We start from the raw sequence: 105000 nt of genomic DNA on the forward strand, positions 1-105000 counted from the left end.
TAATAATAATAATAATAATAATCCTTTCTACTAAAGGAACAAGGCTTGAAATTTTGTGGGAGGTGACTAGTTGATTACATTGAACCTCAATGTTTCACTGGTACTTAATTTATCAACTCTGAAAGGATGAAAGGCAAAGTCAACCTCGGCAGAATTTGAACTCAGAACATAAGGATGGACAAAGTGCTGCTAAGCATTTTGGCCAGCATGCTAATGATTCTGGCAGCTCACCGCCGTAATAATAATAATAATAATAGTTTCAAATTTTGCTATAAGATCAGGAGGTTTGAGGGGAGGGGCTAAGTTGACAAAATCAGCTCGAGTGTTCAACTAGTATTTATTTTATCGACCCTGAAGGTGAAGTCGATCCTGGTAAAATTTGAACTCAGGGCATAAAGACAAATGAAATGCTGCTAAGCATTTTGGCCAATGTGTCACCTTATGTAATAACAATAATAATAATGATAATAATAGCCCTTTCTACTATAAGCACAAGGCCTGAAATTTGGTGGGGAGGGGGATTAAGTCGATCACATCGACCCCAATACTCAACAGGTACTTGATTTATCAACCCCAAAAGGATGAAAAGCAAAGTCGACCTTGGCAGAATTTGAACTCAGAACACTAAATACCATTAAGCATTTCACCCAGCGTTCTAACAATTCTGCCAGCTCACCACCTTAATAATAATAATAATGATAATAATAATTATTCTCTTTACTTTAGGCACAATATCTGAAATTTTGTGGGTAGGGGACTAATCAATTATACTGACCCTTGTATACAGCTGGTACTTATTTTTTTGACCCTAAAAAGATAAAAGGTAATGTCCACCTTGGCCGATTTTAAACGTAAAGACAGATGAAAATGCTGCTAAGTATGCTGACAAATCTGTCTCACCAACTTAATAATAATATTGATTTCAAATTTTGGCACTAGGCCAGCGATTTCGGTGGTGGTGGTAGGAGAGTGGGGGAAAGAAGATTACATCGACCCCAAGGATGAATGGTAAAGTTGACCTTGGCTGAATTTGAACTCAGAATGTAAAGACACGAATTGATGCTAAGCATCTTGTCCAGCATGCTATCGACTCTGCCAACTCACCCACTTTAATAAGGCCTCAAATTTGGGGGAAGGGATTAAGTCGATTACATTGATCCAGTGCATAACTGGTACTTATTTAATCGACCCTGAAAGGATGAAAGGCAAAGTTGACCTCAGCAGAATTTGAACTCAGAATGTAGTGGCAGACAAAATACCACTAAGCATTTTGCCTGATGTGCCTACGATTCTGCTAGCTCGCTGCCTTAAATAATAATAATTTCTGATATCAGTACATCATCATCATCATCATTTAAAGTCCGCTTTCCATGCTAGCATGGGTTGGACGATTTGACTGAGGACTGGTGAACCAGATGGCTGCACCAGGCTCCAATCTGATCTGGCAGAGTTTCTACAGTTGGATGCCCTTCCTAATGTCAACCACTCCGAGAGTGTAGTGGGTGCTTTTATGTACCACCGGCATGAGGGCCAGTCAGGCGGTACTGGCAATGGCCATGCTCAAATGGTGTTTTTACGTGCTACCTGCACAGGCGTTAGTCCAGCGGCACTGGCAATGACCTCGCTCGAATGTTTTGTTCACATGCTACCTTTGATGGGAAGAGTCTGTTGGTTAGTTGGTACCATTAACCCCAGTACTTGATTGTACTTTATTTCATTGACCCCTTGAAAGATAAAGGGTAAAGTTGACCTTGGTAAAATTTGATCTCAGAAGTGGAGAGCCAGAAGAAACACTGCAGAGCATTTCCTGAACTGCTCTGATAAATTCCTGTGAATAAAAAGGCACGAGGCCTGCAATTTTAATGGGAGGAATTTAGACAATACCTTTGATTCCAGTACTTGACCGATACTTTATTTTATTGACCTCTTATGAGTACATGCTGTGATAGTTTGATGTAGTAAGAAACCACTTGTCCAAAAGACAAAAGATAGATGAGGGGGTCAGACCCCCCCTCACAAGAACAGCAAGCTACTCAAGTGAGGTGGGGGAGCAATTTAGTCATCGACCACTCCAACCATGGCACAGGTAGTAAATACTGGGTTACATGGTACCAGGTCTCAGCAGCCTGTCCTGAGATCCCTGACTATTCCCTAGCTAGTACATTATTTTATTAAATGGCATTAGGAAGTGACGTCCAGCCATAGAAACCAAGCCAAAACAGATGACTGGAACCTAATCCAGTTCTCTGGCTTACCAATCCCAGTCAAATCGATGCCAGCGTAGAAAATGGACATCAAATGATGATGATGTATCAATTATTTATTCATTAAATTTGTTGTTGGCACTCCATCGCTTACGATGTCGAGGGTTTCAGTTGATCTGTTCAACGGAACAGCCTGCTCGTGAAATTAACGTGCAAGTGGCTGAGCACTCCACAGACACGTGTACCCTTAATGTAGTTCTTGGGGATATTCAGCGTGACACAGTGTGACAAGGCTGACCCTTTGAATTACAGGCACAACAGAAACTGGAAGTAAGAGTGAGAGAAAGTTGTGGTGAAAGAGTACAGCAGGATTCGCCACTATCCCCTGCCGGAGCCTCGTGGAGCTTTTGGTGTTTTCGCTCAATAAACACTCACAACGCCCGGTCTGGGAATCGAAACCGCGAGTCCGTTGCCCTAACCACTGGGCCATTGTGCCTCCACTATTAAATAATGTCCTATAAAGAATGTACGTAAACGATACATTGTCTTTTGAGAGATGAAAGGCAAAGTAGATCTAGGTGGGCTTTGAATTCAGAAAATAAAAATCCGAAACAAATACCACAAGGCCTTTTTTCTAACACTCTAATGATTCTGCCAATTAACTGGACAGTAATAATTGTCTTTTCACATAGCCATCAAGGTCAGAAATTTTAAGAGGGAATTGGTCAATCAAATTTCCTCTGGTATTTGATTGGTACTCAGTTTTATCAACTACAGACGAATAAAAATAAAATCAACCTCAGTAAGTTTTGAACAAGGAGCAAGAATAAATAATAATAATAATAATAATAATAATAATAATAATAATCCTTTCTACTCTAGGCACAAGGCCTGAAATTTTAGGGGAGAAGACTAGTCGATTAAAGACCTCAGTGCATCACTGGTACTTAATTTATTGACCCCGAAAGGATGAAAGGCAAAGTCGACCTTGGTGGAATTTGAACTTAGAACATAAAGACAGACAAAATACCGCTAAGCATTTCGCCCAGCGTGCTAACGATTCTGCCAGCTCGCCACCTTAATAATAATAATTATTATTATTTAAAATTTTTGCCACAAGGGCAGCTTGAGGGTGGTGGGGATGACTCGATTACATCGACCCAGTGTTCAACTGGTACTTATTTTGTTAGCCCCAGAAGGATGAAAGGCAAAGTCAACCTCAGCGGAATTTGAACTCAGAATGTAGCGACGGGCGAAATACCACTAAGCATTTCGTCCAGCATGCTAACAATTCTGCCAGCTCACCACCTTGATGGTGATGATGATGATAATAATGAAAATAATTCTTTCTAATATTGGCTGAAATTCTGGGGTGAGCGGGGTTAGTCAATTACATCAACCCAGTACTCGACCAGTACTTATTTTATCAATCCTGAAAGGATGAAAGACAAAGTCACCCTTGCTGGAATTTGAACTCAGAACTGAATGGAATTGGAAAAAATGCTGATAAGCATTTTGTCCATGCTAACAATAATAATAATAATAACAATAATAATAATAATAATAGTTCCTTCTAATGGTAATAAGAAGCCAAGATGTTGGGAACAGTATAAGGGAAAAGACAAAAACTGGAGTTACAAGAAACTAAAAAGACTCTGTAAAAGCTTTTGGACATCTGGTGGTCATTTTCGTCTGGTGAATACCTGGTTGTCTGTTTTCTCTGAGGAACACCTGGGGATCAGTTTTAATTTGTGAACACCTGATTGTTAGAATATTGTGTCCAACTGGTGAATGAGGTGACAGCTGTTTTGAACCACAGGTAAGAACACCAAGAACACACAACCAGGGTTTCAATTCCAACCTATTCCATTCTGTATGTTAATAGTAAACATTGAATTTTTCCTGCCCTTTAACCTTTGATTTCTGATTCCTAGCTCTCCTTGGACTGAAATCAATCAATTACAGAATTAAGCTTTTAGTGTCTCTCTCTCTGTGGTTCTCAAACTTTTTAGATATTTAGACCAGATCCAAAGTCTGAATCTTTTTAGGGGGCTGCACCAAAAAAACTAAAACACAAGTGAATTCAAGAAAAATTTATTTTAGAGAAGCTTAAAATATTTTCAACCATCTTAATTTTATTATTCAATTTTGGTAATCTGTCTGCCTCTTTTTGATTCTTATTTGGAACTAGCTTAAAAGTTGGTTAATTTAAGATTTGAATTTTCAACCCTTTTCACAGTGGTTTCCAACCCTTTTATTTATTTCCCATGGACCCCTTTCAATATGCTTATCCTTATGCATATATTTGTATATGAAATTTTGAATTTAGTTCATGGGCCCCCACTACTACCTTTGTGGACCCCAGGTTGGGAACCACTGTGTTAGCATATAACAAATCCTCATCCAGACCCGATCCCAATACTGGGTGTTCAAGGACCAAATGAAGGGCAGATTTTCAGTTCTGGGATTATCCTGATTTCACAAAGATATAATATGTCTATGTAGACTCAGATACAGTGGCCTCGGACAGACAGAATTTTGCGTTTATTATTATCTATACACAGGGAAGGCTGTCAGGGGTCACCAAAAGGATGGTTGAGGGCCACATGTGGCCCTGGAAACAACAGTTTAGGACCCCTGATCTATTAAGTTTAGTCAGAAGAATTAGTTTTAATCCTTTTTTTCTTTTTGTCATAGATTACATTTAAGGACCTTCATATTCCCTAAATCTTTTATTCCATAAATGGCCAAAACTGACGTCTAGAGGGACAGAAATCAGCGAGATTAACCCAGAGAAAGTGAAAGATGGAAAACCTAGAACCTGGTGGGGGGCTAAATTAGGTCAAGACCTGATACAATGCTATGTCATCATCAGCATCAGCATCATTGTCATCATTATTTAAGGTCCACTTTTCCATGCTTGCGTGGGGCAGATGGGATTTGTTGAGGCAGTTATTTTCCTACGGCCAGATGACCCTCCTGTCACCAACCCTCACTTTTTTTTCAAGCAAGCTATGTTTCAATATTTCCTCATGAGCAAACATGTTTTTCATGGAAGATTGGAAATAAGCAACCTCACTTCCATGGGAGTGATATATGTTTACGACCATCATGTGAAGTCTAGAAAAGAGTTCACATACATACACACACCACAGGCTTCTTTCAGTTTCCATCTACTAAATCCACTCATAAAGTTTCGGTTGCCCAAGGTGCCAAACAATAGGACTGATCCCACAATCACGTAATAAGGAAGTAAGCTTCTTGACCGCATTGCCATGCCTGTGCCTCCAGTTCAGTGCAAATTTTGATGTGCTAAAAATAGAAGTATAGAGACTGCAAATGAGAGGGAGAGGATGAGTACATACATGTACAGCACTATAGAAAGACAGAGGATAAATGTAATATATATATATAGAGAGAGAGAGAGAGAGGGAGAGAAGTGGAGAGTGGATTACTGTACAATTTAGAGGGAGGGAGAGAAGCTAACTTGCTGTATAGTATTACAGGGAAGAAATTACTGAGTAGTTGTCTAAAGAGTGAGAATAGATTGCTGTAGACTGTGAGAAGATTGTTGTATGGTATTGGTGAGTGTGTGTGTGTGTGTGTGTCTGGTTTACTGTCCAATGTTGTGAAGCATGTGGATCAATGAATAACAGTATATGGAAGAGAGAGAGGGGGGGATTACTTATTGTACAATATTATAGAGAAAATATGGATTGTATCAACACTGTAGCCATTGTTGACTCTACAAGTATATTGTCTGTTGTGTACACAATATCTGCTGCTCGTTCTGTAAGTCACAACATGTCTATTGTTAACACAAAGTCTAGTCCCCAGGTGTTAGTACCAATGTGTAATGTCTCCTACCAGATATAACTAACCCAGTCTTGGCTGAGCTGCAAGAATAATATAACAGCCATGACAGCGTTGCACAGGCAAGATGGTCCCGTGGTTAATGTTTTCTTGGCATGACTGCTCGTGAATTTTGACTTCAAATCTTTTCATGGCATTTCTTTGTGTTTCTGGTTAGAACTCTTTATTCTACATTATATTCTCCCCAACCCCCACCACCCCCACGATTTTGCTTCTCTTTTTCCTTTTCATGTCTTTTCACTTCTCCACTTCTTTCATTGATTCTCTCTCTCTCTCTCTCTCTCTCTCTCTCTCTCTCTTTTCAGCCCTAACCCTCCCTTACCTAAACACACTTTTCCATAACTTTTGTAACTTTTGGCAATGTTGGGTGGTACCTTTGAGCAAATGTCTTCTACTATAAACCCTGGGTTGACCATTCCTCATGAATAAATTGTGAATTTGGTTTGACAGAAACGGTGTGAAAGCCCAAGCCCATTGCATGTATACGTAAAAAGCACCGTCCGAATATGGTCGATGCCAGACCACACACCCACCCTGCCCCGAATGGCTCCTGTGTTGGTAGGACGTAAAAAGCACCATCTGAACGTGGCTGATGCCAGTGCCACCTGACTGGCTCCCATGCCGGTGGCACATAAAAAGCACCCACTACACTCCTGGAGTGGTTGGCATTAGGAAGGGCAACCAGCTGTAGAAACTCTGCCAGATCAGATTGGAGTCTGGTGCAGCCTCCTGGCTTGCCAGTCTGCAGTCAAACCGTCCAACCCATGCCAGCATGGAAAGCAGACGTTAAACGAATGATGATGATGATATATATATATATATATATATATATATATGTGTGTGTGTGTGTGTGTGTGTTTGTCCCCCACTACCACTTGACAACCAGTGTTAGTTTGTTTATATTCCCATAACTTAGCAGTTCAGCAAAACGGACTAATAGAATAACTCACAGACTTTAAAGAAAGTCATAGGGTCGATTCGCTGAGCTATATCCTTCAAGGCTGCAGCCATACTGGGACACAGCTTATTGCTAATGGCCTTGGGAAATGCATGATTGCCACAATAGCCCTTCTTTCTTCCATTATAAATCCGAGTCCTTGTTCCATGTAAAAAATAAATATTTTGAAATAAACAGCAGTGATAGAGTAAAAGGAGCCCTAAGGGTCAGCTGCCTCACCTTATTTTTCCAGTTGTTTGGCCCCAGTAGATCAATAGTCAAAGACATTTCAATCATGACTGTCATTTAACCCTTAAGTATTGAAACTAGCCCTATCCAGTCCAAATATTCTTCCGGTTTATATTCAAACTGGCCAGATCTTGCCTCTCACACTTACCCTACAATGCCATACTAAAAATTAAACAATCACATCATCAATATTTTTTGATGCTACAAATCAATCCATGATTAATTCGAAGCAATGTGAATAAACACAAATTGCATTTGACAAAATAGTTTGAATGCTAAAAGGTTGAACCAGCCATATCAGGCTGGTTCAAATATCTACCTGTTTTATTTTCAAACTGGCCAGATCTGACCTTTCACACCAACCCTACAATGTCATTCAATTACCTCATCAAATTCTCAAAAGAACGAGATAATGCAAGATTAATTCAAAACATGAGAATTAGTTTTGGCAGAATTATTTGAATGTGAAAGGATTGAAGTGAAGGCACAGGGTTCAGTGGTAAAGCTTTTGTGCTCATGAACACAAGATTACATGATCGTGGTTTCAGTTCTTGGATTGAGTGGTGCATTGCATTCTTGAGCAAAACTTTTCATTTCACATTGCTCCAGATCATTCTGCTATAAATGAGTTCCCCTTAAACGGACAGGCATTCTGTTCAAGGCAGTGTCGTGATCTCATTTACTTAATTGCTGTGGAAACCCAATAACTGACCATATGAGTCCTAGGGCTTGAGGCATAACTGTTTCAAGCCCCAGGGTTTATTGATGATGGAAAATTTGGTTGCTATTTCTTGCACATTGAGTATCCAGATAGTGGTTCTTTCATTGGCTCACCATAACTTTTGATAATTATCTCTAGCTCAGCCCAGATTGAGTAGCTCTGCCATTAACCTTATTCCAGCCATAATCATCTAGTCTTTGTATCTACTACAAACTAAATTATCAACTGTATCTTCTTTATTAAAAATGGTAGAGTGTGATTACAGGAAAATTAGGCTGCTATTTTTAGCAGAGCAAGAGACCACATTGAAGCTCCCTTTTTATCTAGGATGAGTTCAATGCATAAAACTTCTTTCTTTCTTTTTTTTTAACCCAAACCCCTGAAATCACAGACTGAATTCTCAACAATGTCCACTACTAGTTATCCTCTTCTATTTCTCTCCCTGACCAGCATACTTGTACTTGCTACAGTATTTACCTGGAGAGAATTGAGTTGGTTCTGACCAATGAGTTTACACATCCTTCATGGATGCCAAGCACACCTGGCAGACAGTTTCCCCACTGGGAGAGCAATCATGTCAAATAGAGTAGATGCCATAGCTGTAGTTGTCATTCGCTGATGAGATATAGAGTTCATATTCAGAGTTTCAGTGGCAATTAATTGCTGAAGCATAGAATACACTACCTGCCTCAGTTGTTGGCTGTCAGGACAGTCCATCCTTCAAAACTTGCTTCCTGGAATTAGCCAACAAATACACCTGATGTCCTTCCTCCTTTTTTTTTTTTAACAACTCCTTCACTCACCTTTACTTGTTTCAGTCATTTGACTGCGGCCATGCTGGGGCACCGCCTTTAGTCGAGCAAATCAACCCCAGGACTTATTCTTTGGAAGCCTAGTACTTATTTTATCTGTCTCTTTTGCCGAACCGCTAAGTTATGGGGACGTAAACACACCAGCATCGGTTGTCAAGCGAAGATGGGGGGACAAACACAGACACACATACATACATATATATATACATATATATGACGGGCTTCTTTCAGTTTCCGTCTACCAAATCCACTCACAAGGCTTTGGTCGGCCCGAGGCTATAGTAGAAGACACTTGCCCAAGGTGCAACGTAGTGCGACTGAACCCAGAACCATGTGGTTGGTAAGCAAGCTACTTACCACACAGCCACTCCTGTGCCACTGTTCACTTCCTGTACATTATTCTATTTATGCGTCCATGCGTTTTTAGCTACTTTTTCTGATGAGTTGTAGTGCACCTGAGCACTGTATACAATAAGTTCATTCAATGCCAATGCTGCCTGACTGGCACCCGTGTTGGTGGCCCGTAAAAAGCACCCACTACACTCATGGAGTGGTTGGTGTTAGGAAGGGCATCCAGCTGTAGAAACATTGCCAGATTAGATTGGAGCCTGGTGCAGCTTCCTGGCCTACCAGTCCCCAGTCAAACCGTCCAACCCATGCCAGCATAGAAAGCAGACGTTAAACAACGATGATAATTATTATTATTAGTATTATTATTATTATAAATTGTAATACCTCTTCCTCACCCTCGCTCTCTCTATTTCTATCTGTATGTATGTGAGTGGATGCATTTGCCTCCAGCGCCAAAAAGTACTGTTACCATAACCAGCTGCTTATTCAGACAGCTGCACCAAATCCTCCCATTCTGTAACACCAACAACTACCAACTAAACATTAATCCCATTGTCTTCACCTGTTTGGGAAGACCGGAATTGATTTTAAAAAGGTACCATAAATACTCTGGGAGTGAGAGTAGTTGATGGCTTTTGTGGTTTCTAGTCAATGGCCACTGTTGCACTAAATAAATTGCAGATATACTAAACCTTCCATCTCCTGGCCCAGGGCCACCTCCCTCAGTCTTGTTCTCCGCCTTCAGTTGAGAGGTCTTGTCTTACAAGTTCGTTGGTGACCTTATTGATACTGAAGCCATGTAAATAGCACACAGCATACTGTGTGAAAGTGTTGGCGTCAGGGAGGGCAACCAGCTGGAGAAACCATGACAAAGCAGAAAGTGGAGCATAGCACAATCCTCTGGCTCGCTCATCCCTATCAAACCGTCATGGAAAGCGACTTTAAATGGCGGCGTCGGCGTATCCATACACTAATACACACACGACACACGTTCGTTGTTTTTATCAATCTTCTATGCGTGTGTGTGTGTGTAGATGTCACTGGGATATGGGGAGGTGAGTTTAGCAGAGAAAGTCAATAGTAAAACTAGTCTAGTGAATTTCTTTCTACTCTGATCCACCGACTACATGAAAATATAGGGAGAGGTGACGTCCACCACTACCACCGTCATCACCTTAAAAACAACCGACATCGATCTCTTCGGCTAGACTACATCCTTTTGTGACAAACCCTCACAGATCGATAAATATCGAAATACAATAAGAGTTAGCTCCCTTGGCTATATTAGCGTTTCACTTCTCTCCCTCCTCCTCCTTCAGTTATAGATAAAAGGAAGACGACACAGCAGTTGCCTTCCTCCTCCCTCACCCTCACAGCTTTTATCTTTTGTATTTTTTTAAATAATGTTTTCATTTCTTCTCATTTGCTTTCTTCCTCTTCTCTCTCTCTCTCTCCCTCTCTCTTTTTTTTACTCCGTCTGTCTCTGCTCTCATTCTTTCTTCTCATTCTTGTGCTGTTTCCTTTTCAATCAACCCTTTCATTTCCTCATTCACCTACAAGTCTGTGTTTCCTTGCCTTGACATCACGTGATAGGTGTAAACGAGTGTCACCGTCACACAAGCAGGGTCCTTCATTTACAATATTCAGCAAAAAAACTTGTTTGATTGTAGGGGAATATTACCCTGCTTGGAAACAACATGAGGGTTGTCAACAGAAACGACATCAGACTGTAAAAAATCTCCCACAGCAAATTCCATCTGACGTAGGCAAGCATAAAAAAATGAACTATACACTGGTGATGGTCATATATATCGTCATTGTTGTTTTGACATCCATATTCTGATGGCCAGACATATTTTCTATGAAAGATTGGAAACAAACATCATTTGTTTGGTGATGATGATGATAATTATCATCATTTACTGTCATCATATGATGTCAAGACAAATGCATGCACACACACACACACGCAGAGAACGGACTTCTTTTCAGTTTCTGTCTACCAAATTCATTCGCAAAGCTTTGGTGATCGGAGGCCATAGTAGGAGACATCTGTCCGGGATGCAGTGCAGGGGGACCGAATGCAAACCCATTTGTTCGGAAAGTAAGCTTCTGAACCACCCAGTCACATCTGTGTGGGTGTGTATCAGTCATGGTTGTGTGGTAAGCCACATGGTTCTGGGTTCAGTCCCACTGTGTGGCAACTTGAGCAAGTGCTTTATACTATAGCCCTAGGCCAACCAAACCTTGTGAGTGGATTTGGTAGAGGGAAACTGAAAGAAGCCCACCTTATATATCATCATCATCATCATCATCATTTACTGTCAATCTTCCATGCTGGCATGGGTTGAACGGTTTGACAGGAGCTGGCTAGACTGCACCAGGCTTCAGTGTCTGTTTGGCATGGTTTTTATGGCCTGCTGTCGTTCCTAACACCAACCACTCTGCAGAGTGGACTGAGTGCTTTCTATATGGCACCAGCACAAGCAATGTCAGTCTTGGTGTAGTTTTTTGTAGCTGGGTGCCCTTCCAAATCTTGAGGTGTATATGCTTATGTTAGACATTACAAGATGGCTGAGTGTCAACCCCTATGCAAACTGAGTCCTTGTCTTTCGTTTCTAATCTCCTGTGACATGTCAGGTCTTGGGGAAATATTACCTTACTTGGGAACATGAGGTTGGTGACAGGAAGGGTATCCAGCCATAGAAAATACACTTCAACAAGTTCTGTCCAACCCATGCCACGATGGAAAAGTAAACACTGAACAATGTGTGAGTGGGATAAAGAATACCAGGCTGATGTAGATCACTGGTCAGCTACCAGGACCCACATGGCCCTTAGGGTTCTATATAAGAATTTTATGTGTAATAGATAGATTTTACTTCTACAACACAGTCATCCCTCAACTATCATGGGTGTTACATTCCCAAACCCCCCGTTTTAGGTGAAAATCTGCGAAGTAGAAACAGTACTGTATATTTTTTTAATCATTTTTATAATTTATATATATTTATTATATATATATATATATATTTTATTATAAATGCAAAACAACACCACGGAGGAATCGACGTAAGCTTAAATAATAAACTGCGATAGGTAAACCATGATAGGTGAACTGTGATAAGTGAACCGTGATAAGTGAATTGCAATAGGTAAACCGCGATAGGAGAACTGCGATAGGTGAACCGCGATAGGACAAGGAATTACTGTACACAAAATATTTCGACATTTTTTTTAGACGATTTCTAATAAAATTTAATTCTAAAATTATAATAGGATTTTTTTTAAAACATCAAATGGCTCTGAGGGTCCAGTAGAGTAGAATAAGAATCTAAGGTGTCCATAGGTGAAAAAAAAAAGGACCGAAAAACACTGATCTAGATTAATTAGATTAAGATAATCTTTCTCCTTTCTCCGTGTCTAAACATTTCTACCTCTGTAAGGAATCCTTATTGTTGTTGTTATAAGGGACAGTTGGTTGGTACAATCATGAGGACATTGGACAAATTGCCTTGTGGTATATAATTAAAGTTCTCTGCTTTCTGAGATCAAATCTCACCAGGGTCAACTTTCCCATTCATCATTTCAGTTTTTATAAAATCAAGAGATAGTAAAAAAAAATCCATTCCCTACTCCCCAAAAGGTCTGAGATTGTACCTCTGTTAGAAACTACTACTACTACTACTACTACTACTGCCACTGCCACTGCTGCTGCTGCTGCTGCCGCCGCTGCTACTATGGTGGTGAGCTGGATGACTTGTTAGTATGCCAGACGAAATGTTTACAGCATTTCATCTGTCTTTACATTCTGAGTTCAAATTCCACCAAGATCCACTTTCCCTTTCATTGTTTTAGGGTCGACAAAATAAGTTCCAGTAGCATACAGGAGTCGATGTAATCCCTTTGTGCCAAATTGTAAAACCATTATTCAGCTGGCAGAATTGTTAGTGCACCGGGCGAAATGCTTAGCAGTATTTCGTCTGCCGCTATGTTCTGAATTCAAATTCCGCCGAGGTCGACTTTGCCTTTCATCCTTTCGGGGTCGATTAAATAAGTACCAGTTACACACTGGGGTCGATATAATCGACTTAATCCGTTTGTCTGTCCTTGTTTGTCCCCTCTGTGTGTAGCCTCTTGTGGGCAATAAAGAAATGAGATTTTGTTAGTATGCCGGACAAAATACTTAGCGGTATTTCACCCATCTTTACATTCTGGGTTCAAATTCTGCCAAGGTTGACTTTGCCTTTCATCCTTTCAGAGTTGATTAAATAAGTACCAATGAAACACTGGGGTCGATATAATTGACTTAATCCCCTCCCCCAAGCTGCTCTTGTGGCAAAAATTATTATTATCATTTATTATTATCATTATTATTATTATAATTATTCCACCAAGGTCGACTTTGCTTTTCATCCTTTGGGGGTCGATAAATTAAGTACCAGTGAAACACTGGGGTTGATGTAATCAACTACTCCCCTCCCTCCAAATTTCAGGCCTTGTGCTTTTAGTAGAAAGGAAAAAAATAAAGAAAAGAAATCATCATCATCATCATCATTATTATTATTATTATTATTATTATTATTATTATTATTATTATTATTAAAGGTAGTGAGCTAGTAGAATCGTTACCACAGGGCCACTCCTGTGTCTATAGTCGATTACATTTTATTTCTTTGACCCTGAAAGGATAAAAGGCAAAGTCAACCTCAATGAAATTACAAGAATGTAAAGATGGATGAAGTGCCGCTAAACATTTTGTCCAATATGCTAACGATTCTGCCAACTCTCCCCCCCCCCTTACATTTCCATCAAATATTACCATCAAACGAAACAAAGTAGTTTGCAATCTTCCATGGAAAAGTGTTTGAACTGGAGTTGATTGATTCATTCATTTGACTAAAAATTCTTCGCGGTGGTGCCCCAGCATGGCCATAGTCTAATGACTGAAACAAGTAAAAGATAAAAGATAGCCACAAAGAGGTGATATATTTGCAAACGACAGCTTATTGATCCAACCACATTATATGACTGGTACTTATTTTATTGACCCTTGGAAGAATAAAAGGTAAAATTGTCTTTGGTTAGGTTTGAACCCGGAATTTCACTGGTACTCTATTACTTCTGCCTGGGTATGACTTTAAACTATATCCAGTTATTGAGTTCTGGGGTTTTGAGGAGTGTGGCATCACCTCTTATCCACTTTTGTTCCCAGGTCTACTCTCATCCAGAGTACCAGCAGCTGTCAAGGCCCACACAGCTATGAGTTATTTAGCATGCCACAGAATTACCCCTGGAAATGGTCCCTGGCACACACCTCAGCAGACATAGAGCAGATGAGGCCCTCCAGTTCTTTAACTGCTTGTCTAAGAGAAGGTAACTCCATCTAAATCCTTTATTCTGATAATTGATGGAGACAAGTAAAAGATTAAAGATAAATCCGTTGTAAAGAACTGAAGTCTCACTTATAAATTCAATGCTTTAAGTGATCACTCTGCATGCTAGAAATAGCAGCCAAAAGCCAGCAAACCAGATTCCACCATTTAAAGATAGTAATGATGAAAAAAAGATGAAAAGATGTAAATGCATTGAAAGACATGATGGTCATGGCTAGAAAGCCTTTCGTTAAACAGTTGATCAGTAAGAAGCTTTAGATTAAATCTGTCAGATATTTGTCATATATTTTGAAAGCTAAGGTATAATATATCTGTGGCACTCCGACGGTTACGATGATGAGGGTTCCAGTTCATCTGATCAACAGAACAGCCTGCTCGCGAATTTAACGTGCAAGTGGCTGAGCACTCCACAGACACGTGTACCCTTAACATAGTTCTTGGGGAGATTCAGTGTGACACAGAGTGTGACAAGGATGACCCTTTGAATTACAGGCACAACAGAAACAGGAAGAAAGGGTGAGAGAAAGTTGTGGTGAAAGAGTACAGCAGGGTTTGTCACCACCCCCTGCTGGAGCCTCGTGGAGCTTTTAGGTGTTTTTGCTCAATAAACACTCACAACGCCCGGTCTGGGAATTGAAACCATGATCCTACAACCGCAAGTCCGCTGCTCTAACCACTGGGCCATTGCGCCTCCACTATAGTATATAGGAAATACTGAAGCATTGGGTCACATCCAGATCTATGACCAGATAGACGTGTGCCATACGTGGGTCTGTCTGAAAGACTGACTTATGAAGCGGGGTGCTACACAACAACCATAATCACTTTTCTACTGTAGGTACAAGACCTGAAATTTGAAGAAGGGGTTTGGTAGTTGACTACATCGACCCCCAGTGCTTAACTGGTATTTATTTCATTGACTCCTGATAGGATGAAAGGCAAAGTCAAACTTGGCAAAATTTGAACTCAGATTGTAAAGAAACACAAACTGCCGCCCAGCATTTTGTCCTTCATGCTAGTAATTCTGCCATCTCGTGGCCTTAGGTAACCCCTCAAACTGCATCTAAAGCTGCCCTCTGTTTACCCTGCTCCCTTCCTATTGGGTACAGTGATAAGTCAGTGAAGGCGATATTAGAATACAAATTACAGGTTTCTAAGTTCAAATGACTTTCAGTTAAAAGCATCCAAGCAGGTGGTTAGGAGGACCACATGGAGGAGTGAGAGTAAGAGAAGGAAATATACTGTGTTGGTGGGGCTATGCAATACATAGTATCAACTGTTGGTGTACTGTATTCCTCAGTATATCCTGGGACATGCAAGCCACCACACCACACGGAAACCAGACCCTGTAGTGGAGAAGGCTCGTTTAACCACATCAAACTACTCTTTCATCCTCCTCTTCAAATGATATTTAAATTGATAAAAGCTTCACCAAAGAGGAACTATTTTGTTCTAAGAGAATTAGTTTTATTCACATAAAGATTGAATCCCAATTTAATTACAAGGAAACAAAGAAAAAAACATGGGAAGGATTAAGCAGCAGAAGTTAGTGGAGAGGGAGTAGACCCCCAGAATGAATAGTCTGTTCTGCTGATATGACCATAATGGCATTGCTATTAGGAATGGCCAGTGACATTTGCTGCTGCAGCCACTCCACTTCATGGGGCTCATTTCTCATATGGGCCGCAGTTATCCCAGTTTTGCAGAGGAAATCAGCAGTGCAGAATCCTCGAACAGTTGAGGTTTTGATGGTGACCGGCACAAACTAATAGAAGTTGGTCAGGCTCCTGGAAACTGCTTGCCTCCCTCCTCCGCCAAAGGAAAGCAGTAGAATGATGCTTACAAGGGAACCGGCTGACTGCTAAGTGCATCCTAAATCTAACAACAATGTTCCAGTGTTGAATGAGTTTTTGATTCTACCCCTCTGTCTTGGACAGGCCTAGCTGAGACTTCCATTTAGTGTCGGTTGCACTACTAAGCCAAAGAATTTTATAAGTTCTCCATAAATTCCAATCTGGGAAACTACTGTGATCTTCTTTGATAGCTAGATCATTCCGCAGAACATCTCTCATGCATATCAATGGTCGACGCCCCACTGGCTAACTTGAAAGGATTGTGAGTCTTTGACAACATTCCAGATGCCAAGGGCACTACCATAGTCTACACTTGACTCAGAAATGTAGCCCTATCAAAAGGAAAAGCTGTAACAAAAAAACTGCTGGACAAAAGACAACCACACACACACACACACACACACATATGTTAAGTCAGGTCGCTCATGAGTGACATGCAACCTAGTACAACCTTGTTGCATAGTTAAGCAGTCAGAGGCGAAACAGGCAACACCAAGCTTATTTAGTGAGTAGGTTGGTCTTTGGACAGCTTGTGAGGTGAAAGACCCATCAAAGTTGGAGGAACTTGGGAGAGTGAAAGGCCATCCTATATAGAGATATATACATGTGTGTGTGTCAGCGTTGCATAAAAGGCACCACATAAAAACCTCCTGTGCTAATGTAACATAAAAAGTACCCATTAGACTCTGTAAAATGGCTGGCGTTAGAAAGAGCATCCAACCATAGAAACCAATGACAAAACAGACAATTGGAGCCTGGTGCAACCTTCCAGCTCCTGTCAAACCATTCAAGCCATTACCAGCAAGGAAAATGAATGATAATGGTGATGATGGTGCATGAGAACTTATGAATTTCTTGTTTGGTAGCCTACCAGTGTGGGTTGGATTCTGAGCCATGGTGGGAGCTACCAACCCAGGAGATGGGGAACTCTGACGGAAAAACTTGAAGTATGTTAGTCATTGAATTTGTGACAAATATTTGCACAGTTTTCTGCTCTCAGTATTTTTAAAAAGTGTGGCTGGTCCTACGCAAATCTTCTGAAAACATAATTTGTGTGGGTTGTCCAACAGTTATAATGTTGGCTGTAAAACCCTCGTATCCTGAAAGCAATGTGAGACTGCACTCTCTCTCTCTCTCTCTCTTTATATATATATATATCACTTGGTACCTCGTGCACCTGTTCAGGCAATGTCGGTTTGATGGAGGGAGTGAGCTAATATATGACACATTAGTTTGATCCCTATAAACATAACATCTGTGCAGGTCATATGTGTGTGTGTGTAAAAAGCACTCATGCTGGTAGTGGCACATTAAAAGCATCCAGCACATACTGTAAAGTGATTGGCATTAGGAAGGACATCCAGCTGTAGAAACTCTGCCAGATCAGACTGGAACCTGGTGCAGCTCTGGTCAAATCGTCCGACTCATAGCAGCTTAGAAAATGCACGTTAAAGTTTGATACACAAACACATATATATGTATATATACATGGCATGTAAAATGCACCACTCAAGCATCGTCGTTGCCAGTGCCGCCTGACTGGCTCCTGTGCCGGTGGCAAATTGAAAAGTATCATTCAAGTGTGGTCGATGCCAGTATTGCCTGACTGGCCATCATGCCGGTAGCACATAAAAAGGACCCACTACACTCTCGGAGTGGTTGGCATCCAGCTGTAGAAACTTTGCCAGATCAGATTGGAGCCTGGTGCAGCCATCAGTCAAACCGTCCAACCCATGCCAGCGTAGAAAGTGGATGTTAAGTGATGATGATGGTGATGATGATATATATATATATTATTCATGTCAAGAATTTTTGTATAAAGTTTCAAGAAATGCCAGCTCACCATCTTAAACCTACAAATAATAGCATGTAAATATTGGTTGGAAAAACCCTTTTGGATAGAAAATGTCGAAAGCTGCTCGCACACAGATAGCAATTTTAATTTAATGCTGTTCCTATTGCATATACAGAGTCATATATATATATATATATATATATATTATGGAGATGTACTTGCATAGCAAGTGACCTGATCTGAGATCGTGTGCTAGAACAAAAACAATTGCAGCATGGAAGGTGTTTTTAAGCCATTTAAAACACATAAAAACTGTTAGATTCACTTCAACATTTAAATTTAATTTTCCCAAAATATTTTCGTCGCTTTGAGACTGTGACCTGTTCACTGACAAAATTCCATGCTGCACACACACACACACACATATATATATATGTGTGTGTGTGTGTGTGTGTATACTTTATTTGTGCACAAATAAAGAAGCTTTATCCACCCGTGTGGTGTTGAGCACTGATTCTCATTGTTCGATATTTGTGTGTGTATGAAGAGATTTAAAGCTAATCTTGATTGTGAATCATATTTTTAATCCATGTAAATGTTAGCATACAGGGAGTGTTTGTGTCAAATTTTCCAGAATGTTCCTCACAAAATTTGACACTAAACTTTCACCATCTCTTATCTTTCATCTTCAGGTACATCTATAAGAAGGTCAAGATGGAATCACAAAAGCCTGGTGGGTGACTGTGCTGTTGTGAACTTCAGCAAGACCTTTTATTTTGATCATCACAGTTTACCCAATCTAGGAGAGACTTGTATGATAAAATTGTGTTGTGGATTCTCATCTCATGCAGGAGTAGATGAGGATCATTCAGTCATTACAAAGAGGTAAGTTGATGTTTCACCACAGATCAATACTAATCCTACAGAGGAGAGACGTTCCAAAAGATGACCATCCCATCTTTTTAGGTCTTCTGTCGTTATTTGAGGTTTAATTCCAGGAGCTGACTGCTATATCCTACTCTTTGACACACAATATAGCAGATGATATGAGATGTATTTTACTTCTAGGAAATATAATGTAGAAACAAGGCGCAGGGGTGGCTGTCTGGTAAGTAGCTTGCTTACCAACCACATGGTTCCGGGTTCAGTCCCACTGCGTGGCACCTTGTGAGTGGATTTGGTAGATGGAAACTGAAAGAAGCCCGTCGTATATATGTATATATATATGTATGTGTGTGTATATGTTTGTGTGTCTGTGTTTGTCCTCCTGCCATTGCTTGACAACCAATGGTGGTGTGTTTACGTCCCCGTAACCTAGCGGTTCGGCAAAAGAGACCGATAGAATAAGTACTAGGCTTCCAAAGAATAAATCCTGGGGTCGATTTGCTCGACTGAAGGTGGTGCTCCAGCATGGCCACAGTCAAATGACTGAAACAAGTAAAAGAGAGTAAAGAGATATCATCATCGTTATTTAACGTCCATTATCCATGCTGGCATGAGTCGGACAGTTTGACCAGAGCTGGCAAGCTGAAGGGTTGCACCAGATTCTGGTCTAATTTGGCATGATTTCTACAGTAGGATGCCCTTCCTAACGACAACCGCTTCAAGAGTGTAGTGGGTGCCTTTAATGTGCCATGGAAATAGGTAAGAGGTACATGTTTATAATATTCTCAATGAATATTGTCACATACCTCTGCTGTAGAGGAATAAAAAAAAAATCTCTTGTAAAACATGACAGGAAGAGCATCCTGCGATAAAACACTGCTTTGTTTGTTATTTTACATCTGTTTGTGCAAAGCATGGGTTGAACAAATACCTTTGGAGTATTATTTTAATAACTTGATGCCTTTCCCATCACCAACCCATACCTGTTTTTCAAGTAAAGAATTATTTATTCCACTCGTATTCAAAACGAAACGTCAACATTAGATCGCTGTTTTGTTCAAATAGTTTCATGTTGCAAAAATTTTAATTCGCATGCAACAAGCTTCCATACTGTTTCCATCTACCAATTCCACTTGGCCTGAAAGCTACAGTAGAAGACACTTTACCAAGGTGTTACACAATGCGATAGACATAGTCATTAGTCGTGTAACCAACTCTGTACACTTGCTACTTTCCAGAGATCTCTCCTCTGGGAGCTGCTTATCTCCCCTAGATATTAACATTTGAAACCAGTGACATACAACTGAGAAATTAGCATATTGTTGAATGTAGGAGTAATACACTGGCTATGGTGCCTGCAGAACACATTGAATGAGCACAATATAAATATATATATATATAATTAATGAATGACAAGGAAATAGAAATCATGTAATCAACTTCACTGACAAACAGTCTACATTCTAATGGCTCCAAGGAAGTCATAGGATGTTGCACAAGCACTCAGCTCTGAGTGCACTGCTTCTTAGAGCAGAAACAGCTGTAAGCTACTGAAGTTGAGTACATGATTTCTGTTCCCTTGTTATTCATTGATATAATGCTCTGTACTTACCTAATGCTTTATCCCAAAGCATATTTGTATTCAGCTCTAACAACTAGTTATTAGTTTTACTATGCCTATGTGAAATATAAATATAAATACACACACATATACATGCATATATGTATACATACATATGCATCTTGATGCTGATGACATTTCATTAGTGGTCTCATTTCAACTGATGAGAAATGCTTTTTGGTTCTCTAAATTGTTAAATGCCACTTGAATTTTTAGATCAGACCTAAAGACAAATCAGTGAAGAATAAGGTGATCTTTGTCCAAAATGCACTAAACTGGACTAATGGGGATGCGGGCTGAAGGTGAGATAAGATTAATTAATAGAGTTTAATGTTTAGGGAGAAAACTTCACAGGTCAGTTGATTGGCCGTGCAACATGCATGATCTTGTAGCTTCAAGATTTCAATATGATATGATTGTTTATTTCTAGAATGACATTGTAAGGTAGGTGTGAGAGGCCAGATCTGGTCAGTATGTGGCTGGTTTAAATGGTCATTTGGTTATTAAGAGTCAGTAATAGCAGTAGTAAGTGGAGAAGAGTCGAGTGAAACAAAAGGCTTAGATGGGAATGGTTGGCTAGAGCAACGTTCTTTGTAATGGCAGTTGTTGAAGGGACAAAGAGAAGGCATAGTTCAGCAGAGACCAAGTGGATTGATATTTTTTGTTGAAAGGGACAAGCTAACAGATGCATTCACATTAAATATTCCACTTCACATACAGAGAGGGGTTGTTGTAAACAAGTTCATTAAGACAGTTTATATTCTGGTGACCAATATCCTTTAAATATATTGTGCAGCATCTCTGGTGAAACAGTTGATGATTCAGCTGTTGGTGGTTCAATTCCACCTGGTGCTATTCTTTTTTTTTTTTTTTAAATAAAGGGCATTGCTGTTATCCAGAATATCTAGACTGTTTATATCAATGTAATAGGGTCCCAAGTTCAATCATACTGCGTGACATGTTGGTATTTACTATATCCTGGGCTGATTAAAGTCACATGGGTGAAATTGGGGAAGAATGGAAACTGTGTGTAAGACTGTTGGTTGGGTTGTAGTTGTAATTCTAAAGCATTTCCTGTTGACTCAAATATTTAGAACAAACTGAAATACAACATTGAGAATACTTTTAAAATTAAAATAGAACGTCAAACAAACACTGCTTTAAAACCTTAAAAAGAATATTTATTGCTGGAATTAAAAATAAATATGTATAGCAATATATACATAAATGAGGGAGGGGGGCATAAAAAAATAATTGTCTTTGATTTTCAAAAAATAAATAACGGGTGTCTGGTCTGGTTATTTTATATCAAGGAATTGTATGTCCATCTGTAGTAAGTAAGTTTTGGGCAGTGGTCGAGGAGCTGGTGCCAGCACTGTAAACACTTGACGCTCGGCATCAACACTGGTTCTGAAATATAAAAAATAATAAAAAAAATTTCAGTTTTGAGCCCGTTTTATGGTTCAGCTATTAAATATATACCAGTTAGATTTTAATAACTTTTCAATTCTATAGAAGTTGAAAAATATTTTCACTTTCTTACTGTGATAAATGACTACGTAGTTAATTATCATTAGCGTATACTTAAGAATATTTTTTAATTCTTTTATTTGTTTCAGTCATTTGACTGCGACCATGCTGGAGCACTGCCATTTTAGTCGAACAAAACGATCCGAGGACTTATTCTTTGTAAGCCTAGTACTTATTCAATCAGTCTCTTCTGCTGAACCGCTAAGTTACGGGGACATAAATACACCAACATTGGTTGTCAAGCAATGATGGTGGGGACAAACACAGACACACAAACATATACAATGGGCTTCTTTTAGTTTCTGTCTAGCAAATCCAATCACAAAGCTTTGGTCGGCCTGAGGCTATAGCAGAAGACACTTGTCGAAGGTGCCACGCAGTGGGACTGAACCCAAAACCATGTGGTTGATAAGCAAGCTACTTACTACACAGCCACTCCTGCAAATACACAGGCACCCTTGTGCATGCACAGCCTCTTAAATAAAAATATTATTGACAGTGACTTCGAAGTTTTAACCAGTTAAGAAGCCATTGTCAGACTGCCAGTTGAAGTGTTCAAAGTCATTGTTAGTAATATTCTTGTTTAAGAATAATAAACCTGTACTCGACAAAAGCATAGTGTAACCCATCCGATTAATGTAAAATTGTTTTCATTTGACGTAGGAGTGGCTGTGTGGTAAGTAACTTGCTTACCAACCACATGGTTCCGGGTTCAGTCCCACTGCGTGGCACCTTGGCCAAGTGTCTTCCACTATAGCGTTGGGCCAACCAAAGCCTTGTGAGTGGATTTGGTAGACGGAAACTGAAAGAAGCCTGTCGTATATATGTATATATATATGTATGTGTCTGTGTTTGTCCCCCCCCCACCATCGCTTGACAACTGATGCTGGTGTGTTTACATCCCCGTAACTTAGCGGTTCGGCAAAAAGAGACCGATAGAATAAGTACTAGCCTAATAAAGAATAAGTCCTGGGGTCGATTTGCTCGACTAAAGGCGGTGCTCCAGCATGGCCGCAGTCAAATGACTGAAACGATTAAAAGAGTAAAAAGAGAGAGTATAACTGAACATAAAAACAAAGTCGTACACACACACACACACACACACACACACACAGAGCTGTTGTAATTGGATGTACTTACACAACTACAAATCCCAGCACATTCACTTCGACTAGTTTTTCTAAAGTTGTGGCTGCACTCATACTTAACACATGATGCATTAAGTTCACACCTGAAAAAGATTCATTGAATAAATACACAATACATAAATAACCAGCACTCAAAGAGCACAAACCTCTGCCAATGCAACACCAACATCCTCTCAACGATTAACTGGAGTTAATTTTCAAAATGAGAATATCTGAAATAAAATCCTTCAATGAATATCATGAGATCTTTTGATTTTCTCTTCTCTTAAATTCCGGTCTTCCTTTAGTAATCCTGTTGTTTTAGATCGATGGATAGAATTATGCAGATATGTAAGTATACTGTAAAGTATTAAAATGTATGTATAATCTCCTAATATAATAATGAGCAGTGTCTCTTTATATATTTGTGTGTGTGTGTGTGTGTGTGTGTGTGTGTGTATATATATATATATGACAGAGCCGGAGTGAGGGTCAAAATAAAGTACCAGGCATGTACTGGGGTTGATGCAATTGACTAATCTCCCCCTCCCCATAAAACTGCTGACCTTCCAGAGAATGTGGGAAACATCTGATTTCAATAACACTGGAGAGAGAGATAGAGAGTGAGACAGAAAGGCAGAGAGAGAGAAAGAGAGAGGGGGACACAGAAAGCAGAGAGAGGGAAAGATAAAGAGAGAGAAAGAAAAGGAGGGAGAGAGAGAAAGAGGGGGAGACAGAAGGGGAGAGAGAGAGGGGACAGATAAAGAGAGAGAAAGAGAAAAAGGGAGAGAGAGAAGGGAGACAGAAAGGCAGAGAGAGGAAGAGAGTGAGTGAGACAGAAAGGCAGAGAGAGAGAAAGGAGAAAGAGAGAGGGGGACAGATAAAGAGAAAGAGAAAAAGAGAGAGAGATGAATTACCTGGTTGAACTGGAACAAGTTTTGTCTTACTGTCTTGTGATTTCATTCCCAATGGTAAACAAGAATCAGGTAAATGTGGACCTAAAGACAGAGAGGGAAAGAGAGAATAATCGCTCCATGCAAAACTATTACAGGGTTGTCAAATTAATAAGTTACAACTCTAGTTATTTTAACAAATTCCTTCAAATTATCGAGTATTTAGAAAATAAATGTTAGCTCATAGCTCAGTACACTGCTGTTAGAGTGAACTGCTAAGTTTGTTTCATCTAATTGGAATGGCTTTTCATATCTGTGTCCCTTTAAGACAATATAAGGACACAGATATTGTGTCTTATGGCCAGCTGGAAACGATGTTTCTTGGGGTTAAACATCAGTAGCAGTTGTCCCTTCCAGGACAGCCAAATTATGTAGGCAAATAGTCTTTAGCAGAAGACATTTGTACAGAAATAATAAAATATAGCAAACCACATTCACTGAAATAAAAATACAAAAAAATAGGGATGATACATTGTATACTGCAGTGATATTCCTACTCCAAGTCTTGATAAAAAATGGGATGGATCATAACACCTCTGACTATAGGTGTGCCTGATCAAGGTAGACCTAGGGTTAAACAACAATTGCTAAAGCTGAGCTGATTAACTGACAATCTTTTACCTTGTTGTTCTAGTCATGCTGGGGCAACCACCTTTAGTCAAACGAATCAATACCAATGCTTATTTTTTTAAAGCCAGGTACTTATTCTATCAGTCGCCTTTTGGCGAACCACTAGGTTACAGGGACATAAACACACCAATGCTGGTTGTCAAACGGCAGTGGGGGACAAACAGACACACACACACAGACGGGCTTCTTTCAGTTTCCATCTACCAAATCCACTCGCAAGGATTTGGTCAGCCTGAAGCTGTAGTAGAAGACACTTGCCCAAGAGGTCACGCAGTGGGACTGAACTTGGAATCATGTAGTTGGGAGGGCAGCCTTTTACCATACAGCCACGCCTACGACAAAGAGAAAAAGTAATAGAATACTCACCCCCTATTTTGTAAATTTTGACATCAGTGAACTTCACCTCAAACGAATGAGGAAAGTATGTGTTTCTGATTCCATAGAAATATTCCCTGATTTTGCTGTCACGGCTTTCTGTTCTGCTGTGGGCGTTTCTCTCAACGACCTGATAACAACACAATATTAACACACACATTATATATATATATATATACCTGGCATTAGGAAGGGCATCCAGCTGTAGAAACTCTGCCAAATTTAGATTGGAGCCTGGTGTTGCCATCCGGTTTCACCAGTCGTCAGTCAAGTCGTCCAACCCATGCTAGCATGGAAAGCGGACGTTAAACGATGATGATATATATATTCTTTTATTTGTTTCAGTCATTTGACTGCAGCCATACTTGAGCACTGCCTTTAGTCGAGCAAATCGACCCCAGGACTCATTCTTTGGAAGCCTAGTACTTATTCTGAGATATTTTGCTGAACCGTTAAGTTACGGGGACGTAAAGATACCAACATCGGTTGCCAAGCGATGATGAGGGTACAAACACACACATACATATATATATATATATACATACATACACACATATATACGACCGGCTTCTTTCAGTTTCCATCTACCAAATCCACTCACGAGGATTTGGTCGGCTCGAGGCTGTAGTAGAAGACACTTGCTCAAGGCACCACACAGTGGGACTGAACCTAGAACCATGTGGTTGGTAAGCAAGCTACTTACTACGCAGCCACTAGAAAGAGAGAGAGAGAACAAATGGCTAAGGTCAGTTTGGGTGTGAAGCTGGGGTATTTGCAGAGAAGCAATCAACCCGAATGCTGGGCTATCAGCATTGTCGTGATCCAAGCTAAAGCTGGAATACTTCTGGTGTAGAAAATCCAAGTTTCACAACAATTATACCGTCATATGCTTTGGCAAAGAGCAAATAATCCAATGAAAAGAAGAAGACAAAGAAAATTCTTTAAGACATCTTTAACTATAAGTTACAAATGTTTCCGTACCATCTCCGTTTGCAACACCAGTTTACATGAAAATTCTAAAAGAAAAATCGTGTAATATTTGCAGTTTTAGACATTGAAGAGGCACTTCCTCAGACTTGCATTTCTGCCAGCTTACCAACTTCTTTCAGCTTCTGTTTACATAATCCACTCACAAGATTTAGCCCAGGGCTATTGTAGAAGACCCCTGCTCAAAGTGCTGTGCAGTGGGACTGAACCCAAGATCACATAGTTCTGAAGCAAGAATCTTTACACAGCTGTGTCTGTGTGTGTATAAAACAGCTAATAGTTTGAGGGGTGGGTAAAATGTGAGAAAGAAGTCCTGATTCCTTACCCCTCCAGATTTTGGCAGCAGGATAACTTTCACGAAGTCTGGCATATCTCGCACCAATTCATTGTACAATCTCTCTTGGTCTAACACTGCTATGATGTCCACTGAAAATAGATAACAAAAACGGTATGATGTGTGAGTGACCACAACAATGTTCTAATAAAATAATTAATAAGAATGCCTTTCGAGCGTTTGGCCTCACGGAGGAATGACTGAAACCATTGGCATTATGTCAGGCTTGAGAAGACCCATTAAACCAAGCAAAATCACAGTCATGGTAGATACCAGTGTTACGCAAATAGGCACCTGTGCCAGTGACACATAAACGCACCCCGGTGTCACACAAATAGGAGCCATGCTGGTGGCATGTAAAAGCACCCACTACACTCTTGGAGTGGTTGGTGTTAGGAAGGGCATCAAGATGTAGAAAACCATATCAAATCTGACTGGAGCCTGGTGCAGCCTTCCAGTGTGCCAGCCCAGTCAAACTGCCCAACCCACGCTAGCATGGACAACAAACATTAAATAAATGATGATGATGAATTACCATATTAAATTACCTAAAAGATGCAAAAGCATATTAAATGAACCACAACTGCAGAGGTGCAGATTCACAAAAAACATTTTTTAGTGTAATTAACCCTTTAACATTTAATCCTTTCATTACTGTATTTATTTTGAGATGCTCAAAGAATTTAGTAAAATAACTTAGTTAACATTAAGCTAGTGTTAGGAAGATAAATTGTGACTAAAGTTTGGTGGAAGATTTTAATTCAAAACTTATGAAAATAAGATGACGAGGGTTCCAGTTGATCTGATCGACGGAACAGCCTGCCTGTGAAATTAACATGCAAGTGGCTGAGCACTCCACAGACACGTGTACAGGCACATTCAGCATGACACAGAGTGTGACATGGATGGCCCTTTGTGGTGAAAGAGTACAGCAAGGTTCACCACTACCCCTTGCCAGAGCCTCACGGAGCTTTAGGTGTTTTTGCTCAATAAACACTCACAATGCCTAGTCTGGGAATTGAATCTGCGATCCCATGACTGCAAGTCTGCTACCCTAAACACTGGACCATTGCACCTCCACAGAACACACTAGTATGAAGTTGAAGTAAAAAATAGATTCCTGTTGTAGATCAGGACTTATTTGATCCTTCACCTTTTACTAATGATGACAATAACAACAATGATTTCAGATTTTGGCACAAAACTAGCAATTTGGGAGAAGGGAGTTAGTCGATTATATCGACCCTAGTGCTCAACTGGTACGTGTTTCAGTGACCCCAAAAAGATGAAAGGCAAAGTTGACCTCGGTGGAATTTGAACTCAGAACATAAAAAAAAAAACCAGATGAAATACCACTAAGCATTTTGCCCAATGACCTCACAATTCTGCCAGGTTGTCATCTTTGTTATTGTAGTAGTAGTAGTAACAATAACAACAGTGATTTAGTTTGACTGGAGATAAAACTCATTTGGTGAAGGAGAGAAGATATATTTATAGCTGAGTAAATTGAACCTAGTAATTTTAATTGATAAAATTAATATACTTTAATAGACTGACCTTCAAATGCTCCAGCTGTATGTACTAGCGATTGATAACCTCCACCTCGTACCCAGCCACTTGTGTTGATGATGACGCCACTGAGGTTAGCTGAAACAGAAAACCAAGTAAATAAATCATCCATCCAGACACTGGAACTGTTTGCAAAAATCAATATGGCCTACTTAAATTAAGGAACAAACTAATCCAGACAAGAAGAATTTAATAGAGACACGCGCATGGTTGTGTGGTTCAATCCCACTGTACAGCACCTCAGGTTGACCAATACCTGGGGGGGGGGGGGATTTAGTAGATGGTAACTGTGTAGAATCCCACCAACACACAAACACACATATATGTATAAACTTGTTTACCGACCAAAGCCTTGTGAGTGGATTTGGTAGACGGAAACTGAAAGAAGCCCGTTGTATACATGTATATATGTGTATGTGTGTGTGTTTATTTGTGTGTCTGTGTTTGTCCCCCACAGCATCGCTTAACCGATGGTGGTGTGTTTACTTCCCCATAACTTAGTGGTTCGGCAAAAGAGACCGAGAGAATAAGTACTAGGCTTCCAAAAAATAAGTCCTGGGGTCAATTTGCTCGACTAAAAGGCGGTGCTCCAGCATGGCCGCAGTCAAATGACTGAAACAAGTAAAAGAGTAAAAGAGTTCAAATATACTTGGGGCATACCTGAACCCGTAAGAAAGACATTTGTCATGGAGATAAGTGTAAACCAGTAGATCCCAAACATTTTCAGGCTGCTGCTCCCTTAACCGCTATTCCACATTCCTAGCGCCCCCACCACAAACATGGACCGCCTTCTGCAGCAAATTCAAAACAACTATTTCACAAAAATATAACCTAACCTAATTAATCCATTATTTTGGTCTTTTTCCAACATCCATTGCCCCCTTTTGGCCACCCCATTATCATCCCACTTTTCTTCAATGCCCCTTTGGATCTTTTCACCGCCTCCAAGGGAGCAAAACCACCCATTTTGGGAACCACTGGTGTAAACACACCAAGTCAGCTTTCAGTGCCACCTAACCAGACTGTTGCATACATGCATTCTGGAGGGATTATCTCCTCCCTTCAGCAATGAAAACCAAAAAGGTAGACACTGCGAACTGACAGGAGAGAGAGGTCCCTCTTATGATATTCCCATCATTGTTCAATAAAATACAGAGTGACAGCGCTAAGCGGTGATGTGTATAAATACAAACTTGTAACTGGTAACAAGTTTTCTACACATCACTGCTTAGCACTGTCATCCCGTATGTATATATCTACAGATCAAACCAACAGGCCATGCACTTTCAAAAAGTAAAAGAGAAATACACACACACACACACACACATATAATATATATATATATATATACTTACTTTTCTTATTTGCCTCACATTTCAACTGGATTACTGATGCTAGTCTACTGATGAGGAGGTTGTACAGAGCAAGGTTTTCATTGGGACTAAAATGGCCAAAATGGTAGACAACAGGTGCCACGGACTGGATGAAGCCATCTTCAATATCTGCAGGTCTTTCTACAACTGCTGCCGCTGTTAATAGGAAAAATTGTACAGTTTAGTTTCAAACAAGGAACAGGATGGAAGTTAGGTTAAATTCTAATACATAGTATGAAGTATTTTCATTAACATCATCCACGACACATGTTGTGACAGGCGAAATACCACTAAGCATTCTGTCCAGCTCACCGCCTTAATAATAATAATTGCCATAAGACTTACCCAGGGTACCAGGGATTGAAATCATACTCTGGAAACAAAGAAAAAACAAACAATTTAGTGATCATTCACAATTTATTTGACATAAGAAAAGTAATCAAAGAAATCAACTATGACATTTGTTTATTGATTTAATGTTGTTTCCATGCCAAGATGGGTAGAAGACAGACTTACTGAGGCAGCATTTTACAACCAGGTGCTCTTCCAGTTGCCAACTCTTACCTGTTTGTCAAATAAAGGATTTCTTATTCCACTACTTTTTGAATGTATAGAGCAATTCATCTTAATGTCAGTGGCTCTCATGGCTTCTGACCTTAACTGATAGGAAGTATTAACATGTACATGCTTTGTCTTGTTGTAAAACAGGGATCACAGCAAATATTCTGCTCAATACCACAGAGTTGCTTGTCAGTTGTTTGACCGTAACCAGTTGAGCTTGTCCCTTAGTGGCTGACGATATGTACATCTCTGATCACGAGCAGAAGTAGTGGGGGAGCATCATAGCCACGTGTTGAGAGGAAAAGCCTTGCAGAAAAATCAACAGCACCATTTGATTTGCCACAGAGAGGAAGACTAGCTACCTTTCCCTACCAAAGGAAAGGGATTAATTCTTACTCTGATGGCTGAATTCATCCTACATGCAACAACAGCTGTTTAACACAAGACCACAAATCAGTAATGCACAGACACTAAATGATAATATGCAGAGCAGTTTTGTCAAACTGCTCTGCATTTCAAACTGGTTTGCAGTTGGTATTTCCAATGCTTAAGCCAAGTAATGCCCTACATCCTACCCACCTCCTGTAGCACTGCTACGACAAGGACTTTTGGAAGTTATCCACAGTCCCCAATTTGAAAGTTCTTCAGAAGAGACTGCTCAGGCTGTTCTCGTTGATGCCCAGAGCCATTCCCAGACAGTCAGATACAGACTCAGAACGGTAAGGAATGCAACAATGATTACTAACATAAACACAAGACCACAAGTTCCAGAGGAAGAGAACCGCTAATCTTCATATCTCCTGAACCTTATTTTGTTGACCCTGGAAGAATTAAAGATAAAGCTGGCATCTACAGTATTTGAATTTATAAAGATTGCTACCTTCCAGATTCAACGACTTGTGATCAAAAGCATTCCAGTCATGACCACTCTGTCTTTGTTACATATATGACCACTTCACGGTCCACTGTGTTCTTCCTATTTTTGAGGTACTAGTAGTGTAAAAAAAAAAAAACATGTAAGGTTGGATTGGTCGTGGTTGGCATGCTTTTGACCATAGTTCTGCTCTATTACGGATAATTAGGGACTGAAGAACAAAAAAAAAAAAGTTCCAGAATGGAATAATTGATTTGAAATTGGGGTGTGGGCAGGTTGTGAGAGGTTAAGGACCAAGTTCTCTACTCACTTGTCCAACATCAATATCCACAAATAATGGGGCATGGCCAGCTCGTACACAATAATTCAGGAACAGCTTACAAACGGTGCTTTTACCAACATCCTTAGGTCCAACAATCATGATCTGCAAAAAGAAAAAAAAAAAAAGGAAAAAATATTTAAAAACACATGAAACAAATTTATAATGATTTATTTATAACAGAAACACAAGGAGAGAAATGTTGAGTGAGGAGGGGACAGTCACGTCAATTGACTGGGACTCATTTTATACCCCGTCCCACAAGAATGTAGAATTAAGTTGCCTTTGGTGAGATTTGAATTCATTTATCAAGCACAAGGAGAAAAATATGACCACTGCTTGACAACTGGCGTTGGTGTGTCTACATCCCCATAACTTAGTGGTTCAGCAAAAGATACTGACAGAATAAGTGCTAGGCTTTAAGAAATAAGTCCTGGAGTCAATTCATTCGACTAAAAATTCTTCAAGGCAGTGCCCCTGCATGGCCACAGTCTAATGGCTGAAACAAGTAAAATATGTGTAAGCACATTTATCTTCATTTATCTTGGGAATTTGGTCACCACAAAACACTGATAAATGAATCCTCTCCATGCACTTTGCAGAGGGGAACAAATGGTAGATTCATTGACACCAAATTCATTGCCCCACAACAATGAAGCTTCCGCTTTCATGTATTTCTTTGCTCATCTCTACATTTTTCCTGTAAAGAATATCCTCATCTGAATCATTTTTCACGATTAAACACCTTCATATATTTCCTATCCACTGGTCCCATGTTGACTGGTGTGAGAGCATAAATCTGTATAAAAAATACATGCAGCCTTGCAGCTCAATTACGTAAACACAGGCAAAGATCAGTTCGTTCTGGGTGGCCACTGGGGCACATTTTTGCAGTACATACATAATCTTCAATGATCACCAAGCCATGTTATTCTAGATCAAATCTATTGGTAAGTGTAACACAGTTCACAACTAAGCATACCATACAGTTCTATATTTAAGAGATGAGGAATTCTGTACATTATTTACATTATTTACCTTCAACAGATATTTGTCCTCATCTTGTTTGTTGTTAACACAACACACTACGCCATATGCCCATGGACATATGGTGTAGTGGTTAAGAGCGCGGGCTACTAACCCCAAGATTCCGAGTTTGATTCCAAGCAGTGACCTGAACAATAATAATAATATTGAAAAATACCTTAGGAATGAGAACCCGGTTTGAAATTTCCCCGAGACACCTGATGAAGGCTGGAGGGTATATCAGCCGAAACGTTGTGTTAACAACAAACAAGATGAGGACAAATATCCATCGAATGTATATAATGTAAGCATACCATGTTTTCCTGGATCAGTGATAAACAAGACAACATGCATTTACTGTAGTCTTATCATCTAAGGCTATTGAACTTTCATCTCAAGTCCAACCTCCTTAGATTAGACCTCACCACTTTCTCCCAAGTCTCATCCGACATATTTTTCAGCGCCATCTATCAGTCATCCTTCACACATACAAACACACCACGTCCATACTAGTGTAGTCTTCTATCTTGCACATTATGGCACATACCAAACTGTTATCGAAACAGCAACAGAAAGAGGGTTGGAAAAACAGTGAAGCACACAAGGTCTGGATCAAGAAGTACTGGGACTGTTGCTATGGTAACAGAGCTAAAATACACAGGGTGAAGCTGCTTGGCATGGAATGACCCTGAATTCTGTCACACTGAGTTAGAACACGCTCACCCGCTCCCGTTGCTTATGGCAACACTTGAAAGTAAAGTGTGTAGAGTATGGTTATCTCGAAAAGAAGGTTGGGTTTCAGATGTTCAGGGTCGCCTTGATTAAGATGGAAACTTTTGTAAAGCAATCATAACAGGTGATGAATCATGGGTCTATGGTTGTGACTTTGAAACCAAGATATAAATCAAAATCCCACTTGAAAGGAACAAAATTTCAAGACATCGAGGAAATCCAAGAGAATGTAATGAGGCTCACTATCCCCAGAAAAGGAGTTCTAGGAATGCATCCATCAATGGAAACGATGGCTAGATAAAGGGTGTGGCTTCAGAAAGGGACCACTTTGAAAGAGATTAAATGCTAAATCAATGATCAGAGTCGTAGGTTTATTTTTCTAGCACCAATCCCAATACTATTTGATCAGACCTTGTATGTATAAATCTGTAGCTTTTAATAATGAGGTGAACTCAATCAATTATGGGATACAATTTTAATTAACCAGAAGTAAGCAAGGCTGTAGGAATGATGATGATGAGAGAGAAAGGGGGAGAGAGTACAGTTACATATATGTGTGCAAGGATATATTTGTAGCTGTACATATTTTGCTAATATATAAATAGTAAAATAAGATAAAGAGAGACAAATGTGACAGATGAAAAGTACTCACCCTGGGTCCAGGAGTCAGCTCTTCACTGGCCTTCCGTTTCATCTGTTCCAATGCTCCATGGACATTCAAGTACATCACCATTGGAGTTTCCTTTGAGACATAAGCCATTTCAGTCTTACCAATTAGGTAACAAAGAATTAAGGACAAATTTACAGAGAGGTAGAACAAAAACAAAACTAAAGAAAAAAAATACATTCAGTGTGCTTGTTCCCAAGACAACCAGAAATTTATGCTGGATTAGAACCAGCATCACCAGGGCTAAAATTAAACCATAACACTGCTTGATACTGGTTTCAAAGTCATCCAGTTGTTTGATTTACAGAATCACAGATTGTTCCAAATAGAAGCTAATTATTCTACAGTCACTAATACGTTAGATATAATGTGGAAACAGATTGAGAGTGGTACCAAGAAGGCTGGTTCTGTGAATCACATGTAAAATCAATCTAATGAACCACTACAGTCTCCATCAAGCAAACACTATTGGCCGTTGCCAGTACCGCCTGACTGGCTCCCGTAGGATTTTTGAGCGAGATTGTTGCCAGTGCCCCTGGACTGGCTCTTGTGCGGGTGGCACATAAAAGACACCATTTCGAGCGTGGCCGTTGCCAGTATCGCCCGACTGGCCTTCGTGCAGGTGACACGTAAAAGCACCTACTACACTCTCTGAGTGGTTGGTGTTAGGAAGGGCATCCAGCTGTAGAAACTCTGCCAAATTTAGATTGGAGCCTGGTGTTGCCATCCGGTTTCACCAGTCCTCAGTCAAGTCGTCCAACCCATGCTAGCATGGAAATGCGGACGTTAAACGATGATGAGATGATGATGATGATGATGATATATATATATATATATATATATATTAAACTCAACTCTGTCAGTCACGAATGACAATGGGTACACCTAAGGGGTTCCCTTCCGGGATACAAGTGTGGGCAGAAAATTGCCTCACCAGTGTATGCACAACCTAGGGTTGTTTTTATGGAAGACCAGCAGTCGCCCATGCATACCAGCCTCCTCTCTCCACACCACCAGTGTTATCCAATGGAAAGGCAAAGGGGCCAATACAGCTTGGCACCAGTGATGTTGCAACTCATTTCTACAGCTGAGTGAACTGGAGCAACATAAGATAAAGTGTCTTGCTCAAGAACACAACACACAGCCCGATCCGGGAATCAAACTCACAACCTCATGATCGTAAGCTCGACGCTCTAACCACTGCGCCATGCCCCTTCACACACACACATATGTAGGCACAAGCATAGCTGTGTGGTAAGGAGTCTGCCTCTCAACCAAATGGCTTTGGGTTCTGTTCTACTGCATAGAGCTTGAAAAAATATCTTCTACTATGGCCCCTAGGCTACTGTAGACTGAATTTGGTAGATGGAAACTAAAAGAAACCCATTGCGCGCGTGTGTATGTGTGTATGTGCGCACATGCATATGTGTTACTGTTTCCATGCCTTGAAGTCATGTGTTGGTTGTAAATTGGTGTCACTGTGATGCAAGTGGTGTCCTTTGTTTTCAATGTTCTGTGAAAATGTTTGGTGATGGAGAAATTTGACCTTACTTGGAAACAAAAGCTGATGACAAGAAGGGCATCTGTCATAGAAAATCTGCCCCAAGAGATTCCATCTGAACCATGCATGCATAGAAAATTGGGCATTAAAATGACGGTATATATACATACACAGAGTCACAAAGATTTAAGATTGATTTTAGTAGATGAGTTATCAAATCCCATCGGCAGAACTATCCACCCATTGAGCTATAGTCTGAAAGGCTGAACATGCTGTCAGACAATTGTACCCTTAACATAATTCTCAAACACAATCTGTATCAAAACTGGTCTTTTGAATTACAACTAAATCTGTCCCACATGCTCCTCACAATGTCAGTCAATTCCATTCACAAGGATTGGGTTGATATGAACTTAAAGTAGAAGAAGCACAGTAGGATCAGCCCCTAAACATCAAAACCCTTAACCACAGTTGTTTCTGTATCCATGAACACATACACACACATGCAATAAAAGGAAACAAGTAGCTAATAAACACATAAAAGGATATTTTGATGCTGCATCCATGCCATGTGAAGACAGCTAACTTTGAACTTGGCAGGAAAGTGGCCCTCTTCCCCTTCACCAGTTCTGTACCAAACACCTCTGCTTTCCCATCTGTCAGCTGCAAAAGATAATGAAAAATTTAATACAAGTACTTGACAAAAGTTTATCCTTTAGCTGAGAGGGGGAGGAGAGGTCAATAAAAGAAGTATTACTCAAATACTGGAGCCTGATATAATAAACTCTATGTCCTACAAAATCTGTAGTCTTGTGCCAAATTTAGCAAACTTGAAGACAACATAATATTAAAGAAAACATGTTCATGTTAGTCATCATTATTATTATTATTATTAGTGATGCAATCAGTATTACTGTATTATCTAAGGGGGCAAGCTGGCAGAAACATAAGCACGCTGGGCGAAATGCTTAGCGGTATTTTCACTTTTTTAAAAACCTGGTACTTATTCTATTAGTCTCTTTTGCTGAGCTGCTAAGTTTCAGGGACTTAAATACACCAACACTGATTGTCAATCAAACACACACACACACACACAATGTGCTTCTTTCAGTTTCCGCCTAAATCCACACGCAAGGCTTTGGTTGGCCTGACACCATAATAGAAGACACTCACCCAAGGTGCCATACTGTAAGACTGAACTTGGAGCCATATGGTTGGGAAGCAAGCTTCTTACCACACAGCCACGCCTGCACCTATACGGGAAAAAATAAATAATACAATCCTACGTATTCCGAGAAAAGGGGGATAGTCATGACTGGAATGTTTTTGATTGTAGGTTTGCTTCATCAAAGTAGAAGTGTAGGTAAACACCAATAGTGATAGTGTCTGGATTCCAGAAACTACTCACATGCTATTGACTAATTGACTAATTACTTGAGGTGATTGACTCCTCTCATTTGCAGTAGTCATAGTCTATTAATTAAAACACAATAGCAGGAATTGCAGGAGGCGGCGAGCTGGTGGAAACGTTAGCACGCCGGGCGAAATGCTTAGCAGTATTTCATCTGCCGTTATGTTCTGAGTTCAAATTCCGCCGAGGTCGACTTTGCCTTTCATCCTTTTGGGGTCGATTAAATAAGTACCAGTTACGCACTGGGGTGGATGTAATCGACTTAATCCCTCTCTGTCTGTCCTTCTTTGTCCCCTCTATGTTTAGCCTCTTGTGGGCAATAAAGAAATAAGGAAATGCAGGAGGTTAATGTTCACTGGAAATACAAACACAACACCATATTTTCTAGCTCAGGTGATCTCATGCAATTAAGAGAAATAACAACTTTTCACACACACACACAAATATTGATTTCTTTCATAGCACAAAGCCTTGTATAAGAGAGAGAGAGAGAGAGAGAGAGAGAGAGAGGGAGGGAGAGAGAGAGAATAGAATCAATTATACAAACTTCAGTCCGTGAATATAATTCTCTACTGAAGCCAGTTAAGCATACGTATTTTTTATCTTTTACTTGTTTCAGTCGAATGAATCGACTGAGTAACATATTATTTTTTAAGCTTGGTACCTATTCTATCAATCTCTTTCGCCGAACCGCTAAGTTATAGGGATGTAAATACATCGACACCAGTTGCCAAGTGCTGGTGGGAGACAAACATCGACACAGACACATGCACACAACAGGTTTCTTTCAGTTTCCATCTACTGAATCCACTCACAGGCTTTGGTCAGCCCAAAGCTGTAGAAGATACTACTCGCTCAAGATGCCATACAATGGGACTGAACTTAAAAACCATATGCTTGGGAAGCAAGCTTCTTACCACACAACAATGCCTACACCTACAGGCAACTATATAAACCCCAGTCCTTAAATGCAATTCTCCACTGAAGTCATTCAAACACTTTTTTAATTTTTTTAAAAATAACAATACATTATTCACGAGATAATAACAAAGATGGGAAGATTAAATCAGTAGAGATCCGTTTAAAAAGAGACTGTATCATTGTGTCACTCAAAGAAGACACAAACTAGACATAAAGAGCTAATTCATAAGTAGATATGAGAACTGGGAGCATTTCACATTAATGGCCTTAAAAACCACACAGGACAATTGACATATTGACAATTGACAATTGACAATTGACAATTGACAATTGACAATTGACAATTGACATATATTTTCAACAGCTGGCCTGTCATGGCGTTTATGTCTTTTCTTGTCTCTTAGAAAATTTATTATAAACACAAAGTGAAGCTTTATCTAACAAAAAGTTTAAATAAAAGGCTAACATGTTTAACAATGGACAACTTGTGTAATTTATTAGATCATCATCATTCAATGACTACTTTTCTCTGCTTGCATGGGTTGGATGGAATTGAGGCAGATTCTCTATGACTGGATGTCCTTCCTTTTGTTAATATTCATCTGTTTCCAAATAAGGTAATATTTCCCCCATGACAAGATGTGTTTTTGTGAAACACTGAAAATGAAGGACATTGTTTTCATGACAGTGATGATCATTTACAAACAATATGATGCAAAGCAAAGAGACTGTAACACACATACAATGGGCTTCTTTCAGTTTCCATCAACCAAATTTCCCACCCATGCCAGCATGGAAGGCGGACATGAAACGATGATGATGATGAAATTCACCCACAAGGCTTAGGTTGACCTGGAGCTATAATAGAAGACATTTGCCTAAGATACCACACGGTGGTACTGAACCCAGAACCATGTTGTTGGGAACCAAACTTCTTACCACACAGGCATGCCTGCACTTGGTAATCACAGGAGAACTGCGTAATACTAATCCAGATGGTGAAGTTCACTTCACAATCATGAAGTTCCCCGAATAATTCCACTGTGCAAAAGCTCATGATATGCATTATATATGTTCTTGGGTTATAACCATAACAGAAAAATCAATTTAACACCACTGCCTGGCATCTGGCCATCTTTAGCAGAGTTCACTTACAAGCATGGAAAAACATATAAACCTGAATCGTCCAAATTATTCTCCCTTCTTTGGCATGTTGTTGGACAAATTTAAAGTCTAAAACCATGTCTTGACTCTGTGTAACTGGTAATAATTGTAAATGAGTATCACTGTCATACAAGCAGTGTCCTTCATTTCCAATCTTCCATGAAAACATGTCTAGCCAGGGGTAAATATTACTTCACTTGGAAACAAGAGACTGCTAGTGATAGGAAAGGCATTTGACCATAAAAAAAAAAAATCCATCTCGACAAATCCCATCTGACCCATGCAATTATGGCAAAGCAGACATTAAAAAGCAATGATAAAACCATTTGTCTTTTTTAATGTAGAAGTATCAAGATATCAAGAAACTTTTCTGCCAAAGACTTCATTTTACATCAAAACAATCATAACCATATCAATCAGTTGAATATAGTCTTCTTTCAGGGAAATATGACTGGTATCTATTGCCAGTGAGACCCCTACTTAAATACAAGCAATTATATATCAGCAGAGCACAGCCAAAATATTTATTTCACAGAGATATTGTTTAGAGACCTCTTTGTACCACATCTGAACCTGTTAGCTTACTGCCAAAATCAGATCCATTTCCCATGTTTTGTTTTTAATTAATTTTGAGAGGGTTCACCTCTGCTGTGTTTCTTGAAAGGACCTGAAGAAACTAATAAGTTTATCTCTCCACAGATGTAATTTTAATTAAAATTTCTTTGCTCTCCATATTAAGTAGGTCAGTACCAACCTTATTTTTTTTCATACCAAACATGTCCCTAAGTATTTTTCTCCTTTGTCTTCAAGTCAGATTATTACAGCATATACATACATATATATATATTCACCTTTCACCCTAGACCTCTTTCAAAGCTCATCTCATAATATTGCTAAATTTTATCTATTCTTTTATGCTTCTATTAGTTTCAGTTGTTGGATTGTGGCCATGCTGGTGCACACTCTTAAAGGGTTTAATCATACAGACCCCAACATGGTTGTAAGACCAATGTCATAAAACAGCAGATATGTTAGAAACACATCCATTTTGGAAAGCAGCAGCTGTGTTAGAAGCAGCCATGGATGAAAATGTTGCAAGTAAATTAAATAACATACAGACACAGGTGTGGCTGTGTAGCTAAGAAGCTTGCTTCCTAAGCATATGGTTTTGGGTTCAGTCTCTGTGTGGTGCTTTGGGCAAGTGTCTTCTATCATAGCCCCAAGCCAACTAGAACTTTCAAAATGGGTTTGGGAAATGGAAACTGAAAAGAAACCCATTGTGTGTGTGTGTGTGTGTGTGTGTGTGTGTGTGTGTATACGCTTGTCTTAACATTGTGCAATGTATCACACCTTGGGGATACATGGCCATGGGGAAATATTACTTGGAGGCAAGTGCGGGTTGGTGACAGGAAGGGCATCTGGTTGAAGAATGCCTCAATAAATTTTATTTGTCTCTTGCAAGCATGGAAAATTGGGCATTAAAATGATGATGATGATGATGATGATGCATGTATCACAAGCCATCTTTGTCTATGTATTTCAACTCCTCAGTCACCGAGGAGTTGAAATAAGATTGAGACATGCCCACAATTCTCACTAACATGAGACTTATAACAAAGGCATTGCTCACATTCCATTTTAATTAATTTCAACTAAGATTCTGGAACCATTTCCCCTGCCTTTGTTAGCAAGAATTGATCATTAAGCTAACGATTCTTTCACCATACCACAGCTGCAAATATAATTAAAATTTCTTGTTTCATTTCAGTAAGCCCTTCAGCACTGACTTTGCCATGTCATGACTTTATTCACATATATTTTCAAAATCAATGAGTAAAAATAGAAAATAAATACACACAGACACACACACCCTGCGCTTTTGTATATAAAAAGAAAACAAGAAAAGAAATAACATATTATGACTCGGGGGAAATTTGTAAACCAAATAATTTCAATGTTATTTTTATTTTCCACATTTTTAGGTGACAAAAATATATTGTAAGCACAAAGTGAAAGTTTATCTTACAAAAAGAATTACCAGAAATGTATTTTAAGCTCTAAACAATAACTTTTATATGACACAACAGGGCTGATATTGTCAAATATATATATATAAGGCTATTTCATTTTGGAGCAGAAGGGGACACGTCATTGAGGAGGCCATACATGGCAATGAAAGGACTTTGGCAAATACAACTGATTGATTGATTAACCAAATGACAAATAATAATGAAGTAAAACTGAACCAGTGGGTGTGTTTCTATGATTGGCTTTGCTCATCATGCCATCATCGTCCAGACACTCCTATCTGAATCATATCTCTTTCTCCCATCATCCTTGTCGTATCCGTGGAGGCACAATGGCCCAGTGGTTAGGGCAGCGGACACGCGGCTTCAATTCCCAGACCGGGCGTTATGAGTGTTTATTGAGCGAAAACACCTAAAGCTCCACAAGGCTCCGGCAGGGGATGGTGGTGAACCCTGACCACAACTCTTCCACCACTACTTTCTCTCACTCTTACTTCCTGTTTCTGTTGGGCCTGTAATTCAAAGGGTCAGCCTTGTCACATTGTGTCACGTTGAATATCCCCGAGAACTACGTTAAGGGTACACGTGCCTGTGGAGTGCTCAGCCACTTGCACGTTAATTTCACAAGCAGGCTGTTCCGTTGATCGGATCAACTGGAACCCTCGATGTCGTAAGCGACGGAGTACCAACAACAACAACCTTGTCGTATCCAACCCACCCCAGGTCCTGCACTAATCCCCATATCATGTCCTCCCTTTCCAGAACATCAACCATTTGAAATTCTTTCCCTGCTCCTACTTTTCTCTTTCAAAGGTTCAAGAAAATAAATGGCATTAGTCTCACCAGTTTAAGAGAGCTTGTCACGAGCACTGACCCTTTCTCCAGAACCAGCCAGAAAAAAATAAATAATTAAAACATTAAAATAAACTCTATTAAACTTCAAACACACAAATAAAATTGCTAAAAAAATTCTCTTTTGACAACTGCTTACTTCCCCTTTCTAACTCCAAATATCAAAATTGGAAGCAGACATCATGTCACTAATTAAATATTGAAATTCGAAGCAGGTGTCATGCTAATGTACTAAATTATTCAGTAATCCATGAATAATGAATGATATTAATACAATTGCTGTGGTGTGTGTGTGTGTGTGTGTGAGGAGGGGGGTTACTTTCATAGAGTCAGCATTAGTATCTAAACCATACACTTCACATTGACCTGAAAGAAATAAGAAGGTACGTCCCCCTCAAATCTTACTCACCCACCTTAAAAAAAACAGAAAAAATAAAGTCGGGATACATTGAGCGATATTGCCCGAGATACACTATAGCCGCAAACAAGTCAGGATGGCCACATCTGGAATACTTTTGATCGTAGGCCTGTTCAATCAGGTCTGATATTTGGAGCAGAATAACAATTAGCTGAAACGCTAGCATTCTCTTTGCTCCAGTTGCATTCTGCTCAACACAGATAACACACACACACACCTTTTGACTAGCTTCATTCAGTAGGTCATGGCCATGCTTGGGCAGTGCTATTAATGTATTCATCTGTTATTTGTTGTGTTAAATGAGGATAATTGAATATCATTTTGGAAATACCTACTCATAAATGAATTACAAATCTTCCTAGAGCTATTGTGTAGTAATCTGACAACAACACAGGACTAATTACTCCAGTCTCCTGCTTGGGAAAGTTCTTTATTATGGACTTAGGCTAATGAAAACCGATTGAATGAATTTGGCAGAAAATGAAAAAAGCCCATCATGTGTGTGTGTGTGTGTTCTGAGTTTAGTCCTACAATATGCCCCCAACCACCAACCCATCAGAACTATAAGCAATAAACTACATTAGTCAACAGATGCAAACATAGCTGCATGGTCACAAAATTCAATGGATTGACTGAAAAGGCGAACATCCTCAAATTTTCATCAACATAAACTGCTACAGGTGTAGCTGTGTGGTCAACAAACTTCCTTCCAAACCACTTGGCTCCAGATTCATTCTCACAGTATGACACCTTGTGCAAGTGTCTTCTACTATAGTACATCATCATCATCATCATTTAACGTCTGTTGCCCATGCTGGCATGGGTTGGATGGTTTGACTGGGCTCGTCTGCTGGAAGGCTGCACCAGATTCCAGTCTGATTTGGCAAGGTTTTCTACAGCTGGATGTCCTTCTTAATGCCAACCACTTCAAGAGTGTAGTGGGTGCTTTTACACGCTACCAGCACAGGTGCCGTGTGTGTGACACTGGGGTGTGTCTATGTGCCACCAACACAGGTACCAATTTGCATGACACTGGTATCTGCCACGACTGTGATTTTGCTCGTCTTGATGGGTCTTCTCAAGCATGACATAATGCCAAAGGTCACGGTCATTACCACTGTGAGGCCCAACACTTGAATGAAACTCAGCCACTTTGCCTCTGTCAGGCCCAACATTCAAAAGATGTTCTTTACGTGTCACCAGCACGGGTGCACTTGGCTTGACGAGTCCTCTCAAGCACAGCACATCACCAAAGGTCTCGGTCACCAGTCATTGCCTCTATGAGGCTTGAAGTTCAAAGATCATGCTTCATCACCTCATCCCATGACTTCTTGGGTCTACCTCTACCACATGTTACCTCGACAGTTCGAGATTGGCACTGCCTTACACAGCTATCCTCATCCATATGCATCACGTGACCATACCAACTTAGTCGTCTCTCTTGCGCAACACATCTGATTCTTCTTATGCCTAACTTTTCACTCAAGATGCTTACATTCTGTCGTTCATGGACACTGACATTGTACATCCAGCAAAGGATACTGATTTCATTTCTCTCAAGCCGACGCATGTATTTGCCCATGTTTCTCATTACCATGCAGCATAGCTGTTCACACACAGGCATCAAACAATCTGCCTTTCACTCTGAGAGAGGTCCTTTGTTACCAGCAGAGGTAACTCTCTAAACTTTGCCCAGCTTAATCTTATTCTCACAGCTATGCTCTCAAAGAATCCACTTCCACTACTAACTTGGTCACCTAGATAATGAAGGCTATCTACTACCTCTAGCTTGGTTTCTGCATATTTTTGGTATTTATTGTATCTGTGCACCTTCCACATACAAATGTTAATTTCCCTGTTAACCTTCCTCTCATGTTACTGCACCTTTTATGTGTCCACACACACACCTTGTGAGTGGATTTGGTAAATGAGAATGGAAAGAGGCCTATTATGTGTGTGTGTGCATGTGTGTGTGTATAAAAATCAAAATCAAAATGGAAATTGTAGTTGTGGCCAATGCCAGTGCTGCCTGACTGGCACCCGTGTCAGTGGAATGTAAAAAGCCCCATTCAAGTGTGGGTTGATGCCAGTGCCACCTGACTGGCTCCTTGTGCTAGTAGCATGTAAAAGGCACCATCCGAACATGGTTGATGCCCCCCCACAACTGATTGGTTCCTGTGCCGGTGGATTGTAAAAAGCATCATCCAAACGTGGTCTATACCAGTGCCACCTGACAGGTTCCCGTGCTGCAGGCACATAAAAGCACCCACTAAGCTCTCGGAGTGGTTGGCGTTAGGAAGGGCATCCAGCTGTAGAAACCTTGCCAGATCAAATTGGAGTCTGGCGCAGCCTACTGGCTTGCCAGTCCCCAGTCAAACTGACCAACCCTCGCCAGCATGGAAAACGGATGCTAAACGATGATGATGGTGATGATGATGTGGCTATTTGCAATTTAGAACCGAAAGGCAACAAGTAAAGTTGTTACTAGAGCAATATACACATGTATATTAGTTGGTGTCTCCTTGTCTTGACATCATGCGATTGCTGTAAATGAGTGTCACCATCATACATGCAGTGTCCTTTGTTTTCAAAAGTCCATGAAAATATGTCCAGCCATTGGAAACAAGGGTTGGCAACAGGAAGGGCATCCAGACATAGAAAACCTGTCGCAACAGATTCCGTCAAACTGATGCAAGAATGGAGAAGAGGACATTGTAAAAAAAAAATAAATAAATAAATAAATTGGTGTCCATTCTCACCATCACTCGTCAAAAGCAGTGCAAACCACTTGTTAATTGTTTTCCATGACAACATCTATAAATATCTGAGCACTTGTGTGTGTGTGTGCAAGTTAAACATCATGTTTACAATTTCAATACAATAAATTAATTATATGAGTGCATTAGTCAATTAGTTATGTGATTAATAAATTATATATTAAGCGTTTATATTAGAGCCAGTACAGTAATGCAGAAATCTGCAAAGCACTTTGCAGATTTTTAAAAATATTATTCCAAGACATTACAAAATGTACATTAATGCTCAAGTGTCTTGTTCATAATTTGGTTATTCACAAGAATGCACAAGAAGAGGAGGTAAACAACAATTGGGAATAGCTGATTGGACATTGAACCTGTTTTGGTGATAACACTTTTTTGGACAGGAGGCAAACACCCACAAACACACATCATCATCCTCATCGTTTAATGTTTGTTTTCCATGCTGGCATGGGTTGGATGGTTTGACTGAGGTCTGTAGAGCCAGCAGCTGCACCAGGCTCCAATCTGATTTGGCAATGTTTCTACAACTGGTTCGTGTGTCACATAGCTAGCTAGAGTCGATGGCCTCTTGGAGCTAATCAACGGCAGCATTCGTCCTATGTTATGGACTGCCATGCTGGCTTGGCGATAACTATTGATATCCAGTACCGCTGCCGTAGTCTCTGTTAGAGAAACTTAGAAATATTAATATTTCTATTTTATATAACAGATATGAATATACACATATACATACATGTATATATGTGTGTGTGTGTGTATTATATATATATATATATATATACATACACAGACAAAAAGATAGATTGATAGATACAACTGAGTGGGCAAACAAAACTATGAGACACTGCCTAGTGCTTTTTTTTTATTTTGATAAGCCTGGTACTTATTCTATCAGTTTCTTCTTGTGAAACCAGTAAGTTATGGGGATGTAAATAAACAAACAGCAGTTGTGAAGTAGTGATGAGGGAGAAACACAGAGACAAAGACACACACATATATACATGCATATATATATACGATTGATTTCTTTCAGTTTCTGTCTACAAAATCCACTCACAAGACTTTGGCTAGTCTGAGGCTATAGCAGGAGACACATGCCAAGTCACCACACAGTGGGACTGAACACAGGACCATGTGTTTTGGAACCAATTTTCTCACCACACAGCCACACCTGCACCTATGTATGTGTGTGTGTGTGCATGTATATGAGTGTATATATGTGTACATATTACATCTATATATATACATGTATACATATACAGCTAAACATATACATGTATATATATATATATATATATATATATATACATATATATATATACACATAACATATATTATATATATGTAAGAATGTATATATGTATGCCTATGTGATATAATAGTTTCACTTTAATAGTTTCAGTATTAAAGTGAAAATATCTGACATTACAATAGAGAGATGTTATTGTTTCCCTTTTGACACGTAATACTGCAATAGTGGAGGAGATGTGATATTGTACTGGGCTCGCACTAGGCAAGAAGTGAAAATTTTTTTTTGCCTAAAACACTACATGGACCCTAAGTAAGGCATGTGTAAAATTTGAATGAAATTAGTTATGTAGTTCTCAAGTTTTAGGGACAGGCACACATTCTTATCTATATATATAGATTACTCGCAGCATTTGACGAAATAGATATAGCTTCACACGATGTGGAAGACAACTGGAGTTTTCTACGGGACAACCTGCTCAGGGCCAATGACCAGATCTGTGGATGGTGCAAAGTCCCCTCTCGACCCAAAATAACATAGTGGTGAAACAATGTTGATGTTGCTCAATAAAGAGAATGAATGGGAGAAAGAGAGTCTGCCGAATGTCAACCCAACAGAGGGACCAGCTATCTGAATTGACAGTACCTTGGTAGATAAAGCAATTAAGTGTATGAAGACAGGGAAAGCTCCCAGCCCATCAGGAATCAACGCAGAGATGCTCAAAATATCTGGCGGTGTTGGCTATAGCTTAGTCACTCGTATAGCTAACCAGGTGATACACGAAGGAGTCATACCCAATGACTGGTGTTAATCCCTTTGTCTGTCCTTGTTTGTCCCCTCTATGTTTAGCCCGCTATGGGTAATAAAGAAATAAATATTTTAAAATGAGTGGATCAGAGTTGTTAAGTTTTCTGGATTGCAAAGCAGTGTGTCTAAGTGAATCAAGATGTTATTAAGGGGTAAAAGTGAGTTTAAAATGACAGTGGTGCACTTCCCTCACTGATGCTAAGAAGAAAATGGTTTGGAAATGTTATGATGAGAGGCTGGTGACTGTGATGGATATGTGGGAAGAAACAGGTTTACTCCAAATATATCCATCTGAGGGACCAGCTAAAATAACTACTAAGGATATGAAGTTAGGAAAAGCTGCTACCCCTGGTAGCTACTAGGTAGGGCTCAAATTAGTCATTTGCATAGGCAATTAGGGAGTTCAGGCTGTAATACTGAATGACTAGCCTAATGTTATCAACAAGTGCTACAAAGGCAAAGAAGAAGCCCTAGAAAGAAGCAGCAACTGCAGAGGGATCAAACAGATGGACCAAGTTATGGGCTACTACTGATGCCTTCTCCCTAGAAAAGGGACTGCAAAAGAACTTCTTAGCTAAGACTGAGACCTTCTATCGAGCTTTTATAGACCTGTGATACAATACCAAGCACTGTAATCTGCTGGTCATTAAAAAAAACTAAGTGTAGATGAATAGCTTGTGAGAGTAGTGCAAGGCATGTAGAGAGAAGCAGTCAGTAAAGTGAGAAATTTTGTGACAAGGTAGGCGTTCAACTCTTTAGCATTCACATTATTCTCTCAAATGTAATACTTGTTTATTCTTGTTGTTTTGAACCAACCATGTATTATCTTGTAGCTTCAAGATTTCAATGATGTGACTGTTTTAGCATTATGTCGTGCTTGAGAAGAAGACCCATCCAGCTGAGCAAAATTGCAGCCGTGGCAGACACCAGTGTCATGCAAATGGCACCCGTGCTGGTGGCACGTAAAAGCACCCATTACACTCTCAGAGTGGTTGGCATTAGGAAGGGCATCCAGCCATAGAAAACCAGACTGGATCCTGGCGCAGCCTTTCAGCGTGTCAGCCCAGTCAAACTGTCCAACCCATGCCAGCATGGAGAACGGACGCTAAACGATGATAATGAAGACATTGTAGGGTAGGTGTGAGAGGTCAAATCTAGTAAGTTTGAACATAAAAGAAACTATTTTGGTTGGATATGGCCAGTTTAAGTGCTAAAGGGCTATTTATTGTGGTTCTCCAGGCCATAAAAGAAGAGTTTAAGACTGGATGTCCATGGAAATCCTTCTATAGGCTGATGAGTTAGTATTTATAACTGTATCAGATAGAAATCTGAAAAAATTCCAGACATGTAAGCAAAACCTGGAAGTAAGAAATTTTCAAAGTAAAACCAGTGAAGAACAGGATCCTGCTGCCATAAGGAAAATGGTTGTGTTCAATTTGCAGAAAAATATAAAGTAGGAATTCTATATGGTGAACCCAATGTGAACTATGACAGCACAAGATGTCACGGGATCACATGGACAAGTACAAGTGACTAGATATGAACTATCAAACTCATAGAGTGTTATCTAGGAGCATACAATTTAGTCTCATATGCTCTCCTGCAGTTAGTAGTTTTTTTTTTACTGTTAGTCAGGGATGGGGGGGGGACAATGATCACAACTCTTTATTTTATAGGGTCTTCAAGACTAAACAGGAGGAAGGAAGACCTTAATCTCAAATTTGAGACCTGGTTTTAAAGGCTTGTAAAAGCGTGAACACCACTGAAGATGCTAGGTGATGGTGCTAAACCAGGTAACAAATTAATCTACCATCCAAGAGCCCAGAATGCAAAGAACCAGAAATACAGCAAAGCATCTCATCCAATGCTGTAACCATTCCGTATGTACACCACACTGGACTGGTACCTATATTATCAATATCAAAGAGATAAAAGGCAAAGAAAGTCAAAACAAATACTGCAAGCCCCGCCCTCTCTTGTTATGTTTCAATGACTTGACCAATTTGTTAAAATGACAAAAATAAATGAATAAACAGGATGAAATGTTTTTGAAGTTTAGAAACCAACCTCTAACTCTACTTCTGCTCCACTGTCCACCTCAACTCGAAGTTCAGATAAAGGTTCAAGCTTGTACTCTTCTGTGTGTGTAGTCTGAAAAGAGAAAAAAAAAATTAATACTTTGCTAACTTCTTTACTGTGTTCTATTAGATCTAGATCAGGTGTTCCCCACCCCCATTGGATCGCGAAGCCTAAGCAGGGGGAGGGGTCGCATAGCCTTGCTAGAAGTGGCTTGGGATAATATTAATTTCAACTCATCAATTACATTTTTTATACTCTGCTGATGCTGGGGGGTCGCGTGGGTTTCAAGCTTTTGGGTAAGGGGTCGCGAGTGTAAAAGTTGGGAACCGTTGATCGAGATTAAAAAAAAAAAAAACAGCAAAACGTTCAAGAGAAATTTGAAATCCGAACGTGGAGATGAAACTGAAAGTAAAAATAAAACTATGCGCTACTTCGTTTTCATGTTCCCATGAAAGTAGTGTTTATCTTGTTAAAAGTGAAGGAAGACTTTATCTGAACAGAGTAAAAGTTTTATTTCTACAATACTGCTAAACAAATCTGGAGGACTTCAAGAATAGCTGTTCCACATAAGTTGGAATTTCTCCGTCTTAGGATTTTTCCAATGGGGAAACATTTAAAAGACATTTTTAAACCCATGCTTTTTAAACGTCTGTCCTCCTACCTCGTCGTACCTTTGGAACAGCAGCCACCACTAAAATAAATCTTTTCTTTTTTGTCCACACTTTTCTGAGAAATTCCAACTTATGCGGGTTAGCTATTCCGGAAGTCCACCACGAAATGTCTGTTCAAATTTATTATCGAGAAAAATATAACGCCACATAAAATTCGAGTTTTGTGAGGCAATGAGAGAGGCTATAAGTTTAAAGAAAGTAACTCTTATCTCGTGTATTTGATGTTAAAAAAAGTCCAAGTCAATAAAATGAAATCAGGGTTTTTTTCTTAAGTCCTTAACAGATTACCAACGTGTTGCTTGTTTATCAACAGGGGCGATCTTACATCATTAATATTAGGAGTGTCAAAGAAAAATCTCCATCCCCAGATCGAATCTGAGGACACCTGATCAAAAAGACATTCCAGTCATGACCATCTCTCCTTTTTTCAGACTGTATCCAGGTCTATATTCGGTCTGTGTACAAAGTGATATAATTTGGCTACAATTTTCTAGGTTGAACGACAACGTAGAGACACCCAAGTTTGCTCTTGTCGTGGATGTTTGCATCACTTTAACGCAAATATAGAAATGATGACACAAATGAGTTTGGGTGTTCATCCTTGTTATAGATAGATAGACAGGTAGATAGATAGATATAAAAATCAACAAGGAATGGAAACATACATATTGGTCACATGTGACACAACACTGCCTTTTTATTTACTGTAGCATCTATAAATATATTATTAATTTAAATATGAACTGAGGATTTGAAAATAACTTCTGAGTGATCATTTTAAAAATGATTGAAAGTTGCTAAATAAAATAATAATCCAATTCCACAAACCTCTTCTTTATTTTCACTTGAACTTCCCTCCATCTTGAATAGCAAAAATTTACGATGAAGACAAATCTCACATGAGCGAGAAAAAGTTAAAACTGATTTTTTTTCTTTTTCAACAAAATAATAATATTTAATTATTATAAACTTCAAAAAAACTTAAAGAAATAATAAACTATACACCTTAATTATAATTTAACTATTTTCGGATTATTATTAGTATTGAAAACAAAATAACAAAAACCTTTATCTATAGTATCTAAAAAAAACATCACAACGAGATTACATACATTTGTTTCGATTTCGCTGTTTTCATTCTTATGATTATACTATTTTGAGTTTATTCAATAAAAAAAAATCTTAAAATTTCATTAAACTTTCAAATAAATATTTATTTATACTGAAATTGATTTACCTAAAGCAACTAGAAAACGAAAGAGAAAAAAAAATAATAATAAGCAAACGACGAAAGAGGAAGACGTGTGTGGTTTGTGTATAAAGCGGTGCATGCTGGGAAAGTTTTGTGCAGTCCTTGTATCTGCTGCTGTCAGACATTTGGATCAGTATAAGGAAGACGGAGAAACTGGCCAAGCAACATTTAAACAACTCAAGTGGCACTCACTAATTCTTCTTCTTTAGTTTAGCCACATCTTTGTGTGTGTGTGTTTTTTTTTCTTTTTGCTGCGAGGTAAGTGAACTCATCGCCAACTGCTTGCTATTTACAGTTTCTTTCATTTTTCCTTTTTAAATAATCTCTTGTGTAAAATGTCTCGAAAGTTCACTTGATCTAATTTACCCTCCATTTGTATATGTACAATATTTTTTAGCTAGCTGTCTTGCAATATCATATATACATACACTGCAAGCCATTTCTCTACAAATATTAAATATATGAAACATATATGTGCACTATATTCCGTTTCCATGTACACTCGCCATTTAAATATCTGGCTGTTTGCGTATGCATATAATATATATACACACACACATATATACACGCCATTGATAGGTGTATGTAACATCTTCCACTTTAGTATATGTTTATGTATGTTCACCATATTTATACACTCTTCTGCTGATGTATATATACATTATTATTAGTATGTTTACATCATTGTATATATGTATATGTATGCTCGCCATATGTAAGTATATTATACAATTTCTGTGTTTATATAACCTTGCGTTTATAAGTTTCTACACCCTTTATTTGAATGTGTACGTGTTCTAAACCCCTTCCGTTCTTTGTATGCGGGTGTGTATTTATTGATGTACGTTTCCTAGTTGAGTCTCTCCTTACTCAACAATGGAAACCTAACCCAATGGATTCACTTGTGCTTGACTGCTGTTCTCTTCAAATACTTTCATCCGTGTGACACATATCTTATATACACACACGCACCGTCTATATAAATATATATATACACATACACAAACCTTTTATGTGGGTTTTAAAATCCTATGGAGATACGAATGGAGGTGGGGAAATCACAAACTATTTGTTTCTTTATGTTGAAGTTTCGTGTGTGTTTGTTGCCTTTTATTACAGAGGAAAAAAATAGTATTAAATGGTTATATGTATTGATCAAACATATTTGCGTGTGTATGTATATATGTGTACATACACACAAATACGTTTTTTTTTTCTTAGTTTAGTCTGAAACATTATTGACTAGGAAAGGGGACATGCCTCGGCATGTCTACAAATATTCATTTTAACGTATTTTTATTATATATGTTGTATTTATAAATAGCTATTGCGTCTGTGTGTGTATATATACATTAATGCAGACGCAATACAGAGTATAATGTCACTAGTTTTGGATTGTCTCGATTATGAGAGCTTTATAGTAGCATATCAAAGATAAGAGGAAGTGAAATCTCTCTCTGCACACGTACATTACACACACACACACATGAGTATATAATGTGTCTGTGTGTGTGTGTATATGTATGGAGAGAAAGGTGGATGATTGAGATTACACGCTTTTTCGGAGTAATTTCTCAGAATATTGTATGGGAATGGAACTTGCAGAACAGCTCAGCTTTGTATAAAGAGAAATATTGGTTTTGATGGTGGAGAGATACTGATATAATAGAAGTGGGCTTCTTTTCCTAGTATCATCTTAAACCTTTCCATACTAGTATCATATTTTAATCCTACTATCTATCCATATATATATAACTGCATATAGTCTAGTGGAAATTTAAAACCTCCATCCTTAACTCGCTGTGAATACGTCGACATAATTATTTTCCATCAATTTCCTATTGATTTCTTTTACTTTTCTGGTCCTATTCTTTTGTTCATTGTTAGCTGCATTTTTTCAAGTTTAACTCCAGTCGGGATTGACAAAGCTTAGAAACCAACTCGGCTTTAGAAATAGTATATCTTGTTTTTAGTTTTGGTTTCAAAACACATCCGCTTCCCACAAATTTGTGTTCTTATGCCCAAGTCAGAAACTGTGTGTGTGTGTATAAAAATCGACAGTTTGGCTGAAATAAATCTCATCCTTCGTAAATCGAGTTCAAATCCCAATAGTTTATTTTAATCCCCACTTTTTAAAATCGATAAAAAAAATGTTGAATAGGTTCAGTCATCCCGTTCCTCCAGAAAATATCTACCACCGTGTTCTTCGTAAAAGATATCTTTATAATAAATGCGTATACGTGTGTAATATACACACAGTTAAGAGTTTGTTTACAAATAGCTAAGTATGGCGAGACAGGATCAACTGTTTATGTAGGTCTCATTTCTTCCAGAGCTCATGGCCGTCCAATGTGTCTCCTTTATATTTTATTTAACAACCACTTCCAGCAGTTTCCATCGATGCGCTGCAAATCGCTCGAGTTTTCTGAATAAACGACCAGACAATGCAATAAGTTTAGTTGATTGATAGGAATTTTCTGGAAGCACTCAATCAAGACGAGTGTGGTGAAATAGGATTGGACGGGTCCTATTGTTGGCAGTTGTAACTAAGTTTGTGGATTAATGTTTGGAAAACTTCAAGACTGAGGGTGGGAAAGAAACATATGGCTTTTGTTTATTATTTATTTTAGGTTAAAAAAAACCATTTAGAATGTACACATTACAATGTGTAGGCTATTCGTATGTAAACCGGATTACATGTCCTAAACAACTTGAAAACAATGTCGCGACACTACTTCCCTATGTTTTGTGAAATTTCTAGAAACCAAATTCACATGTAATCGTTCACTTGAGTAACCCTGTACATGTTATATATAAATGCGTCTTAATTTTTATTCTGTTTTTAATTACTCTGTTAAGTAATTTCGTCCCATGGTCTGTAGAAACATTTTTTAAAAAAAACTTTAATGTTTCAAACTATTTAGAATGTTTATTTTATTCTGCGAATATTTCCCTAATGATGGAAACACGACCATATCGTTGGAATAACAAACCCAAAACTGAACGCCAGATGAATTTCTCAAACCTGTTTAAAAATGTAAAATGCTGTAGTTCTTAGTGGAAAATCGAACTCAACTGTTATCCTTTCAACTTTTTTTTTTTTTGTACCAACTTAAATTTTTTTCTTTTTTTTTTTACTGCTGAGACGCTCTGATTGTGTATGAGTGAACTTGACTATACCATAGGTTTCGATAGTTTTTCTTCCTTTAGTGGTTTGTATCGACTCATTTACTTCGTTTCAGTTATTACTGGCGTTTCTTTTTATTTATGGCGAGTGAGGACAACGTGGGGTTTGAACACTGAAATTTTGCTGTTGATCGGACGCTCTGTTACTTAAGTTCTTTTTCTTTTAGTTTTGTCCGGAATTTCTCTCTCTCTCTCTATTAAACGCTATTGTTCGTTATCAAATCAAAAGAAACGGTTCTCTTTTGCCACACTGAATTGTTCACTGATCTTGGTTCCCAAGGTCTCTAAAAAAACCTCATAAACGTATATATTACCTTACTACAAAGAGAGGTGAGGGACATTACGAAAAATTAGTTTCATCAGCTGCTTTTGATAAACTGATTCAATTTATTTATTCATGGCTAGTTGAATGTTTACACAAGTTTGTCTTGTTTACTCGTTACGTCTCTCGGACTAGAATGGATGTTTGCGAAATGGTGATAATATTTAGGGACAGACCGGGAGATAAGGATTAATGAACGTTTAAAAAGCAATTTGAAGACATTTCTCGTTTCCTATTCTTTGCAGAGGAGAATTTTTGTTGGGCAGTGTTTTGTCCAGCTTTCGACACTCACGAAATAGTTCAAGGAAAAGTATATGAGGGTGAAAGATGTTATTTTTACAGCATTAACTAATACATCCTTTTGTGCATTAAATGCAATATTGTCTTTATTTACAAGTGTGTGTGTGTGTGTGTGTGTGTATTTGGAACTTACTGAATCTGTGGTTCCTCGTCAACTATGGAAGTACTGGTTATATTTGCCATTCTGTATCAAAGCTGTCTTGCAGCAGGGATGGTACTCGTGCAGAGGTAGACCAAGAAAGGAATAAATGAATTTAAATAAAACACTTAAATATGACAGACTAATGGAGGTATGCAGTGACATGTATAAACATGTTGAAACAGTGAGTCTATTCGCTGTTCCCTTGTAAAATGGAAAACTTTTATGAATTTAATTTTTTACTCCTTACTAAATACTCTCATAGAAACATAAGTTTCTTGTATTTTACCCAAATTGTTCAAACCCTTCATTTACCCATCTATTGAATAAAAGGTGTTAAGTAAGGGCAGGTAATTCATGTGATTGAGATTCTGTTCGTGTCTTATTTCTTGAGTATACTATTCAAATCATTAATTTAATTAATGTATATTTATTTCCCATAGTAAGGATGGGATAGTTTCAGTTCACTTGGGAATTGTTGGCAATATTTTGTTATTGTTTTACATCAAAGTGATATTGCTAATTCTTGTGAACTGGTAATATGTATAATCAGTATGGTAAAATAGTGTACCTTACCTAGAGACATGACACTGGTTAATGCTTTGAACTCTTAATCTTGTGATCAGCATTTCATCACTACCTGACCAGTTAATCCGTTCCATATAGTTTTATATGGTAACTAGTTTTAACAGTTTATTGCACTGTATCTCTTGAAGCTTGTCAACTTTAGTACTGTACATATTAACTATATGGTCTCATATTGGCTTGTTTTATTGTAACACTAAACATTTTAGTGAAGTGTTTCACAAGCTAGTTTTTTTGTAAAAGTTCAACACCAAATTTACATGGCCACACTAAATACATTTTGTCAGCTGTTTTGGTTAGTAATAGTTAATCCAGAAATTACTGAAGGGATTTTGTTGATAGATATTTACAAAGATTTTACCATCCTTCTGCTTTGTGAAGTTTAAGAATTCTTAATACAATAGTTTTTTTAATTATTACATGGTAGTGATATATTTTCCAGTATTCTGATTACAATACATTGGGTAAGTAAAAGTTCATTGTTTCTGATCTTGTTACATAATCACACAAAAAACTGGGTTGAAATTAGCAAAAGATTAAAATAAGCTATATGGAAACAACTTGTATTTTATTGCCTAAATATTTAAAATAAAAATTATGGTAAAACAAAGTTCAGTCTTTTGTATGGAATAAAAAATCATTAGCATTTATCAAGTCATAATATATCTGAATGAATTAAAAACTGGAGTGACTGCAATCAACTGAAACCCTTTTTAATATACGTGTATACATGCATCATACAATCTTCCTTTCACTTGTAGAGAGATACCTTTTGTAGCCAACAGAAGTAACAGCAATTTGAATTTCTGTCATCCCATTCTTATCCTAGCTATTTACTTGAGTTAAGTTACTTGGTCATGACCCCTGGCCGGAGCCCATGCACTGTACAAACAAGACAGACAAACCAGAAAGATTTTCAATAATATTAACATAGTAAAGAGCAGCTGTTTTATATGTGTGGTTGTCATCATCGTTTAACGTCCACTTTCCATGCTGGCATGGGTTAGACGATTTGGCTGAGGACTGGCGAACCAGATGGCTGCACCAGGCTCCAATCTGATCTGGAAAGCGGATGTTAAACGATGATGATGATGACACAACCACACACACATATAAAACAGCTGCTCTTTTACAAAAATAGCATACTATGTTAATATTATTGAAAATCTTTCTGGTTTGTCTGTCTTGTTTGTACAGAGCATGGGGTCCAGCCAAGGGTTATAACCAAGTAACTTAATTCAAGTAAATAGCTAGGATAAGAATGGGGATGGCAGAAATTCAAAGTGCTGTTACTTCTGTTGGCTACATAAGGTATCTCTCTACAAGTGAAAGGAAGATTGTATGATGCATGTATACAAAAAGCAATTCTACATGGTAGTGAGATGTGGGCCCTGAATGCAGAGAACATGCAAAGGTTAGAAAGGAATGAGGCTACTATGCTCTGCTGGATGTGTCGTGTACGTGTTCAACAGTGCTAATGTATTGAGAGAGAAGTTAGGCATAAGAGTAAATAGATGCTTGTGTGCATGAAAGAAGTGATCTCACAAAGTAGATGGAACACACGGAAGTGGGAGACCAAGGAAGGCATGGGACTGAGGAACGCTGAACCTTTCAGGCAAGAAGACGAAGGACCAAGATGTCTGGTACTTTGCTGTACTCAAGAAGACTGTACTCTACAGCAGAAGTGTTAAGGCCAGTTCCCTCTTGTGGAGAGGATTGGCCTGCAAGAGTCATGTGTCAGTGCCATATAAGCACTCGTGCCAACACCACATAAAAGCATCCAGCTGTAAAAACCATGCCGAATTAGACTTGAGCCTGGAGTAGCTCTCCAGCATGGACAACAGATGTTAAATGACCATGACTCATTCAGCGCTTACCTTCTATAAACTAACTTGTACATTAGGTGTTTGGCTAATTAAAAAAAAAAAAGGTTTTGTGTTCCCATTCCAGCCCATTTGATGTCAAATAAAACAGGCATAGATGGTAACACTTGTGAGTGTATATATGTATATGCGTGCACACACGCAATTTTCATCCTTTACTAGGAAAAGATTGAATACTCAACCTGGACTAGATATTAGTAACTTTAGGGTGAGAGCTAGGTGAAGCCAGAGACAAGTCCTCCTGGAGGAGGAGATGGAAATTGAAAGAGCTTTCAACCAGCAGTGGGGTCAGATCCTAATTGATGCATAAGGCAAGGAATAGGAAGTTATAACGTAGACAATTGGGTGTTCCTATGGAACAGCATATTGGGGGTAACAAACTAGATCTGTAACTGGTGCAAGGACCCAACAAAAAAAAAAAAATCAAAAAGGTATGACCTGGATGGAATCGCTCCAAAGTAGAGCCATAAAGGCTGAGATCTAGGAGTGGAAAGAGTGGATGGAAAAAAAAAAGCAAAGAACAAGAAGCTAGATGTCAGGTACACCTAGCATGGAGAAGTGCTGAAAGTAAGAATTTTGCCAGTGTTCTAAGACATGGTCAGAAGCATGAATTGTTCCAGATTGCAAGGCAGTATACGAAAGAAATCAAAACCTTGTTGATGTGTATACCTAATGGCAAGAGCAGACTTGCTCTTATTGACACTGAAAAGACCGAGTTATGGAAGAGCTGTTAATAAGGAATTGTTGAGTTGGGAGGATGCATAGAAGATGGCGGGTTATATGAAGGTGAATCTAGGAGGACCAGTCAATTAAGTTGACAGCAATTATTGTTGATGGTGTTTAATGATATGAAGATAGGAAATGTATCTGGTTCATCAAGAATAGCAGACGTTTCAAATTTCTAGCAGAATAGATTACAAGCTAATCACTCACATAGGTAAATTATGATACCTTAGGGCTGGTGTAGTAGCAGCATCAACTGTTACGAGGACAAAAGGGCTGCACTTGAAAGAGGAACTAGAGGTATCAAACTGCAGTTGATTAGGAAAAGAATTAACCTAAATGAGATGCAGTTTGGCTTTGTGCCAGGAAGTACTACTACTGATGGCTTCTTAGTGAGACAACCACAGAAATACTTGTTCAAGAGTAAACTCATATAGCTGGCATTTGTTGACTAGTGTGGCCTTCAGTGGGGTATCTAGCTCTGATCTAGAAGTCTGTTCATTATAATCTTGTAAGCTGAAGCAGGAATTTAAGACCAGCTGTCTGTGGGAGCACCTAAATGTTGATCTAGTCCTTATTGCTGAATCTATTGTAGAATTAGACCGAAATAAAAACCAAGAAGCAGAAGAGAAAACAAAACCTTACTAAATTTACAATTGTCATGCTCACTATGCAGACAAGAAGGTAGAAATTCCATATGTACCCATTGTCGCACAGAAGGAACACTTCACGGGACAGGTGGTAAGAGGCAATCAGCCAAAGCTTACAGAAAATAGATTCTTTCAGAAGGGATGGGTGTTTTGAAGATATAATAAAACTGAGTTAATAGAACTCTCTGCAAGATGGGGCTTCTCTCTCAGTGGAGATAGATATGAGGGTTTTGTACAGTGTAATACTGCATTGTTGCTGCAAGACTTGATGCAGAAGATTGGAAAGAAATGAAGCAAGCATTCCTTGCTGTATGTATGATGCTACTATGCATGAAAGACAAGGTGTGTATGAGCTGAGAGAAAAATTGTCAGAGGAATTAAATGTAATCTGCAAAGGAGAAGAGTATTATGGCATGACTATGTGATGTATATTGAGGATGACTGCTGTAAACAGAAAGGGACTTGAGGAAGATGTGGGACAAAGTAGTGAATGCTGATTTCACAGAAATGATAAAGGACCATATCAACCAGCAAAATCCAGTGCTGGAGAAGGCCCATTAATAAGCATTAAAAAATGGCAGAGCGGGGGGACATAATTGTGTGTGCACGCATTAATTTCACATCTGCTGCCTCCCCCACTTTTCGATACCCTCTCTTTTCATTCTCTTGTAGCAAGTGATCGTATTGAGCCTAGCCATATTTCATTTCCCCACCATCCTCACCCTGTTTATAAGGACTGGTTGTACTTGATACCATCTACTATTACCCTGTCTCTCTCTTAGGCTACTCATCATTCACTTCCATTGTTATCCATCACTCCCTCTGTTCTCTCATCCCAATCTAATTTCCCATTATATTCAAGTGCCCTGCATCCACTTGTTCCACAGTCATTGTTCTCTTCAGTTTACTTTCCTTCTCCATCATGTTGCTGTAAGCAGACAAATACTTCGTAGAGTAATGAGAACTTGTTGATATAAGGGGAAACTATAAAGCAACATCACTAATCTTGGTGCCACAATGAATTGCTCCCAGTACACTGTAAAGTAGTTATTAATAGGAAGGGCATCCAGTCAGAGAAATCACTCTGAGACTGAAATAGGCAATGTTGTGCTCCAACCTATCTGGGAAGGCAATAACTTTGAATAGGAACAAAATCCATGCCCGTATGGAACATAGATGTCAAAGTGATGGGGGTTGACTTTCAATATTAATATAGACGCATGGCTCTGTGGTTAGTGTCAAGCTTACGATTGTGAGGTTGTGAGTTTGATTGCTGGACTAGCCTGCGTGTTGTTCTTGAGCAAGGCACTTTATTTCACATTGCCCCGTTTCACTCAGCTTTAGAAATGAGTTGCGACATCACTGGTGCCAAGCTGTATTGGCTTTTGCCTTTCCCTTGGATAACATTGGTGGTATGCATGGGCGACTGCTGGTCTTCCATAAAAACAACCCTAGGTTGTGCGTTCGCTGGTGAGGCAACTTTCTGCTCAGACTTGTACCCTGGAGTGGAACCTCTTAGGTGCACCCATGGTTGTTCTTGACCAACAGTCAAGTTAATATAGGCACACATGCATGCAAAGAATATGCACTAATCAAGATTCAATATAAATGCACAATATGTTATATTTAAAATAGTCTGAGAGATTTAGAAATGTATTATTTCTATTTTTGAAATCACTGTTTCACTAGAATTATGTTTACAAGAGCTTGACAGGTATCTCCAACTAGCAGGCCATTGCTACTCTAGGCTGATGACGAGCAAAGACTCAGAAACATGCCTCTGGATGCAGGCTTAGCTGAGTGGAGGTGCTTGTCTCCCCCTTGTAAACATAAGGACATAGGAAATGTGTCAAGGCCGACAGGAAGCGGTGCAGCTTCCTAGGGCTAAATAGCAGTAGTATAATTCCCTTCATGGGACTGTCACATTAAGTTGATAGCATACAACTACTTTATGTTAATAGTTTTCAAAGTTAGTAAATAGTTTAAATTTTTGTAGACATGTGACCTGAAGTTCCTTAATGGCTAGTTGTATGACAGTTGCTAAACTCCTTTTTTATAGGATAAAATTTGTTTTACTTTTTATTTAGTAAAATAGCTTTTTAAAGCATTTTTTACATTCATGTTTTTCTTTTTGTGGACTGTGGTTACACCTTCAGTGTCTATATCATTTTAATGCTCACTTTTCCAAAGTTGCCTGGCTCAGGTGAAATTCAATGTAGATTTTCTGTCATTGAATGTTCTTCGTATTGCCAACCCTCACTTGTTTCCAAGTAAGATATTTCCTCTAGTTTGTGCATGCAAACAACACAATCATTGGATATGTTTTCATTTAAAATTACAAACAGATGACACCACTGGCATAAAGGTGCCATTTGCTTGCATTTAGCACGTCATGAGAAGGGACACTCTTGTATGCACACATTTTGGGCTTCTTTCAGTGTTCCTCTATGAAATCCATTCACAAGGTTTTGCTTGGCATCACTGTAGTAGACATTTGCTGTACAGTGGGTTTAACCCCCAAATCATATGATTGCAAAGTCATGCCTGCTTACATTATATTTAAGCTTATAGATTAGAACTAAAAATTCACTCTTTTTTTTCCCCTTGTTGGGTGATGCAATTCTTTTCATCTGTATTAAGTCATTGATTTATATTTAGTAAATTAAAACCTCATTTATTTTTCTGTTGCACTAGATTTCTTCATGCTTTGTTTCTGTACACTAACATTTTAGTCGGGTTTTTACCTCCAATTCTTGGGTGAGATGAGATCCTATTACTCTAAACCTAATTAGATCAACCCTGCTTACTTTCATTTTTCTGATTGTAAAAAGCCACCATTGACAATGTTTGTCATACGTTTATAAAATGTTCTTAATTGTTCACTTTTCTGCCTTGACATGTTATTCTTGCTTTATGAACCTAGTTGTGTGTGCATAATTCTTCTGAAAGCCTGTTTTTATAGATGGTGTTTGTAATTTTTTTTTTATGAATGCACAAATTTGAGGACTTGTTTTGACACATGGATTTGCAACTGTTACAGCAACTAATCCTTGTGGAGCTGCTTTGTTCCAACTCTAAACGCACATGGTTTAGTGGTTAGGGTTTTCAGCTTATGACATCAGGTCATGTGTTTGATTCTTGGCAAAAATGAATTGTTCCTATAATTCAAAGGGTATGCATGTCTGTGGGTTGCTCAGCTGCTTGCACGATATAATTTTGGAACAGCTGGAGTCCTTGTCATTGTAGCCAGAATGCTTATTTATTGTTCTCAACTCTGTTTTTAATTGGTAGACTTAATCTGTTAGGTAAACACCATGACCCTTTCTTTGGGTGCCTTATTGAGTTTACTCTCTTGCAAGCATTTGGGTCTAATCTCTGGTTTGAAGATAATCTCATCCCTAACAAAACTCAAGAAAAAATAGTATGTAATTATTTTGAGATTTCGGTATTGTGGAATTCTCATTCATCATTTAATGTCTGTTCATGCTGACATAGGTTGGACAGTTTGACTGGGCTGGCATGTTGGAAGGCTGCACCAGACACCAGACTGATTTGGTATGGTTTTCTACAGCTGGATGCCCTTCTTAATGCCAACCACTCCAAGAGTGTAATAGGTGCTTTTATGTGCCACCGACACGGGTGTCATTTGCGTGATATTGGGGTGCATTTACATGCCACTAGCACGACACCGGTATTTGCCACGATTGCAATTTTGCTCGGCTTAATGGGTCTTCTCAAGAATGGCATAATGCCAAAGGTCTTGGTCATTACCTCTGTGAGGTCCACTAATATTTTTCTTACATATCCTTCTGAATGACTTAACTGGTAATCATTATTTTCATACACACATGCAATAGGCATGCAGTCCATGGAAGCAAGGGAAGTAAGGTAGAGAGGAGGTTCTGCTAGGTTCCTCACAGACAAAGAACACAGGTACAAGATTTTCTGGGCAGGCTGCTGGAGTTCTGCGATGCAAATGACCTTATGGTTTGCAATACTAACTTCAGGAAACCTGCCAGTCACCTACCATTCTGGCAGACACACTAGCCAAATTGACTACAACCTCGCCAGAAAAAGGGAAAGATGGCTGCTTATAAATGCCAAAGAATGTACCCTGCAACACAGACTAGTAGTTAGTGACTACAGGATCAGGGCTAAGTGGTTGCCTATAGAAGACGACCAGCATGGAGGAGAAGGGTCTGGAAGCTTAAAGATCCTGTGAATAGACAGATTTAGAGACATATTACTTGAAGCTTTTGACGAAATAGAAGGGGATATAGCTTCACATGATGTAGAAGACAACTGGAGGTTTCTACGGGACAACGTGCTGAGGGCCACTGACCAGATCTGTCCCCTCTTGACCCAAAATAACATGGTGGTGGAACAATGTTGTTGACAGGGCTATTAGACAAAAGAAACGGGCTTGGAAGAATGATGGTAGCAGGGAATTTTATCAGACTGCCAGAAGGGAAGCTAGGAGAGAGATTTATTTAGCCAGAGGGGAAGCAGATAAGAAAAAATATGCCAATGTTCTGCGCCGTGAGGACTATAGACTTGACATATTTCGTGTTGCAAGACATTGTTTGAGAGAGAATCGTGATGTCGTAGGAGAGAAATGTGTCTGCATGGATGATGGTTCACTCGCACTAAACATGGCTGCAAAGAGAGAGGTTTGGAGATGCCACTATGAAAGGTTGCTCAATAAAGAGAATGAGTGGGAGAAAGAGTCTACCGAATGTCAACCCAACAGAGGGACCAGCTATCCGAGTTGACAGTACCATGGTAGATAAAGCAATTAAGAGTATGAAGACGGGGAAAGCCCCCAGCCCATCAGGAATCACTGCAGAGATGCTCAAAATATCTGGCAGTGTCGGCTATAGCCTAGTATAGTTAACCAGGTGATACATGAAGGAGTCATACCCAATGACTGGTGTAGCAGCACCATAGTCAACTGCTACAAAGGTAAAAGTGACGCTTTAGATACAAGTAATTAGAAGTATCAAGTTGTTGGATCAGGTAATGAAGGTCATGGAGAGGGTCATAGCCCAACTAATTAGGAAGAGAGTCAATTTAGATGAGATGCAGTTTGAGTTTGTGCCTGGGAAAAGCACCACTGATGCTATATTTCTGGTAAGACAGCTTCAGGAGAAATACCTAGCCAAAGATAAATCTCTGTACCTGGCTTTCATTGACATGGAGAAAGCCTTTGACAGAGTCCCTTGCTCCCTTATCTGGTGGTCAATGAGGAAACTAGGGATAGATGAATGGTTAGTGAAAGCTGTGCAAGCCATGTACAAGGACGCTGTCAGTAAGGTGAGGATTGGCAACAAGTACAGTGAACAATCCCGGTTAGATGTCCACCAAGGTTCAGTCCTCAGCCCTCTCCTATTTATCATAGTCCTCCAGGCAATAACAGAGGAATTCAAGACAGGTTGCCCCTGGGAGCTCCTCTATGCTGAGGACTTTGCCCTAGTTGCTGAGTCACTATCAGACCTAGAGAAGTTTCAGGAGTAGAATCGAAGGGCCTTAGAGTCAACCTAGCTAAAACCAGTCCTAATAAGTAGGAAGGTAGACAAAACACAAATCCCTTCAGGTAGATGGCCCTGCTCGATCTGTAGAAAAGGCATAGGTAGAAACTTTATAAGATGTACCCAGTGTAAGCTATGGACACATAAGAGGTGCAGCAATATCAAAGGAAGATGAACTGGGAAGATAGTTTTTGTATGTGGCAGATTCTCGGGAACAATAAACACTGAAAATGTGCAAAAAATAAGTTTTGCCACATTCCAGGGAGAAAAACTAGAAGTAGTTGATAGCAGAAGCCAATTGTGAGTCTCATTTGAGCTAGCAGGGGATTTTTGTGGAGGGAGTCGGAAGTATTCTCTGGCCCTTTAGTTATATAGTAATGCAAGGCTTAGTGTTTGTAGTGACCCTGAGGGATTTAGTTTTTTTTTTTTTTTTCCAGTTTGGTGGAAGAATGTGATATCGTTTTGTTAGTGTGTAGCAGTTGGTCTCTGTGCTGTTTTAAACAAGATTAGTGTGTCCCCTTTAGAGAGCAGTTTCAAAGTTGGTGCTTGTTGGACATAAAGTCTAGGTTGTGTGTAGATGATGCTCGGAACAGAAGATTTCCATGTCTTCCCAGCTGAGGACCAAACTGCCTTATCTGACATACAATTATAAATTGTATATCAGTCTGGGAATGTTGTTGTATTCTGTCAACTGTCATATGTCTGTACATTCACAGTTGGTGTCCACAGTCAGAACATAACAGCTGTTTCAAGATGTTGTCGTGATCTTGGGTTCTTGTGTATATGTTTGAATATTTTGGAGGAGGTTTTTCATACAGCTACAGGTTATTGACATTGAAGCTTCCTACAGCAATAAAATATACTGTTTGTATTTCCAGGTGGTCTTTTATTATTATTTTGCTGTGTAGATGGTCAGTGATGTGCAGTGTGATATTTGTACTTTTGTGGTTTGTTGTGTACAGGATGGAGGGATACAAGTGGAACTGGCATAGTTTGTGATCTGTCTAATGTAGTGTGCAATTTTTAATTTGTTGGTCAAATGTGGTATGCATGATTGCTCCAATTATGCTTTGCATCTTTTTCCATTCTTTTTACCGAGTCTTCATGTATATGTTGCTACTATCTGTTGTGAAAACGGGTTTCAAGGGATTTTATATGAAACTGAAGTCCTTGTCATTCTGCAAACACTATGACATAATGCATCAGAATGTGATGTCATAAGCATGTAAAACTGTAGGTTTCATGGAGAAAGTTTTAGAGAAAGCTAATGAGTGGGTGAGAGCGTTGATCATTATCATATTCTGATTAGGAAGTAATGCATTGTTGCTCTTGTACATTATATAGGTGGCAATGTAACAAGTAGCATTTTGAGTTTCTAAAGGTAATGTTGAGTGGATTCCAGGAATGGAGTCAAGTTTTCTGTGAATTTGACAGTAAATGTTAGTGGGTTCGGCAATTCCTTTGTGCCATTGGTATTTTACGTGTACTTTGTGTATATGTACATGGTAGTGATCCTGTATATCTGCAGGAACTGTTCCAACCTATCAGTATGAGTTGCTCTTGGTTGGAAGACTTTCCATGATAGGCCTACTGGAGCCAAACAAGTCTCTCGAAGCTGTTAATGCTTTTTTTTCATTTCATTTTAATGAAACCCAAGTTATGTTAATTATCCCTGTAGTTATTCCACCCAGTCTTACTTGGCTTACTGCTGTTTCACTTTGAACTGCTGAATACACTTCTGGTTTTATAACAAACTGGTCCTACTTCTATTCTCTCTCTCTCTTTCTCTCTCTCTCTTCTCTCTCTCTCTCTCTCTCTTCTCTCTTTTTCTCTCTCTCTCTTTCTCTCTTTTTCTCTCTCTCTCTCTCTCTTTCTCTCTCTCTCTCTTCTCTCTCTCTCTCTCTCTCTCTCTCTCTCTCTCTCTCTCTCTCTCTCTCTTCTCTCTCTCTCTCTTTCTCTCTCTCTCTTTCTCTCTTTCTCTCTCTCTCTCTTTCTCTCTTTCTCTCTCTCTCTCTCTCTTTCTCTCTCTCTCCTCTCTCTCTCTCTCTCTCTCTCTCTCTCTCTCTCTCTCTCTGATTTATAGATTTAGTTTTATTTTCTATCAAAATTGAAGAATAAGTATCATTAGCTCTAAGATTCCAAAGGGTCAATTACTGATACACTGCATTTCTAGCTGTGTGAGTAGTGTTTGTGACTTAGTGCTGAACAAAATTGCAAGGGGCCTCACTAAATGTTCTCTTCATCTTATGTTTACATCCCTCCCAAAAGCTATATAAGTAGTCACATGCATGCATGTGCACACACACACACACACTATATTTATTCATATATATCATGCACTTAGATTTTTAAACTTAGGAATTGGGCAGAAGACTTTTTTGGAGGGGTGGTGGTGGGGTAATATTTTGTCACATCTTAATTTACAAAGTTTATCTCGTCTGATTTTCTAAAAAAAACAATTTTTAAAAACTTGTCGGGGTTTCAGAATAAGCACTCACTTCCAACTTTTTTATTTTTATTTTCTGAAGATAGTAAAAATTAGTTCAGTGTTTTCAAATAGAATTGTGATTTTTTTTTTTTTTAATATCTTTTTTTACCCTGTGTGTTCTATCCCTGTTTAACATAAATATGGTACCCTTTTAACATTTATGTTGAAATATACCTTTGTTTTAATTAATTTTGAAAATGAAGAGTTTAGTAAAATAAATTGGTGTTTGGAACATAAATTAAGGTGAAAATTTGATAGGTTTTAAATTAGATCATTTTAAAATAAGACATTTTTTATCAGAATCAGGCAACTTCAGGTAAGTTGGTATTCAAGAGTTAAATTACTGATTCAGTTTTAAATGCTTCTGGTGGAGCTACCCAATCTCCAAGTATTGTATCGAGACACATGGATGGAATTTAAAATAGAATTAGTTGCTATTTTTAACAATACTTGATACAGCCTTGACATCCAGTGATTTGGTTCATGTATTCTTGCATCACATTCATTGGATCAGCTGGTTGTGATTTAAGAGCAATGTGGCTGTTTTTAATGTCTACATATGATATTTAAAACAGTTGGATGTTTGGGAAAAATTAAGCTGCCCATTGGCAAGTACATAGTACAACCTGGAGTTGGGTTGTTTAAAGAGGACTTCTTTTAACATGAAACTGTCTTCAGAAGGTAGGCATATACATTAGTTGTTGCTATTCATGCAATTTCATGTATAAGGGGTTCAATATTTGGGAACAATTTCCAATCCTAGTTAATTTTGTATCTAGTCTGTTGTTCAACTGTCACAAAATAGTATAGTTTTACTTGCATTGGTAAAGTTCTAAGATCACTTGAATTTTTTTGTTTACTATAGTTTCTTTTTTTTTTTTTTAATGTATATTATACAACGATTAATTATCTAATTCCTTTTTTCTGTAAAGAAGTCAGATAATTCATGTACTTCATTATAACTTTTTGTCGTTTCTTTGCCCTTTAGAGTTGCACAATGCACATAGGTACGCGTTATATGTGAATAAATAGGGTGATAGGCTTCTGCACAATTTCTAGCTATCAAATTCCACCCCCAATGTATTGGTCAATCTGATGCTGTAATAGAAGACACAAATGTTCAAAATACAGTGTACTTGAACCTGGAACAATGTGATTTCAAAGTATTTTTCAACCGCACAGCTATGCCACCATCTGTTTTAATTCTAATCATTTAAAAACGTTTTGGTTTTATTAGTTTTAAGTATATCATAATTAAGCAGTGTCACCTGTCACATTTGCTATTTTTTACAAAACATGTTTTTTGTTTTGTATATTTGCATTTAAAAGGTGGTTTTTATTTGAAGATTGTGATGTTCTTTGTGTCCAATACTTCTGTGGTGTCTTGACAATCTACCCTGCAGTCATACTTTTCCAAAGAGTACATATATCGTATTGCTGGTTTAGTTTCAAATCAAGAAATTTCTTATATAATTTTATTTTTACTTATTTCAGTCATTTTACTGTGGCCATGCTGGAGCACTGCATGACTTATTCTTTGTAAGCCTAGTACTTATTCTATTGGTCTGTTTTGCTGAACCGCTAGGTTACTAGGACGTAAACACACCATCAGTTGTCAGGTGGGGAGGTGTAAACACACACACATACATGCATTAGGCTTCCTTCAGTTTCCATCTATCAAATCCACTCACAAGACTTTGGTTGGCCTGAGACTATAGTTGACACTTGCCCAAAGTGCTATGCAGTGGGACTGAACCCAGAACCATGTGGTTGGGAAGCAAGCTTCTTGCTACACAGCCACTCTTGTGTGTGTGATTTTAGGCAGCAGATTGGCAGAGATGTTAGAACATTGAAATGTTTCAGCTTGCTGGGCCCTGATTTCAGCATCCTCTCAAGGTCAACTTTGCCTTTCATCCTTTCAGGGTTTATAAAGTATCTTTCTTTTGGATTGGCAGAATTGTTAGTGCTTTGGACAGTGCTTTGCAGTATCTGTTCCAGCTCTGTGCTTTCTGAGTTCAACTTGCAACTGATGCTATCTGCCATTTAGCAATTGTAAAATCAAGGAAACTGTTTTCTTTGTTTATTGGCTGCTCTGTGATGATTTCAATAACTGCCACCATGATGCTGTACCATTGTTAGCTTTGTCTTCAAATTTAGCAACAGAAACCTAATCTCTTTTTTCTTAATCCTTATTATTATGGTCTGAAAATGTTACATTGTGGTATTAGACTGTTAAAACCTTCTCATTAAAGAAAAAAACTGGAGTTGTAAGTGGAATATGTAGATTCATATTGTTTTCTCAATAACAGCTAAGAAGTTTAACGAACTGTATAAAAAAAATTCCCCGGTGGTAGTAGTATTGTTAAGTACACCCCAGTCAGTTTCTGCAAATTTACTTCTTTCAGTATTCACCAATCCCAATGGTAGTATATCATCTTAGCCAGCTGGCAAGGTGAATATTTTCATTTTCTTTCATATGTTGGACTCTATATTTAATGATGACTAACCATCAACCTCTTTTTACTATGTTATTCACCGTAATATTCAATTAAAATCCTAAAATAACTATCTCAAGGAAACTGCCTAAGTTATATACATAGCAGTGTCCTGGAACTTAGACTTTGGCTTGGCATTTTTTCTCTACTTTCAAAACTATTTTAAACCAACTACCAGTATTACAAATATACAAATTCTCTTTATGTAAAAAAAAAAAAGAAAACTTAAGCAAACACTTGCACTGACGCAAATATTAAAAAAGGCAACGATGTTTACTTTCTTCATTTTGTGACCATGAATTGTCGATTTGATAGTAACCATACTAAAAGCCAGTCATAGTTTGGTGAATTCTGTTTGCATGTTGGGATATCGTCTATCAGCTGTTATTCTTGTAACCTCTATTTTACATTTTCTTTATGCTTTTCCATTTATTTTTTAATATATTTCTTTTATTTTTATTCCTCTTCTGGCAAAACTTTTTTATCAAGGTGCATGTTTAATCTCTGATGATTGTTTTTCCTACACAGATTTCTGGTATATTTGTAGTAAATATCTCTTGGTGAATTTTATATTCTGATTGATATTCTAGTTCTACAATTATACTAATCTGTTTTTGAATTGCTTCACTCCCCATATTAAATTTGTAAATGGTGCTGTCTCACAGTCAAAATAAAATTAGAAGTTTGGAACCTGGTTTCAATTCCTAGTTGGTCTTTTTTCACTTATCTTTCCCATGTTTCAGTCACCCCTCCCCTTCCACTAAGTTGTACAGCTGGATACCATTATTAACTTAATTAAGGCAGACTTGAGTGAACAATATACTTTTGTCTCACACTGGCTAATTGGTAGAGATTCACTCTCCAGTATTTTCCATACACTTTCACATACTTTTTCCTTTCTCTCCTTTAGCTGCTAATAGCCATTGTGTTTGTTTTCTTTCTTTCTTTCTCTGAACCAATAAGGAGTACAGCTCTTGTTCAGGCCCAGTACAATTCTTCTCACCAGCCTTGTCTCACTTCACCATAAATTATACTAACATCTTTTAATTATTATTTTACACATTTGTGAACATGCAGTCTCCAAACAGAATACAATGGTTGACTCCCCAGAACTGTAGTTTGTTGGATTAAGTTTGTAAATGTAAGAAACTTGGAACTGAAGTAATTTACCTTCACAGGTTCATCATCATTTAACGTTTGTCTTCCATGCTGGCATGGGTTGGCCGATTCTACAGGAGCTTGCAAGTCGGAGGATTTCACCAAGCTCCACTGTCTGTTTTTAGACTTTTTTTTTATATATATATGGCTGGATGCCCTTCCTAATACCAACCACTTTACAGAGTTAGAATCTTAAATCTCTCTTCATCAATTACTCAACCAGCCCAAATCCTAATTGTTTCTGTGCCATGCTGGCATAGAAAACAATGGATACAAATCTTTGAGGTAAGACTTATTTGGCAAAATACCTATATAAAAAAAAAAGTCTGAATTTTGAAGGTAAATTAGAAAGCTGGATAAATCTTCCCTAGATTGTGCAGTGGTGTGTGTATAGGGTCCTCTTCTCCTGAGACATTTCCATTGCATATGTTGTATGCTTCTCAAACTGCCAATCAAAAGTACACTTAACACAATTTTCATTTTTTACTCTCTAATTTATCAGACTTTTTTTTTTTTAATTTCCAAATATTTAGGAATGATGATTCCAGGTTATCCTTGTTTAGTCCCAGATCAGCTCTATGGTTGAAGGCAATCGAGTCAGGAGCCTTTTCTTCAGTGTATTTATCTAGGGCTGGCAAAATTCCCAAAATTAAGAGATAATGGGGTTAGAGCCCCGAACGACACTGTCAAAACCGTACCTTGGACTGTATTTTACACACACACATAATAGGATGTGATAGAGGGATTTGGTTGCTATAGTTGGCATTTGAACTACACAAAGGCTTCTTTGTTGGTTTAATAGTTACTGGCTGCTGTGGATGTCTTTTTTATAAATGAATGCTGATTACTATTGAGAATTGTTCCATGGCTATTGAATTTATTACCTTAGTTCATGATTTACTCATTAGATACCTCCACACTTCAATCTGTATAACAAAATAACTGCATAACATCCATTAGTTGCCCTTCAGTTATTGATCAGATGTTCCAAAAATGTTTTCTTGGTGGTGACTGACAAAAATTTATAGTGGTTTTTCCTTATTGTTAAACCACTTTGAACGGCTTAGCATTTCTGCTGCTAACTGACATAGTTTACATTTTATAAGCAACGGTCTAATTCATCTCCTGACTGTTGGAGGCATGAAATTACAAGATTAACAGCCATTACACAAAACTTTATCCGAAGAAAGAAATGTTTCAAGTCTAAACTTGGACCTCGCCTTTATGAAGTCATGTATTGCTTATCAGAAGCATGAAGGATGTCTTCTAGAGTCAGTTATGTATGTTGCAAAGTTAATTTGATGACAGTTGCATAGTATTTATGTTATAGTGGTGCTATCCAATTTATCTGCCCTATTAGTACCTAGAATCAATGAATATTATGAGTGGTCCTCTATTGATATATTAAGTCCTGTGTTGCTACAGTGTACATAATTTACAAATTAGCTTAAATTAAAATTGATTGAAAATACACACTGTTAGAAATTATTATTTACCAAAATTTGTAGATTCATCAATCAAAATACCATGTATTTCTTATGGCTCTTTGTTCTGAATGAAAATCCCACTGCGGTCAGCTTTCCCCTTTATCCCTTTGGAGTCTAAAAATAAGTACCAGTTGAATAGTCAAATGTGTCTAAATCAGAAACTATTTTCGTTTCCCTCTCCTTTCTTCTCGTTGGTAATTCTTTGAAGTTTGTCTGAACTGCTTCTGAGAGTGACCTTGACTGTCCAGGTAAAATGAGTTCAGTCTGAGCTGAACAATCTTAATAATACCAATAATTAGCTGGTTGACACTTATACATATCAAGTCATTGACAATATTTGGCCTCTGGTTGCACTACTCTTTCGCTTGGACCATGGGAACACGGTTTTGTGCGATATCAAAAGCTCTGCTTAGCTGTAGCCATGGGTTTTACATTTCTGAATGTTTTTTTTTCATGCTTCATTTCCTCCTTGTTTTTTCAGAGTAATTTCACATATTTGATTTTAATTTCCTTGTTTGCACCTGTTGTAAACAAGGAAATATGTTTACTGGAGGCAAATGTATATCATTATATTGCAGTAGCTTTTCTAACATTTTATTTCTCTTTGTTGTCATTTACTTAAATATATAATTTCATTAGTCAAATAATTTAAATTCTAACAAATCTGTGTCCAATAAAAAATACGCTATCACTCTTTTATTGAGTGTAGGTGGAATTATTTTGTTTTTTGAAAAGCAAAAATATTTTGTGTTGCTCTATAGGTGAGGTGTATATGTTTTAGCTGGCAGACTTGTTTCTTTTTATCCTTTCAATCTGTTTTTAGCTATAAAACTAGCTTTAACTGGAATGATTCAAGGCATTTAACAGCTTTTAGTTGTAGGTGTGAATCAGGCAGCTAGCACAACTCACACTGTTCTTACAAATGCCTCACTATTCTAATCTTCCTCCACAGATAAGGATTCTATTTCAGTATTTTGGTGTGGCAACCAGTCACTTCAGGACTGCTTAAACTATTTTCCTATATGGGATTCTTTTAAAAAGTGGGATGCTATTGTTTCGTTTAAAACTTAGGGATCATTCAGATAAGTGGTAAGTAGGTATTTGCCGTTAATATTCTTCGTTCCTTAACACTACTTCACCTGGCTTGCCTTCTTCCAATTCTCTTTTTCTTTCTTTTTTTCTCTCTCTCTGTCCTTGACTGGTTTGGCTCTTTATAGTGAGTGTTTATACTTCTGCTGGTGGGTAAACCTCACTGGAATGTTGGAGCTTCCCATTAATGGTTGGTTGTTGCCCTTATTAGTATGATTCTAGCAGACTTCTAAATTAGTCATCTTTTTTCTCTCTCTCTCTTTCTTTCTCTTTCTCTCTTTCTCTCTCTCTCTCTCTCTCTCTCTCTCTCTCTCCTAAACAGCTGTTGTTTCCTGCTTGGGGTGATGAAGATTTTTCTTCTAATAAAAAAACATTTTAATTCACGTACTCTCCATATTGAATGTTATCTGTTGCGTTAGAATAAGCTGATGCAGCATCTCTTGATTTCGTTTTGTTCTGTTCTGCAGTTTCTTCTTGGGTTATGTTTATTAACCGAGCATTCATTTCCCCCAATCTGACATTTTACTAATCTCTCGATTTTACTGTCATTATTTCGTTTTTATTTCTTTCTTCTCTGTGCCTAATATCTCATTGTTTCCTTTTTGTTTGTTCTGTTGGTTTGTGCCAGCAATTTCTGGCTTCCGAACTGCTTAATGTTGCAGAATTTTGAATTATTGCTATTTGTATAGGGATCTTTTATTTGCAAGGAGCAGTGTTACCTCTTTATAAAGGAAATGTACCAGAACTAAACTTAAAACTTTTTTTTATTGGTTTACTAGAGTAGTGTAACTGAAATTATAATAAAATTAATACAGAAAACTAAAAAAAAATTAAGTTATAAGCTTCATAATTAGTTACCAATTTCCGTACTTATATTAAAAATATAGCAAAGCTATTTATTAGTTTCTATCTTTGAAGTGAAGAGGTTGTTTTGACATTTTTGTTCATTACTCAGGTCAAATTTTATTTACTGTCCTTTTTTTTTAATATTGGTAAACCAGTATATACTATTTCAAATGCAGTTTAAGTACTCCTCCAGGTACTTATTTTCTTATTGCTGGTTTTCTAATATGAAAATTTGTTGTATAAATTGTTTTATCTAATTGGAATATCAATGAATGAATAAGCAGTTGGAATGTTGTTGTTGACTACTTCTTTCTCCATACAAAAACTTTGTATTTTAATAGATGTGACATTGAAGATCATATAAAAAGCATTGTAGCAATATATTCCATAAAATACACAAATTCCCACAATGTTTTATTTCTGTTCCATCAATTAGTATAGATATTGTTTCATTAATTTCAAGAAAACCTGTTTGCTAATTTTTTTTCGTTTTCTTGGTTTGATTTGAAGGCAACTGTACTCATAGTCCTCCTGGTCCCTCTGTTCGATATTTTGAATAATTAGAATAAAGTTGTTCACAACACAAACAAAAGAAAGCATTTATGCTGCACACAAGTTTCTTGTTCATGCTTTGCTATAATGCCTAAAAGATACACAATTTCTCTAAATGACCAAATTGTTTTATAGACTAGCAACATCTGCAAAAGATCCATTGACTACAGGTTTTTCCTCTCTGCAACTGAGGGTTTTTAAAATTTTTTTTTTTTTTCATGTTCCTCAAAAGTATCCAATCACTTTTACAAGTTGATGATGGCAATTATAAGATTTAAAAAAATATTAGGTTTTTCATTGTATTATGGCTCTTGAAAAATTAGCATCAAGTTATGTAATGCTATCTATAGTTGTCTGACCCCATTCTCATCCAGTGGTCGAACAACAGTAAAACATCAGATGGTAGTAACTCTCTCTGGAGCTGTACAATGAAAATAAGCAGTGTTCTCTATTTTTAACTGCAGCCAGAAGCAAGTTTTCCCCAACTTATTTTATTCTCTCCTCCCACAGACTTGCTTAAACATGTATCATTGTCACTAAGTCTGCTTTTCATTAGTCTAATACAAGCTGCAAGTGTTCTTTAATCTTTCACTTATATGCACTACTAGACATGTCATTAGTTTTATTAAATCTAGCTTCTAATCTTTCTGATTTGCCCATAATTATAATCTTCACTATATTTATCACCTACTTAATTATTTGTACATTTTTCTCATTTCTTATTTGAAAAGTTTTCAAGAAATTTTTAATTTGGAAGTAATTGTCAGTAAAGATAAAAATTTCTATTGCTCTAAGACCAAAGTGAAGAGGAAATATTTCAATTTTTATAATAGATGCCCCATGTTCTTGCATGTCGTAAGAGATAGCTAAAAGGGCTGATTAAACAAGGGTATCTAACAGTGAAACCTGTTCAACTCCTGCCAACATTAAATATGAAATGCATCATGAGGATATACATGTGTGTATGTAAGGAGACATAGTCATGGACACCTAATTTCCTTTTTTATAACCATGGAGAGATCTAAATTTCTTGCATGATTGAAAATCTAATTATTTATTATGCAGCTAAGCAGATTGGAGTTATTTTAATCTAAATCTCATCCAGTGCTGACTTTTGGACTCTTATTTCGTTAAGCAGGATTAATTAGAAACTAGAATTTAGAGACTGTTGGCTTCTGTTATTTTCTCATTTAAATTTCATTATGAACTTGTTCTACTTCTGGAATTATTACTGCTTTAATAGAACCTATTTGATAAATGTATATTGGATAGGTTGAAAAATGAAACAGTACACAACTTCTTCAGTGGGTAATCTTTTCAAAGGGTGATATTTAAGGTGGCGAGCTGGCAGAAAGGTGAGCACACCGGGCAAAATGCTTAGCAGTATTTCATCTATCTTTGTTCTGAGTTCAAATTCCACCGAGGTCAACTTTGCCTTTCTTCCTTTCAGGGTTGATAAATTAAGTACCAGTTACATACTGGGGTTGATCTGATCAACTGGTCCCCTCCCCAAAAATTTTGGGCCTTGTACCTAGAGTAGAAAAGGATATTTCTGTTAACACCCCCAGGATTGGATTAGCTTCAGAATTGACAATGTTGATTTAGAGTAATCTTTAAAAGTAATACAATGAATATGGCTGTATAGTTAGATTGGTTTCTTGGCTATATGGTTTTGGGTTCAGTCCCAGTGTGTAGTACCTTAGCATCAAACTGACCAGAGTGGCTCTGATAAACTGAAAGATACCTTATTTTGACTTTGTGCATCAGAAAATAAGCTACACCATCAAACAACTGGTGTCATTTCCAATCTTATATAAAAACATGTTTGGGGAAATATTACCTTGCTTGGAAATGGGTAAGGGTTTAATTCTTTATTGCCCGCTGGGGGCCAACAGAGAGGGGACAATACAAAAACACAGGTCTATAAAAACGTATGAATTTTACATAAAGATTTTTAAATTTATGACAAACTTAATGCGTATGTTAGACAATAGAAAACAGCAGTGAGGGGGTTGGCTCCGACCCCACAAGCACTATTCCACCACTGAAACCTTTTAGTTTTCCTTCATGGTTTACACTTGCATACGGTCATTCATACTTAACATTTGTACTACACCCTTCCATCTTTTGTTATATATAACAGATGACAAACATCTCTTCTCCAGCTGTATTTTCCTTAAGATGGAAAATGAGGAAACTCACCAAACCCCGGCTGGAGATGAAGATGCTTGTTGTTACTGCTTTCATTCAGGCCTTCCATACTGCCTCTATCACCATAGCAATCACAACAAGAAAACAAACCTTTTCTTCCTTGTTAAAGGAAGACAGTGGAGCAATCTTTGATTCAGGTGGCAGCTGTACTCTTCCCATACGAGACAGCAGCTATTTGACATTAGAAACAGGTAAAGGTTAGCAATAGGAAGGGCATACCACCATAGAAGATAAGCTTCAAATTCTGTCTGACCCATGCAAGCATGGAAAAGTAGGTATTAAAATGATTGTTGGCAAAAGTTTATTATTCAAGAGTTGTTGGATGATTGTATACATTTTAGAAATAGACTTCTAATATTTTGAATACTGTCTTTAATAAAAATGACTGACTAGATTGCAATAACCCATAAATTTGTATTGGTAACTTACAATAAAACGCAGATTACACATCTAGTCATCTAATGACATTCTACTGTGATAATTGTTTTTGTTTTTTGACATTTCTATCATTGGATAAAATATTACAAGAAAAAAATTTCATATTCTGTTGCATAGTTTAGGATTTCTTGTTAAACTTGTTTTAAGATAGACGATCTCAAGTCTGTTAGATTGTTTGACCTTTTCAGATAGGTATTTCAAGGAATTCTCTGAGGAATAAGAAATATGAGGCTCATCGAGCCACAACTTTGATTTCTTACAAACAATGGATTCTGCTTTTATAGAATTCCCCCCCCCCCCCCCAATTAATGCATATTTCCTTGAACTTTGTTACTAACTTCATGTAAAAACTAGTAAATGTTAAATTGTTTTGTCTTTTGCAGATTGACTGCTTGTTTGTTTTCAGCAGAGATCTCCTAAAATGACTGTTGATTATTACAAAGTACTTGGTGTAAACAACAATGCCACTGATGCTGAAATAAAAAAAGCGTAAGTATTTTTTTTTTCTCGGATTAACCTTAGTAAAAAAATTTTTTTAATGGTTTACATTCATGGTAGAATTTTCTTTACCGAAAGTGCATATCACTCAATTGTTTTCTGTAAAGCTAACTTTACACATATACTGCGATTGCACGTGGCTAAGTGGTTAGGATGTTGGGCTCACAATCAGGAATTTGATTTTTCAGACCAGGCAATGTCTTTGAACAAAGTGCTTCATTTCACATTGATCCAATTTGGTCAACTGGAAATGAATACTGCTCTTATACTGGTGCAGCCTTCTTTCTTCCAACTGTCACTTGATGCTCCATTATGTCAACAGGAGGGTACCTGTTTGACAATTACATAGGCACCTAAAATTTAGTAAATGCTTGGTACATGCTTCCTCACTTGCCAGCGACAGCTATGGTTGTGTGTGTATGTGTGTATAAAGGTACAGCTGTATAATTAAACAGTTCAAAATCATATGGTTTTGTTTCTATAGTCACAGGTTAGCTTTGAGTAAGATATGGTAGACAGAAACTATAAAGTACCTACAATATGTATCTTGTCTTGACATGCAAATTACTTGTGAAGTCACTGTCATAAAAGTAGTGCCATTTGTGTGCATCCTCCAATCATTTCCAGCTATTGAGCTGCTTGTTGTTTGAAGTATAACCTTGCTGGGAAGCAGTTATGGTTGACCTCAGCAAGTTTAGTCTGATTCGTGCAAGCATGGAAAAGCAGACGTTAAAAATGATAATGAGGATTGTGTTTGGTTTGAAGTCCTTTTCAGGTTCCTTGAGACCATTGTTCACCTTGATAGGAATGGCTGGGCAACATGTAATGGTGACAGTGTGGGATGGAAGGAGGTGAGACTAAATCAGAAATGCTGGAGTTCATGTGACACGAGTCGCCAGCTCTGATAAGCAAAGGCCACTATAATAGTTAATAGAAAAGTTGGACAACTTGTCTGTAAACTAGTGGTTGTAGTGATGGACTTTGACAGTTGGTTTGGTCAAGTGACCTTTCTTTGGATGGAACCTAGATTGTGTCCATGAAACATCAGCACGCTTTATAAAATTCTCTGATTAGTAATTGTGAGCCTCCTTGTCTTTACTGTAGCATTTATGAATGAATTTAGTTAATGGAAACCATACAAAGTTTGTCATGAAATTCTGGTGATTTGATGAGCTTGCTTTCTTTACAAGCATGGATATGTGAATATACAATTGTATTGTATAATGCTAACCATGCATATTAATGCATTTCAGCATAATTTCTTCCACACTGAAATTGATACTACATGAAGGTTGTGAAACGGCTGTAATCTTAAAGATGTCACATGGTTAAATGAATATATATTCACTACTTGTACCTCCTAACTCTTTATATACTCCTCATGAAATAATTTCATCAATCAGATCTTCTGGATTTCATCTGCATAGGCGCTCTACATTACTCTTCTTTATATTAGATTACTATACTTCATAAGTGGAGCTTTGTGATAACCACAGAATTCTCTGAATCCATATCTTATACTTTAAATGTGTGTGTGTGTGTAAAGGCATGGCTATATGGTTTGCTTTCCAACTACATGGTTCCAAGTTCAATCCTACTGCATGGTACCTAGAGCAATTGTCTTTTGTTTTCGCCTCCAGCCAGCCAAATCTTTTTGAGTAGATTTGGTAGACAGAAACTGAAAGAAGCCTGTCCTGTGTATATCACTGTCCCCTTCCTTTGACATCACATCATAGTCGTAAATGAGTGTTACCATTATATAAGCACTGTCCTCTGTTGCCAACCTTCTATGAAAACCTGTCTAGTTACGGGGAAATATTACCTTACATCTACCATTCCATGTTCACATGGGCTGGGTGACTATACATGATGATGCTTGCATCTTGTCAAGAGCAGTTGGAAAGTTGTGGATTTTTGATCTTTTCATCTTTTGGGTTTCTTGAGACGCATTGGTACCTCATGGCTTGTATTCTATCTTTTTAATTACTAAAGAACTTCTTAGTATTTGCACTACAACATTTGAAGTTTCCATAAGATTCCAAAACAAACTTTACAAGCTCTGTAATTTCATTGCCTGAGAAGAAAAAAAAACATTCACATGTTTTGACCCCTTGTGTAAAAGCAAGTGGCAATGATCTTTAAGTACAAACTAAAACCGATCTACATGAAGGTTTATTTTAAAATTTACAACTGATTTAGTTCTGCACTGGCTATATGATTTTATCACAACTTTGATTTATGAAAGATCAATACTTGCCACTTTGAAATTTTATAAAGCTTGGAAAATTTAGAATGCCATCTAGGAAGTTGTGTATATCATTGTGTGTTTTTGTATGTATAGAAGTATCGAAATATTCATAATTTCAAGTCCATGTTCCATGCTGGCATGGGTGGAACGGTTCAATAGGATTCAGTGAGCCCAAGAACTGCATCATGCTCCATTGTCTTTGACAAGGTTTCTACAACTGGATGCTCTTTCAAATGCCAATTACTTTACATGTACTGAGTACTTTTTCTTTCTGTGCCACCACCAGTGGTCACCATGCAGTTGAAGATTATGATCCTTAAGGATTCATGGGTTTTTTTTTGGGGTTTTTTCGGTTACTGACCTCAGGCCAAAATGATAACCAAAACTGCAGGTTGCTGCATAGATTTTTGTCTATTTTTCAACTTGTCCCAAGGAAAAAAAGAACATCACGCATGCATGCACATTTGATAATTAAATCTAGCTCTTCACCACCGTGGCTATTGGTTGGGATTATTTACTACCTGGTGACAAGTTGAAATGTGACTGTTGCAGTCAATGTTGTATAGCATTGGTGGACATTGATCCTTCTGAGAAACAGAAACCAATACCTTAATCATGGCCAACACAGAAAGATGATACAATACTATGAAGTAAGGCTACTTGATTACCCAGATAGAAGTTCAGTGTTAATGCAGATAGTGACTACAAGTCACAGCTACTGGTTAACAACAATTCCTAATTTATGATTTTATATAAGTGCATGGAGCTGTAAAAACCATTGGTCAGACAAAATGAAATGTCTAAATTTGTATTTAAAAAAACCCACCTTTGTGATTAACATGTGTAAAAACTGAATTTGAACTTGCAATTTAGTTCACTAAAAAAAATTCAATTGAAATTCTCCTTTAATACAAAAGATTTGGAATTGTGAATTACCAAAAAAGTACACACACCAGAAATTACTTTTTCTAAACATAAACTGTTATTTCAAATGTAGTTTTTAACTTTACAGAAACTTTTTATTGGACATGCATCTTCTCTGCTCAATGAATTTTGGGCTTACATTTAGGATATCCTCAGCTAGTCTTAGGTCTCTTTAAGCAAGCGAGTGTATGTGCAGCATATGTATAGTCTCTTGTAGGTAGGATTTAATCCTTAATCCCATCACTGTTACCCATCATCCCACTGAGGACACTAACTGAATTAATATTTCCAATCCTTTACATTCTTCATTCAGATCTTAGCAGAGCCAACTGTACCTTAATTCTTGATGTTTCTATGGTTTCATATATTTACATATAATCATTTGAATGCTTTTAACAATGAAAGAATAGGGTTCCTTTTTTTTTTTCTTTTTTTTTTTAAGGTTGTTTGTAACATGTGGTTGATTCATTGTTGAATACTTCTTTTTCCAAATAGTTCAGCTGGTTCATAACTTAAAAATTAAAATATATGAATACTAGGGAAGAATAACTTCAATATATTTCTAACTTGTCACTGATAAAAAGTACATTTTCACATTTTTATGGTTTAGGGTAAAAAACAGATCTGACAACCATAAGTTTTGAATTCAAATCCATGGCAGGTGTTTTATTGTATATTTAGTTACATACCTCAGTTCATCTATCACTCAAGAATAGGTATCAGACCATCCAGTAGAGTTACCCGAGACGGATTGCTATCCTATTCAGGAAGCACTCTGACATCTGTTTAGCATTATCAAAATGCCTAAGCACTGACTATGTGATTAACTTGTGATTTTAAAGTAATTTATTCTTACATGTTTCACTTAAACTTTGAAACTTGAGACTTTTTGCTCTCATTGGTTCTCCAATCCTAATTAAGGACTTGAAGTAATGTTTGGATTAGACTTAATTTATGTTAGTTCATTGGATCTAAAAAAATACTACTCATCTTCTGCATTGACTGTTTATAGAAAGAGTATATAAAGGTGCTTATTTACCTTTTACAGCAGTATATAGTGTATAAAAATGGTAACTTTTTACATTAATACATTATATTCTATGAATGAGCACTGGATGGTCATCTATTCCATGACAATGTGGTGGATAAACATAGCTTCTCCATTGATTCCATCGTTAGGAAATTAATTTTAGAAATTGTGCAAATTATGAAATGTCCATCTTGGTCTTTTACCCAGGCTTGCTGTCATCCGTAAGCAAGGCAGGTTTAAGATGCAGGTATGTCTAGATGCAATGGATGACCAGGATTTCGGTATCTTGTGCTCTTTGCATTTCACAATCATCATCGTCGTCGTTTAACGTCCGCTTTCCATGCTAGCATGGGTTGGACGATTTGACTGAGGACTGGTGGACCAGGAGGTGAAAGCAGGCTCCAATCTGATTTGGCAGAGTTTCTACAGCTGGATGCCCTTCCTAATGCCAACCAGGCTGAAACTGCTCTTTTGACCTATTGAACCCAGTGTTTTTGTTCACTCAGTCTGTTGCAATTAATTTCCACGTGCTATATCAGGTGCACCTTAATCCAAAGCCATCGAGAATTTAGGACCCAAAATCTACTCTCACCTAGTTTGCTTATTAAAGTGGTTTTCTGGCTTGGCCACTATACATGCTGTGGCTTCTTGGAGCCATAACTCAGAGTAGAAGACCAAAGATGGACAGAAAAACTTGCTGCTTCTACCAGAGCTGCTATTCCTCTTTTATACACCCACATGAATACTTAATAGTATATAGAAAGGTACTTTTCTATTAAAAAAAAAAAAAAAAAGAAAGAAATATATAGTTTTTGTTCTATGGCTGTTAAATTCTGATCGTCTCTAGAATTTTCTATTCTTGGTAAACCCTTTTGATACCAACCTGCCCAATACCACCCTTGGTGCTGTCCTGTTGAGCCAGGTTTTCTATGGCTTGATGCCCAAAATGTTTTTCATGGAAGACTGAAAATAGCTAACATAGCTTATTTGCAACCATTACATGATGTCGAGTCAAGGACGTCTGTGCATGTACGTGCACACACACAGCTGGCTTTTAGTTTTTGTCTACCAGACCCACTCACAAGGCTTTAGTCAGCCTGGGGCTGTAGACTTGCCCAAGGTGCCATGCAGTGGAGCTGAACTTTCATGATTCAGGAAGCAAGGTGCCTTGCTGTACTCAACACTTGTCCACCACAAAAGATTTGATATCCTAAAATCAGCTCGATAATGCTTGTCCCTGAGGAGCCCTGTCATTGTCATCCCATCCACCCACACCCCAATACATTTCATCCCCTGAGAGCAGAATATGCACATGCTACACCCACCACCACTGTACGTCTTTTTCAGTTATGGATTAAGTTAATTTGAAATAAAATATTGGCAGTAATTTTTAAAACGGTGCTTTTGAGAACAGAAATTTTATTTTATGACATTTTTATTGCAAGGAGTTCTTTGTTTATAATTTAGTCTTTCATTCCCAATGTCATATAAGATAAAGTTGGGATGGAATATGTGACAAACCATTTAACTAAAGAGAAAACTCTGCTCTTGTTTGTTAGATAATGTGTGGAGTTAAGGCCTGTAAATGAATAGAGCCTCTTACTTTGATTGAGATAGAAACTAAATCTCTTTCAAATGACAGCCTATCATTTGAAAAATGAATGCATATTGGATAAGTCTTCTCTCCATTCAGCATCATTGCTGGTATGAGTTGGATGTTTTGACAGGAGCTGTCAAGTCTGGGAGCAACACCAGGTTCGATTGTCTGTTTTAGCATTGTTTCTACAGCTGGGTGCCCTTCTTAACACCAACCACTTTACAAAGTATGTTGGGTGTTTTTTTTTTTTATGAGGCACTAGCACATTTTTTTTTGGTTGATTCATTCAACTAAAAAAATTCTTCTCGGAGGTGCCCCAGCATGGCCACAACCTGAACTGAAACCAGTAAAAGAAAATTTATAGCAGCCTCTGTCTTTCTGCAGTTGTTTAAGAACATCAACTGGTGATTATATATCTAATGTTTGAAATGTTAATATATTTGCAGCTATCGGAAACTTGCTTTAAAATGGCATCCAGACAAAAATCCTGACAGAAAAGATGAAGCTGAAAGAAAATTCAAAGAAATATCTCAAGCCTATGAAGTACTTTCTGACAGTAAGTACTCCTTCTTTTTCATGCCATTTCTATCACATTTTGTATCTCTCTCGCTCTCTCTTTCTCTCTATGTACATTTGAGTTTATAAATGAGTATCATTTCACCTTTTTAACATCAATGTTAGGTGCGGTGCATCCCTCTCCTCCTCCTCCAAAGGTGGTGTTTTTATATTGAAATGTAAACCTCAAAAGAATATTTCAGTATTTTCAATTCTCTATTCTCCGTTCTGAAACCTGTCAATGCTGCTTTCAAAATTTTAGATGGTTTTGAAGCTTATTAAGTCTCGGGTTTGAGGAGTATTTAAAACATGGTATCGATATTAAAATTGAGAGAATTTAATGGAATAAAATCAGTAACTGGATGGAGATAATAATCAGCTCCAGTTTTTGCAGAGCCAATTGGGTGAAGACCAATTCTTTAAGTACAGGTGTTCAGTTGCTGATTAGCCAGTAATTTCTTTATAATTGGTTTATAGTATATTATTTTTATCACCTGGTTAACCCAAAGATCATGGTAGTCAAAATTTTACAATATGCTGATCTTTGTTTACCCATAGGTTAAAAAACAGAATATCCAAATATAGAACTGACAAAATTGTGGAGTAACATTTATATAGGTTGTCTTGAATATTTATTACCCAACAAAGTTAGACATAACATCTACAAGAAATGAGGCAAAAATCCACAATCAACTTGAGTGTGTGTCTATCCAGTTCTTTCTGGTTTCATGTGGCTTGTCTCTATTGTTCTTTATCCAGTCATTTGAAAATTTGTTTTTTCTGTCTGTCTGTCCCTACAGGTTCTTTACTTTGTCTTTACACTAATTTTTTTGTAAATGGTAAGCTGTTGCTTTGTTTTGGACTAACAGCCTACCATTTCTATAAATTTGCTCTAGAATTGTTCAAACCTACTTCCTCATCCCTACTATCTTAACTCACCAACCCCATTCTAAAACTTTGTTTAATCCATTCATAATTTTCTAACCAAGCACATTTTGCAGAAGTTCAAACTGAATACCAAACATCAGCCTTCTGACTTTAAAAGGATCTCTGCTTTTCTTTATATTTCTTTATACAGTTAACTTAGAATATTGGGTTATGTATCATTCACAATTTAAAATTTCTCCAGGATGCTTCTCAGTAAAAAAAAAAAGAAAAGAAAAAATGAATTTTATTTAAATAAAATGTATCTACTACTTTCATAGGAGCTGAGGGCCATTATGGAAGATGGAGACAAATGGGTAAAACGTGTGGAAACAGTAGGGGCATCCTGAGGGATGACCTAGATAGATACTGGTCTAATTTTAAACAATTCTTTGTCATTATATATGAAAGTGATGAGGTAGTTGAATAGAATGCCTTGTATTTAATTACAGCTTGCCATCCTAAGCTCAGATTCTACCAATATTGACATTGCTTTTTATTTATTTTAGATCAATTAGATCTAATATATTTCTCCACTTTGTGTCAAACTTGCAAATGATTGTTTCAGCATAGTGAGTTCTTACCAAGCTAACCTCAGTCATTTGTTAAAGTTAACTAAGCTCTTACACTGTTCATGAGAAAGGCCTAATTGTCAGAGGATATCATTTCTGTCACAAGAAAATTTGGTCATTTGCTTAACTGACAGTTATTTTCGCAAGTAGAACTGACAGGCAAGATACTCCAATTTTCACCCAGCCCAAATCTCACTTGAGTTGATTTTTGTTTTGCATCTTGCTCAACATTGAATTGGATTACAGAATATTTCTACTACCAAATTGATCAGTCAACCATCCTCAGAAATTTAAGGCCATCTGCCAATATACAAAATAAGGGTTGAGAGGTAAATATAGTTGGATACCAGGCTAAATGCTTTGTGTTAAGTATATTCCTCTACAGACTAATTTTACATGGTTTCTTTTTGGTTCTCGCGTAAGTACCAGTAATATAATTTGACTCACTTGTATTAAATTTGACATTATTGCTGGTAGAAATAAAATTCAAAATAACTAATAGTTTAGCTTGTGAGGGCAGCTTGAAATAGATTTGTGCAATAATTGTGTAGGTTAATTCTAGAAATTTTGACATACATGGTTTTTATTTTATATCGACCAATGTGAAGTGTTTGTGTGTGTGTTCCCTATTGTATGATACAGATAGCTGGTTTAACTCCTTACCATATTTTATTTACATATGGCTGGGGTTTTTTTCAACCTTTTCTACGTCTATAACATTCATGTCTATAACTATCTCTAAGCTCTCATGGCTTTTATTTTTCAGAACAAAAGAGAGATGTCTACGATCGCTATGGACTTGAAGGCCTCACAGGAATGCACACCGATGGTCACCCTGGTTCTGGATTTGAATTTAGCTTTGGTTACCCTGCTTTCCACTTTAGGGATCCTGAAGAAGTGTTTAGGGAATTCTTTGGAGGAAGAGATCCTTTCGCAGAATTCTTCTCAGGTATGGTAGGGGAAATAACCCACGATTTTCTTCCTGGTGTCACCTGAATCGATCCCAACCTTTTGTATAACTTTGAATCCTTTTTCCCGTCAATCAATTACATAATTGTCCTGTTGTGTACATTCAAGTCACATAGAGGTCTTATGAAATAGAAATCCTTTCAGCATGTTGACAACTCTGCTGCATAAATTTTCTTTTCAAAGAACTGTTAAGCTTAAGTTACATCATTCTGCTCCCATTTGGCCTTGATCAAGCCAATGTCTTTAGTACTGCACTATCTAATCTATCTTAAGACAATATGTTGCATTTTGAAGATTGATTTAGCATCTATATCTAGCAGGTTATGTAACCATATAGAAACTATTTTATTGACTCGATTTTTTTTTATTTTATTTTTTTATTATTATTAGGTTGGCACTCGTGATGTAAGACTAGCTTTTTCATGCTGCTAAAGTTATTTCTGATTATTTTCATTTAAGCAAATAGGATTGTCTTGACAATTTGATATTCCTGTTTTGAATCCATTACATATCAGAATTGAAGTGAGAAAAAATTTAATGCAAACATGAATTATACATTTCAAAATTCTTTGAAAGATCTTCTCCTTGCATGCCAGCTTAAGTAAATATCTTAACTGCCAAAGTCTTGGTGATACAGTCCTATTTATATAAGTGTCATGAAGGTGTACAATTCATTAAAAAGTGAATGTTTGATTAGCTTGCAGTGTTATGCTCCAATACTGTTGTAAAACTTGCAATAGACTGCTGCCTTATCCAGGACAAGGCTGTCTCGTAACTGTTTACTGCTATGAAAACTGGAATATGCTCTTGGTAGCTATGGTGGATAAGAGATTTTTTTTTTTTTTATAAAGCTTTTGGCTACAAATACATTTTGCTGTATTTCTATGGAGTATGCCATTCTAGAATTTCTGCTCTTTTTACTAAGCTTATTTCCTAAAGTTTCATAAACTTGTCGATTTGCCTGTCTTTTTTTTTTTTAATATATCTCTCTCTCTCTCTCTCTCTCTCTATATATATATATATATATATATATATATATATATATATATATATATATATGTATATACATACACACACACACAAAGTATTCTGCATGTTTTTTCTCCTATGATGAAAATGGCATCCTTCATTCACAATGAAGAGGTTCTAGTTAGATGAGTCTTTTGGTAGGAATTTGTAAGAATACTGCTTGTTGTGGTTAGGTTGTTCACGTCTCAACGAAGCCACTCATTGCTTTCATGTGTTCATTTCAACCTCACCCGACCTGCTACAAAGCCAGCGGTTGACTTCACCACCATATTCAACAGTAACAACTTACTGACCAAAAGCCTGCTACTAATATCAATAAATTCAGAAAGTGTCAGTGGATCATAGTATTATTCTATTGGTTCTAGGCGGTCGAACATGCAGAATTCAACCAAACGATAGAATGTTTCAACATTCTTTTCCAGGCTTTCCTAGTCCATCCCTTTTTGACCCATTCCTTGATGAGTCTGTCTTCAATGCTGGCCCAAGGTAAGTTGAGAATTTTTTATTATTGTTAGCAGACAAAGCACTGGGATGGGTAAATTCTCTCTTCAGTTAATGAAACTAGAATCTGCTTCACCTGCAGATTGTTGGTGTTTTTTTTTCTTCTTCCCCTTCTCTCAATGTCTTGCATGATATTTTTGCACTCGAACTTCCAACTACTGCTCATTCATTAATACCAAATAACAATTTATTAAAATATTTTGAAACTGTTTTTTGAGATGTGCAAACAGGTTGGTTGTTTTTGTTAACTTTAAAACACCATACCAAGTAAATAGTTGGCCTCTTAAACTTCCACATTATATAAGAGACACTAAATCATTAATTAGAAGAAATTAGATGTCCAGCCTCTGTTGTTCGCTTGATTTCTAACTGGGATCATCTTGGTATTGATGTTGCAAATTTGTATCTACTCTCCTTGAAATTAATAGAATTATTTTAACTAATTCTCTGCACTATTGATTGTGCAATGAAAACCATTGTTTCCAATATAAAAATGTATAATTCATACATGTTTATTTAATTTTTATATATTAAATATTCTCACTTAACCAAGAACATACTCTCCAGTTTGCACATCTAGAATATATTTTCATTTTTCATTAAACTTCTTATTGTGTTGATTTCTCGTTTACTTCTTTTAAATGTTCATCTTATTTGTTCACCTGCCTGTTACAGAAGTTAATGTAATTTGACTTGGTAGAAGATTCAGTTTTAGGAGTGCAATGTTCGAAGAAAAACTAAAATTTTGATTCAAACCTGATGGTTGTTTCTTGTGTAGCCACAGTATCTGTGTCTCTGTTTATAGTGAATTAATTCATTAACATTTGGAAGAACAGCTCAATAATATCTATTCTGAGGATATGTGATGAAATTTTCTTTGCAACCACACGGTTTCTGTTTTGAACCCACTATGTGGTATCTCATGCAAGTAATAACAAAAGCTTTGTGAATGAAATTTGGCAGATAAAATCTTTTTTTGGAACCCATTAGATGTGAATCAGCATAGAATGACTTAAATTGCTGGATTGAAAAATGTTAACTAGTATCGTCCATTACCCATTTTACATCTTGAATCTCACTGTTTACATCTGACATCTCAATATGAAATGTAACAAAAATCAGTGCTGGTTATAATTTCTATAGAATATCTGTAGAAATAATCTTAACAAAATAATGTGAAGAGCACTGCTAACAGAAGTAGAACATGGTATGGACTTATAGAAACATTTAGTATACTTTATAGTATAGTTTGGTTTCATAACGAAATACCACTTACCTACAAATCATTAGTATTTACATACCAGCTTCCAGGAATGCATTTAATATTTGAATTGATATATCCAATAACTTTACATTGCTATGTGTGGTGGCTATTTAAGCAATCTGTTCGAGAATGATTAAGGGTCAGATGGGTGCTGATGAAGAGGCAAAACCCCATTGCAAAATATGGCATATACACCCATTGTCCATTTTTAATCTTCAGTCAGATTGTTTACATCTGATATCTTGTATATGAAATGTTATAGCAAAAATCGGTGCTGGCTATAATTTCTTAACCTTAACAAAATAGTTCTGTTTGTCCCTTATGTAATCAGAAAACAATTGCCAAAAGTACTGGGGTCAGCAAAGATGTTTTAAAGATGCTACCTCAGCATGGCTGCATTCCAATGAGTGAAGCTTGAATTTTCAAATGGCTCTACTAAGTAACAGTATTAGTAGCAGTATTTTAATAGCAAATAGTTGACGTTTGACTCAACTCAATAAGGCTACCATTTAAAATATAGTAATAACTTTTCTGTTAGTGTGTGACCACAGATATGGGATGCTTAGTAAGATTACTGCAACCAGTCATCATCATCATCATCATCATCATCGTTTAACGTCCGCTTTCCATGCTAGCATGGGTTGGACGATTTGACTGAGGACTGGTGAACCAGATGGCTGCACCAGGCTCCAATCTGATCTGGCAGAGTTTCTACAGCTGGATGCCCTTTCTAACGCCAACCACTCCGAGAGTGTAGTGGGTGATTTTTTTTCAAATATTAACATCTGTCCAGATGTACAAGTGTAGCTTATCCAATTAAATTCATTAATCAGCATTTAGTCAAGGATTTTTTTAATTACATGGACATGTTGCCATATTTATAGCAAAGTTATGAAATTGATGGCTTTCAAAAGCAATAGGCTAAATATGGTTTCATTCTGTGAGAGTGAGGGTTTGATTTTACAGAGACTTTAGTGCAGCATTGCAGAATCCTAATTTTATAATTCAGAAATATTTTTAGTTTTAGAATACATTACTTTTAAACTTGAATTTCGGGTTAACATCAAATTTGTTTTTTTAAATTTTATAATTGCTCTTAGAAAGCTTGTTTCATTTAATCCAGTTGTAATCTAATTATCTCATTAATGTCTTATATAGTATGTTTTTTTTTAGTTTAATTATAGTTTCCACCCACCCATTTATACAATATTCCTTATTCAGAAATCACATTAAGAGCAGCATTTATTTCAAGTTCTATCAACATTCTATCCTATTGCTTTTACTCTATTATACATCCAGTCTATTGCACCATGTTTTTTTTTCTTACCTACCTACAAATTATTCACCTTCGCCTATCCATACCCTTCTTTGGTCAGAGAAAATAACAATCCTAGATTTAAGATTGACAAATGTTCTCTGCAACACACCCGTTCTCCTCACTCACTCATACACTATGCACCTTGCTTTGAGGTTTGCACAGTCTGCTTTTTAGATTGTCACTCATTTTTGGGAAGCATAAGTTTAGCTATTTCCTGAAATTTGGTGCATACGTTTAACTTTTCAGAAGCACTGTTTATTAATGCAATTTTTATGTTAATGATGCAAGCAGTGTAATTCTTTAACTTATTCTGGTTGTGGCTTTTTAAAACCATACAGAAAATGGTCAATTTTAACTTTATTATATTCTTCTGAATTTAATAAAACTTTCTTTTCTCATTGTTATGAACTGTCTTCATTTTAGTTTTCATTTATTTTACAATCTCATCGAATCTTCTATGAAACTGGAGATTGCCCTGATTTTAGTAATTAAGACTGTTTAGGTGCTCAACTACTTTAGAAACATTTTGACACTATTCTTTTATTTTCTGTGATTTTATCTGTATTGTTTGCTGGTATTTCTAAAGGACTAATACTTCAAATATTAGAACTGCAATTTGTTTGCAAAATTAATGCAGAAATGAACTGTTCACATTTTGTTATAGTTGTGTAACTTTAAATGTTTTTAGTTCTCCATTGTCTTAAGTGCCTTACCATTTTCACTTGTTACTTTTGTTCAGTTTCTGCTTACTCTGTCTAGTGTAGGGTGTGTGTCTGTCTGAGCACTGTTTTTTTCCTTTTCACACATTTAACATTTCTAACATTAACATTTCTATGTTGCATGTTGTTTAATTATCCACTGGTATCTGTTTGCCACCACCCACCCACCCCACATCTTTCAAAGATGTTCACTTTGATATTATTTTGTTTCAATATTGCTCAGCTAGCTGAAACATCTATCAGTTGTTGATTTCATACACTATTACATGTATTGCCATTCTGAGCTGTGATCGAGTAATTCATATCTGATGCTAACAACAGAGCACTGTTCTAATCATTCCCACAAACCTTTGCTCAAAGTTAGCTGTCCATCTCTAATCATGGATACCAGTGGACTGGGTTTTGGGGTTGGTTACCTGGTGTTTCTTTCCATCACAAGCATGGTTGTCTTTGCACCCTTTCTCTGTGACCTACAACTTGGGGGTCACTCTCATATTGGCTGAATCCTTTCTGCCCACTGAAAGCCCGAGTATGTTTTCAGTCGAAGGCGACACCACAATAGACGTCACAGAATGGAGCAACAACAACAGCAGGGAGTCAGCCGCAGACAACGATCACCATTTGGATTTGCACCGTTTGGTTTGGGCATACCTTCTTTCTTTGATGACCCATTTGAATTGGCACCAGCAGGGTAACTAAATGTTTCTTTCATTTTTCTGGCTTTCAAAATTACCTGCAATTGTTTTTGATTGATTTGATAATGCCTGCTTTTCACTTTGGCATGACAGTTTTTACAACAACAAGCAACTGACATCTTTCTCATCTCCTCAAACAATTAGTTGAGATATACAAACCGCTAAATCATTCTGGTAACTATATTTAATATAGTTTAATAATGTACCTTGTGTAAAAAAAAAATTACCTGCAAGATGTGTGGCGCTTATTAATATGTAGGTCTACTGTCAGAAAAAAAAACGTCTAGCACTGCCAACTGCTTTTCTTATTTGCATCTGTTGAACAAGATGCCATGTTTGGCATATAAGACCCTTTATTTCCAAAACATTGCCTCAAAAAAAAAAAAATCACCTTGGGTCCTATATGTGAAGTTGGGCCTATATTATATGCTTTAATGCATAAAGAACTTTTTTCCTATATAGGCATTGCCAAAATTGGGGTGCATCTTTTATGTCATCAAATACAGATTTTTACATTTGTTTGGTTGATAGTATGAAACACCAAAATTTTTTGTTAAATGGATTCTGCAAATGTTTACAACCACCTTTTCTTTGCTAACAATTTAGTAAATATACAAATATACCCCTTTGCAAAAGAGGGTTCTAGATCAAAAATATTTCTTTTTAATGGTCAGTGAATTTTAAGAGTGAATTATATTAATACTATGTGGAAAAGAATACAAGTTGAAATTATTACTGGTATGCAAACTTGGCTTGCCAAAAATGAACCACCATTGATATTGGTTGGTGGTGGTGGTGGAATTCCATCTTATTACTTTCTTGCCCCCTACAACTCTTTACTGTCTCTAGTTTATCAAGCACTAACATGTCTGATACAGTATATAGTATCTCAGAAATTTACAACAGCCAATTGTTCAGGGATATCTTTCTCCCTAAACAAGTTCAATATCAGTTTTGTTAACCAAACAATTGTTGAATTTTAATATTTGATGGTCTCAACCTAAAATGGAACTTCCATAAGTAGATTCTTTCTACACCTTATTTCATAAAAGATATTCACTAAAATATAGCTGAAAACTAAATTATTAGCAATTTTCAAGATTAATTACCAAAAAATATAGGAGATGGTTTGTTTGGCATTGGCTTTTAATCAAAGGCTGCTTGAATGGCTTTTGCTTCAACAACTCTCTTCCAATACTAACTAAAATGTGGTTTGTTGATGTCATGAATATATTGTTTCTCCAAAGAATGATTGCATCTGCTCAGTTCTACTAATCCTATAAAACTAGTTTAAGTTATGTTATTGAAACTAAAACCACAGTTTTCTGAAGTTATTTTTCTTTTTAGGGTTGATAGACTCTAGTTTAAGATTTCTCTTTATTTTATAAACAAAGTTGTCTATAGTTGTGTTTGAACATTGAATTATAGTTCAAGAAGACTAATTTACCATAAGGCCTTTATTCTAGCTCTGCAGTTTGTTCCACTGCAATATCTTTGGGAAATCTTGTCTACTGAAGCCTTCTAGTTATCTTCAATCCCTGAACATTGGTATTGGGTGCTAGGGCTCAGAGCCGATCACCTGGTGTCTCTGGCATATAGGTGACTGAGAACAACAACATTCTCCTACCTGAATGAGATTCTAATCTCATTCAGGCAGTTACTCATTTACAGTTGAGTGTTATAGAACTTTGTAAAATGAAATGTGCTCAAGAACACAATTTGCCACCTGGTCCAGGAATTGAAACCACAATCTTGCAATTGTGAGTGCAACACTGTAACTACTTGGTCACAGGCCTTTACCTTTAATGTATGAGGTGAAGGGAATATGCCACGGTGAGTCCTCTAACCTTGTGTATCCTGAGGAAATCAACCTGCTACTTTTGCAGTAGTCGCTGCTTCAGGTAGTAAATTCTTCAAACCCTGCAGCACTTAATTTACAATCTGAAAGTTGCCCATTCCACAGACATAACACAGTGCTGGTCACTGCTAATATCTGATTAAATGATAGCTCTTATCTTTCCCAGAGGTGTTAGAGTAAATAAAACTTTTTAAGATCCTTTCAATAACAATGTGAAACACCTTCTTTTAAGCTGTTCATATTGAAGTTATAATTTTATATTGTAGTTTTACATAAAATCTTTTATGTTCCAAAACCCAGTTTAATATAGCAATGAAGAAAAAAGGCTAATTATTTTACAAAATCCAAAATTACTTTTTTATCAATTGGAACTTGGGCAATATATTTCATTAGAAATATAAATCGCAAAGCAAGCATAATTAGAAGTACTAGCATTTAATGATTCTTGATTTATAATTATGGATTTTGAACTGAGTGAATTTGACTGACCTACTGGTGGTTACTATGTTGTATTTACAAATTGCCAGACCTGATCTTTTCTGATCCATAAGAAAGATCCCCATGGGTCTGGCTCTCAACTGCTACTATATGTAGTGTTGATTTACCACCTGTATTTCCTATTTAAGTCTACTGGACATATTTTGACCCAAAAAATAAAACATGCTGCTAGTGACAGACACAAACTAAAAACCTATCAGCTGGGTGTGAGGCATTTTAACTTGTTTGTGCATTGGAGTATGTGATTAACATCCATATTGATATGATTTTTTCCAAGTGCATGTCTATAGCCTCCAGACCATAACTTTTCATTTCAAATATCCATATCATATAGGAAATCTTTTTTTTTTTCTTTATTTTTTACTGCTTAGTTCCCCCCCCCCCCCCCCCCCCCCCCCCCCCGAAAAAATACAAATGTTCTATTTGAAAGCCTTTTTACATATGTTATCAGGTTCGAAACTTTGGGGTGTACCAAAGTTGTCCGGTACAACATAGAGTACTGCATGAAACGTCTTGCTCATTATACAAAGCCTAGGTTACATCTTCGTCAGTGTATACGATTATATTTATCTCTGTAAACTGATTCCTGGTAATGGATTTAGGTGAACTGAGGTGCTGAGAATTGTATGTCCAAACACTCTGCAGGACACCAACTGTGGATTTGAACATGTGACCTTTGTACGGGTAGTTAAATACCATAACTACACTACCGTTCCATTGCCACTACTACTACTACTACTACTACTACTACGAGCAAGGGCAGTTAACTCTTATAAGCATTATGAATACACAACGACTACTATTATTTCTGCAACTCTCAAACTCTAATTATCCCATCATTAAAGTGACTGCACGCATTTCATGAGTATTTTTTCATTGAAAATATGGTGTCGCTAATGGGTACGAGATAAGGAAGACCTACTAAAATAATCTGCTGTGGGTTTGATGTCTGTAACATTTGATTTCCCCTCCTAAACACTGCTTGTGTAATCAACTCGACAGTGCAACATAATAGAAATCAGACGAGAGACTTGTGTTGGATTACTAGATTCGTGGTTGTGAATCCTATCAAATCTCATGTCCGGTAACCTTTTTAACTAAGCTTACTAGAAGCAGCAAACAAATCTCCCGATTCACATTCTACCATCTCCTAAAACGGGCGATATTGCATGTTATAGTATTAGAAATGCTACATCTGATAGTAGGGGAAGACAGCATGTTCAAGGCTAAGGCACCTTTGATCACTTATTTGCTGGATCAGAGCTGACTTGTGGGGGGGTCAATCTATAAAGCATCTAACTCCTTACTCCCAGTTATGCTGGTAACAAAAGGAAAATAGTTTCTACTCCTTAGTCATCAGTAGAAGGGTTTCATCCAGCTTCAAACACGTCCTGCCACCCAGTCATGCATGCATGAGTAGCTTGGTAAAGGGGACTAAGAAATAGAAAGAAGCCCTCAAAACTAAATGTTTCTGAAATATAATTTTAAATGCCTACAGGTAATGTTTTTACCAGTTTATCTCTGATCATCATCATCGTCTCATTGTGATTGTGTACTTTGAAAATCAAAAATGTTGTCTACTCTGCCATTGCATAACTTACTGTGAGGGGAAATACCTATAATACATGGGTATTGGAAGTTTTGTCTTCTGTCTACTTAATGGAGATTGGAGATAAGCATTATTACTCCAGTAATTTCACGTGACCGATGTTATTTTATGATGTGGATTTCAGTTTTGGTTATTTATTTGGGTTTTGAAAAAATGTCCTCCTCACACAAAATACCACTCTGAGGCTTGCATCACTTTGGTTACTAATCCATTACTAATATCAGTTTATTTATTACACCATTCACTCACTAACACTACCACTCCCTTATGGATGGCACTGTCTATAATAGTATCAAAGTTAATCACATTGTCTCCAGTTTCAACTAATCTTCTAAAAATGTCTTCAGATATCCATTATTTGGTTCATTTCTGCATTTCTTTGGTTTTGATTTCTACTCAGTTATACCTTTCTACTTTTTTTTAAAATCTTTCTCTTTCTCACGTCTCTCTCTCTTTCTCACCTCTCTCTCTCTCCTTATCTATCATGCGTGCGTGCGTGTGTGTGCGCACGCGGGCGCGCACGTAACATCTGTTCCAGAGTTGTTTTTTATTTCCATATTTTATATTCCTTCTTCAGTCTACCTCCTCCTCCTCCTTTCTTTCTGCATCTCTTCTCCATGCTTTTAGCTAATTGTTTTCAATCTTTAAGCTTCTACTCCATCTGCTAAATGTCAAAGTCCAGTTAATTAACATTCAGCCACAACTATGTGTGTGTACGTACATACATATGTAATTGTAATTGGCTCATTATTCATCCTCATTAGAAACAGGCATTAGAATTTTGTTTCCTTTATTTGACATTGCTCTTCTTTTTTTTTTATTTTTAGTTTATTGAAGATGAATGCCTGCATTTAGATGCCTTATTAACCTCACCATTTCTCTCCAATTCTTTGCATGTACATGGTATGTGTGTGGCTTGTACACACACACACACGCACGCACAAACCTATTTTGTGAAAGAGTTTTTAACTATAGAACCCATTAAGCTGTATGGAGAGTATTACCTCAAGAGAATAAAGTAATTAGTACTGAAGTATGTATTGATAAAATGCTTAGTTCCTCATGTGAATAATGGTGATTAACTTAAGGTATGTAGGTGGGTTTTCTTAATTTGCAAGTGGAAAAAGATTTTTTAAATGGTTTATTCAAGGAGAGTAAAGACAGTGCCTCTTTTTATATATGTATAGGTTGGGTGAGGGTGGAAGTGCAGTAGTTAGCCGATGCTTACAGCAGTGGTTCCTGCTAAAGGTATCCTAATGTCAGGTGGTAGTGCTTAAACCAGGTGAGGAACTGTCTACCTGTAGTTTAAACCAAGCAGGGGAGTATAACTTATGGCTATTTGATTGTAAATTTGGTTCTAATGTGTTTTTATCCTGGCTTTGTTGTTTTAGTTCTAAGTGAGCCTTGATCCAGAAAATCTATGATCCAATGTCCCCACCATGATCATGCTGTTGTATTTCAGTGGTTCTCAACTGGGGGTCCATATTAAACTTTGTTGCTGCTATTTATGCACATTCCACAAAATATTTTATTTTCTTTTACAATTCCTAATAATATAAAAATACAGTAGGGTTTTTTTTTTCTTGTACATTTAATAACTATAGGAAGTCCAGTAGAGTAAATTAGGAATGAAAGGGATCTATTGGCTAAAAATGGTTGAGAACCACTAGTTTATTCAAACATAGCATTTCTTGCTAAAACCTGATCAGCGTCTTTTGTGATGGTGCCACAAGAAAATGCAGCCAGTACACTATCTGAAGTCGTTGAGTTGTGGAGACCAAAGCAAATGACCCATGCAGCGGCTCTGAATCTCACCTAGAAATGACTTGAGCTATGACAATCCAACCAACCCATATAAAGTAAATCTAAAATGATGTGTAATTTGGAGGTTTGGTTGCTGTTTCTAGCAGACTGAGTGAACGCTTAGATCCTCCTTGTTGACTTGGGTTTGTGTTGCCCTTCTGGGCTTGCAAATAAATAATGCAGGTCATTGTCTTCATTATGCGATGTCCAGACTTACTGTTTCATAAGAGTTTTACTTAATTTAGTTGAAAATGACTTTCAGGTCTGATTTTTTTTTTTTTAAATCCTGGTCGACTCTTGTTGAGTGTTAAAAAAAAATGTAAAAAAATGATATAAAACAAGACTTAAACAGCTGACTCTTGACTTTCAATGGAAACTGGTGGAAATGTAGCAGTGAATGGAAAATTAATAAATTAGATTTGTCTTTTATGTACTTAGTGTTAGTCTTACTTAGTATGAATAACTAACTGTGTGCTCAGATAGATAATGGTTAGTTTAAAAAGCCTGGTTAAATAACATGGAATACTTTGTACTCTTCGTGTTACTACAGTGTTGATATTTGCTAACAAATACAAAAGCGTGCTGTTGTTTACTTTCAAAGTTTTTTTGCTTAAGCTTTTTTTTCTTCCCTTCAAGTTCTTTTAATTTTGTTTGCTTTCCCTTACATCATTGACTGCAATCAGTTCTTGGTACCTTTAATTCAACTGGGACCATTTTAGCAAAACTGTTAAATTCCTTTTGGGGAAGGTATGAACTCTTCTGTTAAAAAAGAATCTTTGCTTTCATGCCATCTACTTGAAGAGTTGATGGCAAAATTGGCAAAGCATTGCATAAAATACCTTGTGGTATTTGGTTATATCTCTTTGTTTAAATTCCACCTGGGGTATCATTGCTGTTTATTCTGAGGTCAGAAGTACCAGTCAAGTTCTGTGACTGATATTTGCAACCATGCCCTGGAAGGTGATGCCCAACATGGACACAGTCCAGGGACTAAAACTACTCGAAAGAAAAAAATTTTAAATCTTTCAAGTTGGCTGAGTTGCTTTATGTTACCTAGTTAATACCTTACCATTCTGGTTTCAAACTATGCCAGTTCCAACTTAGCTTGGGGGTTTGTTTTTTCTTTTTCTCTCCTCTTTGGTGACTTAGTGAAATGTAATTGATTCAGTCGACCATCTCTCTTTCTCTCTCTCTCTCTCTCTCTCTGCATAAGCCCAATCTTTAAAGATGGAAGAAGTTTAACATTTACACCTGCATTAGATTTCAGTCAGTTTGATATCCGATCATTATTGGTTATCTTAATCCTGGATCAGCAAGCAGATTGGATTCAGGCATGGAAGCTTTATATTTCAACTGGGACAGTAAATATTAGCATATCAGACAATGCCTAGTGGTATTTTCTTTTGGTTCTTTACATTCAGAGTTCAAATCTTGCTGAGATCAACTTTGATACTTTATTTCATTGACCCTCAAAGAGTTGAAATGCAGTCAAGTACTAAAGGTTGATATAATCGGCTTGTCAATTTCCCCTTAAAAATTGCTGCCCATGAATTCTGCAATGAGCCAACATCCCATTCAAGGATGTTGTGATCTTGATCGCATATATACTATGGCAACCAGCCAACTGGCCTTAGGAGTCCTAACGCTCAAGATATATATGTATTTAAACAAAAAATTGTCATAGTGGGTGAGAACATGAGTTCAAATATGGTACCTGATGATGATTTGGAGATAAAACTGTTCTGAAAGTATCAATGTATATATTAACATTTTCATCTCTGAAGATTTGGTCAATAATTTGAAAAATCACCATCACTTTCTTGACACCTAATTTAACTTTACTTATGATTGTATTTTCAGGTTTACTTCATTTTCAAGTACATCATTTACTGGTCCAACAATGGGAGGAAATTTCCGTTCATCTTCAACTTCAACAAAGTATAATAATGGCAAAAAAATTGTAACCAGAAAGTAAGTAAACCATTTAGTATCTTTCACGTGTACATATTTTGTTTCTGGTTATTACCTGATGTGCTGACACGAGTCTTTGAGCTTTATAATGATTATAACAGTAGTGTCATCATCACCTCTGCATCTCAGTAATTTGGTCAACTGTAAATTATTTAACATAGAATACTAGCTGACCCCGTGCTGTCAATAGCTGACGGCTAATTGTAGTATTTTATATGTAAATAAGGTACATAATAGTCACATAGAAATATTCACATACTTCCCTTGCAACGCTGTTTGATTTTTCTTTTCAGCGTTGAATGTTCACCATCCCACTTCAGTTTGATATCAACCCTTCCTTCCTTATTCATCTATCACCCCTTCCTTTCTCATTCATATGTTGTGATGGAGAAAGACGAGTATTATTATTATTATTGTAGATGACTCTTCAGATTGAGCAACATGTGTCAAGGCAGTCTATCCTTTTTCTCCAGTCATTGAAAGGGTGGGGAGGGGATAAAATATCTTTGCACAGTTATTTTAGTATTAGATTTTAGCAAGTTGTACTTTTAAGGATTGTTATGTGAGATTCTTAACTCATTACCAATCTGAATATAAATTCTGGTGGTTTGGCTTCTGGAAATGGGAATTGGCTACAGCAGTTCTCAAGCAGGGTCCATATGACTCTTGGGAGTCAATTTCCATTATACTTCTACAATACACAATATTTAACAATTTTTTTTTTAATACAATTCCCAATATTTAATCATAAAAGTCTAATGGGATTTTGTAAAACCTCAAATGGCTATGAGGGTCCACCCAAGAAAATAGGAATTAAAGGAGCTGAGAACCACTGGTTTGAAATCTGGTCAAACAGCAGCAGCAGCAGCAGATATATAGGTTGTCATGGTGATGGCACTGTTTATCATTGGCACCAACAATACTAAAACTGGCAAATGATTTGTTCATTAGCAATGGTGGGTAGAGCTGTCACCCACACACCCCCTTTTTGTGATGATGGTGGTGGTAGGCCATAGCAAGAAGTTGTCAGGGTTCGACCACCTATTACTAGGCTTAAGTTGGGGGGTGACAGGAGTGTCCCTCATTTGTGTCATACAAACTACCATATTTAGTTTGTCCCTTTTACATTGAGTTCCCTTGAATGATGGTGACTTGTTTGCTGCATCTGCTGATGTCACTGCTTGAGTTTTTGATGGATTCTTGTGGGGGTTTATTTTTTATTCTCCAATCATGGATTATATCATGTACCAACACCATAAAAATCTCTCTTCCCCATCTCTTATTTCCATGAAACCATTACTTCTGTGTGTGTGTGTGTGTGTGTGTGTGTGGACTATAATTGCTAACTCTTATTCTGTTTCTCTCTCTGTATTATAGTGTTTGAAATTATATCTTGTCTGTTGATACTCTACTGGTGTATTTGTTTGTTTTCAGGACTATGGAGAATGGTATAGAAACAGTAACTGTTGAAGAAGATGGGGTATTGAAATCAAAGACGGTGAATGGGGAGGCACAGGCTTTGACCTACTGAAGTACAAGACTTAAAAAAAAAAATACTTGTCATATTCCCCTTTTTGGAACTCTAGAACTGAAAGGAACAGTGTAAATACTGGTCATCAGATATGACAGTCTGACTTGGGCTTATTGTTTTTTTTTTTTTCTCTTCCTCCAATTTTTTTTAAAAGAATTTTAATTTTTTTATCCCCAATAAAAGTTATCACTACTAAATGTTATTTTTTTTCTGTAAGACTGCACTATTATTTGGAGGGTGTGTAGGTTGGAACCGAAACTACTACTCTAATTACATAACGGTAAATACTCTAGTTCTGAAGTGACAAGAATGTTGTATATGTACATGTTTGACTTGAAATATATATGTATATACATATGTATATATCAATGTATGTAGATGTATGTGATGATAGGGGTGGGTTGCTGGGCTGGGTAGGGGCTTTACATAACCTGCAGCACACATTTAAACATTTTCACATTTGGAAATGACAAGTTTCAATAAATCTGGTGATTTGGATCAAAGAAACCCAAAGTTTGTCTTCTGACAATTCTGCAACCTGGTGCAAAACAATTCAAGTGGGTTCTCCAATATAATATGCACTTTTCTTTGGCAATCGTTAATTGGACAAGTTATTTTTTTTAGAAATTCACTTAATTTTTATCGAGCTTTTCATCTCAAAATTGATGCCAACTTTTTTTCTTTTTTTTTTGCCCTTGTTTCTACCATTTGTGGGATTCTTTATCCCAACCAGTTGTAAAACTGGAAATTTTGCTTATATAACTAGGCAGAACTTGTTTAATATAGAAGACATTACCAGAAAGATCATTTCTTTATTTATATTTGTCCTTTATTTTTTTTTTTTTTACCACCCACCAAACTGATCTCCTGTAGTAGTGGCTGAATGTTTTCTATGAAAATAAAACTAATTTTCATTTAGCTCTTTTATGTTGTTTTTTTTTTTCTTCAAGTTTGAATGTTATCCATTAGCATTCATCTCTCTAGCTGCCTCTATCTGCTGTATTACTTCAACTTAGTCTGCCATAGTTCAGCTCAAAGTAGTCTCATACAGTTGTGGTTGTGCTGATGGAAATATCTTGGTATGTGTGTTTGTGTATATAGTGTTTAGGTTTTCAATCAACTGATTTCATAATCCAGTTTCAATTCTCAAGTGGTACCACTTCACTAATGGCCTTTCAACATCTCAATTTTCTATTTCTCCTCTCTATAGTTGTAACACTCTATTTCTTAGTTTTGATAATTCCAAGGAATCTGTTTTAGTAAATATATTAAAAATAACTAATATTCTTCTATATCGAGAGACATTAAATAAATCTTTTTTAACAGTGGAACTCTAAGATAAAACTATTATTTATAGCCTTATTTACTTCAAGTTCCATTTAAAATGATTTAACTGATATTTTATAAGCTTCACATTGAAGCCTGAGAACTTTACAAGTTAGATAGTCTATTACAGCTTTGGCTTACCGAAGTTCTGTCGCCTTTTATTTAAGGTAGGTGGTCATTTTACCGAAGACTTCTATGAATCGCATGATCTCTCTCTCTCTTTCCCTCCCCCCCTCCTTTCTTACAATTAAAAAATTGCTGCCTATCACTCTTCCAAAGTTACATAATTTGAAGACTGTCTTTTCTGATCCCTAAAATGAGGTTCAAATCTGCAGTTAATTAATTCTGAAAAATTTTCATCTGGTGCTTAGTAATGATTTACAAAAGCTTGACAAATATTTTGTAATTAACTTTGTTTATGGGTGAAAGTTACCAATTAACTTGGCTAATACCAAAGACCTCTTGTCGAAATAGTTTTTTAAAAAATCTTCCAGAAATAACCATTCTACATCACTTCACATCTGAATATGGTAGTGCATCTGTACATACATGTTGCTTTATTGTACTTGGTTTGTTTTCCTTTGTTAGTGAATTCTGCTAAAATTGCACCTTGCCAGAGGAGTTCTCATTAGACTAGACATTTTCTGTACCAAGCCTCCTACGTGAACTTGGCTCCCCCCCCCCCACTCCACTTGTAATTTGAATTGTAAGAAATAAACTCTGACAGTCATGTTCAGTCACAAACTGAGTTAGGTTTGTAATCTATGACAAGTTTATTTACCCAGGTATTTACTCCTCTGAAGAGTTGACACACTCACAGGTACGCAAGGAGACCTGTGAAGCCAAAGATCATTTCCTACTTGTCTCTGTTGGGGTTTTCTTTAATTGCTGCTGTATTATTCTCTCTGCCCAGTCTCAGCAGAACTATTTGTTAGCTATTGTAGTTGTGATGCTGGGGGAACAAAAATTTGCTGGTAAATGGTATTTTTCTGTATGAAGACCACATGGACTTGATATCTTGAGAGATAAAAACTTTATCCAGAGTCTTGTTTTCATTTTTATTGATTTGATAGTTTTTTTGTTTTTTTTGTTTTGTGCATTTTGCTTTCCTATCTCAGCAATCAATTTTAAAAAAGAAAATGTATTTCATGTTGATTGATTCATTTTTTTTTTTTTATTAACATCTCACTTTATCTGTCAGTTTTTGTCTCTTTGAGGATATATGTATAAAACCAGCTTTTGAAAATCACCGCTATTGGCCATATACTCAACGTTTCTGAGTTCATGCTTAAAAAAAAGATACTAGCACACATGCACACTGTCCTATGCTCATGCGCACACTCTATAAATATACTAGGATTTCAATTGGATGCAGTTTTCAGTATATTATGATTGTTTGTGTCATTTCTTTACATTGTTTAAATTTGTATAGTCGTATAATCTTTGCTTTCATTTTAGTCCTCAGCAAACAGTTTTATAAAATATTCTTGTCTTGACATCTCATGGGTTGTAAATGAGTGTCACTGTCATACAAACGTCATTCATTTCCAATATTCTACAAAAGAATGTCTGGTGACAGGGAAGTAGTACCTTACTTGATGATGATTAGCAGCTGGCCTTATATAAAATCTACCTCTGTCCAACCATTGCAAGCTTGGAAAACTGGACTATGGGGATGATAATAAGACCTCGTCTACATCAAACCCAACTAGCACACCACTCACTCACTCACACACACACTCATACTCTCTCACTCACTCTGGAGTAGAATTTATCACTCAAACTCACAAATTTTTCAATATAATGCTTTTTGTCAATTGCCAGCCTTGATCCAATTGAAATAAGTTTCCTAATAATTTACAGCATATCAAACCAAACCCTAACCAACCAACAACAGAAAAAAAAAATTTGAGGCAAAAATTCTCTGAAAGTCAGTTGTACATACAATAGAGAACATCAATCAGAGCCTATTCAATGTGACCTTTAAAAGTAGGTTTCCTCCACAGTGAACAAGAGACTGCTAACATGCAACTGTGTCGGGCTGATGCATCATCATCGTTTTATTAAAAACTATCTAATACTTCTAACAATCCTCCTGGACATTTAAGGAAATCTATTTCCTATACATTCTTAGTATTTATTGTACTTGTGCATCTGCCACGCACACACACACACACACACACACACACACAGACTATTTTCTCTTAACTACTCTCAGCTTGAGAGTTCCAGCCATGCTGGGCACTGCCATTTTGTGTGTATGTAATGGGCTCCGATTTCCCCTCTACCAAATCCACTCGCAAGGCTTTGTGGTTGGTCTAAGGAATCTTGGGGTTAGTATGGTTTGAAAGATGAGCAAGGTTTTTGATGGAGTCAAATGTAAATAATGTACATAATTCCTCATCTCTTAAATATAGAACTGTATGGCCCTGTCTTACTTCATTAAAAATCAAAATGAATGAAATTTAATGTACAATTTATAAAGCAATTTCTTATAATGGCAATCTCAATGCAGTTTAGGAAGAATCCCAATGGATGTGTAAATAGCAGTAATTCTCTAAATTACTGATGTCTTATCTTATATCATTACTTGTT

At 37.4% G+C, this 105000-nt stretch overlaps 2 protein-coding genes across 10 annotated transcripts; one reads left to right on the top strand and one right to left on the bottom strand.

Annotated features, from left to right (window-relative positions):
- Nucleotides 1-21856: 21856 nt before the first annotated feature.
- Nucleotides 21857-50993, bottom strand: LOC106872450 (polyribonucleotide 5'-hydroxyl-kinase Clp1). Its single transcript, XM_014919453.3, has 14 exons — nt 50872-50993; nt 50463-50495; nt 48952-49035; nt 35805-35918; nt 33740-33865; nt 31321-31434; nt 29921-29948; nt 29558-29731; nt 28191-28280; nt 26625-26725; nt 25304-25442; nt 24272-24352; nt 23368-23458; nt 21857-22107 (listed from the first exon to the last, which is right to left on the bottom strand). Exons 2-14 carry the CDS (start codon nt 50493-50495, stop codon nt 21996-21998), a joined length of 1287 nt encoding a protein of 428 aa, XP_014774939.1. The 5' UTR covers nt 50872-50993; the 3' UTR covers nt 21857-21995.
- A 6-nt stretch (nt 50994-50999) lies between these two features.
- Nucleotides 51000-103448, top strand: LOC106872451 (dnaJ homolog subfamily B member 6). Of its 9 annotated transcripts, none has more exons than XM_014919454.3 (8): nt 51000-51144; nt 77350-77455; nt 83710-83819; nt 86081-86263; nt 87678-87798; nt 91656-91805; nt 99438-99548; nt 100983-103448. In XM_014919454.3, the coding sequence occupies exons 2-8, from the start codon at nt 77388-77390 to the stop codon at nt 101077-101079; spliced, it is 840 nt and encodes a 279-aa protein (XP_014774940.1). In that variant the 5' UTR covers nt 51000-51144; nt 77350-77387; the 3' UTR covers nt 101080-103448. The 9 variants fall into 9 exon arrangements, with proteins under 9 accessions (XP_014774940.1, XP_014774943.1, XP_014774944.1 ...); XM_014919457.3 differs by having other exon boundaries at nt 87735-87798; XM_014919456.3 differs by lacking the exon at nt 51000-51144 and adding an exon at nt 54286-54402.
- Nucleotides 103449-105000: the final 1552 nt, after the last annotated feature.

This window comes from Octopus bimaculoides, chromosome 9 (genome assembly GCF_046866305.1).
Source record: "Octopus bimaculoides isolate indiv1 chromosome 9, ASM4686630v1, whole genome shotgun sequence".
In the NCBI taxonomy this organism is placed as follows: Eukaryota; Metazoa; Mollusca; class Cephalopoda; order Octopoda; family Octopodidae; genus Octopus; species Octopus bimaculoides.

Bases quoted from the DNA above. Each gene is read 5' to 3' on its own strand.
- LOC106872450 (XM_014919453.3), bottom strand. From the start codon at position 50,495: ATGGAGGGAAGTTCAAGTGAAAATAAAGAAGAG. The intron at 28,281-29,557 runs GTAAGTATATAT...TTTCTGTTTCAG, and splicing joins ATGTGAGGCAAATAAGAAAA to CTAACCTCAGTGGCGTCATC. The intron at 23,459-24,271 runs GTAATTCATCTC...AATCTTTTTCAG, and splicing joins ACTTGTTCCAGTTCAACCAG to GTGTGAACTTAATGCATCAT.
- LOC106872451 (XM_014919454.3), top strand. From the start codon at position 77,388: ATGACTGTTGATTATTACAAAGTACTTGGTGTAAACAACAATGCCACT. The intron at 91,806-99,437 runs GTAACTAAATGT...TTGTATTTTCAG, and splicing joins TTTGAATTGGCACCAGCAGG to GTTTACTTCATTTTCAAGTA. The intron at 99,549-100,982 runs GTAAGTAAACCA...GTTTGTTTTCAG, and splicing joins AAAAAAATTGTAACCAGAAA to GACTATGGAGAATGGTATAG.